This window comes from Crotalus tigris, unplaced genomic scaffold (genome assembly GCF_016545835.1).
Source record: "Crotalus tigris isolate CLP2741 ecotype Arizona unplaced genomic scaffold, ASM1654583v1 scf7180000017700.2314712, whole genome shotgun sequence".
Classification (NCBI taxonomy): Eukaryota; Metazoa; Chordata; class Lepidosauria; order Squamata; family Viperidae; genus Crotalus; species Crotalus tigris.
Genome location: NW_024096576.1, coordinates 242,888 through 387,066, shown reverse-complemented (window position 1 = coordinate 387,066; position 144,179 = coordinate 242,888). Strand labels below are relative to the sequence as shown.

Sequence of the window (144,179 nt, the reverse complement as noted above, 5' to 3'; positions counted from 1 at the left end):
GCAGATAGAATTTGAAAAGGCATTAACACACTAACATTTGCCAAAGGGAGAGAGCAGAATAGGCAAGAAAATGGTATAGGATTTCCTGCCTGAGCAGGTAACTTTGGGCTGTTCTTAAGAGGGAGGAAAAAAAATAAATAAATAAACAAACACATCTTTCTTCACTTTGTTTGTTGGCCAGACAAACAGAGTGAGGTTATATATTTTTTTGTATCTTCTTTTCTCTTGAGGTTAGTAACAGTCATATTTACTTCACACACAAAGACTCTGCTTTCAAATCCACAACTGATCTTCCTGCTCCAGTATCCACCAAAAACGTTGTCTGTTTGCCCCCTATATCTAAAGTAACCAATGGCTCAGGGGGGGCTTTCTCCAAGCCAGGTCCCCGTCAATCCGACCAGTTAGTTCCTGCCAATCCAATTCCTTCAATCTCCCTATTTCTATTTTCATCTGTCACATTCCTCAAACCATCTCCTACATTCCTCAGACCATCTCTTACCATCCCTGGACCCCCTCTCTGCCCTCTACCCATGAAGGGGGAGTGCATGGGGGGCCCACTGCCAACACCTCCACATCCTCTGCCTTCTCTTCCTCTCCAACCTCTACCTCGCATCTGCCTTCTTGGACATTCTCTTGGACATTCTCTTTGCCAATGACCTCCCTCCTTGCAATTCCACAGCCAACAACTCAGTTTTCTTATGCATTCTAGCATCTCTTTCCTGTTTTTCCACCTTATCCCTATTAACAAACACTTTCCTAGCCACCTCCAACAATTCTGTAGTGTTCTTTCCTAATGCTCCTTCTAACCTCTCCACTTCTTTCTTATATCTTCATAACTCTGTGCTATGAACCTCTCATTCAACATTCGCACATTGTCTGCACTCCTTGGATCAACCTGTGTATAAAGCTCATAAGCCTCAATCAGCCTTTGCAAAAAAAAACTTTCCGGACTTTCATCTGCCTCCTGCATCACAAAAGACGGCTTTAACACATTCACTGAAGGCTTTCCAGCCTTGCAAAGAGCCTCTACTACTAAATTCTGATATTCCTTTAACAAAGTCATGTGTGCTGGATTTTGTGTATTCCATTCAGGGTCCTTTTCTGGTGCCCTGGCTTCCATCTCTGGCTGTATATCCCGCACAGCCGGCAACCTATCCTTCAAACACTGCCTAACAGCAGCCTTCCACTTCTCCCTTTCCTCGGGAGTCAACAAAATATTCAACAATTGCTCCTCTTTACTTACTTCTCCCCTCACATTTACAGAGAGACCTTCCAAATCCCCTTCCTCCTTGGGGGCTGACAGCCTCCCCCTTTCTGTTTTCGTCTCACAGCTGGCTGCCTTTCTTCCGACACAGCAGGGGCAATCAGCCCTTCCTCCGGCAGAGCGGCTGCTGGCTCTGCCACCGCCGGCACTGGGGGAGGGAGGGGGAGAAAGGTGGAACGTAGGGAGGAGGTCTGAGAATCAACTCCTCTACCTCCATCCTTATCTCCTTCTTAGCATTTGACACCTTAGTTTCTGAAATCTTCACATCTTTCACTCTTTTAGTTTGTACTTGAAGCTTTTTTTTCCTTTGGGTCTAGCCACACACAAACGAACCATTTCAGCTTGCCATTGCAATAACTCATCAGCTCGTCCTGCTACTGCATCCCCCCACTGATCTATATACTGAAATTGGTTAGGATAGTTTTCTTAAAAGTCCCCTCTGGGGGCCACCCCACATCCATACTATGCCCCCCCATCCTAACACACTGCCAATGACCTACAGCGCCGGCGGTCACTAGTAGGGAATGCACTGGCTTAACCACCCACACAACCTAACACGGACTTCATTAGGATCGCCGTCCCGAGTCCAGGGGAGTGATCAGGCCCCCTCTTCTATCTTCAAGTGAGATAGGTACCATTACTTTAAACACATACTCGCCTGCCTTGTAGTTACACCCATCCTGGCCAGGAGTTGGTTCAGACTTCCTTTCCTTTCCCAAAGGGTTCTTGGACTGGCCTTCTACGGTCGGCTCTGCTGAGAAGCCACAGCTGTCTCCTGGAGGAAACACACCCCCATGGCGCCTGGAGAATTGTTCAGAGATGGCTTACCAGCAGGTCCGAAGGATCCAGCCGTCCTCAGCGAAATATCGCCTCACTCAAGCTTTTCCCGGCCAATGCACCAGAAAATGTTGTAGAAATCAAAGACTTGAATCAGCTCTTTGAGGAAAGGGAAGTTTATTGCATGCAGGTTCAGAGAGCCATCCTGGCTTAAACAGTCTGAACTCAGATTGTACTTTGATGACCACTTTTATAACCCTTTCTGGCGGGGGTTATTTTCGGGTCACATTACATTCTATAGGTCCTTATTCTAACATAGAAAAACTACTAGACAGATCTATAATCGATAGCTCCTCGTTTACATTGGAATGTTATTAGCAATCAGCAATATATCAAGTGTTAAGCAATTGAGATATACCATGTGACAGGCAGTTAGTAATATATCATGTGCAGAGCTGGGAACAGGATGTCTGGCCATCCTAAATTTAAGAGTTGTCTTGTAAGCAAAACAAACCCACATTTTTGTTGGGCCATCTGCTTTTTATACACATCCTTTGTCGGACCAGTATTTTTCCAGGTACCACTTTATGCTGCTGCTGTCTCTTAAGGAGACTTGGTTTGCCACCACCTGTAGAGGCCATCACTAGACTCCAACACTCATTTCTAGCCTTCTCTTTTTTTATATATAAAAAATTAAAAGAACGTGGATTTTAGAAAAGATGGTTGTATTTTTTTAATAACCTGAAGAAGTGGATTTCCTGAACCTCTTTCAATCAGAATTCAGACCTGGTTATGGAACAAGATGGCATTGGTCTCACTCTCAGATCATCTCTGCTATGATGGGGTGGGGACAGCGCATCTATCCTTGCTGTTCTTTGTCTCGGCAGCTTTCAGTGCAATCAACCAGGGTATCCTTCTTGGCCAACTCTGGGAATTGGCGATGGGCAACATGGAGTTGTACTTCTTCTTCTCCTTCCTCCACAGCTGGTCCCAGTTGGTATGGTTGGGGGGGGGAAAGGTCCAACTGGTGAACTCTCCTTTATGGAATGCCACAGGGCTGACTCTTCCCTCCTGTTGTCTTGGCCTAGAATTCTGACTCTTGAAGAAGGCACTCCAACTGAACCAGTAGAATGTCAACTTCAGGAAACACCAAACTAAGAATCAACTGAGACTGATCAAATACAGTATAGAGATTATTAGAAGAGCTGGAGCATTCAGATGATGAGGTCTGACTGCCAAGCCCTTGGATTCAGCCAATAGAGAGTGGAGGTCAAAGCAAAAGACACTGAAATTCCTTGCCAAGCAAGAGAAAAATAGTCTTAATTAAAGATAGCTGGCTGCAGATTTAAAATGCAGTCCTGACCCATGATTCTCTGTTGGAAACAGCTGTATTGGCTTCAGAAAATCAGTCATTAGTAGGATGACATGAGATGTTGCTTACCAAATTGGGTAAGTGTTTAAAAGCAACCTTTTCTATCTGATATAACTTCTTCAACAATATGTTTAGAAATCTAAGTAACAGTAGATTTTCTAAGTGCAGTAGTATAAAAAGACATCCCTGTATTGTAACAAAGGCCAGTAAAATGCTCAGCTGTCTTGTTAAGCTTGATGATGAATTGATATGACCTTCTCTTTTATATGCCCTATTTGTGAAAAGTGCAGATTATAAATGTACATCTTCTTTTATCTTCCCTTGCCTTTTTTGATGATGACTTTCTCTTTTTCAATGCATCAGTGACCACCCCAAAAGTCAACCAGAGTAGTAAATCTTCTGTCTTAGCACAGCAAATTAACATGATGAACAATGGTCTCATTCGAAAGTTGTTACTTTGATAGACAGAAAAATTACACATTTTCAAAGAGATAGAGTTTAATTATCTAGCAAAGCTTTCAAAGAGAAAGCGTTTACAACATTTTATGTTTATGCAAAGGGATTTATTATAGAGACATGTGATTAAAAAGATCTGAACCCATTGTTTTATTTCTACTCTCACTAGTGATATTATTTAGATGGATGCATAAAGAGTAAGAATGTGCGTGTGAACATTTGCAGCTCAATTCTAAATATATATTCAAAACTAAGTTTCACTATTTTTAGTGCAATTTTACTTGTAACTGCACACACATAATAGATCATCAGGAGTTTCAAACAGAGCTTCAGACAGTGAGACAAAGTCTAAAGCATTAGTTTTTGTGTGTCCTTGATCAAAGAAGTAAATGAGAGCTGGTAAACTCAAGTGTTCCCTTACATAGTACAGCAAGAAATTAATTAAATAAGTTGAAATTTATTAAACAATGCATCCAACAATATATTGAAATGTTGCATATAGTTATGCTTAAATAACATATTCTGTTCCATATTTCAGTAGAAGCAACTATGCACACTTTGAAATGAAAGAAAATAAAATATGTCTTCAATTTGGTGGAGAGCAGTTATGTAAGAATTAATTGGAAGGGCGCTTATCTGGAAGTAAGCCTACTGAACTGAATAGGCTCAGGGTGTGCATTATAAGAATAGCCTTATCAGATATGTGATTTTAATGGCATTCCTGCTTAGTTAATGAAAGCCCTGTTAACTGAAAGAATAATTTCTTGGCTCTTTCCCATTCTGCAGATGATTAATTTGTTCTATCCCTTCCCATAGATTGGAAAAAGGTAGGTTCATATGTTCATATGGTTGAAATCTCAGACCTGAGACCTTATGCTTACCCAGAAATCTAATCTTTTGCATAAACTGGATTCCATTCTTCCTCCTATTCAACGTATGCTACTGTGCTTATGCATTTGAATTATGAATTGGAATTGCATACCAATGTTGGCAATGAAACAAGACTGGAGACCTGAGAGCTCCTTTCCCAAGGACTTCTCTCCTGGCCCTACCTTCTGCTTTAGGAAAGTTCTCATTGATATAATTTGATATATATTGCTTGATATCCCATTGATATCACTAGCATATGGGAGAGATAAGAAGATCAGATAGGGAAGGAAGGGAGGGAGGAAGAGAGGGAGGGAGGGAGGGAGGGAGGGAGGGAGGAAGGAAGGAAGGAAGGAAGGAAGGAAGGAAGGAAGGAAGGAAGGAAGGAAGGAAGGAAGGAAGGAAGGAAGGAGCAAAGGCATGTGATTACTGGTAGATCTGTGATTCTCAAATTGTGTCACAGCATCTCAGAGTGCTACTATGAACTTGCAGGGGTACTGCAGTTTAACATAATGATACTGAACATTTGTTGGATAGTGAATGAATTGGAAGCCTAGGGATTCCATGAAAAATTTCCAGAGCTGTCCAGATTATAATAAACCATATGGTTTAAATAAAAAAATGGCAATGTTATAAATGACTTGTTTTGGCCTCAAAGATATGTAAAAATGGATTCATTGATAGACCATTTTCCTTTTCTTTTTCCCCCCACATTCATTGATGGAATTATGTAAGAATGGACCTGTCTTCTTTTGTTTATCAAGTAAAATTGACAGGAATTCTTCCCCTTTCTTCTTTTAGCCCAGGTGATCGGAAAATGATTAAAGCTGTGGGCTTTTTAAAATTTTGCTTTACCATTCCAGGATTGGTAAAGGAATGGGAAAATAATGCCAATTTGGGGGCCGTTTAGACAGACTGGTTTGTGTTAAAGCACTGCAGTCAGCAAGTATATGTTAGCAAAAACTTCAAGGGATTTCTAATATAACATAATGCTGCCGAATATTCTTTTTAATCTGTATTGTGCCAAACTGACACCCAGGATTACTATCCTCAGTAAATAGTTTAGAAAATAAATGATTACCTAGCCATAACTCGCTTTAAGGAAATAGTGCTATGTTTGAGTAGGATTTTATAAGGTATTGTTGCCATATATTAAACATCCTTAAGAAATTGTTGGATAGGCAGAGTAGAATCAGAGAGTTGGAAAGGACCATTTACACCCATTCTCTCTCCCCCCCCCCAGGTATCCACTCTGTGTAGGAATCTAAATTAAAAAATCCCTGACAAATGATTGTCTGCCTCTTGCCTAAATGTGCCCAATGAAGGGGATTCTATTACTTTTCTGGGTATCTGATTCTACTAGAGAAAACTTTTTTTTCTTGGAAGGAACGTTTCAGCAATATTCATTCTTGCAATCCACCTTCCTGTAACTTACTGTTTTTTGTCCTGCACTTTGGAACAAGGAAAGCTGTTCTTCACCTTTATTTGTGTGACATTCATGAATATAGTTAACTCATATATTCTTTTCACAAATCTTTTTCAGAGTATTGAAGGGTGAGAGATGTGATGGCGCAGTGGTTAGAATGTAGTATTCCAGGCTAATTCTGCTGACTGCCAATTGCCAGCATTTTGGCAGTTCAATTCTCACCGGCTCAAGGCTGACTCAGCCTTCCATCCTTCTGAAGTCGGTAAAATGAGGACCCAGATTGTTAGGGACAATATGCTGACTCTGTAAATTGCTTAGAGAAGGCTATAAAGCACTGTGAAGCTGTAAATAAATCTACAGTACGTGCTATTGCTATTGAAGTTAGACTGACTGGTCTATGGCAGTTTGGATCATTCTTTTCCCCTATTTTAAAAGATAGGGACAAAATTTGCCCTTTTCAAGTAGAGTGGCATTGTTTCTGTTCGTATTCATTGCACTCAATTAACAGAATATAAATATTCAAACAGATTAATCTTCAGAATCCTAGGAAGAAGTTAACCTAGCCCTGGTTTTTTTATACTGATCACATCGCTCTTGTGACAGATGTACCAAGGTGCTTGTGGGTTGAAAGGATTAGCCAGTGATATCACCTTTGCCTAGAGGGCTTCTTTCATGTCCCCAACAGGAGCTGGAATGAAGGACAAGAGCTCAACCTCCCCACAGTAGCATCTGGGTCTGGAACATCAGCTTGCTGCTTGTCAAGCCAGCATCCTAACCATGGGAGTCACTGTGCTCCTAATTTGTACTGATTCAAAATAAGACCTGGCCATGTTTCTATCAATCTCAAGCTTTTAATCCAGTCTTTAATGTTAGTTTTCAATATTTCCTAATTCTATAGAACACAATTTCTATCCTAATCTTGGAAGTGATAAGTGGTAAGTCAAAACAATGGTTGAGTAAAAATGTATTGAATAGGAATGTACCATCTTCATTGAGTAGTATTTATTTATTAAACAGCCACTTGTTCTGAAATAGGACAAATCTATTATAACTTATGCACACACACAGAGAGACACAGGCATTAACTGTTTGCTATAAAAGCAATTATTTAGTAAAGCTTCAGTTTTCTATAAACTGAAATATTAGCTCACCATGAGAAAGCATAGACTTTAATTTGAGTTTAAATTCCAGAGGGTTTGTTTTTCCTCATGGGGTCTTCAAAAAAGCATAAAACAATTTCCTTCCTTTGATTTCAACAGATTTTGTGGAAAAATATCTGGTAGGCTGTATCCATATTTTATTAAACTAGGTTTAAAGAAGGGTAAATGTGCATGACATTTTCTAAAGTTCTTCGTGAAGATAGTGTTCTTCATTCAAGATCCCTAGATTCTTTAGTGAACTACTGTCTCCAGGGTTCTACAGTTGAGCTCTTCAATGATTAAACTGTCATGAACACAGAATAAATGTGCAATAGAGATTCACTTTTTTCTGTGAATCTTGTTCTTCCACAAAAACTGTGTGAATGTGTCATGGAAATAGTACAATGGGAAGTAACTCTTAAAATGAGCTGCTAAGCTAAAAAGCTAGTATTTTATAAAACTGTCAAAGTGAGAAACTCATGACCTCAAAAGTCTAGTTAATATTACTGTTGAAGGCACAATGTAACCAATAGGAATCTGCAATAGTTTTGTGGATAAAACTGTGGATACAAATTAAATCTATTAGGAAAGTAAAACAGTTTAGCTCAGTAATTATACAGGATCACTGCAGATAGGCCTGATAACATTTTGGAAACAGTGGGTGTAAACTACAGGAAGGTGGATTGCAACATTAATTTCTCCTTTGCTTAGTTTTACACAGAGAGTTCCATTTCAAATTTTATACTAGAAATTGGATTGAGTATGGGAAGATGCTGGGGAAAAAAAATAAGTATTGAAAACCAGGCAGAAGTGTGTGATGAAGATGGGGCCTTGCATTGAGCCTCAGACAAAAATATTCCCGCATCTTTATGTGCAATAAGAAACTTACATACTATGTTCAGGCTAAATTGCAGATTCCCATTGCATCTAATCATAGAAATGGCGGGAAGCAGTTCCAAGAATTTCCAACTGTGAACAGGTTTCTTAAAGGAAGACAAAAAAGTACATGATTCTGAATTGTGTGGTCAATAATCATATAGGAAAGTTTGTTGGTTTTTGAATATGGCCACCGTTATCCAGGCTTCACATTTTAACAAAAAACAGTACAACTACCAAGTCTTCTGATGCATGGAAAGCAAAAACCTTATGTGTTGATAATTACAAGACAATTAAAGCATGTTGAGTTGTCAGTTCTTTGAAGTATGCCAGGTTAGAAAACAGACATCACAAGAATTAGACTCTATTTATTGTCACAGAATATAAATTCTTTCTTTCTCATTCTTTCTCCTTCTCTGTTATAGAAAGAGAATCAAGGTGGGGCAATCTTGAGCTTCTAGGCTAAGCTGATATTTTTGTAATGGATCTTGAGTACTTTCTTCAAGCTATCACTGTAGTCCTCTACAATTGCAATGAACAGAGTGCCTTTCTGTAAAGTGCTCAAGTAGCCGGATTCTTCCAGAATTTTGGGACAACTCTTGAAGATTTCTCAGGTCATCTCCTCCTATATTTTAGCAAAAGGAACTACATGCTGGCAACCTAGAAAATCCTTTAAAACAGCTGTGCTGAGCCTTCTGGATAAGGTATCTGCTTTATTGTTTGTGCAGAGAACATTTTGTTCATGTCAAAGCCCTTTGAAAAGTCTCCCTATGAATGCACTTCACGGTCCTGTTAGAAAGTATTTTTAACAGGTTAAGTAGACAAGGATCTTATTACATAGCATCCCTAACCTGGTACTGGGCTGCAGGAATGGCTGGTGAGTTCATGCACATGTGTGCACACCCCCTTGCGCTAATGCTGCTGCGCAGGTGCTAGCAGCCCCATTTGCGCATGCATGTGCTAGCGCCACTGCCACGTGGGTGCTAACAGCCTGCCTGTTTGCACATGCTCATGAGCACCAGCGCCACCGCCTCTGTGTGTGTGCATGGCCCACTTGCACATGTGCATGGGCACTAGCACCATCACCATGCACATGCCCATTTGCACATGCATGCGCATGTGTGGGTATGCCATGCAGATTTTCCTGCTCCTCCCTTTCCCTCTGGACCACCAACCTGAAAAGGTTGGGGTTCTCTGTTATATTGCATCTAGCATCACATGCAACTAACAATGAACCATGCTGTATGTATTTGCAGGAAGGAGTAGTTCAGCAATATGTGGTGAGCCTACACCCTCACTCTGGTTTAAAATAGCCAATGTATACACTGTGAACGAAATGATAGGAAGTGGTGTGTAGATTTAAAAATCATACTTAGCATATAGAACAGGAGTCCCCAACCCCTGGTCCATGGACCAGTACCGGTCCGCAGCATGCCAGCAACCAGTCCACACAAACAAGCAAAGTCCCATCCGCGGGATGCAGGCAGCACACAAAACCATGGCCCCTCCAGTCTGTGGGAAAACCTCTCTCCTCGTAACTGGTCCCTGGTGCTCAAAAGGTTGGGGACCTCTGATCTAGACTGATTGCCTATTCACCTAACAAACTTAACCAGATTAGGTGAGAAATGAAAACTCCCTGGAGATCATATATAGGGTCCTTCTAAACAACTTTGCTCAGACTGAAGGTTACTTGGGAATGCAGTGAAATGTTTTGAACCAACAAAAAAAGAACTTCCAGACAACTCTATTTGGATGACTAAGAATCTTCATTGATATCTAGACTGTGATTATGATTTTATGTACATAAATTTTAATGAATGCCCAATTCTCAATGACTTGGAAGTTATATAAATGTTTTATAGAAGTTAGCAATGTTTCATCAGGGCAAATGGAAATTACTCTCCTTCACAAATTTAGGAGACATTCTTAGTATATCGGAATACTACCTTTTTAAGTTTTACAATGTCTCTAATATCTTCCCCAACATTCAAACTATATTCATAATTTGGGAGAAAATAAGTGTAAAATGCCAGCCTGATGTATCTTACAGAGCAGCTCAAACCAATCTAGATGACACAATCAAATTGAATATAATCAATGTTAATTTTTCCTCAGGTAATAGCAAAAGAATTTGGAAGATAATGCAGCATTCTTTTTGAAAACAAAATCTGAATTTGTTTGTTTTTCATCCAATACAATTTTCATTCTGTTTCAGTAAGTTTACAAAGGTTTTCAGTTAACAATTGTTTATAGGGAACACTATCCAGTTAAACTGACTGCTTAATGAAAGTTGTTAGTTATATATTTCTCCACAGAAATAAATCACTTTCTTTTTAGAATCAACCATTCCAAAGGTTTTGTTATATTAAGTTGGCACTATGTATCATTTGGCGGTTTTGTTTATAATGCAGGCTCATTGCCATACTCATTATTGTGAATTATAGAAGTTGCTTAGTTTGCTTTCATTAACCGTCTGGCAGCTAAACACTGAAGTGTTTTATATTTTTAAAAATAAGTTATTTTTAAGGAACTATCTGAATATATACAAAAAATGTTGATCTCATATATTTTACCATATTTAGGGAGAAAAGGTATAAGAAGCATTCTTCAATTATTTTATCCCAAATTACATGGTCTTTCAAAGAATAAACTCAATATATTATTATGGAAAGGTAAAATACTGAAAAAAGCAGCTCCTTCCTACTCAACCGGATTTCAAAAGGAGCAGGAGAAAATACCTGCTGATCTGCTACATGGTCGTGCAGAAGCCCTGGCAGCTGCCTGGATAGGGAATCTGCCAGAGCCTTAGACAGAATCGCATCTATGCAGCCTATCCTCACCCATCACTTCCCATGGTTCATGGAGGAGTTGAGTGAGTTGAAAATACTTAGAATGCCATTGGATGAAAAGGAAGAACAAACTCAACAGGAGATGAGTTAAGCCATTTATCTTTGGCAGTAAGAGTGGCAAAGCATCAATACTTCTCCACTCTTATTGCATCCACAGAATGCTGCTTAGCAGCCCTGTTTAAGGTCACCTGGACTCTCCTTGAAAAGGGTGACCCAGACATCACCTACAGGGCTATGCAGAAAAAAATTCCAGGCATCTGGATTATAAAATTGCTTAGATTTATTCCCAATTGAATGCTAAGCATGGTGCAAGTCCTGTGGAGATGCCCAGGGAGTGGACTTATTCAGTTATCTGGAAATACTTTGATTCTGTTGGATCTGAGGAAATGGACAGGATCCTGTGGAATGCAAACACCACCACCTGCATATTAGATCCATAGTTAAGGAGGTGTCATGCAGGTGGATCCAAGTAATGGTGAATTCATCCTTGTTGGAGTGGGTTTTCCCAGCTCCTTTTAAAGAGACACTGGTGTGCTTCCTACTCAAGAAGTCATCACTGGACTCTACCATTCTGGACAATTGTTGTCTAGTCTCCCACTTCCTTTCTTGGGACAGGTGAGAAAGGAGTGGCATTGCAACTCCAGAGGCTCCTGGAGGAAATATATTATATGGACCATTTTCACTCAGGTTTCAGGCCCAGATATGGGAGTGAAACTGTTGCAGATCTCATCAGTTAAAGAACTCCAACTGTCAGGATCTAGGAAAAGAGCCTTCTTGGTCATTGCCCCACTTTATGAAATATTCTTCCCTGGAGGTGAGGCATGTTCCCATTTTCCTGGCCTTCCCAAAAAAGAGTGATAGTAGCCCAAAGAAGCGTGCAGTCATGGGGTTGGTTAGTGTCATGAGAGCCCTCCCTTTGCCTTTGTCAATCAATTTTTAACAGAATTAGTTATTTTGCCTCCTTTAAAAAATACATTTTTTAAAAAAACCTCATTTTTTAACTGTAAAATTTTAATTTTTTATATACTGTTTTATATTTTGATATTTTATTGTACACATCCTCTTTGAGGAAGATGGGTAGTTTAGAAATGAGAAATATAAATAAATCTAATTAAGTACCATTTAAAAAAAAGAATACATGAAAGGAAAATGAGAGTAATGTTCTATGCATATACTCAGTTATGTACTTTACTAAACAGGTAACTTTGGCATTTCATTATTCCAACATTTTGCTATTCTTAGAAATATATCCTATATCAGTGGTTCTCAACCTTTTTAATGCCGCGACCCCCAACCGGTCGTAAGTTGAGGATTAAACCGGTCGTAAGTCAAGGACTAAACTGATCATAAGTCAAGGACTACCCAACCGGTCGTAAGTCGAGGACTTTCCCTGCCCGGGAGCGCTGCGCATGCATGGTGTCGCCCCCTGCGCTGGCCAAGGCATAGCTGGCAAGCGGCAGAGACGGAGCAGGCCGACCACCGGCTGGGCCACCAGCTGGCTCAGCCCAAGGGAGGTAAGGCACCCGCTGGAAAAGAGGAAAGAAATGGCGGACAGCCTTGCTTGGCGACCCCTGTGAAATGGTCGATCAACCCCAAATGGGGTCGCGACCCATAGGTTGAGAACCGCTGTCCTATATGTAAAAATAACATGTTCTTTATTTTAACAGAATATCCAGGTATTAATTTCAGACAAAGTTAAGCATAAAATAATGTTTCTCTTGAAAGTGTAAATATATTTTCATTTCTCCATAGAGAAACATGCTGTTAATTAATTTGTATACTGTGTAATCATCTTTAACGATTTGTTTGTAGTATTAATGTTTCTTCTGTTTTTCCACCTTGTTCAACACTGATTATTTTTGTAATTGGCATTGTAATGATTTTTGTTATTTGTTGCTGTTAAAGATCAGCAATTCCCTTGCAAAAATAAAATGTTTGAGATTTGAGCAGTTTTATTTTCAACTATCAACAATTAGTTTATAACTTTCAGATAGGCAAAATTTGAAATCTATTTACAAAAGTTCTGCAAAGGGCACATTGTGGCATTTCTAAAATATGACCTTGGCTTTCTCATTTTTTTCTAAGTCAAATGACTTGGGTCACCTTTGTATCTTCCTGTATACTTTCATATATACATTATTATCTAGGGATACCATTTATTTATGCTGTCAGCATTGTATGTCTGACATAGTTTTATTTTTTCATTTTTGCAATAGCTGCCTTTTGGCAACTAGTGTTGCTTCTTTGAATCAAAACTTTACACTCCATGTATTTGGGATATGTCAACATTTTTAGTGACTACTTTCAGACATGCCTAGAACCAAACTAATATGTTTAGATTAGCCAGTCTTCCCCAAATTGGCAGATGTTTCTATACTAAACTAAATTTTCTAAACTAGAAAGTGCTAATGCTATGAAAGGACAGGTCCAGTGGTGGGATTCAGCCAGTTTGCACCAGTTCAGCAGAGCCAGTAGCTAATTTTTTGTTGCCCAGGTCCAGAATGGACTTCCGGAAGTGGCATCCACATAGAAAACCGGTTATTCACATATTTGAATCCCATCACTGGACAGGTCTAATCAATTAAATAACACCACTCAGAACTAACTTTCTCCCATTACTTCAGTAGTCCTCATTAGCAATTCATCTTTCATTAAAATAAGCCTTGAAAGTTTTAAAACAACCCATGGTTCTTACCAATAAATGCATTTAAATATCTCTAGAGCAACATAGATTTTACCATTTACAGGCAGCATAAAATTATGTCCCACTAAGTCTCATTCTATAGTGAACCTCTTGTATAAGTTTACAGTATGCCATTTTTATATATTAATTTAAGTAAAATTGGAATTCAAATAAAATTAACATACAGTAGCTGCTGGTTTAGCTGAGAAGAATACTGTATATTAGTATATTCAAAACCTATACACATTCACACATGCAATTTATACTTATATTGAATTTGTTCATGGTAAAAATAAATGTACAAAAAAGATCTACAATTTTGGATCTTAAGACTGCAATGAAAACCTGGTAAAACCTAATTTGTTGTATATGTTTGAACTTGAGTTATGTGAATGTGTTATGGAAATGGGATCCTAACTCATATAAACACAGTTGATAATTTATAAAATTAATTTTTGTGCATGCAAGGTGCAATGCAAATTCAATATCATAGTCATATATACAACATTCTTGTATATAATTGTTCTTATCCTTCACTGAACTATGCTTTGTCAATTAATAACAGGAGTCAGAAATTGGTGCAGCTGTAAAAATTCTCTCTAATAGTGAATTCAGGCTGTTGTGTGCTAACAATATTTGAGCCAAAAAACAGGAAACAAGTTTCACCATGCTCTAAACATAAGGTATACAGAAGTATTTAAAAAATGAAAATAGGGATCCACCTCCCCTCAAAATATTTCAACCAAGACAATCAAGGATATTCAACAATATAAGGTTAAAATGTTGAATCTGAAATGCAAAAGGAAAATTGAAAAAATGAGTTTGTTTATGGTGAGTTGGAGAAAAATCATTAGTCTAGCTTGAGCCTTTTATAGCATATAGTGAATTAGAGGGTTATATAGTAATCTAGAAGAATGCTAAACTAAGGATGAGCATTCAGTTGAACATTTCATTGCAGGTCACATTTATTTTAATTTCTAATACAATTTCTTAATATTTAATTTAAATAATCTAAAATTGCAAGCTTTTTTTGAAGAAAAAAATTATGACTTATTCTAATATTGTTCTGGGCATATACTCATCCATATCTAGATTCCTTCTGAATAAAGATAAATTAGAACTACACTACTTATTGTTCTTTGTATGGGATAAATTGGGGAATAATTAATCCAACTGTTATTACAAAGATATTCTTAGGAAAAAAAATCTATTCAATTGCATCCAATTCTTGGTAATTGCCTGGACAATTCCCTGAAGGTTTTTTGGCACTGATTTACCATTGCCGCCTCCTTAGGACTGAAAGAAACTGGCTGGTCAAACATCACCCAGCTAATGTGTCCAAAGCAGGACTAGAACTTACAGCCTCCCAGTTTCTAGCCTGATGCCTTAACCCAGTGTTTCCCAAACTTGACAATTTTAAGGCATGTGGACTTCAACTCCCAGAATTCCACAGCCAGCAACGCTGGCTGTGGAATTCTGGGAGTTGAAGTCCTCATGCCTTAAAATTGTCAAGTTTGGGAAACACTGCCTTAACCAAACTGCGCTTTTTCTTAGAAAATACTTGTTCTAAATATTAGAATAATTAGAATATATTTTCCATGGTATCTTTTTAAAAATAGCAATTTTAGTAGAATGCTCTTGTGTTAATCAAACAGGTTATTAACCCATGGTTGTTATTAGTAGCTATAAAATCACAACAGAAAGGAATCAATTATGTTTATAATTAGCGATAGGTATATGCCAATGTCTAACTTAGTATCTTCCATGTATTCTCAGTGGTCTCATTCTTAGCAGCATGGAAAATGGCTATAATGCATTGACATGTTGAAAACTGTAATCCAATATATAAGAGGCATCCAACTGGGATATGCTAAATAATTCTACCTACTAACAGGAATAAAATGTGTAACTGCTCCATTCAAGTTAATTTTTGCTATGACAAAAATAGTATTTTTTATCTCCAGATTCCATTGTATTCTCTCCCAGTGCCTTAACAAGTTCCACCTACATTTTGTATCTAGTTCCTTCATCTGTTCAATGGCTCTGAGAAACAGTTGATCCTAAGAATTAAGCCAAGAATTAAACTAGTGCAAACATCTGGAATTTTAAGAGTTCATTGTTGATCCTCTCATAAGATGACCATCATTGGAAATGTGAGTTCTGCAGTTTGAAAATGGTTGCAATAAGGGTTACTAGTCAGAATCCTCTTATTTACCTATTCTAATTCCCCTGATTACTTTAAATATACTACCCAGTTTACCTTTGGGGTTTTTTTCCTCTGATAATTGATTACATTTCCAAACAAACCAGTATGTTTCAGCCACCTGCCCACATTTCAGTTCTTTGTGATTTGGCAAATGTCTTTCTCATCCTGAACTAGAGATAATCCTGGGACTTCTGCATGTAAATCAAGCACTCTACCACTGAGCCATAATTTTTCCCCTGTATTTAAGTCCCATTGGACAAAGCTAATTTATTTCGTATACAGTAGTATCTCATGAAGTCAAATCTCTAGATCAGGGGTGTCAAACTGCCGGCTGGTTGCATCATATGTAGGCCGCGCCCACCCCACTCCAGCAATGCAAAAAAAGCTGTAATATGTCACAACGCGTCACATGATGTGGTGAGTCTGACACCCATGCTCTAGATTGCAAAGGCAATCTAGAAAAATATTGTGCTCACAAAATTCTACTATATGTTCAATCATTCAATCAGAATAGAGCTGGAAGGGACCTTGGAGGTCTTCTAGTCTAACCCCCTGCTCAAACAGCAGACCCTATATCATTTCAGATAAGTGACTGTCCAGTCTCTTCTTAAAAACTTCCAGTGACGAAACATCCACAACTTCTGACTGCAAGCTGTTCCACTGGTTAATTGTCGTCACTGTTAGGAAGATTCTTCTTAATTCTAGGCTGCTTTTCTCCTTGATTAGTTTCCATCCATTGTTTCTTGTCCTGCTCTCTGGTGCTTGGGAAAATAAGTTGACCCCCTTCTCTTTGTGGCAACCTCTCAAACACTGGAATACTGCTATCATGTCCCCATAGTCCTTCTTTTCTCTAGATTAGCCAAACCCAAATCCTGCAACCGTTCTTCATATGTTTTACTCTCCAGGCCTTTAGTCATCTTAGTTCTCTTCTTTGCACTTTTTCCCAAAGTTTCAACATCTTTTTTGTTCCTATATCATTTATGAGAGGAGTTCTGTATTCCATGCACCCATTTTCTACAAGTGAGTAGAAATAATAACATAATGATTGCATCCTAAAGATATTATTTCCAGATTAGTTTGGATTCTTCCAGCTACTGTTTTTTTTCACTTTCTGCAGACTTTTATATTTAAGGGTTGGAAAAAAAAAAGAATAATCATGAACACATACTAAAGAACTATATTATAAACTGCACTTTATTTTTTAATAGATGAATTGGGCAGAAAATGTAAAATGTTTGCTTTTATAGGACCTCTTGAAATTCTAATAGTACTTTTTTCTGGGACCTTAAGACTAGCCCGTTAATCTCTGTAGCCATAAAAACTTATCTTGCCAACCTCTAACTGCCTTTTTACTGCCTGCTTTCTTATTGAGAAAACATAAATAGATGAGCAATAGACAAAGCTCTAAGAGAAGAGAGAGATCTTGCAATCTTTGTTATTATCAAAAAAATAATCACCATACTGTATCTCCTAGGAAACATAGCTATTGTATTATCTTCTGCTTCCCAATTATTAGAGAAAACCTATGTTGCCTGTTAAGATGAAACATTTGTTGAGCAAAAGACCTGTACTTTCCTCTTCACATTTCTGTCCTCTGCTCTTTAGTAGGCAGCTATGTTCTTCAGTACAATTAGGATTGTCTTCTATAGTTAAGAAAAGTCTGCTTTACTTTCTCCTACCTTCAGTGCATCTTCCCTATTTCTAGTTACCTACATTTCGTATCAAAAGATTTTTCTTTGGAGAAAAGAGGAATGGAGAATTGGCCCAGAAAAGACTAGTAGATACAGATTTGTTGCAGAAAGGTTAAGAATTTTCACTTTGCTATGATCCAAATCACACAATTTTATCTCATCATTAACATTAAGTTCAAAGGTTATGGACTAACCATTTTACACAGGTTATTCCGAAAGCAAACATAGAAAGTATGAAAACAGATCATGAATATCCATATCTGGAAGTTTTATTGAGGTGTAGCTCAATGAAATGTATATGGAGGCTTTAAAAAGATAAAGAGTTGCATGAAATATGAAGCTCCTATTGCAAATGTATTGCATCATAAATATTGTATCTAAACATTTCCTATTTTGAAAAATTGAACCTAGAAGTTGTCCTTGAGTTATGACCACAAACTGAACCACACAACTATGTTTGAAACTTATCATGGTTGTAAAGTGGGTTATCACATGACCAGATTTTATTTTGCAACCTTTTTTTGAAGCAGCCATTAAGCAAACATGGCTGTCATAAAGCAAATGCCATGGTCATTAAGTGAGCACAGCAGTCATTAGCAAGCATATTGTTTGCTACAAAATGTTGCTCGAAACCAGAAGTAAATGCCACTAAGTAACCAGTTGTAAGTTGAGAACTACCTTTATAAAATGTTACTGTAGCATCATGTCTATATGTACATCACCCTAGGTATATTATAACTGTGCTGCATTACATAATTAAATCATGAATTTATGCCATGCTTTGAAAAGCCTTACTAACATTTACAACATGAGTCTCTGGGTGATTATTAAGAGATGTTAATGATTCACAGTGGTATTTTAAATTGCTACAATTAATTCCCTAGAGAAAAATTGTCTTTTTATCTATAAAGGTAATTATGCTTCCAAGTAACTCATGATTAGGAAATGAAAGACTATCAAGGGCATCTGAAATTTTAGTAATTGGAGATGGATGGCCTACGGTATATTATTTTTGCACAATTTTTAGTTGTCAGAAAAAAGGTCTCTTATACCATAAGGTATGGCAAACTACTTATATACTTTATTATAATAGTGTTCTACTTGTATTCCACAGAAAATCTCTATTTTTATCTAGAATTCTTTGTTTGTGCTTTATGTTGCCCATTTATTTTATTTGTAAAGCATTTTCCTTCTGTTCCAAATAGCCCTTTTGTTTTTGCAGAGTATATAAGACTCCTAACAAAAGTTGTGTTACTTTCCAAAGATGGTAGATTATGACATCATAAAGCCTCTGCTTTTAAATAATTGTATTCAAAGTTGGTAGCCTGATTATGAACACATTTATGGATATTCCATTGCTTTCTATACAAGAGTGATTTATTATAGACATCTAGAAATAATAAGTACATAACCCACTTTTTAACAAGATCCTCTCCCCAAATGTCATTTTTCGTACCACTATGCCCTGATTGGGTTACAAATGAGAACGCTCTGTAATGGCTCTTCTACCTTTTCTCAGTCTAAAGATGTAGCTCTTCTGCTTTCTTCAGAAGATGAGTTCCTACATACCAATAAAGAAGAATATTTGTAACTCAGGGTTGAAATGAGGGGTCCTTGATACTCTAGAATAGGATAGAGCTAGAAGGGACCTTGGAGGTCTTCTAGTCCAGCCCCCTGCTTGAGCAGGAGAACCTATACCATTTCAGACAAGTAAATTTCTAGTCTCTTCTTAAAAACCTCCAGTGATGGAACGCCCACAATTTCTGAAGGCAAGCTGTTTCACTGGTTAATTGTCCTCACTGTTAGGAAGTTTCTCCTTTTTCTTGAAGATGGAAACCACATCAGCCCTTTTCCAATCCTCAGGTACTTCCCCGGTACTCCAGGATTTTTGAAAGATATGGTGCAATGGTTCTGAGGTAACAAACATTTCATTACCCAAATTAGGTGACATTATCAGTGCTAGTCTAATGTAAAATGACCTCAGTTCTCTGTTGAGACAGCTCCTTTATAGCTTACCCAGCAGGATCCATAGTTATTATTTCTGCTGGGAGAAGTAAACAGGCCATCCCAATTGGCTCCATTCATTCTTTGTTTCTATTTCCCTTGCAAGTTCTAAGTTATAGTGGAACAAGTTACGGTGTTCTATAACCGGAATCATATTGCTTACAGCTAGTTCAATAAAATCCAAGAACCCAGAACGAAATTGCTAAGCATAGGAATGGGATATTAAAAAACAAAAAAGACAGCAGGAAACATAGTCAACAAATCTAAATACGTGGCAAAAGAGCATTGAAGTAAAGTATCAACTAACCTTATGGGAAAAGAAAGTTCCAGAAATGGGAAAACTTTCTTCAAATACATTTTGGTTTTTATTGTCAGGGGTATTTTATTGGAGGAATTTTGGAATATGATCCATGAACCACTTATGCAAATAGCATATAAACCTAGCTATACTTTACTTGTTTAGAATAGCTTTGGGAATCTTTCTGGATGAAGAGCATGTTTTTAAATGTCTTGCACTAATATACAGTAATTAAATACACTGAGTTAGAAATTATAATGCTTCTAATGGGCTGGCCTATGTAATTGCTTCCTGAAACAGGCCATCTTAATAGGTTAGGGCAAAACTGGACAACTGAAACACACCTAACATTTTTTGAGTTGATTGTGTCTACTTCCTGTGTTGGAATTCACCTCAGATGGTGGCTCACCTTTGCTTTGGTTAATTTGTTCTCCAGTGTATGTTGTATTGTATTGCATAGCTTATATAACACCTACTTTCTTCCTCATCTCCATTCAAAAGTCCTGAAATGGGAACACATTAAAAATAAAATCCCTATGGAGTAAAAAAAAAAAATCAAGAAATGTACATACTTTAAAGCACAAGAACACCACCAAAGGACAGAAATAACAATAGACTTTCTCAAATATTTAAATGGATTCCAGAAAAAGTCTACATTAACAGACTTCCTAAGAAGCGTATTAATGCATTTTATCAATATTATCCACTCTTGTGAGATGGGATTTATGCTCCAATGGAGCATTTTCTGAAAGGAACGAGATTTAATATAACACACTCTCATAAATCTTTATGTTAAAAAGAATAAATAAAGGAGTATTAACTTATTTTGTTATTTAAAAATTAAAGGTATTTATAGAAATGAATCTGATTCATTTCCTTTTCTTAAAAAAACCATATTGTATGACTATTGTATTTCTAAATAATATGTTTGAAAAGGGGAAGATTAAATAATGTAAAAAGAACTGATAAAGTTTGTGCCATTTTGCATTTCTATCATAATCTTAATAAAGCAAATGAAATAATTTGTTCCATTTTGTCATTCTTATTATAATATTAGTCACTGGAATGAGGTGTCAAGATGCATTCCATATTTTATGAATTAAAATACACTGTCATAGAGTCTTGATCTTTTAAATATCCTGCTTTTTTTCCTTTCAGTGTGTGGAGTTTTCTCTTTTGGTTGAAAATGCATTGCAAAAGCACAAAATAATCTGTTAAGGATTTCTTATTGCATAATTCAAATGCAAAAAAAGCAATTAGTAGAATCAATCAATTTTTATTCTGCCCCATTATTTAAGGTAAAATTATACAAGTGCCAAACTTTGTGATAATGACGCTAATGGTTATTTTTTACTAGAAAGGTCATTCAAATTTTGTTTTAGTTTGGGTTAGTGGTTTTTTTGTTGTGTATAATTTAAAATCAGGTTCTTTTCTATTTAATATTTATGTGTGCACAAACTTAGAAGATGTTCAATCAGATTTGTTTGTAGGATATTTCTGATGAACCTCAAACTTAAGATGGCAAAGAACAGAGTACTTAAAGACACACTGAAATATCAATTAACCTACATGGGAATAACATGCTCAGGTTAGTGCAATAAGTGGTGATATTGCTGATTGTACATTATGGTTAGAAACAATGTGTAGATTCAGGATTCTATTTTTAGATAAACTCACTGAAGTTATCATGTAATTGTACATACTGAGCCCTTAGTCCTCTTTAATTATAAAAGAGCACGAAGGAATACAACATTAAACTCTGCAGATAGCAAGCAGAGTGAAAATCTGAATTAGTCAGGCATGCTATACTACATATTCTGGAGCCTAGCTATTTTGTCCTTGCTAGTCCTACAGGGCAATATTTTTTTCTCTTCTGCAGTGCAAGCTTTAGCAGCTATATTTTCAAAAGAAATTCTGAGTTAGGAAACTTACTTTTTATATCCAGATTCCATCTGATCAATTTATTCCATTGAATTTATACAAGCTACAGCAAAGCAAAGAAACCATATTATGCTGTAGCACCATGTGTGACCAGGCCAATGATAGGAATTCTTAAATTTAATCAACATTAAATATTCTATAATTATTCTAAATCATAAATAGATTGCCAACTAATAGGATTCACTATGAATAATACTAAAATTAAAGTTAGAATATTTTTACCAAATTGATGGAATATTGAATGATTTTATCTTCATTATAATTTATGAGGTTTTAATGAAGTATATTAATTGCTCTAATTTAATAATCTAAAGTGCTAACATTGATCATCTTTGCAGGGGAAGCTGTAAATTTAGCTACTGCTGTTCATAACATTTAACAAGTTTGCAAAAAGCTTATAGGTGCATGAAGCGTATTACAAATATACAAAATGTATACCTTTGTATGGCCTGTGACAAATTTACTCATGATTTATCATGATTATCCCAGTTATATAAATATGTTTTTAAATTGTCCATTAGGAAATTACTAAGACTTTTGTTCATAACTTCTGCTAACATTTATGGCAAAGTAAAATATGTTGTTGCATATATTTTACCTGCACATTGTAGGAAATTAGATTACCAGTTTTATAGGTTGCAATGAGCTGATTTTTTTTCATGAGTTCATGAAAAGTATCAATTTTCTAGTGCTGGGCAATCAGTATCTTGGCCATGTATCATCATACATGGCCAAATGTTGTCCATACCAGCATTGGCAGGCAATTGGAAAAGATGGTGAAAAAAATCCATACGCAATTCATGCATGCTTGATTGTAGGAGTGTCAGTTTCAAATGGAATTTTTTCTTCATTTTGAGGATGAATAATTACATTGTCAGGCCTTTACAGGATTTACTGATTTATGCTATAATTGAAGTGAAGGTGTGAGAGTTAATTTTCACAAAGAGAAAAACAATCTGTTATCTGACTGTTGGAAATTAGGTTTGGTCTACTGGGTCCATTGTTGTGATATTATGTAAGAATGACCTTGGGAGACAGGATCCATAGACACTGCCTGGAGAATGGTCAGATAAGAGACAGCAGAGTCCGGCAGTTGGATAGAGACTGGAGTAAGAGACTCAGAAGAGATCTTCCCTAATTTCTCAAGGTGTGTTATGGGGGGGGGGGGGAAGGGAGAAGAACTGCACTTTCAGACTTGAAATATTCTGTTAATGTAAACTTATAATAAAGTAGAAGAGCTCTACAGCCTCCATGAACACATATAAATAATGGAAGAAACACTTCTTTTCTGAGCTTCCTATAAAGGTAAGGAAGAATGAAGGAATAAGTGATTCCCAGATTCCTCTAAGAATGAGGGAAGGGGTGATCTGTGAGACTTTTTGTACAGAGGAAAATAATTTGATACCAAATCTGCCCATTACCAATGTGAAACAAGGGAAAGTTGGCCTGTCTAGATCATTGCATAGCTTGGCCAACAGAAAGAAATAAAGAAAATATGAGCTTTGATTTTACTATATTTAGGACAGGGTTTTGATACACATTTTCCATACACAGGGATTGTTTTTATAATGTCTTTGTTGCTTTTCTATAATCTTTACTTATCAGAAATTGTTGGACTATAGCATACCTATTTAACTGGCTCGAGCCTGGTCTTGCCAAGGAGAAACCCAAGAAGAGCTTGTTGTTATCCTTCATGATATTGTACATACAAAGCAATAACTTTTCACAAATGATGAGATGTGAAGAAGTAGATATAACAGAGGTGAATTAAAAGATGTTGGAAAAGCCTGTTCTCAAAAAACATACTTTTCATGGGTTTTATTCTCTGGATTCATAAAGAAAGGGGTCGTGGCTCTGTAGTATTCAGATTCATACAGAATTCCAAGTAAATGTAAATAACCCTAACTTTGCTAATTCATTTTTAACTACTTAAAAATTCAAAGTAGTTAATTTTTAGAGAATATGAAGAAAGACATAGTGATTTTTTGGTGATCAGTCTATTAACAATATATTAGCTAGCCAACAACATATAGAAGGGTCTATTTTCCTAATGGTTATAAATGTTTATCTCAAAAGAACTAGCCCTAGATATAACATTGCAAAAGAACTTAACATACAAATGTTCACTGAGGAGTTAAGAAAAAGATCTCACCCAGCTTTTGACCACTTTTTAAAATTATCATGTGATCTACACTGTATAGAATAGAATAGAATAGAATAGAATAGAATAGAATAGAATAGAATAGAGCTGGAAGGGACCTTGGAGGTCTTCTAGTCCAGCCCCCACTCAAGCAGGAGAACCTATACCATCTCAGACAAGTGACTGTCCAGTTTCTTCTTAAAAAGCTCCAATGATGGAGCACCCATGATTTCTGAAGGCAAGCTGTTCCATTAGTTAATTGTCCTCACTGTTAGGAAGTTTCTCCTTAATTCCAGGTTGCTTCTCTCTTTGGTCAGTTTCCAACCATTGTTTCTTGTCCTGCCCTCTGGTGCTTTAGAGAATAATTTGACCCCCTCTTCTTTTGGCAGATTCTCAAACAGTGGAATACTGCTATCATGTCACCCCTATTTCTTCTTTTCTTTAAAGTAGCCAAACCCAAGTCCTGTAGCCGTTCTTCATCATAGTCTCCTGGCCTTTGATCATCTTAGTTGCTCTTCTCTGAACTTTTTCCAAGGTCTCAACATCTTTTTTGTAGTATGGTGACCAAAATTGGTTGTAGTATTCCAAGTGTGGTCTTACTAGGGTTTCATAAAGCGGTACTAATACTTTGCGTGATCTTGATTCTATGCCTCTGTTTATACATTATTAAAATTAAAGTTAAACACTATTAAAGTTAAACACTATTAGATTATAGGGATCATCCCAGAATGGTTTTCACATTTCACCCAGCAACATCTGGCTTCCACTTGATGGGATTGTGCCTTCTGGATTTGAATCATCCAGCAAAGCTACATAACACTATTAGGGGTGCTTAACTTTAATCTCTGCATTGAAAAGGGCATTTGCCTTCATAGACTATATTGGACCTTCTCACCATATGATCTTATGGTCTAAAAGTAGGGACAATGGCTTCCCACTTAATCCTCTTCCCTCCCTCCCTCGAATTGGGATCCAGAACAGAGAATATGACATTCAGCCTTTTTCATTTTCTCTATGACTGGTGGAATCAATCAACAGGGGAAAGTGCCTGGAGCTAGTAGAAATGGTACCACTTGTCCCATCCATGGAATTACAACTGTGTACAATGGGATGTCCAAACATTCTACTTTAGTCAATTTTGTTCTCTTTTCTGTTTTTCTAGGAAATGTTTAATGGCTCAGCATCATACCCAAGGACACTTGGCAAGATCCCTGACAGAAATATGTTCTGGTGAAATCTGTTCTGACATTGCCTTCATCTGATCCCAGACAAGAGTTTTCTTTATATCATCCTCAGATATATTAGTGTTAATATGGTTTTTTCCACTTATTCCAATACTGCAAGGCAACCTTAATTTATAAGCAATCTATTAAAGTTTTTCACCTTATGTCTGACAGCAACTGGGAACAGAGACATTAGAGTAGGACAGGAATTGACAATGAGAACAGCAAATTGTATGCCAGTATAGTTTCCTGATACCTAAAAAGCAGGTGAAAAACAGTGGGATAGTCCCTAATGCAGATTTGGCTAAGACTCTGTTTCTCTGTGAGCCATGCATGTTCTCAAATTTTACTAATACTGAACATATTGGGCTGGGAAGGAAGAGAAGTAACATTTAGGTGGAGACAGTAGATCAATGGGCATCTAGTTTGGGCTTGGTAGAAAATTATGCCTTCATCTTATTGATTAAATATAAGTTCATATAAAGTACTAGCTTCTAATAGCAAAGTCACCTTGTATGAATCAATTGTGAGCACTTGTAAGGGAAATCACTCAAAAATATACACCACTAATTCTATCTATCTTTCTCTGTAAGAGGAATGCAACTCGAAATCACTGAGGATGTCTTAACAGATCATGTAGGATTTGCTTGATTCCTTGTGGAGTTATAAAATGTGAATGACTACAGCATTTAGACCTTTACGGCTTGTGTACTGATTCTTTTCTCTTGATACTTTCTTTGCTGTACACCTTAGCCCTCTTGATAGCTGTTATTCTGAGGTTTAAGATGTGTGTAACTCTCTGCTAAGAGGATTCACTGTCATTGTGTGTTAAATACTTTATCCAAGCATTCTGTATGCAGTAAGAGATATCTGTGCTATTGGTCCCAAGTAATAGCTCTTTAAAAGTAATTTCCTCTAGATGACTCCAAATGAGATAGCAGTCTAAGCTAATCTTTAAATCACATCAACACAGACTTAGTTCCTCACTACATCACACTTAATGAGTGGGGAAATGCACAGGAGGGACACAGATAGACAAGTAAATGATCAAATGCTTGGATTTCATTAGGCAAAGAAATTGCATGAAGATGTATTTACAGGTTAACATTTTCAAGGACAATAAAAAAACAATTTGCCAACTTACTTTTTAAAAGCGGTGGATCTAGGAAGTGTGCAGTACTGTTGGGCTAGATCTCATTGTTTTTATTAGTTAGCATGACATCTAAAAACATCTTGAAAATTAAAAGGAAAAGATTTATACATCTATCATAACTTGCATGATCTGATGAAATGTCTGAAAAAGAAAATATTAAAAAAGCAATTTCTTACCAAAGTTTTAAATTATTTACTTTTTAAAAGTGATTGATTTTTATTGATTATGTGCCATCAAGACAGCATTATTTTTAGCAACCATCCAGATATCTTCTCTAAGATGGTTTGTCCACAGACTGATCTTAGGTGTTCTAACAGTATACCCATCACCACTATAATCAAGTCCATCCTATAGAAAAACTGCAGAAAGAACAATTGCAACCTGCCTGCCTTCCATATTAGAACTGAATCTTGTGTTGATCAGAAGGAGGGTTGAGAAAGTATTTGCAAACTCCTCATATCCTGTTTCAACTCCTCTCCTCTGGACAGCGCTATAGGGTATTACATGCCAAAACAACTCAACACAGGGACACTTTTTTCTCTTGTGCATCACTCTGTTAATTCTCACAGTGCTGTCTAATGTCTATGTGTATTCACCCATGTAGTACGGCTATAGTATTATTATTATCCTTATCATCTTCTTTATTCCTATATGTATTCACCCTTCTTATTGGTATGATGATGATGACAATTCTGTTGCTTTGCATGTACACTGAGAGCTTTTGCACCAGAGACAAATCCCTTGTGTGTCTAATCACACTTGGCCAAATAGAGTATTCAATCACTTCAGTCATTCACCCCTACAGCTGGTCATCCTTTTCTTCTCTTTCCACCCTTAAAAATCATTCTTATCATCAGATAAAAATTATGTCCACAGCTGTTCATAGCAATTAAAAATAGGTCCTATCCTTAGACTTAAAATTTTAAAAAGGTGGCAGAAGAGACAGGATAAGCAAGAAAGAAGTCATGAAAAATTATGAATTAGTTTTACTAAGCCAGTTGCTTTCACAAAGAGGAATGCAGTTGATCTACCATGTTGTTCTTCTAGCCAATGAGTAGATACCAGCGTATGCTAGACTATAGCACTAAGCCCACTTTGATGTTGGGTGATGGCAGCAAGAGTTTAAATCAGTGGTAGTCAACCTGGTCCCTACTGCCCACTAGTGGGCGTTCCAGCTTTCATGGTGGGCGGTAGGGGTTTTGTCCTATACTGAAACACTTTCCTTTTTTTTAATTTAATTGACTTTTAAAAAAAATTTCATAGCATTATTTAAAAACATTTTCATTAGGTTTTCATAAAATTCCCTGTGACAATTTAAATTTCTGAAAATATACTATTTGTATCGCCCACGCATAAGTTTAGTTCATGTTACGTAAGTGAAACTAAATGGCGCTATAGTGCGACCGCAAACAAAACAGCCTTGTCTCATAATAGCTCGCACATCTCCCCCCACACCACCCAGCTGTAACAGACAAGCAGAGCTGGTAGCCGGCATCCCCCCCAAACCCAATCCACGATGCGCGAGAGGCAAGCACAGATGACGATGCACGGTGCAGGCTCTTTTGTTTGCGGTCGCACTGGTCAGTACACAGTTAGATTTGTGAGAGTGAGCACGTGCCTACAGCTTTAAACAAAATATTGTGAGTCCATGTCTCAAAAAAAGAAATACACTCGTGACTATTTGCCAGAGTATCTAAAGATGGGTTTCATAGAATCTGTTGTAAATAAACAACATCCAATGTGTTTATTGTGTCATAAAACATTATCCAATGAGGCAATGAAGCCAAGTCGATTGCAAGAACATCTTTCTACAAAGCATCCAAATGATAAGGACAAGCCCATTGAATATTTTCAGGAAATATATAAAAAATTTCAAAATCATTCAACAATCGTTGCATCATTTAAGAAACAACCTGCAGCGAACGAAGATGGATTAATTGCCACTTATCGCATTTCACAATTAATTGCAAAAAGTGGTAAAAGCTATAATATTGGAGAAACTGTAATAATACCCTCTATAAAAGAATTTATCTCAACAATAATGCATCAGGATATACCTGAAATTTTAAAAACATTGCCCCTAAGCGATAGCACAGTAAAGCAACGAATTGAAGAAATGGCAGTTAATGTTGAAAAAAAACTGATAAGTATTCTCCAAAACTCTTCATTTTCCATGCAATTGGACGAGTCTACCATTGCAGATAATAATGCTTTATTGATGGCATATGTACGTTATTTTGATGAAAACAATACATTACGAGAAGAAATTCTATCCACAATAAATCTCATTACAGATACAAGAGGATTATCTATATTTAATACTGTGAAATCATACTTTACAAAAAATAATATTCATTTGAATAATATTGTTGCACGCGGTACTGATGGAGCACCATCAATGGTAGGTCGTTATCGTGGATTTGTTGTTTATTTGAAGGAAGAAGTGCCAAATGTTTTATGTATTCATTGTGTGGTGCAGACAACATCTTGTAGGAAAACATCTAAGTACAAGTTTCCATTCATCATTAACTATAATAATTCGAGCCATAAACAAGATCAAATCCAATGCAAAAAATGATACAATGTTTCGACAGCTTTGCCAAGACAATAATGAAGATTTTATTACGTTACTTTTGCACACAGAAGTTCGGTGGCTGTTAAAAGGTACATCTTTGGCTCGTTTTGTAGCATTATATGATAGTGTCATACAATTTTTTGAAAGTAATAATAATAATACAATTGTAATATTGTAATATTATTACAAATAATTGTAATAATACAATTTTTTGCAAGTAATAATCTGTGTCAACAGTTAAAAACAGTAAAGAATGATGCCTTTTATTTGCCAGATATTTTCAAGAGATTTCATGATGTCAATTTGCAGCTTCAAGGAGCTAATAAAACTCTTATAGGCTGCCAAAGTATTGTGTCATTATTTATTGACAAACTTGAACTACTTCATTATAATCTATTGAAGAGAGAATTTCATCAGTTTCTTGAATTATCATCTATAAAAGATGATGTAACTCCAGAGGATATTGACAGATTCAGTGGCCACCTCAATGAACTTAAATTGGACATGGAAAAACGATTTGAAGATATTTTGAAATTGAAGGTGTATGATTGGATGAAAAATCCTTTTACCGCAAATATTGAAGAAGCTGATACAACTTGCCAAGAAGAACTGTTAGAAATTAGATATGATGAAGAAAGTAAACATAAATTCGATATGAAAACCTTTGGCAAAGTAAAAAAAATACCTGTCTTATATCCAAATATGTGGAAAATGATATTCAGTTTATTGATACTTTTCCCTACCTCATATCTTGTGGAATCAGGCTTTAGTGCTGTTAATCATATTATGACCAAAGAAAGAAACCGCCTGAATATTTCCGAAAGAGGAGATCTTTGTTTGTTCCTTACAAAAATTGAGCCAGATATCCAGTATTTAGTTTCGCAGCATCAGCCTCAGGGATCGCATTAATAATTTAATTAATTAAATGTAATTTCATCAGACTTCATGCTTCTATGTATGCAAAGTATAAATAAAAAGATAGATTTAACTACAGTAAGTTGTTTTATAAAGATTTATTCTGCCAAACTTAGCAAAAGTCCGACATAAAGTATTTGATAAGTAATTATTATTATATGCTTTAACTTGCTGTAACTCTGCTTTATAAATTTTATAAAGTAAAGTTACTTCCCTACTTTATAAATCACCATTACTGTGGAACTGGTGGGCGATTAGAAAATTTTACTACTAACAGAGATACAAAAGTGGGCAGTAGGTATAAAAAGGTTGACTACCCCTGGTTTAAATAGTAGAGAGCTACATGTCATGGCCTCATGCCTCCATCCAGTACATATATTGTAGCTTTTTAGAATTGGAACAAGAAGATCAATTTTACTCTTCATGTCAGAGTGCAACTTGTTTTTGTTCCTGCTACTACTATTGCTGTTTTTAATTGGATCAGCCTGTGATCAATGGTTTTATATAAGATATAAAGATATATACTTGCACATTCTCTTTATTATTTAATGTTATGCTAGACATTGAAACAGCAGAATAATTTTGAAATTTTCCTCATCCCCCATGCTCCCTCATTCTAAAATCTTTTGCTATCTAAAGACTAATTCCTATTTATTTTACATTACGTCTGTGCTTCTTTGATTTTATATTGTAAGCTGTCATGAGCTTCAAGGAGAGTGTAAGTCTAATGTGCAGTAAATAAATATTTCATTACAATTTTACATCAAAGTATTTTCTTTCTGATGAATGCAAAGAACAGCATGCCTGTTTTGATTATTCACATAACTGATTTTGAAGCTCCTTTATTAAAAAAAGATGATGTGGAATTCATTGGAAGTCTTATATTCATATTAATATAGGTTTTTTCCATCTGTAAAAAATCTATTGAATGTTATTTGATCCCTGGTATTTTACATCATAATCACATTTCAGAAATTAACCAATGTGACCTGACTTTTTAAATGAGGAGGAGTAATGACCAGATTTATATGTATTTAGGCAATTAATAATATTGGCTGCATTTCTAAACTTATATTCATGAGAAGCTCTTTTCAAGCCAGGGCCAGGAAAAGCAATCAGAAATAACATTGGCTATATATACATAAATATATATGAATATGAACATGAACATGTAATGTATATGTATATTATCTCTTCTCACTTCAATGGATGGTATATGCTTTCCTTAAACTTGTTTGAGGGTTTGAGAGTTCTGCACAGTATCCTACCTGTTTCTAGCACTGCACTCTTCTGAACAGAGAGCTCTGATGTCATTCTTAGAACCTATTGGAGCCACCCTCCCAGCTTAGGAGTGAGTAGTCCTCCCATTACTGCAATCATTTTGGTTTTTACTTTGCACATTTTCTCTAGTTTCTCTTTCAGGCTCTTGATTTTTCTCCAGCTCCTTGTACTGTTTCTTTCTGATGTTGCTCTCTCTGCAGAGTCTGCAATTTGAGTCCTGCCTAGGGTGGTAGACCCCTGTTTCTATGAATCTGGTGCTTAGTGCCTGTTCTTGTGCTGCTGTCAGTAATCCAGTGCTGTCTTTTAGTCCAGGGGTCCCCAAACCCCAGTCCATGGACCAGTACCAATCCGTGGCATGCCAGCAACTGGTCCACACAAACAAGCAAAGCGCCATCTGTGGGATGCAGGCAGCACACAAAACCAGGCACTCTCTGGTCCATGGAAAAACCTTTCATCACTGAACTGGTCCCTGGTGCCCAAAAGGTTGGGGGCCTGTATTTTAGTCTAGTACTTTCCAATCACTGATAGGATTTCCCAGTGTTAGCCACCTCAGCTTTTTGTCAATGGCATTCCCATGCAGATTCTTGTTTTGCTATGGTACTTCCTTGATTTTCCTCCCAAGTATGTTTGATATCAAGCATGAATACCAGGTCATGTTTTTCCTCTTGTAAGTTCAGCAGTGTTTGGTAATCATTTCTATAACCAGTGCATATTGTTACTGAGATTTGAGCGAGAAGTATCATCTTTATTCCAAAAGAATAATTTTCAAAAAGACTCAGCCTTCCATCCTTCCGGGGTAGGTAAAATGAGGACCCAGGTTGTTGGGGGCAATGTAAATATATATATATATATATACATATACATACATACATTGCTTACTGGTGTACACCGCTTAGAGAGTGCTTGCACTTAAAGCAGTATATAAGTCTCATAAACAAATAAGTAAGTAAATAAATAAATAAATAAATAAAGACATGACTGTCTCATAGTTAACTGGCTTAAGGATACAAAAGAATACTGCGACTCTTTACTTTCACATTTTTCCTCTACACTCCTCAGTAAGTTTCTTAAGGATAAGTCTCATGTAAGCTAAGCTTGATTCCTAGTGTCTTCATGATTTTTTTTTTTCTTCTGTTCAACTATGCCTGATTGTTGGAGATTGCCCAGATAAGTCCCTGAAATTTTCTTGTTAAGTTTTCCCCCCCAGTGGTTTGCCATTGCTTTCTTCCTAGGGCTGAGAGAAAGCGATTGGCTCAGGACAACCAGCTGACTTTGTGTCCAAGGTGGACTAGAACTCACAGTCTCCCAATTTCTAGCTTGATGTCTTAATCACGACAACAAACTGGCACTCCCCTAAATGATTATATCTATTCAATTTTGTTAGCAAAAAAATAAAAGTGGTTCGCTGCTACCTTCCCCCAGGATGCTTTATGTCTTCCCAGTCTGGCCTATAGCCCTACTATTTAGCATATATTAATATATGCATTATGTTACAAGGCCTATAGGCTGCTCCAATCAGAACTAATTCATAATAATATTCACTAGTGATTTATCATACAAGTATTAGCTAGATTCAGCATGTTTAGCTTCAAAATTCAGACCATGGCTTTCGTCTTCTGCTTTTCAAAAATGAATATGGAAATGTGGAAGAGTAGTAAAATAGGTATTTGCACTATATGTCATAATTCATTCTGAAAAACAAGTAATTATATAATATGAATCCAGGCATGCCCAATCAAAAATTTAAAAACATTAACACTTAATGCAGTTGGACTTACTAATAGAATTTAGGGTTGTAGTCTTGGCATGTAGTAAAGAAAAATAAACCTATATTCTATATCTAGATACATTCGGAATCATTGTTATGATTCCTATACATGTGATCATTGATCTTGCAATACAATAGCAGGATGCAGGGACTTTTATCCTTGCATTCTTTTTCCATTTTCCTTCTCACTCTTTTATTTTGCTTTGATTATACAAAACTGGGCAATTGTTCAAAAGTCCTTGTGCTTCATAAAGAATCATAGTTATGTTCCTTCATTAATTTTATCAGTTTGAAGGGCAAGATTCTTACCGCTTACAAACAGATATTAAGATTGCTGGTCTCTGATATTTGGCTCAAGAAACTTTTTAAAAAGGCATTATACTGAAGCAGTCTATAGGAGAGAATCTTGAAATATCTTAGAGCAACAGTTGAATGTAATAATAACAAAACAGAATGTCTAATTGCCAAGGCCCATTTCCTTTAAACTCCATCAGTCAAACATATCAGAGAACATGGATTATATTCAAAAGAATGCACTAGAAAGGAAGAAAAGATACAAAGCAACTGAGATGGATTTTTTCCAAGTCACAAGGGATAGAAATGCCACTCTTCTTTGAAGATAATTGCAAGATCCACAGCTAACAAGATGGTTGGCTAGAAGCTAAGATTTCTTCTGAAAACTGGCAAGAGTTTTACAGCAGGCTATACAATTCCTTCTCCATTAGTTCTTGTGTCTTCTCACCCTTTAAGTAGTGTTTTCTCCATCCCAGCTGCAACATTTATCAATTAAAAATGAAAAAACAAAGCCCTCAGTAATCATTTAATACTTCCTACACTATATTGCAAAATAATGCCATTGGTGGGCTTTTCCACTTGCTTCCCTGTTCTCTATGCATTCAATATATAACATATATTAACAACACATTCCAAATGCCTTAAAGATTGGACTTTTCTATTATTGTGGAAAAAACTGGAAGTAGTGAGGACATTTAAAAATAAAAATAAAATATATTTTAGTATTATCATGTAATCATTGATTAGTTATTTTATAATCATTTTTTTATAATCAATTGCCTGAGTAGATGCTTTATGTATATTGGAAAATTACAAGTCCCAAATGAGGGGAGAGGGAAACTGGAGTTACTAAGGGGTCTAAAGGGAGAAAAGAGCCTACTTCTTCCTGCCTTCCAACATACTAGTTCTCTCAATGACTTCCTCAGCATCCAGCATGGGAGAATCCTTGCAAACTGGAGCAGCCAGTATATCCCTGTCAACAGGAAGAGAGGGCTGCGCTTTTAATGTGGGGCCCCTGGACATATAGCTAGATCATGCCCAATAAAAGCATGAGTGATAGTCACAACAGTAAGATGTAAACTGATAGAGCACAAAGCCAACAAATGCCCAGCTTGGTTCCAAACAGCATCTCAGGGAACCTTTACCAGCCTCCCTCCTCTAAAAGGCAGCCATTCACCATTTGAGGATACCTAAGGCAGCTGACAAAAGACAAGCATACTTAATTGCTCCTGTTATTGTTACTTTAGATTCCAGGCAGAAGGTGGAGCTTTCTGCTCTCATAGACTCTGGACCAACTACTATTCTCTCCCTTTGTTTTCCCTTCCCCCAGCAAAGTGGCAAGCATTTCCTTAGGTCAACAAAGGAGCAGGAGCAGGAACAGCAGGGAACTTCACTGAGGCTACGCTGAGGGTCATGAAGAGAGGCAAAACTTCCCTAATGTATACTACATGTGGAAAGAAGGATGACCCAACAGATCTAATATTTTCCTAAATATGAATGGCAAGAAGACTCTTCTACTACTTTCCAATAGATGCCTTTCAGATATTCAATTGAATACAATCCTATCTGTTGTGACTGGTAGCATTTAGCTTGGCTCAGACTTTCTTATTACCTGCTACCTGACTCTTTCATTTGAGATATCAGAGATTCAAAAGAAGCATTTGGTAGGCAAAGCATGTACTTCCCCACTGAGCTATCAATGGAGGTTCCACAGACTGCACTTTGGCTTCTATAAAGAGACAATTGTCCTCCCTGGTGTGTCTCTTGGCAGCATCAGGCTCTCATTTATTAATGAAGAGTCAGATGGATTTTTCACAGGGATGGGGAAGAAATCCAGCAGGTGTGTTCATATCTTACTGACCCAGTGATAAAAGTTATAAAAAGGATTTCTATCATGCACTAAAATATTTGGCAATCATGTCGTAGAACAGTTTCATTCATAGCAAAATCACAAACCTTATCCACAAAAGATGTCTCGTATGTATTCAAATTTGCAACCTAAATGTTGGAGATGTGGTTGTTTGGATGCAAACGTATTATCATATTTGGTGGTCATGCAAAAGTATAAAAGCTTTTTGGATAAAGATATGGTGGAATATTCAAAAAAATTTTAAGAGAAGGATAAAATTCACTCCACAATTGTTTTTGTTAGGTATTATTGTTGATTGTGATGATAAAGAAATTATTTTAATGTTAAATTTAATTACAGCGACAAGGTTGTTGATAGGACAATATTGTCAGAGGTGTTTATAATAGAGAAGGGGACTAGACAGGGTTGTCCATTGTCATCATTGCTGTTTGTTTTAACCTTGGAAATATTGCTGATTAAAATTCGAGAATCACAGCAAATAAAAGGAATAGAAGTTAATAAAAAAGAATATAAATTAAGGGCTTTTGCAGATGACTTGGTGGTTACCTTATCTCAACCTACTTATTCTGTAATAGAGTTATTACAATTGATACATCAGTATGGACAGGTTTCGGGTTTTAAAATTAATAACAATAAGACTAAAATATTGCCCAAAAATATGACTAATTTGGATAAGCAGATTTTGGTTAAGTTGACAGATTTTGAGGTTGTTAACAAGGTAAAATATTTGGGGGTTATTTTATCTGTTTCTAATGCAAAATTGTACAAAAATAATTATGAAAGGCTGTGGGTCAATATACAAAGAGATTTGGAAAATTGGGAGAAGTTGCAATTATCTCTTTTGGGAAGAATTGCGGCGATTAAAATGAATGTTTTGCCAAAGTTTCTTTTTTTATTTCAAATGATACCTATTTTAAAGAATGAGGTTAATTTAAATGAATGGCAGAAAGGTATTAACAAATTTATCTGGGCAGGGAAAAAACCAAGAGTAAAATTTAAAATTATACAAGATATTCGTGAGAGAAGTGGACTCAAGGTACCGAATTTGAAATTGTATTATGATGCTGTGGTTTTAAAATTAATAAGTGATTGGGTTAATTTAACAAATGTAGAAATACTCCTCTTGGAGGGTTGGGATTTACTTTTTGGATGGCATGCCTATCTAATTTTTAATAAAAATGTTGATAGGGTCTTTAAATCTCATATTATAAGGATTTCTTTACTTCGGATTTGGAGGAAATATTATAGAAGTGATTTTAAAATTCCACTATGGGCTATACCATGGCATGCGATAGAAGGAATAAGAAGAGGAGTTAAAATGGATAGTGTTTCTTATGTAAAATTACTTAGATGGGATGGTAAAAATTGGCAGCTAAAATCTTTGGAAGATTTAACACAAGAAAATATTATTTATTCATGGTTTCAGTATAGACAAATAGTGGAGAGGTGGAAGATAGATCGTAATGTGGGTTTGCTTAGAGAAGATGAGAATTTGTTAAAACAAATAAAAGATCAAAGACGAACTCATTAAGAGAATTTATGGGGTGTTAGTAGATTTGGATTCAGAAGCAGAATTAGTTAAATGTATGGTTAAATGGGCACAAAATTTTGATGAACCGGTTCTATTAGATACCTGGGAAATTATTTGGGTGAGGAATGTTAAATTTACACAAGCCCAAAATTTAAGGGAAAATTTTTACAAAATGTTTTATAGATGGCACCTTGATCCACAAAAAATGTCTCGTATGTATCCTGACTTACAGCCTAAATGTTGGAGATGTGGATGTTTGGATGCTACTTATTATCATATCTGGTGGTCATGTAAAAATATAAAAGCTTTTTGGATTAAGATATGGTGGAATATCCAAAGAATTTTTAGAAGAAGGGTAAAATTTACCCCACAATTGTTTTTGTTAGGTATTGTTTCTGATTGTGATATTAAAGAGACTATATTGATGTTAAATTTAATTACAGCAGCAAGGTTGTTAGTAGGACAATGTTGGAAGAAGGAATCTTTGCCTACCTTGCAAGAGTGGTTTTTAAAAGTTTCTTATTTGGCGGAAATGGCAAAGATTTCGGCTTTCTTGAAAGACCAATCGCAAGAGAAGTATTTTTTGGTATGGAAAAAGTGGATAGACTTTATACAATATAAGTTGGATATAAAAAAATATTATTTAGCTTTTCAATAACTTATACTTAAAATTTAAGATATTTTATAGACTTTATAGACTTTCCTTTTTTTTCTTTTTATTTCTTTCCTTTTTCTTTCTTCCTATTTTCTTGTATTTCCTTGTATTTTTGTCTTTTTATACATATATTATTGTTAATTATTTCACAACTTGTTTAATTAATGTATTTAGATTTGTTTATGGTTTATATCTGTTTTAAGACTTTTTGAAATTTTTTTAATTAAGCCTGTATTCAGCTCTGGGAAGGTCGGGGGAGGGTATGGGAGGGTTGGGGGGGCTCGGGGAAGGGAACTGTATTGTTTTGTAAAATTTAAAAATTTTCAATAAAAAAAAAAATATTGGAAGAAGGAATTTTTGCCTACCTTGGAGGAATGGTTTTTTAAAGTTTCTTATTTATCTGAAATGGCAAAAATTTCGGCTTATTTGAAAGATCAATCGCAAGAGAAATACCTCTTGGTGTGGAAAAGATGGATAAACTTTATACAGTATAAGTATGATATTAAAAGATATTATTTAGCTTTTGAATAATTTATGTTTAAAGTTTAAAGTTTAAGATAATAAGTATTTTTATTATATATATATATTGGACTTTTTTATTATATATATATATATATATATATATATATATATATATATATATATATATTGGATTTTTTTTTAATGTAACTTTTGTTTGAGGTTTACTTAAGTTTAAATGTTTTGTATTTTAGTTCTAGTTAACCCTGTATTCAGCTCTGGGAAGAGGGGGGGAGGGTTTTTGGGAGGGTAGGGAGGTAGTGGGAGAGGGATTTTATTGTAAAATTGTAAAACTTTTAATAAAAAAAAAAGAATTTCGAGAGAAAAGACAAAAAAGGTTACAAGAGAACATCTATTAGAACTTTATTTGTGGGACTTAAATATTGTGGATAGAAAGAATATAAAATTAATTTGCTTATCTCTGAAAAAAAAAATCACAAACCTTGATAAGAAAAAGGAGCAACCAGCGAAATAACATCCTACCAGGTTAATGCACAGAAATTGCCAATTAAACAAAGTATTTCAAGAATAATGAGAAATTCAACATGTGCTCTATCTACAGAGACTATAGTACTTATAACAGTATTAAATGTATAACATATAAATGTCTAACACAATTTAACATGTAATTATTGCCTTTATCACCATGTTCTATTGTGTTTATCTCAGGATATCTCTAATATGCAGATTTTCCTAACCTGTTCTAGTCAAAGTAAAACTAGTAGTCCAATATATCTGGAAAGTAAAAGATTGACAAAGATTCCCATTCCCCCCCTTTCCTACCTTACCTTACCTTACCTTTCCCTATCTTCCATTACCCTTTCCTCACCTTTCCCTTCCCCTTTTCTTTCTTCATCATTTCAAAGATCAACACTTTGATACTAAAATTCAGAATTGTCTGAATACTAAGACACCATGAAACAGTTTCCCATTTCACACCCTGCAACTGCTGAAATCTATTTTGAATTAGGAATTGTTTTGGAGTTTTAATTGATTCTGTTAACCCTTTTTTGCCTTAAATAATTATAAGACTGTTTATGGCAAAGAAATAATGTAATATGCACACTAGTATATAATAGTGGGAGATATGCTATAAAAATATGCCCTTATAATATATCTCTATAAAAATAACTATATAGAATAGTCCTGTTTCATCTTTGTAATATTGGAAGACAACAAGCAATGGTGAATTTATATTATTTGCACTCTGTTGTGATTCTACTTGCAGTCTAAAAGAAATGTTATATGAAGAGTGAGAAAAATTGGGCAAAAAGGTTATCAGGGTGGAATGATAACCGCAGTACACCAATGTAATGTAATGGTTAAAGTGTTAGACAAGTAATGGGAAGATCTAGGTTCTATTCTACCTTCAGCCATGGATGCTCACTGGATGACTATGGAGCTGTCATTCTCTCTCAGCCCAATGTACCTCTCAAGATTGTTGTGGGGAAATATAAGACTTTGTACAGCATTTAGCTTTAAATGCATATAAAAAAATAGTAATAGAATGCTAATTTGATAGTCTATTGTTCAGCTTTACTATTGTGAAAGAAAAGCTAAAGTAATATTTTAAATAAACAAATTTAGTAGGAAAATAAATCTAAAGTTAGTGTTTGTTCCTTTAAATTCCATATCTAATACAAAACTGATTAATAAATTATTTTTTTATTTTAAAACATCAAAGCTAATAAAACAGTTCAAAATGCTTAAATTAAAAAGGAATATGTATTGCTTTTCCCTTTTTAATTTAAGCCTTTTGAATTGTTTTACTAGCTTTGATGGTTTAAAATAAAATGAACCATTGTGTGACTATAGGACACTGTGATAATCATAAACTCCTTCCAGTTGCAGAATACCTTAATCTCTATTACATGACAGCACAGATGCTGCAACAGTCATAAGTGTGAGGACTGGTAATAAAGTTACTTTTTCAGTGCCATCATAACTTCTAACAGTCACTAAACATAGCAGCTGTTAAGAGAGGTCTATCAATAACTTTATAGTGGGATAGACTAATCGTTTTCAACCTGGTATGCTTCAAACATATTGGGGCTACAATTGCAGGGAACTCCAATACACATTGATATACATGCTTGGCAGTAGGCATTTAGTATTTCTACTAAGGATCTTTTTGAAATCAACTTGGGATACCAAAATTTAAACCTGATACCTTTTGAATGTTCTGCAACTGAGTAATAATCTTTCTTCATTTATCTTACAATCTATTATCATGCCCGATGCTATTATGATAAATAGATAAATTAAGAAAAGAAAAAAGGTGGTAAGCTGACTTTAGAGGCAGGTGTATTTGTTCTATATACAGGTGGTCAATTGCCAAAGAATAGCAGATGGTCATTCTAAATTAAACAATTTATATGTTAAATGACTTTTGAGTCTTAACTGGGAGAGACCATAAAATGTTTGCTCTTTCTGCTAATGATTAAATCTTTTTTTAAATTTAAATTTGTATTTACTTTTAAAAGTTTAGTAGTTTTAATATGGAAACTGCAAAGAAAGTATTATAGGCAGAAATTAATCTGAAAATAAAATCAGTTCTCAGAACCATTTTGCTGGAATATACAGAGTTGGACAGGATAGGAGTGATGGGTAGATTGATTAAGAAGGATATAGTCACTCATAAATTTTGTTCTGCGATCACTCTATTGCAAATTTTTTAAAATACTTTTTTTTTCTTTTAAAATTGTTATTCTTAATGTCTTTTTGCTTGGTCACAAATATTGGTGGCTTCTTCATTCTTCATAAAGCTTCAGTAAATGAACTAGTGAAAATAAGGAATCAGTGCAATCAATCATGGTTAAATGTCCATTTTAGGGAGTATACCATAGTGTTAAGAATACCAAAGGGTGACTACTTCTCCTCAGATATTGCATCTGTAGGTTCACTTACAGTAGTCTTTTAAAGGTTACCTAAGCCTTACGGATAATAATAATAAAAATAATCTCTCTTCAGGCCACTGTGACATGCCTGCAAATTTCCTTGAGATAAATCTGTTCACATTCATTCTGCATTAAATGTCTCTTGCACAAAACCTTGCAAGGTAATTTGGACAATGTCGTGTGAACTAGCTGGTATTCTTCTGGGCTTATAGACTGAGGTATGAATATGGTTTTGTGGCATCAGTTCTACAATTTATGAGCTAGACCCCACAATGTTCTCATTTGTTTAGGAAGCTAGACATGTTGTGTGCAGAGATTCAGGAGATTTTCAATCTTTGTAAGTGGGAAGTCAATATCATCTGCCCTGAAGAAGGCAGGAGTATGTACTTCTTGAAGACATCATCTCTTGATCTAAACGTTAGATGATTTCCACACAAACTTTCCCCTTTGGCTAAGATTTTGGAGAACCTATTTGCATGATCTCAGAAAAAAATTGATTATCTGGATCTATTTTGTGCTGGATTATTCACGGGGCATGGGAGGAAAACAATGTTACTTGCTACTGGATTTGCTGCAATGTGTCTTTCCTGATCCTATTACACATCTTGGCAATATTTGATATAATTGATTAGGTGTTCATTTTGCAGGCTATCTGCAGAGGTTGAGTTTTGGAAATGACATTTTATGGTAATTCACCTTCCTCAACAAGTGGTTTCCATTATTGAAAGGAGTGGTCAAGTCCTTGGGGATTCTACATGTAGCTTTCCAGGTCTTGGTCCTTTTCCATATGCTGTTGGATAACAATTGGGAATGTCATCAATGTGGTAATGATATTCTTGTTGTACATTACCATTCCAAACTGGCCAGAGATGCTATGGAGATCCTGTCCTGGTATTTGGAGTCAATGAAGAACTTAGGGGGACAAAATAAACTCACATTAAATCCTAGCAAGACTAAGTTCCTTCTGATATAGTGGATTACTTTGCAGCTTCTGATTTTCTGTAGCAATATTACTGGATTTATCAGATTTAACAATGGCAAATAGGGTTTCTGATTACCAAGGTATTATTAAGATGTTGAATACAAAGTGGCTTAGTATTAACAGGAGTAGTATAAGATTCCTCCTAAGCTACAAGGGACTGTGCCTATTTCTCAGACCCAGATCTACTTTGAGTATGTTTTCCAAATATGTAATATCACCATCTTCCCAGTTTTTATTAACTGATGTCAAGGCCCCTCTATTGATGGACAATTTAGAAAGCTGATCTATTATGTTAAACTTTATAGTGCATGGTGCTAATGTTAGTGTTAAAATAAAAATGTTTCAAACTCTCTTTAATTTCCACGGTACAGTGTGCATTGAACTACAACAACAAGGTTTAGTAATCAATAAAAATAAATGTTATAGTGCCGTAAGATTTTGAGGATTAGTTCTCATGAAGTAGACTTAAGTTCTTCAGGGTTTATGCTGGCTTTCTCTAAACTAGTGTCCTTCCAATATGTCAATTATTTCAGTTATATTTCAATTCCCATCAAGACGCTTAAAGGCATTTACTGTAACTAGATCATTTCGTATTATCCTTTGTCATAGAAAGTGGATCAGTTATTCAGCTCAACTTATCTTGCAGGAGTGTTGTTATGAACAAATATTGCAGAAAAGCATCTATAAATGACACCTACAAGAAAGGTACAATATAAATTATGAATGAATGCCTTTTCTTGCAGTCAACATGGACATTTATATGTTGTTATGGAATTTATGGAACTGAAGTCCATCGCTTCTGGAAGGCACCAGGTAGAGGAAGGCTAGTTGATATAGATGTATGTGTGTAGATGGTGACAAGGTGGATGCCTGGCATGGGTTGGAGCTCACCTGTTTTGAGAGTTATGGTATGTTGTAGAGAGTGTGTGGAGATCCTTGCTGGAGCAGTGAAAAAGCAGCAACAAATCTTTGAATGGCTTGGAGAGTTGGAGGAGATAGCTTGGACTTCTGGCAGTGGCAACAATGGGACAATAATTGAAATGGAAGTGGATTGTGTGGCTGCCAGTTAACAACATAGCTTTGTTGAGGCCTCCAGGGATGGCGAAGGAGGGGCACCTGGTAAGAGTGTCTTTCCTGAACAGAATTGAAAGCAAAATATTGGTAGAGGAGAAAGCCTGGCGGCTCCACAAATCAGCTGGCTTTTGTTCAGGTGACAAACAATGGTAGGAGCAGTAACATGATAGGTGTTATGTCCTGGGCCGGCAGGCACAGGCTGCAGCAATTGGCCCGGGCAGACCATGTGGATGCCTGGGACAAGAAAGGCTGCTTCCAGCCTTTGCAATGATTGGCCAGCAAGGTATTGTGCAGGGGGGCTATAAAAGGGAGCCGCACCATTTTAAACCCTGTTCTGTTGGTGTTTGCAATAAAGAAGAACTGTTGGAACTCATTGCTTCGTCTCAATGCCTCTTTTCCTGAAACAGAACAATAGGGAAGTCTGCAAAACAACTTTGTCCTCTGTTTTGAAACTGCTTGGGAGTGATGATGGGAGAAATGGAGTCTTATTGGACTGCAGGTCTGCAAGCTTGTGGCTATATTGTTTGGCAAGGGGAGAGAAGCCAGGTGATTAATGGCAGTGGGAGTGGAAGTGAAGTGGCAATTGTGGAAAGTCAATTTATATCCTTTGCCTGCTGCTTGACTTGTCCACATTTTGGAATATCTCTCTCTTTGAGGCCTTATACTGTGATTACCTGGAATCTGCAGTTGAGTGGGTTGAAGAGGAGAGGGGGACAGGGTATGGGGAAGTATGGTTAGAGACTAGAGGCCGGCTGTTTCCAGAAAAGGTGATCTCAGTGTTTAAGGCTGATACTGTGCTCAGTAGCAGGACCTGGGTTTTGGAGTTTTTGGTGGCTGGCTGCTGCTGCTGCATGCCATGCTTTGTTCCAGCAAGAAGTCAGACTGAAAAGGGTCCAGATAATCCACTTCATCCAGGATATGGACTCTCTTTGGCAAAATATCTATGGGGCTTATTTAATCATTCCCCAGCAAATGTAAAAACCTAACAGTATCTTTGATTTCTTAAAAGAAATGATTGGAAAAATGTGGTTGAGTTGTAGAGTTTGAAAAAATTGTATACTAATCATTGAAACCCCCCCTCGCACATTCTTAGTAATTCTACAAACTAATTAATAAACTATGCATGCCTCTATTGAGAACACGAAATGAATGTCTAATTATGAGCCAGCAGTGTGCTGCAGCAGCCAAAAAAGTCAATGTAGTTCTAGGCTACATCAACAGAGGGATAGCATCAAGATCACAAAAAGCAACAGCACTGCTCTACACTACACTTGGGAAGTCACACTTGGAATTCTGCATCCAGGTCTGGTTGCCGTGTTAAAAAAAAAAGAGGCTGAGAACCTAGAAAGACTACAGAGAAGAGCAACAAAGATGGTAAAGGGTCTGGAGGCTAAACCATATGATGAATAGTTAAGGAACATAGGTATGTCTATCCTAACATACAGAAGGATTAGGGATGACATGATAGCTCTTTTCCAGTACTTGAGGATCTGTCAGAGAGAAGAGGAGGTTGACATATTCTCCAAAGCACCTGTGGGCAGAACAAGAAGCAACCTGTTAAAGAGAGATCCAGCCTGGAACTAAGGAGATATTTCCTGACAGTAAAAACAATTAAGCATTTAATACCTGGAGTTGTGGATGCTCTATTGCTGGAGGTTTTCAAGAAAAGATTGCATAGTCATTTGCCCAGAATGAAATAAAGACTCCTACCTTGGGCAAGGGGTTGGACTAGAAGACCTCCAGGGTCCCTTTCAGCCCTATGGTTCTATAAAGGTGCTTAGTAATCAATCCTTCTAATTACAGGATAAAAACAAAGCAGTTGGCTATATCAGTCATGAGTTACTAGTTGAGGGAAGAAAGCACACATCAAAGTATGCTAAGATGATGCATTTTAATAATGCATTATTTATTGAGAAGGAGGAAAAAGGTTATTAGATTACACATCCCAAAAATGCACATGAAAATTGTATTACTATTAACCTTTAGCCAAAGAGAAAATGAGTAAATGAATGCAGTTAGGTATATAATCTTTCACAATGACAATACGTGTTCATTATATTTTTAACCAGAGTTTCCTATTTTCTAACATCTCACAGGTAAATGGACAAGTTTAATAATTTTTTCTTAGGAGAGCTAGTTCACAATTCCGGGACTGATAGGTGATCAAAATACGTTTGCATTTCACTCATGAATTTGTGATGCAGTGCTCAGGTTGAAAATATCGTTCTAGTGGGAAAATGTTTACAAACAGCAAAGAATTTATAGAGAAATGTAAGCAATATATTTTTGAATATTTATTAAAAACCAATCTCATAAAACAATATGTAGCAGAAAACAATATGAATCTAGCTTGAGATATCTTGTAGTCATATTTCCATTCAGGTCTACTATTAATAATAATATACAACACATTGCAACATTCTACATTGTTGAGAAAACCAGATTCCTATATGACCTGACACCAGCTAAAGTTTTGGCAGCTGTGACTTGACATTGTTGTGAACAGATAATAATAATAATTTGCACGAGTTGATTATAATCAATAGCATAACACAGTTGCCAAAATGATTCACTAGAACATCTGTAAAAATTATCGTGTGCCAGTAATGAAAAATTGATGGAAACATAGAGTTTAAAAAGTAGTCAAAAATGAGGAGGTTAAAATACTGTGTAATTTCCAAATACAAACTGATAAAGCCTTGGTTCATAGTTTACCAAATTTAATTATGGTTAAAAAGAAGAAAGTATGGAAATTGATGTGGCAATACCAGGAAGATACTGGAACAGAAGACAAAGAAAGTACCAACATCTGAAAATCAAAACTGAAAAAATATGGCATAAAGTGGCCATGGTGGTTCCAGTAGTTATTGGCTCACTGGGTGCCATACCAAACCTCTTGAAGGACACTAAGAAAATCTGCACATTGAGAAAATTTCCATCTGTCAATTACAAAAGACCACACTGCTTGAATCCACACACAAATACTGCACCAATACATTATGACATCCTAGGTTCTTGGGAAAAACTCAGTGCACATGAAGGAAAACACCAGCTAAAGAAGTGACAGCTGTGATTCAACATTGTTGTGTATATAATAATTTACTAAATTTAAATGAGCCTGAGAGAAAGTGACTCTGAGCAGATTACATGTTAAAACATTTTAAAACATAGAACAATACAAAAAATAGAACAGCACAAGAGAAAAGAACAACAATGGCATGAGAGAGAGAGAGAGAGAGAGAGAGAGAGAGAGAGAGAGAGAACAGAAAGGAAGAAAAGGGCATCAGTCAAACTCTCTTAAGGCCCTTTGAAATAGCAGTAAGATGGGGAGCAGTCAAATTTCAGGGGAAACCTCATTCCAGAGGATGAACATGAGCATGAAAAAACCAAGCAATTTGAACTAGCAAAGCAGTCATTTATTAAAGGGACTTTCTATTACACAGGTTTCCCACATGCAAAATGAAGGTGTGGGGGGGGGGTTAGGGTTGGTGAACAGAAAATTTCCTTCTCATCTAGCTATGGCACCTTCTACTCTGAGAGGCTCACCTGGCATCTTTAGAGCTTTTCAGTAAACTTTGCTTTACATAAACCTTGGACTGTAGCAGTTTTATTTTAGTTTGTTTGTAAAAAAAAAAAATCTTAGCTGCTAATCATTTTGTTTTGCCTTCCCTAGAAGGCAAATATCACATTCTGCTTGGAAATCTTTTCTGGTAATTCTGGAAAATACAGTCCAACCACTTCAACACTGGTGGAAGCTGGATTGGGGATGGCTGTGCGCCAGTGACTGATTGTAAATTCACTTGTTCCCGCTCCTACCGCCAGCAAAGTAAGGCAATTATTGACAATGTCGGAGTCAATGTAGGATAAAGAGAGCAAAAATCTGCAGTAAGAATATCTGCATCTACACTACACATCACTGTGGATCAAGCTTTCTAATTTGAGAATTACAGAAATGTCAGATTCTTACTTTACCCTATAACAATGGCCATGCTATGTGTAGATAAATAGAAATTGTACAGGATAACATGAGTCTTATTTAGGCATGGAAAGAAGTTTAGAAGTTAGCAAATTGTTGGGGCTTCCGGTGGGAGGCGACGGCGATGGCGGCTAGCTTTTAGCCGTCCAGCTGGGGAAGTGTCAGAGCCGCGGAGCGCAGCGCGCATCAGCTGGCCCGCGGCTCGGAAATCCCTTCCCGGGCAAAGGGAAGGGACAGAGAACGCAAGAGTAGAGGTAGAACCCCTGAACCCCCTCTGGATTTATTTCTAGAGGGGGTGAAAGGAGTGTTCCCTCGGAGCTCTTGCTGATCTCCGCCTCCCAGCTGTTTTTGCTTCCTAGGAAGCAAAAGAAACCGCCGCTTCTATCTCCGTGTTTACAGCATTTTGGTGAGTAATTTTTAAACGGACGGAGCAGTTTAAAGGATTTTTTGTTATATTTTAGGTGTTTATTTTTTTATCTTTTGATTTTTACTATTTTTCCTCCTTTCCTTTGTTATACTAGTGAAAGGATTTAAGATGGCGTTTTGAAAGTGTCGGAGTTTTTTTTCCTTTCTCTTTTGTTTTCCTTTCCCTTTCTAAGGACTGTTTTTTGCTTTTGCTTTTGCTTTAGAATTTTTTCTTTTGAACTGTTTGCTCTTTTACTACTTATTCTTTGGATTTACTCTGGACTTTTAATGACTATAGTTTGTCTCTTTTAAAAAATTTTTTTTTTCTTCTTTTTTTTCCTCCTCCCTTTTTGGCTGGAGGGGAAAGGGAAGTGACAATTGTGCTTTTTAAAATGGCTTCAAAGAGGCAGCAGCCTTCCTCAATACCCAAGGTTATTTCTTCTCCTATAACTTCCACTGCACAGCTACAACAACAATCTAAACATGTACCACCGGCTCAGCCACCACCCTCCCCTCCTCTACCTGGACTTTCAGTACAAGAGGTTAGAGGCATAATGGGAGAGATTGTAGTTCAAATGAGAGAGGAAATGAATCAATTTGTTTCACAGATTAAATCAGAAATTAAATCTGATCTCAAAGAAGAGATAACGGGGATAAAGTCTAAATTGCAAGAAAATAATAATGAACTACGACAAGATATATTGGCAGCTGTTTCAGGTTTGGCTACTGTGGTGGTTAAGCTCGATGCAAGGCTTGAGGAAGTGGAAGACAAAGTTGACTCTTTGGATGACAAAATTCAAGACGTGGAAAGGAAGGTGGACTCCTCACAAGAAGATATTTTGATGTTTCAGTACAGACAGATGGAGTATGCCCTGAGGATTAGAGGCCTCAAGGAAGATATCAATCAAGATTTGGTGGAGGTGGTCCTTACTGATCTGGCGCTGGCCTTGGATATGGATAAAGGAGAATTACAGAGAGAAGTGGAAAAAATTTATAGACTCAACTCCTGGATTGCTAAGCAGAAGAATTTGCCTAGAGATGTGGTGATTTACTTTACAAAGAAGTCCCTGCGGAATGAGATTATACAAGTCTTTTACAACAAAAGATTTCAGATTGCCGCCCAAGATGTCATCATTCTAAAGGAAATCCCATCCAAAATTTTAAGAAGTAGAAAAGACTTTGCTTTTTTAACCAATGAGCTTAAAGCTAGATCGATGCCATTTAGATGGGAAATTCCGATGGGTATTGTTTTGAGCCATGCTGGGACACGCTACAGATTGAACACAGTTGATAAAGCTAGAGATTTTTATACTTCGGTCCTGGGTGCAGGCTCAACTTCATCTGGTCGGAAATCTTTGAGTGGTAAGGAAGCTGAGCAGCAATCTGAGGCATTAGATTTGGTTTCCGCAGGGATGATAGAAGCGGCAAAGCAACGCCAGACGGAGGCTAAAGAGCAGAGGATGACTCGTGCAGCCTATAAGCGTAAAGAGAAGGAGCAACGTAAAAAAGAGCCTAAAGAGAGTTCTCCTGGAAGTGCATCACCGCCGGTGGGAGGAGCAAGACCCAAGAGTTACGCAACACACGCAGCTCTCTCAGATTTTGATGGTGTCTTCTCCAGGCTGCGTGCCAAGGGAGATGGCAAAGTTTTTGACCTGGAATGTTAATGGATTGAATTCTCCTCAGAAACGGAAAAAAATCTTTTATTATTTGAAGCAACATACCAATGATGTTATTTGTCTACAGGAAACTCATATCTTACTTAAAGACCAGAAATATTTAGTTAATGCTCGTTTGGGATCTCATTTTATATCTCCTGCTCCTGGGAAGAAAGGGGGAGTTGTTATATATGTTAAACAAAACCTACCAGCTTGTCTGGTAGAATCAGATCCCCAGGGGAGATATGTGATGATTGAACTTGGTATATATGGTAAGAAAGTACTTATAGTTGGACTTTACGCTCCAAATCAACAACAGGAACAATTTTATAAACAGTTACATCAAAAAATAACTTTGCTTGATTATAGATCAGTGGTATTAATGGGTGATTGGAATGGTGTCTTAGATACACAAAGGGATAAGAAAGGTTCCTCTCCTTTTCTTAAACAAGCAAGGCTACCTAAAGCCTTTTTTGATATGAAAGAAGACTGGGAATTAAGGGATTATTGGCGGGAACGTAATCAAGAGGAGAGAGACTTTACTTTTTTTTCTGATAGACACCAATCTTTTTCAAGAATTGACTTTTTCTTGATTACCACGGACTTGTATAATAAAGTAAAGAATGTAAAGATTTTTCCTAGATCACTGACGGATCATAGTCCAGTTTGGATGGAGCTGATTCAAGAGAAAGAGGAAAGAAGATCCTGGAGAGTTAATGAAAATTTGTTTAGACAAGAAAAGAATGTTCAAAAACTAAAGGAGTGTTTAAAGGACTATTTTGCTTTGAATATGTATAAGGGGACTTCAATGTCAATGGTATGGGATGCAGGTAAAGCATTTATGCGCGGTGTTTTGATAAAAATGAATAATTTTTATAAGCGAAATCAGATTCAGAAACGTAGAGAACTTGAAGATGAAATTAAATTAAAAGAAAGGGCTTTGATTTTAAATCCTTCTGATGAGAGTATTAAAGAATCTGTAAAGTTATTAAGGTCACAATTTAATATGTTGATAGCAGACCAAGCTGCAACCAACTTATTATTTATGAAACAAAATACATTTTGTAATGCCAATAAGCCTGGGAGATGGTTGGCTTATCAATTAAGAAAGAAACAGAGACAAAGAATAATAGAGAAAATAAACTATAAGGGTAAATTAGTTTCTCAGAAGGAATTGATTAAAAAATCTTTTTTGGATTATTATCAAAACCTATATAAATCTACTAATGTACAAATGTTAGATATAAATAAATATTTAGCTGAGGCAAGTTTTCCTAAATTGACTGAGGATCAGAAATATGAAATTAATGGTTTAATTACTAAGGAGGAAATTACCTCAGCAATTCAACAATTGAAATTAGGGAAAGCACCGGGTACGGATGGGTTAACAGCTGTTTATTACAAAGTTCTAATAGAGGAGATGATCCAACCATTACATGATCTTTTTAATGGTATTTTACAGGGTTTAGAGATTCCTCCTTCATGGCGTAGTGCTTTTATATCATTGATTCCAAAGGAGGATCAAGATCTTACCCTACCAAAAAATTACAGGCCTATATCTCTTTTAAATGTGGATTATAAGATATTTGTAAAAATTTTGGTAAATAGGCTTATGAGGGTGGTGCATCATCTTGTGCATAAAGATCAATCAGGATTTATAACAGGAAGGTATATGAAAAATAATGTCAGACAAATTATTAATTTACTAGAATATTTAGACAAGAACAACCAAGTTCCTGCAGGGCTCATATTTTTAGATGCTGAAAAAGCATTTGATCAATTGAATTGGCATTTTATGTTAAGAGTAATGGAAGAAATGAATTTTGGTGAAAAGATATTACAAGCCCTTACGGTAATATATCAAAAACAAACGGCACAACTTATTGTTAATGGAGGTTTGTCGGAGGTTTTTACAATAGAGAAAGGTACTAGACAGGGGTGTCCTTTATCGCCATTGTTGTTTGTTTTAACATTGGAAATATTATTGATCAAAATTCGAGAGTCTCAGGAAATTAAAGGAATATATGTTAATAAAAAAGAATATAAGTTGAGAGCTTTTGCGGATGACTTGGTTGTTACTTTGTCGCAACCTGATTATTCTGTAGTAAACTTATTACAGTTGATTCATCATTATGGTTTGGTTTCGGGTTTTAAGATTAATGTAAATAAGACTAAAATTTTACCTAAAAATATGTCGAGTCAGGAGAAGCAGATTTTGGTCAACTTGACGGGTTTTGAGATTGTTAATAAGGTAAAATATTTGGGGGTGATGCTGTCTGTTTCTAATGCAAAATTATTTAAAAATAATTATGAAAGGTTGTGGGTCAGGGTACAGAAGGACTTGAAGAATTGGGAAAAGTTGCAATTATCCCTCATGGGAAGAATTGCAGTGATAAAAATGAATATTCTACCCAAGTTTCTTTTTTTGTTTCAAATGTTACCAATTTTGAAAAATGAGATTAATTTAAATGAGTGGCAGAAGGGTCTCAACAAATTTATTTGGGCAGGGAAAAAACCAAGGGTTAAGTTTAAAATTATGCAAGACTTCCGTGAGAGGGGTGGACTTAAGGTACCAAATTTGAAATTATATTATGATGCGGTGGTTTTAACATTAATTAGTGATTGGGTAAATTTGACAAATTCTGAGATACTTTACTTAGAGGGATGGGATTTACTTTATGGGTGGCATGCCTATTTAATATTTAATAAAAAAATAGATTGGGCTTTTAAATCTCATATTTTAAGAATTTCTTTACTTAGGATTTGGAGAAAATATTATAAAAGTGATTTTAAAGTACCATTATGGGCTATACCTTGGCATGCGATAGAAGGAATAAAAAGAGGGGTTAAAATGGATATGGTGTCTTATAGACAGTTACTTAAATGGGATGGACAAAACTGGCAATTAAAATCACGGGAAGAATTAGCACAAGAAAATTTTACTTATTCTTGGTTCCAATATAGGCAACTACTAGATAGATGGAAGATGGATTGTAAGGTGGGTTTTCTTAGAGAAGATGAAAATCTTATTAAGCAACTGAAGGATCAAAGACAAACCCACATTAAGAGAATTTATGGGGTTTTAGTTGAATTGGACTCAGAAACGGAACTAATTAAAGATTGTATGATTAGATGGGCGCAGAATTTTGGTGAGCCAGTTTCATTGGACACCTGGGAAACTATTTGGGTGAGAAATGTCAAATTTACTCAAGCACAGAACTTAAGGGAGAATTTTTATAAAATGTTTTATAGATGGCACCTTGATCCACAAAAAATGTCTTATATGTATCCTGACGTGCAACCCAAATGTTGGAGATGTGGTTATAAGGAGGCTTCCTATTATCATATTTGGTGGTCATGCAGAGAGATAAAAGCATTTTGGATTAAAATATGGTGGAATATCCAGAGAATTTTTAGAAGGAGGGTAAAATTTACTCCGCAATTATTTTTGTTAGGTATTGTTACAGATTGTGATACAAAGGAGGTTGTATTGATGTTAAACTTGATCACAGCCGCTAGGCTGTTAGTAGGACAATACTGGAAGAAGGAATCTTTGCCTACATTGCAGGAATGGTTTCTTAAAGTAGCTTATCTGGCAGAAATGGCAAAGATTTCGGCTTTCTTAAAGCAACAAACGCAAGAGAAGTTTTTTGCTGTTTGGGATAAATGGATAAAATTTATACAATTTAGATTGGGTATACAAAAATATTATATAGTTTTTTCATAAGTTTTATTTTCATATATATTATAGATAATTTTTTTACATATATAAATATAAAGTTTTTAATTTAATTTTTATTTTTATTTTTTAAGCCTATATTCTGCTCTGGGAAGCTCAGGGGGGGGGGGAAGGGAGGGGTTTTTTTTTTGGGAGGGATGGGGGATGGTTTTTTTTTTTTTTTAATATATGTATTGTTTAGTTTTATTTTTCTGTATATGTTGTCTCTTGTTTTGTATTATTTTTCCTTTTTTGTAAAATTTATAAAACTTTTAATAAAAAAAAAAAAAAGAAGTTAGCAAATTGTTGTCCTTGATTCTCACTTCTATTTATTTGGCACAATTGACAGTAGTGGGGGCCTTTCCCATTTATGGAGGTTTTGTGTAGTTTGAACTACAGAAAGTCAATGTTTTAAACTATGCAGAGATCTATAAATAAATTGTCTTCTGCAGGCAGAAAGCAAACAGCAAGCTGACGCATCCCCATTTTCTCTTGTGAAAGAAACAAGTTTGGCAGCCCAGCAAAAACACCTTTCAAATAGGCATCCCAGTCTTATGCCCAATCTTAAAACCTGATTTAAGAAGACACCAAAAAAATGCCCTTTTTCTGGGGTAGGATAAGGAAAAGTAGTGGTTAGGTTCTAAAATGGCTTGAATTTTCACTTTCATTCTTGACTTCTCTCAAAAACCAAAAGGAGGGAAAAGGCTTAAAAATTCCCTTTCCAAGCCTTGCTGGACAGACTTCTGTGGCATGCCAGAAGAAAGAGATCCTGAATTTTGATACTTCATTATCCAAAGACTAAGGTGATAAGGTCCTTTGATCAAAGAAGCACACTAAAAATCCTAAAAGAATAAAATGACCAGTCTCACAAAGTAGTTCTGAGAGAGGTATAATACAACAGCCATTTAAAGGTAGTCCTTGACTTATGACCACAGATGGGCCTGGAATTTGGATTGTAAGTCATTGTCGCATCAGCTGGGCATGTCTATCAGGGGGAAAGCTCAGCATCCACTTACCTTTCCCTTTTCCTGAAACTGCTGACAGGTGCATCCAGCCAATGCAATGACTTGCAACCAAACCTAGGAAATCAGACAGTGATTCCTTGCATTGGCTGGGCATGCCTGTCAGGAGCTGCAGAGAAAGGTACATTGACCTGGCATAGAAGGGCAGGGAAAAGGCCCAGGACTCTCTGGAATGGGGGAGGGGGGGAAAGGAGGAGGCTCACGTGCCTTCTGGCCTGCAACCGATTTCTGCATGCCAGTGAGCCTAGCTAGCTGAGGCATTCTGGATCATGGTGATGGGTGGGCAGTTGCAACACTCACACAATCATAAGGATGGGCACACTGTCAATCACCTGAATATTTATGAAGTAAGTGCAGAGGCACTACAATAGTCAGAACTTTGAGCAGGAGTCATAAGTCCTTTCATTCAGCACTATCGTAATTTCAAATAGCCACTGAACAAACGTAAGTTGATGACTACCTGTATCTAAAGATATATAATATCCATAGTCTCTATTGACTCAGCTCTACCAACTCAGTTTTATTTTCTGTAGTCACCCATTGTTTTATTTTTATGAATGCCTATGTGGGATCCGAAGATGGTAGAGGACAGCGAAGATGGTAGAGGACAGGAAGACCTGGAGGAACGTTGTCCATGGGGTTGCGATGGGTCGGACACAACTTCGCAATCAATAACAACATGTGGGATCCATATATATTATAAAGGTCATGCAGTACAGCACCTGAGTCTTCCTTTGTTAAAACTTTAAAAGTTTAAGATGCACGCACACACGCACGCACACACACACACACACACACACACAAACAATTGGAGCAAGAATCAGAATTTTAGTGGGAAATGTCACTTTGATTAAAGGTAGTTGTTATATAGATGTATACCAAGTTTTCCATCAGCTACCCATTAATTCGGAAGAACCAGAAGAAGAAGCTGTGAGTTAAACTCTTAGCACTAGCAGTGGGAAATTAGATACTATGTGTGACTTCAATCTTGTCTGTAGAAAATATTGTAATCTGAGCCGAGTTTCAGAATTTTTAGCCAAGTCAAACTTTGATAAGAGGATTTATGATCGATTTGCCAAAATGTTTCAGACAGGCATTATTGCAAAGAATTATTACTAAAGGAGTTAACAATGTTTAATCTACCAGTATGTTTCTTAGAAACTTGTTTTCCTCTTCTACACAGAAATGATATGGACTATAAACTAAAGCTTTACTTGCATTTTCACATCTTGTAATTGAGACATGATATTAATCTCTTCCTTCTCATACTTGTTTGCATAATTACAACTCCCAACTCTGACAAGAAATTATTGCACTTTTCATGCTATTAACTCATAAAGTTGCTTAGCAACTAAATGTACTCTTTTCAGTTCAGGCTAATATATTTGTATATACTATGGTCTTTGCTGTGTTGAAAGAAAAATCTTCATCAGGGTCCAGTTCAAGCTGGGAATAAACAAAATGGAGACTGCTTTAGAAAGAAGGTTGTGATTTATTGAAGAGGAGAGCCAGACAGAAAGATGGCTCTGGGAAAGCTGATCACATGTAGCAGGCAGTGGTGGGTTTTTATACCTTCCTGAGCTTTTGTTTGGAGTTGTTCCTGTGGCATGAACTTTGACCTGAGTCTGAGTGTGCCTTTCTGGTATTTCTGATAGTGATGGGTTAATCCTATTATGTCCCAAAGGTCATATCCTGCTTCCCTGGGGCTGTGGCTGATGACTGTTGGATTTTTTTGGTGTGAGGGATTGTTGATTCTAGAGATCTTTGTCTTTCTAATCCAAGCTTCCTGGCTCCAATCTTTCTGACAAGATTGTCACATTTGCATTTCTGCAGACCTAGTTTCTATTTGGGGCAGAGAGACTTGGGGGGGGGGGGGTTCTGCCTTTAAGATCCTTGGGGAAATATAATATTCTGCCTTTTAATATTCCCAAAAATATTTCTTTCTTGGGGGGGGGCTGACTTCCCAAAATCCCCCCTTTGTGCCATAAGAGTGTGAGTGACAGACTTTTACTGGTGAGGGAGACTTGATAAACAAGCTTTTAAACTCTTAATACAAAAAGGGAAGGCACTAATAGAGGCAGCAGAAAAAGATCCTTGCAGTGGCTCCCAAAGGGGAGCTTCCAACCCATGGAGATCTAAAAGTCAGGGCAAAAGTTCTATCAGGTGGAAAAGAAATGTATAGTGTCCAATATTCTGAACAAATTATTTTAGATGTTTGATGCCACTTTGGGCTTTCAGTCAGGTCTGCCCTTCCCTCAAAACTGTTCACAGCCATGTTTTGTTTCAGTACATAACCATTAGTTGCCCATTTTCAAGGGTTGCTTACTTCCAGAACCTGCCTTAGATATGAATTGCAAATCGCCTGAGGGGGCCTGGTTCCCTCCCCCTTGGAATTTGCAGGAAGTTGTGCATGCAAAGCTTTAGTGCCACACTGCAAGAATCAGACTGGGGAGCTTTACTGAAGGTAGGTGAAGGGGATAGACTCAGTGTGATTCTGAATGGTGTGTGTGTGTGTGTGTGTGTGTGCGCGCGCGCGCACGCGTGTGTAGCTACTCATAAAAAATAGGCAATACAAGCATCCTGGATGAATTTTCCTCCCACCAGACAAGGTGTTCAATACTTGCTGTGGCAACTATTCCCAAATGCCATCCCTCCATAAATGGCTTATTACAATACAAATGAGGCAAGAAAGAAAACCTTACAATGAGTTTTTGCCCTCCCCCCATAGTCTTTCCAGTTGTCTTCTGAGGCTTCATGTGAGGGCCAATGGCTCCAGGACTCATTCCTTCCTTTGCAGCTTTCACAGGCATTTGGGGGGATGGTAGGACTTGGGAAAATCTGTTCCACTCTGGTTGCATGGTGACTTTCTAGTGGATGGCTGGATTCAAACCCAATTCCATGGCTCAAATGAATGGAGGCAGTATCTGGGTCAGTGTGCTCTGCTTCCAAAGGTTGTGGGGGTCATCTGTACAGGATTGAAAGATATGAGAACAAGGTCCTCTCACCCTTTTCTGGGTGGACTCTCCCAGAAGAGACAGTGCTGATCAGACAAAGGCATGGAGAACAAAAGATAAGAAATGGAATAGATGGGGGGGGGGTAGCCTGCAAGCAGAGTCTGAAAAGGCATTAAGGTTAACATTACAGATGTTAAATAGACAGATAAAACCCACTTAAACACATACAGTAAATGCAAGAGTGAAACTTCTCCAGCAGATGAACTCAAAACATTCCCTCCTGTTAACTTTTGGCTGTTCCTAAAAGTACATAGAGAGAAAGGAAAAAAAGAACATATTTCTCTTCTTTTAAGCAGAATTTTAAAATTATTTTCTCTTTGGATTAGAGTAACCCAACAGTTACATTTACTTCACACACAAAGACTTTGACACACATACACACACAAAGACAAGGAAAAGAGACCAGATAAGGAAACAGAACTCTTACTTTTATACATCCTGGTCATACCCACCATAAATATCAGTTAACTCAAATTAGGGAAGGCACAAATCTTAAACATATCATGTGGTTGCATAGAAAGAGAGAGAGAGAGAGAAATCACTGTTCCTATATTTTATTTTCCTTTTCCTTTTAAGTACCTTTATTTAGCCAAACTGGTTTCCCAGCAAAGTCCTGAGCAAAGCGCATTCTTCACAAATATCCCTTTATCATTTTTTCTTCATACCGGCTAGGACAGGCACTTGCCTCTTGTTGCACGCCATCAACAAATCTCTAAGGGGAGTTCCGAGCCTGACTCTTGAGCTACTGTCTCCCATGTTCCCCTTCAGATGGGGTTCAAATGGCTTAGCTGGGTCTTCCCTTGTGGCCAAAACCTGCTGCCTCTGCCTGTCAGTTTTCAGACCAATTAAAAAAAAAAAAAGGTCTGGCAGGACTCTGGTTCCCTAGCAGAGTATGGGAACCTCCTTCAAGGGAACTCCGCCAACGGTTTTCAAACCAAAAAGGGGTTCGAGAGGACCTACTGCCCCTTCACAATGAGTATGGACACCTCCTTCCAACAGCCTTTTCCATGGTTTTCGGATCAAAAAGAAAACAATCCGGGAGGACCTACTGCTCTATTCTAGCAGTGAGTATGTGTACCTTCTGTCCAGGTTTTGCTTACAGGGCCTTACGAGCTGGTTGCCCAAATCCAATTCTCTCATTCACTTTTCCATTCCATTTTCACACAGCCTCTCCCTTTTCCCTAACAAAAAGTCCTGCGCTCTGGCCAAACCCCTATGCTTTCCAAAGTCTGTTACTTGAACAGATCCTTTCTGTGGTTAGGAAAGGCCAGAGGGAGAAAAATCCAACTGTGATTGGGAAAAAGGTCTTCTCATTCACACACACAGATATACACCCATTTCCCTCGCTCCCCTGGGCTTTAAAATTAAAATTTTAATTTTACCTTCTTTCCAAAGCAGCCCTTGAGCTCAAACTCAAAACTCCCTTTACTACCCTCACTCCACATGGGTAGGGCCTGGGAAACCCATCCACAGACACAAGAGGTCTGCTGCCAGCAAGATGGGGCTTACCAGTCTCAGTCCATTGGTTAGCTTGGAGTCCCATCCTAGGTGCCAAATTGTTGAAAGAAAAATCTTCATCAGGGTCCAGTCCAAGCTGGGAATAAACAAAATGGAAACTGCTTTAGAAAGAAGGTTGGAGTTTATTGAAGAGGAGAGCCAGACAGAAAGATGGCTCTGGGAAAATTAACCACATGTAGTACGGAGTGGTGGGTTTTTATACCTTCTTGTTTGTAGTTGTTCCTATGGCATGAACTTTGACCTGAGTCTGATTGTGCTCTTCTGGTATTCTTATGGTGGTGGGTTAATCCTATTATGTCCTGATAGGAATAAGTGAATGGTCTTCAAAATGTTAATATTGAAAAAAAAATTCAATTTGCTGCAGTGGAAACATACTGCCTGGACAAACAAGCTTACCAAAACCCACGATAGGAACCAGGAAAGGGTAGCATAAAGGGAAGATGTAAGATAAACATGTAGGAAAAATTTAGCTGGGCCTTAGAGTGGGAAAGGAAGAACACAAGCTGTAAAAGCCATTGTAAGAGGAAAGGGTTAGCCAGGGAAAATTCACTGAATGAGAAAACAGGAAAGAACCTATTTTTCTAAGAAGTCATAAAAAAGGGGCCCAGAACTCAGACAACTGAGCATGTGCAATTAGTTGATTAATATTAACTGATACACCTTGAAAAAATTATCTCCTAATTTTAATGTACATGTGATGTATGATTTAGTATGTAGCAGGAAATATATAGGAGGCAGTCGGAAAGAGTATAACCTCATAATACCTCAACTGTCATAACTGCAACTGTCATAATTGCAAGCTGGCTGCCAAGTGCCTGAATTGCATCTTGTGACATGGGGATGCTGCAATGACTGCAACTATGAGGACTATCATAAGTTCCTCATGTTTAGCACCATTGTAACTTCAAATGGTTGCTGAATGAGAAGTTGTTCAATGAGAACTACTAGCATCATATTTATTTTAAATCTATTCAGCAGTCCCAAGCTAGGATAGAAAAACAAAGAAAATGGGTACTAGAGGCCTTGCTTTACCCTTTCATTATATTATTTGACAATTAGCTATTTGTAATTAAAATATCAGGGGTACAGTGAAATATTAGTGGTATTCAAGGAATAAAATATTTTTCTAAAAGTCTATCTTATGCTGTACTATCTTCTGTAGATTTTATTTCCACTTCATTGCAAAAGCATCCTGATAGCAGTAAAAGGAGAGAAGCAACCTAAAACTAAGGAGAAACCTCCTGACAGTTAGAACAATTAACCAGTGGAACAACCTGCCTCCAGAAGCGGTGAATGCTCCAACACTGGAAGTTTTTAAGGACAGCCATTTGTCCGAAATGGTATAGGGTTTCCTGCCGGAGCAGAGGGTTGGACTACATGACCTCCAAGGTCCCTTCCAACTTTGCTACTACTATTATTATTATTATTATTATTATTATTATTATTATTTATTTAATATTACTTTGAATTTTAGTAAGGATTAAATAAAAACCAACACAAATTATGCAAAATGTATTGTGCTGCCAAAATTATTCCAGTATGATATGTTATGGTTAATTATTTTGTATACCATACATTAAAATATCTGATGTAAAGTCAAGGACATTTAAATTTTAAAAGTGATTTTATTTTGCCTTTTTTTTTAAAAAAAAGTAAAAATTCAAAAAAACCAAAGCAAGAAGAACAAACTATTATGTGCAGGTGATATTGCAACCCTAAATCTCAGAGGGCAAAGGAAACTTCCCAAGTCACTCTAATTGGCAATTTAGTTTCAAGACATGTATGCTGTCAGCACAAGTATCTCTTTTAGTTTCATGTTAATGTTGCCTGTATAGTTGCAAGCTGGCCTCCCATGCAGTAATTAAGCTATTGGCTTGCTAAATATGCTATAAATGCCTAATAACGATTTTGTGATTTATAGCATAAATCACAATGAATTATGTAAAAATTATAATCAAACTAATTGCTAACATCCCTGAAAGCTATCGTTCAAGAACAGTATATCTTTTCAGCAGCATTCAAATTGTGAGAGCTAGAAAAAACTGCTTACATTTTATTTATTTCCTGATTTTATTATTTATACAAATAACTCAAAACATTGAAAATGTCCAACACACCTTCCTCTTATTTTCTCCACAGCAACAAACTTATGAGGTGGGTTGAGCTGAGAGAGAATGACCGGCCCAAAATTATCCAGCTGGCCTTCATGGCTGAGGTGGAACTTGAACTCACGGTCTCCTGCTTTCTAACTTGGAGCCTTAATCACTATTGGCTGACAGCACTATGTGTACAAACCCATAATCATGGATTAGAACTTCATGTTTGTATTCAGACAACTGTGGTTCATTCAATGATTCGTGGCTTAGTGCAAAGTGTCAGATTATCCCTTTATACTATATGATGTAAGTACAAACTCTTGTAGCCAAGAAACAACTTTAACTTGTTGACTGTAATCATAAGCAAACCTGAATTAGCAAAAAACTTGCTCAAATTTTAGAATGCAAGGCTGCATTTTTAGCAAGAGTAGTAGTAACAGAAGTGGCCTTATTAGAAGAAAAGCAGGTTTCCAAGTGAAGGATCGAGAAATAAACAAGTTCTGGGAATGCCAAATTATCAAACCATGAATGTTGGGCTTTCATTCTAAAAACTTAGAAAATCTACAGTTTTAAGAATCTAGCCTGTTAGTTCTTTGCTGTTGTGCTCCCTTTTCAGATCTTCCATCAATCTATTTACCTTGATAAGAAACACTATGCAATGTTGACATTTCAATGTTGAAATTTCCCACTGCAGAACTTTACCTCAAACGTGACACATACAGAAGGAAGAGAGCCTTGTATTTTCTGATGCAAAAAATTCAGGGGAAAGTATTGTACAATAGTAACATGTTTATTTCAGCAGTTTCAAACCACTTGATATTTACCCATAAACTATGTGGAGCCAAGTGGACTTCTCTCAGATTCAGAAGAGTTCTGTACAATATTGGTTAATGCAGTTGCTATCCAGTTTCTGAAGCAACTAAGTATATTTGGAATGTGGTTGTACCTGACTAGCCTCCATGTACAATTTCCTGGATTTAGTAAGCAATGAAGTCCTTAGCATGTTTATGCAGTCTTAGCCTTTCTAACAGTAAGTGTGCTTAGCATTCCGCTGATTTGGAACTCAGCTAGTGACATTGTTTTATCTATCTAAGTCAAAATGATCTGTAAAAGAATTTCCTAACTCTTGAGTGATGGAAAAATAACAAAAAACTATATTAAAGCATTACATTAATGGAAGCATGATTTGTATAGAGTTGCTCGTTAGAAGGTGGTTGGGAAGCATGCAAATGAAAATCACATGGCTGTGGGAGGTTACAATAGTCATAAATGTGTGTCATTTGTAAAGCTTTTTTTAAATATCATTGTAATTTTGAATGTCACTAAATGAGGCAATTTGTGAGGACTACCGTATTTTCCGACGTATAAGGCGACTCGGCATATAAGATGACCCCTGACATCGGAGACGATTTGCATGCTTAAAAAGTTGACTTATGTACTGGAAACTACCATATTTTCTGGCGTATAAGACGACCCCCTACTTCGGAGACAATTTGCATGCTTTAGAAAGTCGTCTTTTACGCCGGAAAATACGGTAGTTATAATCTCTAGGAAATCTCTAGGAAATCCTTGCTTGCCTCAAACCCAGAAATTATCTTAGACAAATTTTCCCCAATGTGGTAACACTTGTTTATGTTTTTGACCTATTATTTCAATTTTTAGAAAACAGAGGAGAAGGCACCTACCAACGATAGAATGGTAACTGGGGTGGTTGAGAAGTTCAAAGCAAGGGGTTGTACAACTACTGTATACAATGCTGAGTTTGAGTTTAGATGGCAGATACAGCAATTCTACCCTGGAGTTCAGTCAAACTGTATCTACAAAAAGGCTTCAGTGTATTTATAATGGAGTTAATTTTACTGCAAACATTACAAGTAAGAATGTGTATCACATTTCACCATTAGACTTTCAAGAGAGACTCTGAAAACATCAATACAAGTAGTCCTCACTTACTGACCACTCACTTAACAACCATTCAAAGTTGTGATGGCACTGAATGAGTGGTTCTTATACGTCCTGGAAGTTCTGGCCATCATGTCACCTCCATGGTCATGAGATCATGATTCAAACACCTGTCAATCAGCTTGCGCTTACAATGGCTGCAGTGTCCCACAGTCATCTGATTGCCATTTATGACCTTCCCTGCCAGCTTCCCATAAGCAAAAGTCAGTGCAAATCAACAGCCACCCCCTGCTTCCCCCAGCCTCCCTACATTCATGTGGAGCCATATTCAGTTTCCCAATTGACCTGCATTTTTATGAAGTCACAGCCTTTTTTCCTCAGTCTCCCTATGCTTCACTGTTCTTTGTTTCCCCAGATGCCTCTGTACTCATGCACAGCCTACATTGGCCCTTCTACTTTCTTGTGACAGTCACCCCATGATTCTTATCTGGGACTCCCACTACTTCCTGCTTAATGACCTGGGCATCTTGGGGTTACAACGGCAACCAAGATTGCCAAGACTGCCATTGTTATGTGGTTATGTGAGGCCATACTTTATGACTGCATTGCTTAGCAACGGCAATCCTGGTCCCAACTGCCATCATTACCAAAGGTCTAGCTGAACATGATAAAGCTATAAGTAGATAAATTAGACAAAATTCATGTATAACTTCAGAAAAGGTTTGACAGGAGCAAAAATTATGTTTACATTAGCAAGCATTGAGTACAAATGCTTTGTCATTGGAATATATATTTTGGAGCAACTCTTCTTGAAATAATTCCTGTATCCGCCTAAGGATTTGTTTTTGATTAAATATACCTAAACTAAAATCTTTCATCCCTACTTTGGAATCTTATTGATGGTAGTGAGTCTTCTAAGAAAACAGTAAGAGTACAAGCAAAATGAACAGAGATTCTGAATACTGTGTGTGTGTGTGTGTGTGTGTGTGAGAGAGAGAGAGAGAGAGAGAGAGAGATTCTTGCAACAGAGATAGCCCAGGTGACGTGCCCACTTTGTTGCTCGGCCTTGGGAGATTAATACCAAGATATTAATACATTTGCTGCAGACATTTGTAAACAACTAAATTATAATCACTTCTTAGGAAACCTTCAATCACCAATCAACCCCCCATGAATCCGAATTTTATGTAGACTACAAATATTGCAAAAAAAATCCCTTCAGTACTGAAGAAGCCTTGTGAAGTTAACTGTCTGCAGAAAGACTGAACAATTCCTTGGTATTGATTTTCCAAAGCACAAAAAAAACAACCACAAGTTATGGACTTATAGTGAGAAAAAAGTTATCTGAAGGAGGCATGATCAAGCTGTATAAATCATTAATTGCAAAAGGTGGGCAGAAAGATTTTTACTCCTCTCAAAGCACTAAGGCAGAGGTCTTCCAATTATGCTAGCTTGAATACCACTTTAGGTACAAAGTAATTTCTTTGCACAGCCCAATTAATCAGAATTTATTACCATAAAATGTGATGATGACTGCTACAGTGATTTGATACATTCATGGAAGAAGAGTCTATCAGGGCTACTACTTTTCAAAATTCAGTTTCCAAATATCCCAAGTAGGGGAATAAAAGGCAGGAAGCACCCCAGAGGTTTCTAGCTAGCCACTGTGGGAAACAAAATAATAGACCAAGGTGGGATTTGGCTTGCTTCAGCAGGCCTATCCTTACCTTTTAAATAAAGACAATTTAGAAAGTGGGGCTGGAATGAACAAGCAAGGCCTTCTCTTCTAGCTATAAGCAGTCACTGAGGAATATGTCAAGCAAGTCAAATATAGAATGATGGGTTTTGTTTGTTTTTTAAAAAAAGAAAACACACCAATTTGTGTCCACTGCTTGATAAAAGGCGAGTAGATGGAAACATCAGGCGTTAAGGGGACACTTTTTTCTAGCCTGAAAATAGACGAGAAATGCCGGGCCTCTGCGCCGCCCACATCTGCCGTGCAAACTCGAAAGTAGTAACAGCTGGAAAAATCCATAGAAATTGTAGCCGCAGCAGCTGCTCCCTTCCCAGCCTTTCCAGTGTACAAAAGGGGCTTTCTCTCGCCCGACACGTTTGCCAAACTCCTTCCTTCCTTCCTTGATTTCGCCCGCCCATGCCCAAGAGTCGCTATGCCAGCCCTCTCGAGTGCGGCGGGACCCGCTTCCTCATAAAAGCATCCTGAGCTGGGTAGGCGCGTGTTCTAGTCGAAACACACACACAAAAAGGGAAATCGAGCGAAGCAGCGGCGCCCGTATAGGAAAGCGAAGGGAATATAGTCCTCAGCGCACCCCGCGCTCCAGATAAAGAGCATTGGGGGGGGGGGGGAGTCGGGTCTAATCGCAGAGCCAGCGCTCGCCAGTGGGCGAAACGCCGTCGCCCCTCGGCTCCCTCCCTGGACCGCCTAGCCTCGCCGCCGGTCAGCCGGGACGCGCAGCGATTCTAGTCTAAGGTTGCAGCCATAGCCGCGGTTGCTGTTGCTACGCGACGGGAGGGCGGGGAAGGACGGACTAGGCTCCTCCCCACTTCCTTCCTCGCGCCGCCTTGTGGGTTTGTGGAGCCGATGCTTGCTCCTTGCTGCCAGTCCTGCTCCGGGGGAGGCGAGGGAAGCTGGCGTGGCCGAGTTGGCGGCCGGGGTTTTGGTGTGTCGCAAGCCCGGTCGATTTCCCTCGGCGGGCCCCTCTCCATCCGCTCCGACGAAGCTCGAGTAGCGTCCGCGCCCTTTCCGGAAACTCCCGGGCGGGATCTACAGCGGGCTTTTTTTCGTGGTCGAGGTTTAGCCGTCTAGCTCGCCTCGAACGGGAACGGAGCGGAGTACGGCGGCGGCATTTAGAGACGGGTTCGGGCGACCCCTTCTTTGTCCCGGCCCCGCTTGCAACTGTCCGGGCCCTGGAGGAACTTTCGTCCTTCCAGTCACCCGCCGGGTAAGCAGCGGGGCCGGGACTTTTCACCAGCGTGCCCAGAACTTGATCGTTGGAGCAACCGCTGACGTTGGGCTGGTGCGCGTCGGAGCCTCGGGCTGATCTCTTCGCGTGGTTTTTCGCCTCGCGTAGGATGGTCATGAAGCTAAGCCGGCAGTTTACGATATTTGGCAGCGCGATCTTCTGTGTGGTGATCTTCTCCCTCTATCTGATGCTGGATCGGGGCCACCTGGACAACCCCAAGAACCACCGCCGGGAAGGCTCCTTCCCTCAGGTGAGCGAGACGGGAGCCGCCGCGGAGCGGGATGGTTAAAGAAGGGGCGGCTTGGTGGGACGGGAGGGAAGCTTATCTGGCAAGCGGGGACGGTTCGGGGAAGGGAGAAAATGCAGAGCGCTCCGTCTGTAAGGGGGAGAAAGTGGTGCGGATGACTCAGAGTAGGCATATCTTCAGAAAGGAAGTCCGGAGTGGGGGGTGGGGAGTCCCCTCGCCTCGGATCCGGGGAGAAAGAAAACGGCGAAGAACCTCAAGCCCTTCCATTAAAACAGGCTTGCTGGGATGTAAAGAAGCTAAGCTTTCTTCCTAGCTGAATCTTGACTATTTCAGTTTAATTGGGGGAGAGCGCGCTTGGCCGAGCAGCCCCCTTTTAGCAGATTTTAAATGGAAGCACAATCGTAGTTGTACTGGATAGATTTCACATGAGCCGGAGTCCAGTCTTGCAACCGGATTTTAAAGAACATACTTACCTAATCCGGGACCCTATGCCTATGAATTGCCTTTTGGTACATCTCCAGTAGTGACCACGGATGAAGACTCAGTGTGGGATTTCCAGAGAGGGATCACTCTGGTGCCCTGTAGGAAAAGGGTGAACCGTAGGCAAGGATAGGATGTTGGCTCTCAAAAATATAAGTCAGCTGCTTATCAGGTGCTCTTTTCTCCCATGACTCTGACATGGAACTTCGTTTAAGTATGGGAAGTGTAAGTTTGACTGTTAAAAGAGTTTCACCACTGTTCCCGGAGTATAACTTCCCGGAGTATAACTGCTCAGTTTTGTTTTCTTTTCATGTTCTTACTTTGACTGTGGATAGTGGAATAACCTCTTCCTAACAAAAAGATTACATTCTTTATGGCACAGTATAATATCCAAATATGGCTGGTAAACCATATTTCTGGATTAATGGGTTTAGTGAATAAACCCAGCCAAATGTGGTTTGGCACATAACTGTAGTTTAAGGTACGTTGGGGGCTCGCCCTGAATTCTTTGAGCAGCCTGTGTGGAAGATTGGCCCAGCCCTAAACCTGAACTCAGGAGCTCAGTGAAAGTTGAATGTTACAACCACTGCATCACTCTGATAATTATTTATTTGCAGCTAAGAAGTTAATAAAGTATGAAAGTTTAGTGCTTTTCTATAACTGTTTTGTTCTGTGAATGAAAATAGGGTTGTTGTGGCTAATTCTACCAATTAACATTGGTGTGGTTTAGAAATACTCCCTATGTTAGGAGAGGGAAAGGTGTAATTTACGGCATTGAGTTTCTACATTTTTTAAAAATATGTAATGCTAGGTCTGCTTGCTTTTGAACCAAGTCTGATACATCTGGTATACTTCCAACTAGGACAAATAAAGCATTGCACTATAAATATTATTTAGAACTGCCAGATTCTGGACTATTTAGCAAATTATACAGTACGAAATATATTATGCAGAGGAATATTCATGGTCTTGACTAATTTTTTGGTTTTAAAATTACAAATCCCTATTTATTTAGGTTTATTTTAGATTTTTAAAAATTCTTTTATAAATAACTCAAGGTGGTTAGCATATTTCTTTTTCCTCCTGTTTTTCTCACAACAACCCTATGAAGTGAGTTGAATTGAAAGAGAGTGACTGGCCCAAAGCCACTTGGTGGGCTTTCATGCTGTGATGTAAAGCAGCGCCTCGACCCCCCCAACATTTCTGGCACCAGGAACTGGTTTCGGAAGAAAAAGCTGTCTTCCAATGGGGGGGAGGATGATTTTGCGTGCAACCTAGAGCTGGTGCTTTGAAGTTTTGCTCACTCACCTGCCGCTTGTGCAGTCCTGTTTCTGACAGGCCGCAGACACCCCCACCGGTCCGTGGCTGAGGGGTTTTAAAGGAATCTTTCTTTTAGAAGACAAGAACCTAGCAATTTATTTAATATGTATTGCTTCCTATTTAAAGCATCTCAAAGTGGTTTATATAAAAACAAAATACATTAAATTCAAACAATGTATTGTAGAAGAACATTTAATAAGGTGTGTTCATTAAAAAGATAAGCTATCACTGTCAGAGCTTATGTACTCATTTAGGTAATACAGCTGTTTTAAAAATAAGTCAAATATGTGAGCTATAAATTGATAGGTTTCACAGTTTAGTGCTTTACAGTAACGTTTTAGAATTTTTTTGTATTTTATTGTATTTTTGCAATAGAATACATGTGAATTGAAGTTCTGTAAAAAAAAAAGTTTGGAAACAAAAAGATTCAGCTGATTTTTGGATGGGAAGTATCTTTGTTTTCTATTTTGAAAGATCTGTTACTTGATACTGGAAATCATGAGTATTTACTGTTAACAGTTTTACAGCTGTAACTAATTCTACCCTAAAACATTGTAACACCAATAAGTGCTGCCATCTGTTGAGAGTGTAATAGGAACTCTTCCTGTCATAGATAGAATTTTCAGTTAAAAGATCCAGTTAGGGTACTGAAGTCTGCATGTTCTCCTTTCTTATCCATTATTATTTATCTCAGAGAGATAATTGGATGGCAGGCCAAATAAAAGCATTTATATGCAGTGCCTAGCTAGAATTGGAACATTGTTGCTTACTTAACCCAAAAGTTAGTATGATTGCTTAAAGCAAGAAAACATTAAGTACAGCCAGAGCAATAAAAGAAGCTAAAATTTCTAGCTTAGTATTTGCCTGTGGATAATATGATAGGCAGATGCTTAAGCTTGCTGAGAAACGGATATAAACAAAACATCCAGGAATCTCTATTTGGCAGAACTGTGCAGCTGTAGATTTCAGTTATCTCCCTGACACAGGCCTCACAATGGCTTAGGTTTCATGCAGGCTGTAAACTTGCCTGGAGGCACATTCTGATTCAGAGCAGTAGATCAAGGCAGAATTCCAGCTTGCATTCACAGACAATATACATGGTAGATGTCTTGATGTTGTCTGGGTTGTAAGGTAACAAATTATAAATGCAGTGTTTTTCATTAGGAACAGAAGCACATAGGCCATATTGCTATAGATACTTTGAAGGATGATACACAGTTTTTTAAAAAGGGAAATTATTTTTTGCAAGGGTAACATTTAACTCTAATGACTTATCATACTGTTAATTTTGCATTGTAATTAAGGGTACCAAAAAGTTACTGTACTCAGTATACTGCAAAATGTTTTTATCTTGATATTACTTGTACTTAGAATTTTTAGTGGGATTGGATATATATTTATTAGAATGTGTTAAAGCCTTGATTAATTTAATAAAAGTGAAGTAAACTTAAATAATCTTCACTATTTTGAATAACCTCTACTTTGTCATCTGAATGGAATATTACATGGTCACTTTATTTTTTGAGATCTGCAACTGCTATATATAATTACCCAATTTACTAGTTTCTTCTCCATTCCAATATTTTTAAAAGATCCAGTTTGTCACTATGCTTTTTGATATGTGGTGCCTAGAACCAGAGACAGTATTCCAAATAGGATCTGATCAGGGTAGAATCAGTGGAACAGTTAACTTCCTGTGATCTGGACTCAGTGCTCTTGTTAATGAAATTCTTGTCCAAACAAGTCTTACTTCTAAGAGTTGCCATTATTAAACTTGTTCAGTGTTAGGGGATTTTTTCCATTCGAAGACAGGTTTCTATCTGCAAAAGGTGTATGGGTACAAAATTGGCAACACTTAAAATTAAAACTGTACTTACTGTGTATGGTGAGAGGTTGAATTAAAATGTGTTTATCTGCAAAGATGGTATCACTGAATTTAAGACAGTTCTTTCTTTCTACTAAGGAAGAAATAGATAGGGGACTGTGGTACAGATTGTGACAGAGCTGAGGGAGAAATGAGTATCTAAAAAGAGTGAACAAAGAACCAACCATAGGAGTAGGGTATTGGTTGCTGCTAAGAATCCCCAGGACATGTGTAGCTCTTATGAGCAATCCTGGCACAGTCACAGAATAATCCAAACTGCTGTCATTTTGATGAGGGGCCTGGAGCACCTTTTCAACTATGTATACTTACTTACTCATGTACTGTGGCTGTAGTATTATTTATCTTTATTCTTTACTCCCCCCTTTAATTGGTATTATTGTTGTGATGATGATGATGATGATGATGATGTTTTGCATATACACTGATACTACTATGTTGGAGACAAATTCCTTGTGTGTCTAATCATACTTGGCCAAATAAGGTATTCAAATTCAATTCAATTTTTGGAGTTGAGGACCAAACTTGGTCTTTGAGTAATGTTCTGGAGGTGATTCTCCAAAAAGCAAAGATGGCAAATAAACTCTCAAACCTGTAAAATATCTCCCCAATCTATATATACACAAAAGCCATATTTGAAACCCTCTCCTCTCCAAAAATACCTGCAATTTTACATTTTAGAAAAGAGCAATAAAATCACATCAAATATAAGTAGCAGTTCTGAAGGGTATTATGGAAAATTTGGATTTGCCTAATATTGGAACATAGAATCCGTTCCGTTATTAATAACTTTGATATGATTTGGGGGTTTTGTTTTTAAGTGGAAAATCATATTTATTGAAATTTGGCTTTCTGCATAACCCTTCCTTATTGCCTAAGAATTGGCTTTCTTTTGTTTATGAAGGGCTTATCTATGAATTAATGCTTTTCTCTGATGTATATTATTCATTTTTGCTTTCCTGTCATTCCAATTTCTTAATAGTTTGTGTGCTATGTGCTCTCCATTCACAGTACCTTTGGATTTCTGCTTATATTTTTTTACATCACATATACACTTACCATTATTTGTGTTACAAACTTTGGTCCATAGAACCTGTATCAGAGAGGGCTCTGCAGATTCTCTGAAAGTGAGTCTTCATAGTATCAAGAAACATTTCCTTTTCAATCAGTGCTACATCTTTTTTTTTGGCAGGCTTTTGTGGCTACTTCCTAAATTGCTGGGGATTTTTATTGAAACTATTGGGCATGTACATGCTTGCTGGGACAGCTGGAAGTATCTTACAAATCAGTTATATGAATCTACCAAAAGAAATCGCTTCTTTATTGAATTGAAAAGAGGTGCTTTGTATGTGTTTCCATACAGCTCAGTGTAGCTATGGGAGTGTTGATTACTGTGGGACTGATTTCTGAATAAACATGTTTCAATTTGCATATACTTGCATAATATAGAGGGGTATTGGCCTTCTGGCATGCAAGAATTGCAAAATTTTTATTGATTGCACATATAACCTGAAGACAAAACTTTTTTAAAAATACTCTGCATAATTCAACATTGCCAGTACTGACCTTAAAACAACTTTCGCAAAGCTGAAACTCTTGTCTTGAGATACTTTGAAAGTATGAATATCAAGATAGAGCTACCAAATGTATGTAATATCTTTGATATGTTCCTTGTTCCTTGATTTAATACTTTTGATAATAAAAATAAATGAATTTTGATAAAAGTAACAGTTGACTATATATTAAGGTTTTTGTGGATACCAACCACATAAAATTATTTGGGAATTAAATAGGAAACCAATGAAGATTTTAGAGTACAGTGGTACCTTGATACTTGTCATTAATTGGTTCTGGCAGGTGTAATAAGTACTAAAAATGAGTGCCAAACAAACTCTGTGGCTTTGTTTCAGCTGGGAAGAACTTCCTGTCTGTCCCTTTTTCTATGTCAGCGACCTTTCCAGCATGGCCATCTTCCTGTTCATCCTCTACAACCGTTCCCTCGCTTCCTTTTGCAGCGACTTTTCTGTCTGTTCTCATAGCCATCTCCCTCTTCCTATTACGTACATAAAGAAATGACAAATATCCAAAAAACATTTTCATGTCAAAATCTGTCAAGTACCAAATTTGATGAGTTTTGAAGCAGTCGAATACTGAGGTAGCACTGTGGTGGTATAATGCATTCTGTAGCTAATCCTTCAAGTTGTTTAGGACTGTGTAACAAATACATCATTTATTATTTTAACTTTTTTTCTTTTGTACCTTTGAGTCAGTCCCGCCCCCCCCTTAATTTTAGCTCCTGTAATTATCTTGACAAGGTTTTTCCAAAGTGGTTTGCCATTCCCTGCTTCCTCAGACTAAAGGAGAGAGATTGGCCCAAGGTCACTCAACTAGCTTTGTACCTAAGCAGGACTAGAACGTATGGTCTTTTGGTTTCTAGCCTGATGCCTTAACTACTACATCATTACATGCACATACTGTTGTTGAAAGGACATTGCTACTGCTCAGAATTTATAGGGTGGGGACAGGAAATATAGTGTACATGCCTGTTTTAAAATCTAAGAAAATATAAAAGGCTTATGTTGTTTTTGTTAATTCTGTTAATAATATAATCTAATTCTTGCTGAAACCTGTGGTTGCAAATAAATGTACTAAATGAAAAGAAAATTATTTTATGGAGGTGGAGCTACCTATATACAGCAGGTGCCACAGCAGTTGTTATAATAGGGGATTATTCTTTCAAAAATATGCATGTAACAGTAGTAAGACTGTGAGGAGATACAATGCATCAGCAAGGAAATTTGCATCTACCTCCTGGAAAAATAAGAATATGGATAAACCTTCAGAAGCTAAAATTGTTTAATCTTTTATTTCAAACTAAAACCAATAGTTCACTTACTCCATAAAATGTTTTGAATTCAGCATATCTAGACTGCAATTTTTAACTAAAAGTGTTCTCTGAAGGGCTAATAATTCCTTTTGCTTTTCTATTTCAACAATATTTTGTAATATAACTAATTCTTATCTTAATAAATAATGCCATATTCTAGTCTACTAAGATACCATAATAATAAAATTTAGAATAAACATTTAATGATGGGACAATTTTAAAACTTATTCTTGAATTCATAGCTATTAGTGGATTTGGGAAAATGAAAATTAGAGGTGGTTGTCTTTTTATGTTTGCTGCAAAATAGAGCACCACAAATGTTTTCTTTTACAGGAAAAAATTAAATCCTATATGAATTCACTTTAATTAAAGAATGAAAGAATCTTTACTGTTTTTTTCTGAGGAAGTTTTTTACACTGATTTGATGATAATTACATACTCTTTGATATGATATTTAGAACAGGGAGAAGAAATAAATATATTTCTACTATAAGGATATTTGGATATCTAATTGTGTATTTTTCAACAGGGTCAGCTTTCAATACTGCAAGAGAAAATAGACCACTTGGAACGGTTGCTGGCGGAAAATAATGAAATTATTTCAAACATAAGGGATTCTGTGATCAATTTGAGTGAATCTGTCAAAGATGGACAACATAGTTCAGAAGTGATAAACTTTAATCAAAGAAATTTTTCAGAAGTATTGCCTCTTGCCACTGCATATCTTTCAATTGAGCCTGAAGATTGTCAGTTTGCTTCAAAAATTGGAAGTCAAGCTTCAGATGTTCAAGTAAGAATCAGCTGAATATTAACTAATATCCCTCATTATTTTTAACCCTTTACCGAAGAAATATAAAGATCTTTGTGTAGCCTTTCAGATAGTTATACTTGGATTTCTAAATTGTGAAATAATTGATTGGTAGGTTGGTCAAACATACATGCAGATACTGAAATCACTGGGATTGCCATGAAAATGTGTTATGATATGCAAAATATGGTTTAACTCATTTATATGTTTTGTTTAAAGTAATATATTCATTTGTAATATGTGTAATATGTTTATATGACTATAAAATGGGTATATTTTCTAAAGACTTTCCCCCCTTACTGTTTTAATGATTTTTTAAAATTATAATTTGGGACATTCTTTTCAGATTGAATGACTGTATATTATTATTTGATAGATTTGATCTTTAGTGAAGGAAAAATTGTATTTAAGCACAAATGTTAATTTTTTTCAAAGAAAATTCTTTACAATATTTTTGCCTGAGTGATTTTAACTCTTTTTTTAAAATTGTAGATTACAATTTAAAATAATGCTTCCTCTATAGCTGCAATCTTATTATATTATATTGCTGTTCACCATATTAAATGTTAAAGTAGTATAATACAGTTTCTGTTCCAAAAGTATAAGAAACCGTGTCACAGAATTTTGAAATTTGTGGTCAGAGAAACTCTTTATAGCTACAATCACCCAGGAGCCTCAAGTTAGGCAACCGTGCTCTATATCAGACATGTCAAACTCGCGATGTAACGTGACATCGCGCAACATATCGGGACTGTTTTGCCATTGCTGGCAATGGGGTGGGCGCGGCTTCTACGTGATGCGTCTGGCCCACAGGATGGCAGTTTGACACCCCTGTTTTATATGATGGCTAGTATTTGTTACTGTACAAAACTTTTGAAGGAGCAGTTATTTAAATACTTTTGAATCAAATTCATTGAAATGCGAGGCCTTGTATCAGGTTGTCTGAATATTTACACTTAGCACCCATGATTAAACAAATTAAAATAATTAGGCATTTTCTAGAATGATTTCTTTGGATATGCATTTGTATGATTTGAAGTGCTTTATACTGTGATTGGAGTTCATTGCAATGCTGTCAACTTCTGAAATGTGTGTAGATGACAGTGCTACGACTTCATTATTAAAAGGAATAGAATAGCTTCTTTCTTGTGGTGTCCTCAAATTCCTGGCCAACTATGATTCCAGAGTATCAGGGGAACTTCAATTTCTTCTTATTGTGAGATGTAATAGCTGTTCACGTGCCTTTGAGTATTTAATTGTTGTTGTTGTTAGTTGCGAAGTTGTGTCTGACCCATTGCGACCCCATGGACAACGTTCCTCCAGGCCTTCCTATCCTCTACTATCTTCTGGAGTCCATTTAAACTCACTCCTACTCCATCCAGCCACCTCATTCTCTGTCATCCCCTTCTATTGCCCTCAGGCTTTCCCAGCATTAGGCTCTTCTCCATTGAGTCCTTCCCTCATTAGGTGGCCAAAGTATTTGAGTTTCAACTTCAGCATCTGGCCTTCTAAAGAGCAGTCGGGATTGATCTCTTCTAGGACTAACCAGTTTGAACACCTTGCAGTCCAAGGGACTCACAGGAGTCTTCTCCAGCACCATAGTTCAAAGGCCTCAATTCTTTGATGCTCAGCCTTTCTTATGGTCCAACTTTCACAGCCATACATTGCAACTGGGAAAACCATGGCCTGGACTATACACATTTTTATTGGCAGATGATGTCTCTGCTTTTTAGTATGCTGTCTTGATTTGCCGTAGCTTTCCTCTCCAGGATCAAGTGTCTTTTGATTTCTTGGCTGCAGTCCCTATCTCCGGTGATCTTGGAGTCCAGGAAAATAAAATCTGTCACTACCTCCATTTCTTCCCCATCTATTTGCCAGGAATTGAGTTGCCATGATTTTGGTTTTCTTAATGTTGAGTTTCAAGCCAACTTTTGCACTCTCCTTCACCCACATCAAGAAGCTCTTTAGTTCCTCTTCACTTTCTGCCATTAGAGTGGTCTCATCTGCATATCTTAGGTTGTTGATACTTCTCCCGGCAATCTTAATTCCAACTTTTGATTCCTCTAGTCCTGCCTTTCTCATGATGTGCTCTGCATATAAGTTAAATAGGCAGGGTGACAGAATACAGCCTTGCTGGACTCCTTTCCCAATTTTGAATCAATCAGTGGTTCCATGTCCAGTTCTCACTTTTGCTTCTTGACCCACATATAGGTTTTTCAAGAGACAAGATGGTCTGATACTCCCATCTCTTTAAGAACGTGCCACAATTTGTTGTGATCCACACAACCAAAGTGTTTTAGTGTAGTCAATGAAGCAGAAGTAGATGTTTTTCTGGAACTCCCTAGCTTTCTCCACGATCCAGCATATGTTGGCAATTTGATCTCTAGTTCCTACTACTACTAGTAGTAGTAATAGTAACAGTAGTATTTTTCCTAGGAATAATTTTTTTATCAGAATTTCTAAGAATTAGCTAAATTCTTAAAGTTTTCTGATAAAAAATTTATTAAATCCTTAAAAAGTTAGAAAGGGAGAATCCTGTTTGCTCAGGGCAAGTGCCAGAAAACTTAACTGAACTTTGTTTCTCAGTAGACTTATGTATTGGTCTAACAGTTTAAGTGGAAACTTTGTATTGTCTTTACTTTATTTGTAATTCATTTTTATTAATTTATTTTTATTTATTAAATTTTCATGCCACCCATAACCCTACAAGGTGACTCTGGGTGATTTGCAAATTATAAAACAAATAAAAAATAGTTATTTTTTTTAAATGACATAGATTAAAATAATATTAAAAACTGTACTAAAATTGTTTTGACTTTCAATGAAAATTTGAATTTGTTTAGTACCTGATTGTTTTGCATCTGTTATTAGCAGATTTAATTTAATACACATGGATTAACTGAACCTGTATTAAAGGCTGAATATTATTTATTCACGATCAATAATGTTATGTTAAGTGATACTTGAATATTTCTATGTGCACAAAATATATATGTGTCTTTGTGGTGTGTGTTTTAATGGTAGTAGGAAGAATTAGTTGAACAATGAGAATGTTGGATATAAATTGTGTGTATGTTTATAAAAGGTGATGGGTGGTATATTTCAGACTGTTATGGCTAATCACATATGTACAATGTTTAATTTATGATATCTAGACAAATAATATATAAAATCTATGAAGAGTATTCTTTGGAATATTCAAACAACTTTGGAATGAGTCTGTCTGTCTGTCTGTCTGTCTGTCTGTCTCTATCTATCTATCTATCTATCTATCTATCTATCTATCTATCTATCTATCTATCTATCTATCTATCTAATTTATCCATGCCTTAGGGCAGGGGTAGGCAACCTTGGCTTTTTTAACCAAGGTTGCCTACCCCTGCCTTAGGGTCTTTGCTGAATGAACTGCCTGGATAAATCTGTGGTTGTTCTTGCTTGCTTCCTAGGCCTGAGAGAGGGTGACTGACTCAAAGCTACCCAGTCAGCTTTTTGCCTAAGGCAAGGCTAGAACTCATGGCTGCCTCATTTCTAATAGCGTCATTAATTACCAGATCAAAGTGGCTCTCAATGATTTGTTTGAACTTTGTTTCATAGTAAATTAGTGATCATAACCGTACTTGCAGAACTATGTGCATCAGCCGCTTAATTTTATATATCGTCTATTCTTTTTATGCATTTTAGATGCTGAAAGTCTATGACATTCTTCCTTTTGATAATCCAGATGGTGGAGTTTGGAAGCAAGGGTTTGACATCACTTATGATGAACATGAGTGGGATGATAAACCTCTTCAAGTTTTTGTTGTACCTCACTCACATAATGATCCAGGTAACATTTCAGAAAGCTTCAAAATATGTTTGGGGCAATCATATTTGTGTCCTCAGCTCCATGAAACATAATGTTTTATCATCATATAGTCATAGTTCTTTTTTATTAATATATTTTCCTTGATTCCACCATTACTAAAAAATACTTTATGGGTTACAGAATCAGCAAGTAATCACTCTAGCTGGCTAGATTTCAGTACAAATTGTACAGAAATAACCAAATGAGCAAAAATAAGAGACCAATGACATACTAAGCTGTTATTCACAACAATTTCTGTTTGCAAGACTAATCTGCCTTAATCTTTCAGCCTACCACTAACAAACAAACCACTGGACTGGATTTTACAGTTCGGAATAAAGAGATTGCACAATATGGTTTTGCGGGCACTGGCTGCCAGGCAGTAGTCAGTAAATTTGGCATTTGGCAAACAGTAGGCTCAAATAAGGGTGAATGCCAAAAAGACTTTTTTATTTTAAATAAATATCTTTATTTTATTTTGAGGAATATTTTTAAAGTAAAAATATTGTATTTACTTTCTACTAGACCGTAAAAGATTTTATGTTATTTCTTCTGGATGTTCATTCTTGCTACTTTCTATAGTAAAGAGTGGCAAACTACATTCTTAACATCTTGATGTGAAAACCTTGAACTATTCACTTGATATTTCATTGCCTTTTTCTATTCAGGAATAATAGTATTCTAAAACCAAAAAAATACTGTGCAATATCTTAAGCCTGAAACTTGATTTATACAAGATTCAGGCTTTTGCCTCATCAATTCAGTCTTATTTAAATGGTCTCACATAACACAATAGCCTCTTTGCACATTATATTAAGAGTTATGCCATATTAGCTAAAACCCAATTCCATATTCAAGTAGTTTGTTCAAAAATTTAAATTATTTGAAAGAATAATTAAAATGTTAAATATAGTTATTGCACTCTCATTACTGTACAACTTGCAATTAATAAATGTATTTAATATTGTGGGATATCTGTGGAAGTTTAAATCTGTGGCCTGAATCTTGCATAATTACAATGACCGTATTATCATGGAAAAAATAAAAGACAAAACCTGAAAGGGAGCAAATTTGAGAGAGGTTCATGAGGATAAAAAAAAATATTTTTGTTTATTACTTTGCTTTACAAAGGAAATTTCAAGAGTAAAACCAAGAAAAAAAAATATAAATCTAAAGGCCAGCTTTCTGAAATAAAGAGGACGTATGGTCACCATAATTCAAGACTTTAATGCTAACAGCTGACACAATTTTCAGGACCTATACACAATAGTTCCTAATGCTTTTCTGTTATGTTTGCCTTTAGTGGTTAATTTAACCAAAAGAGGGCATATTAAACAAAGCCGAGTAGCAGTGGATTGGCAAGACATACCATCTATTTCATTTTGGTTCTGCTTTGCTTTACTAATTCTTGTTCCAGAAATTCTGATAAATACTTGACATTTATTTTTTAGTTATTTCTTCAACATAATGATTACCTGACTTCTTGTCCCTATATCAAAAAGACAAATGTTTGTATGTTCTTCTGTTTTAGAACAATCAAGCCACTATTTTTTTCCTGATGAAAGATTATTGTACAGTTCAGATAGATACAGTAGTCACAAATATTGTAGACTCAAAAGAAACCAACATCTTTTTAGCAATTTATTCTAACTCAGTTCTTAAGTTTGCTCATACATTTCATTCCTTTTAGATTAGTATTTTATATTCCTCTTTGTGTTCAAATTGTGGGCTTTTAAAATCCTTGATATTTGGGATCTCATATGTGTCTAAGCATATATTAATTTTAACTGTCCCATTCTTTTCTTTTAGAAAACTCAGTGATTTTCAGAAATTCTGTTCTGAAGAGATTCATAACTACTTAGTTTCTAGCGTAAGAAAATAATTTTCATTTGATACAGAAGTGAATGGAATCTCAAAGACTTAAATTGGCTTCATTTTTCATTTACTAAAATTACATTTAGTTTTTTTATTGATTTTTTTATATAACACTTGTTTCCATTTGCACTGATTTTGTGGAGGGGTTTTTTTTGTCTTAATTGTTTGTGATTGCAGCAGTAACAGGATGAATTTATCTCCTGATGGCCACCATTTTGTTCCCAGAATTCTATGAAAGGGTTAAGAATGATGTAGTTTTCAGGAGCTTCTAGGAAAATAAAAAAAATTATCTGCATGCATTTGCCGAGAAAATAGTTTCTTACTTCCCTTAGTGATATGACTGGAGTAATGAAACAAATCCAAAATACACATACTTATTGCTTAAGTTGTTTGTAACAAAAGGCAGTTGACCTGAAGTGAACTCCCTTGGTATTTTTTCTTAATATTAAATAAAAATTAATACTTTCTTCCACTTTAAAATGTAGGGCAATTGACTTCCTCATTTAATTAGCATTATTACCATACTTTATGCTTTCAAAATGTTTCCAAGTTATTTTAAATATAGATATACTTAAAAAAATCTGTTTTCTTATTTTTTCAATTCAAGTTTGCTAAACAGTCAAAGGCTACTTTTTGTTACTGTCTAGTTTTTTTAGTCATAGTCAAATTTTTGTTATGAAAAAATGATTGTTTTTTGGGGAAACCCTGGTATTATCTCAATGTATTCAGTTTAATTTGTTCAGCATGTGATATTATGTTTAATAGGTTGGCTGAAGACATTTGATGACTACTTCAGAGATCAGACACAACACATTCTCAATAACATGGTTCTTAAACTTCAAGAAGATAAAGGAAGGAAATTTATGTGGTCTGAAATCTCTTATTTTTCAAAGTGGTGGGATGGAATAGATAGTCAGAAGAAGGATGCTGTGAAAAGGTCGGGATATTTTAATATTGCATGTATATATTTTCTTTCAAACTACCTTATGCCCTAGTGTGAAACCGCATCAGTATTCATTATCATTGTAACTCATTTTTGTATATGTTTATAAATTTCAGTATTCTAATGCATAACTAGTCTGGGCCTTTATTTCTTAAAGTACAATTTAACTTCATTTCTTTTTAATGTTATGATTAAATTACCAAGCTTCATAAGTGAGCAATTTGTAGTAGAAATGTTAGTTATAGCTAAGGTCATTTCTTTCATAAAAATAGTGATGCTGGTTTAGTTCAAAACAGAAATTTACAATGAAATAATAATTGGCTGTCTACTGAAACTCCTTTATTAATATTCACTCACTCTAGACATTTAATAAAACAGACAAGTTTCTTCCAACAGACATAGTATCATAATTAAATCCATATTTCCCTATTGGACACATCATGTTACTTCCAAGTCAGTGGAATAAAAGGAAAGAACAGAGATGGAGCAAAAAAAATGGAACAAAATAAAGGAACTGTAATAGCCTTACCACAAGATCTAATTGCTTCAGTTGTAGTTTTTGCATCTCATTTCAATAAACGTCCTTCTACACCTGCTTGTACAGGTTTGTCTATCCATATTTCCTGATCCATGCAATCATGTTTCCCAGTTTCTTAAAAAGAAACTAAGTTAGCCATTGAAGAGATAAAGCAGAAGAAACCAACAACCAGAGACTACATTCATCCCCCAATCCCAATTTTAAGGCTGCAGAGTTATTCTTAGAGTCTGTTCTGTTTCCCCCCCCAACTTTAAATAGTCTTCATACTAGTTGTAAATGAAGGTATCATGCATTTTTCTAATAAATGATATGTGATTTTCTTTTTTGAGAAATAAAGTACTTTATCGGTATTTAAAGATGATATTTATAAACAAGAAATATTACAAATGGTTTTAAATGTAAACATATTTCAGGTTAATAGAAGACGGCCAGTTTGAAATTGTAACAGGAGGTTGGGTCATGCCTGATGAAGCTTCTCCTCATTATTTTGCTTTAATTGACCAATTGATAGAAGGACATCAGTGGCTAGACAAAGCTGTAGGTAAGTCCACATAATTTTTGTCTTGTGAGCTTTGCCAACTCTTCCATTTGAGTATAAAGGTTTAAATGATGAATGAATAAATTATTTTCTTTTGTAAATTGCCAAACCACAACTGACAAAATAAATGTACTTAATTAGGTTTATAGTAAAAAACAGATGTCAATAAAAAAGTTTGGAGAACTCATCTCTTAAATGTTGTTGCAACAAGCTGAACATGGCTTCTGGAGTAGTATAATAATAATAATATGAGTTTTGAGTGCTAGTTTTTTTGTCTATTGTTGATTATTCAAGTTGAGAAAAGAGCAGTTTTGAAATTTTCTGAGATAAGACATTAAACTTTGAAACCCATCATGTTCACAGGCTGTTCCGTAAGGTGCCTTATCCTCCTAATGTCTTATTATTGCATTTATAAAAATGAAAGTGTAAAAGACTTTCTTCAGAGTAAAAGACTTATTTTTATTCTTTAAAAATATAAATGGTAGGAAGTCAAGACTTAGCATTCATTTTGTATACCTGCCTTTTTTTAGTGTCTCTAATTTCTTGGAAAATTTGATAATTTGTGTGTGTTTGTAGAAAAAATATGTGATTTTACATTTGGGGGTTAGATAGCACTTTTGCTTCATACTTGGGTTCTGTGATGACCCAGGGCCCCGAACTGAGGCAAAGCAGTCGGCTGGCAAGAGCAACAGTCTTTTAATCACTGCCAATGTTCACCCAAAAGCTCCCACATATGCTGGCACGAGTTCAAACAATACAGCCAGGGAAGTTTTCACTGTTCTCAAGGCAAGACAGATAACAAGAAAACATAAAGAGTCCTTTTAACTCTCAGCTTGCCTGCAAACTGCAAAGAGATCAGGAATGTAGTCTGTGGTCGTGAAGCAGGAAACAAACTGATCTGGAATACAAAGTGTCCAGGTTACAAGAGCACAAGTCACAACAAACTCAAGATCCCACGTTTGTTCCCGGCAAATGCCCCACCCCACAGCGTCTCCTTAAATCCTAATCCCCAGATGTGCCTTGTGGAGTGGGGCGGGATGGTCTCCTCCCGAGCAAGCGAGCTTGCCTCCGTTGTTCTCCTTTCTGCTCGCTTTGCTCTAGGACAGTGTTTCTCAACCTTAGCAACTTGAAGAGGTATGGACTTCAACTCCCAGAATTCCCCAGCCAGCACAACTGGCTGGAGAATTCTGGGAGTTAAAGTCCATACCTCTTCAAGTTGCCAAGGTTGAGAAACACTGCTCTAGGATCAGGTGGGGGGGGCTTGCTCCTCGCCTGAACTCTGACTTCCCTGTTCCAAACCTGAAGGGCCCCGGCCTGCCTCAGCCTGCTCCTCCCTACAGTCCTCCGAAGCCACAGAAACCCCCTCCTTCTCAGCAGAGAATTCCATGTCTTCCTTAGAACAGGCTCGGAGGGAGGCATGACAGGTTCTCTAGCCAGTTTCTTCCCCATCCATGTGATCATGTTTCCTGTTCCACTGAAAAAGAAACAAAGCTTTCTATTGAATATATGAGGCAACAGTTTACCTTTTGGGAGTTTTTGTTTGCTTTAGAATCGACTATATGCCAACCATTCCAAGTTGTGCACCAGTCCCCAAATATTGGGAATCCCGTGTTAATATGTAAGTATAAATGTGTTTGTGTTTATGTAGTCTGGCAACATGTTGTTTTCAAAATACATTCTTTTTACTAGGAGTAAAGCCAAAATCCGGGTGGGCAATTGATCCATTTGGACATTCACCAACTATGGCTTATCTTCTAAAACGTGCTGGATTTTCCAATATGCTGATACAGAGAGTTCATTATTCAATTAAAAAACATCTTGCAACCCAGAAGGCACTAGAATTTTTTTGGAGACAGAATTGGGGTAAGTATTTCTTTTATATGAGCTCATTGCAACTTGGGAGTCCTTGGTGCTCTCTCAGTTCAGTTGTTTGCTTGCAGACATTTCATTACCCAACTAAGTTATATCCTCAACATAAGGTAACGTTTGCTTCCTGTTTATACGTAGTAGCTTGGCCTGCCAGATTTGATGGGGGTGTGGCTTTCTCGGTCATTCCTTGATTAAGTATTGTTTTTCCTTGATTATTTGGTGATAATCCTTGCTTAATCAGTGGTGGCTGCTGAAAAGGATATGTTCTGGTGTTTTTGTTTCCTTCTTAGCTTCTTTATTGTCTCTGTTGAATAGTATGTAACTATGGTTTATTTTTATGCATCTATTAATGGCTGATTTGTCTGAATGTCAAGCTTCCAGTAATTTCCTAGCATTTTTGGATTTAGCATGGTATAAAATGCTGAGAGGTTTCCAGTTGAGACTATGCTTAAGTTTGTTTACTTGTGAGTATTCTAACTGCTAGTTGCTTTTTGTTTGCTAAAAGCCATTATATTGTTTTGCCAGAATTTCATAGTGTTAAACTCTTAGAAAAATACTGTCCTTCATTTTCTAAGTAAACGAGTGTAAATTTCAAAACTGAATACTGCAAATAATTCCTTCAAATATGTACTTCAATGCTATGAAGATCTTGGTGACAAATGAACTACAAAATATATAATTATGTTTAAATTCTTGCAAGGAGTTAACTTTTTGTACTACAGTGTCTGTTACCCAGAGTAATGTAGTGTCAGTTCTGAATAATCTTGTATTTTATACTTTATGTCATATAGTGTGCCTTATTAATTGTGATGTTTCTGACACAAATAAACAAGCTCTGAATAGACTTTTTATTATCATTTTATATTATAGTGTAAGTTATGCTGTCAAATTTGTGTTGGCAAAATAGGAAGATAGTTGACCTCATTATTTTCTATAGTTTTTATTTATTTCTAAATAAATGGGATGGGAACAAACTTTCTAATCAGTTTTTTGGAAGCACTAATGAAAGAAGCACATTTCTACTTATAGTTAAGAACCTAAATTGAGTAATGTTTCCAAGTTTTTTTAAAGTTAGATTTCTCCAAGGTTTCATCTTTGGTTCTTAAACCTGTTTTAGCTGATTTTTTGTTTGACTTTTCTAAGTCATTCTGGTACTCTGCAGTATGCTTTATCCAGCATTACTACATTTCTTTTAAAATTCATAGTATATAACACTATTAGATTTCTCTACACATAGAGCTCCTGAAGTACTTGACTATCATTTTGGATATCTCATATTATCGAGAATCATTCGACTATTAAGATGAAATGATACGAACAGTTTGAAATTCAGTGCATGTGAATTCTTGGCATTCAGCATTCATTGTTAAATCTGTAAAAGCAACCAGCTTTCAAGGTATACTAATATGAAACAGCACAGATTATAAGCTTGTGTTACCTCTCAGTATACCTATTAAATAAAAATAGTTCCAATTTATATATGATTGTCAATTGTAATCTTGATTTAAAACTGGATAATGAGTATATAGTATGTAAATGCAATTTAATATTAAATTCTGTCATCTGATAAGATAGAATATCATTTTCTTGTGACATGACATGATCCATGGATCTAGCAATCTTGAGAATGATCAAGAGAAAGACATATAATGTATATTTTATTAGATGACAGATGGCTTATAATAAAAGAAAAAGAAAAAAGTATTTTTGGAATTAATTGGTGATGGAAGAAAAACTCTCTGAGGCCCTGAATTTGGGTTATATGGATTCTGAGAAGTCTGGTTTATGATGTACATAAAATAATTTATTTTTATATTTATCTTGGTATTTTAATTTTAGATTTGGGATCTGATACAGATATTCTCTGCCACATGATGCCTTTCTATAGCTATGACGTTCCTCACACTTGTGGACCAGATCCCAAAATCTGCTGCCAATTTGATTTTAAGCGACTTCCTGGAGGAAGAGTTAGTTGCCCCTGGAGAGTTCCTCCTGAAGCCATTCATTCCGGAAACATTCAACACAGGTAAATGTATAAAAATATTAATCATTGCAATGATGCGCTATAAAATGTGAACATTTTAGAATTAGACAAAGTGTTTTTTTGCACTAATGCAACTTTGGATTTTTAAACATTATTTCAAGCATTTTACCTGGCTAATGAGCCAAAACTGGATGCCAGAGTAGCTTTCAAGTTAAGTAAAAGAAGACAGCTCACCCCATTTCATGCTTATGATCTAAAGAACGACACATACACAAAAAGGTGTTAGCAGGATGGGAGATGGAAGAATTCACAGAAGATGGAAAGGCTATTTTTAAAAAAACAGTAGTGGTCCCAGCTATATAATTCTTGAAACAGTCAGTTGAAAGAGAAGAAGTCTTAAGTGTGGTGGAATAAAGAATGGTTGAGCTGTTAGTAGGACCAAAATAATAGCCTTGCTGCTCTTCCCTCTGTCCTGGATATAGCTGGATGGACTTGTAAACATCCATATCTAGACAGATCATTACAACAACATGATCCAGTCTCTCTCTCTCAATATCTATGTTGTGGCATTACAACATAACATTTGTAGCATTCCACAGTCCCACGATTACAATTTATGACATTTTTTTGCCGGAAACTGGTTTTTCCGTCCAGTTTCTGGCAAAAACTGCCTATTGGGTATAATAGGTTTGCTTAACGACCACAGCATTCACTTGATGACTCCTATAAAAGTCTTAAAAATCAGTTGTGATCATTTGGTGACTCTTAATGACCAGCATCATTTATTACAATAATTCAGGGCTCAATTATGATCATGAGCTGAGAAATATTTGTAATAAGCTTAACTACAGTATATGTACTCTGTGTACTGTATGGACAAAACCAAGAGTTGACAATGCTTTGTTAGACATTAAATCACTGTTGTCTTCTATGTAGACATTTGCATCCACAACAGAAGTTGCTTTGTCAACTTCTGAAAGAGTATTACCCAAACTGAAGCCCTCCAAATGCATTTGGGCTGCATCTTGAATTTTGAGTCAGTTTGAATGTTGCAGATTTAACATATCTGGGAAATGCCAGAAAAATGGCAAGTAAGGAAACGGATGACTGGAGAATAGGTCACTCCAAATAAAATGCCTTCCTGAGAAAGATCCTAGATTATATATTATCTCACTGTTCCCTAGTATGTTAATTAAACTAATGGGTTATATTAGTGGCATGATATAAAACAATGGGGTACTTTACTTTTTACCATTTGAACTTTTTTTTTTTATGCTGTGAGTGACTCTGTCAGTTTCTGAAACTGAAGGGCTTCATAATTCTTTGAAGTGCTCCTACAGCAGTTGTTTTTCTACTCTGTGACAAAAGCTCTCAGTTTATTGCAACAGGGTTGCTAAAACAGAAGAATGTAGAAAAGCCTTTTTTGCATGGACATTGAAGTTTGCATACCAGAGTAGTAATGATAAGTGAACCCTCCTTGTTTTTGTTTTCTCATTATTTTGTTTTGAATATTCCTTGAGTGCTGGGGTTATTGTACTTGTACTTTTAATTATTTTTCACTGTTTTGATCCTGACCTACCTGTAGGAGATTCTGTAAACTTATACTTTTGGGAGTGAAGTAGCACATAAGTGTTAGTAAATAAAATAAATCAATATTCAACAAGTTTTTGTTGGTTGTACTTGGGAAAATTTGTGGATATTTTAGAATAATGAGCTATGAATAAATTTAGCCATAGATGAACAATGGAACTATAATCTGTAATGTTTTATTAGACAGACAGAGAGAGTTAAAAATTGGTGAAATTGATGAATTCTCTGGATTTTGAACGTTCCCGTTTCATTGATACAGATTTTCTAAATCTGTTTGCTCAGTCATACTGATTAAATATAAATAAACTAAAGATCTAATCCTTTTATATTGAAATGAATGTTGATAAACCTTCATAGAATTGCGTATTTAATTAGAAGGAGTAGTCACACTATGAACTCAGGAATCAAATTTGGTTGCATAAATCTTTTTTAAAACGTTAGTAATGTAATTCAATTCAATCAGTAAAAGTTTGCAAATCTATTCTTTTATTTCTAAGGGCATGGATGATTTTAGATCAATACAGAAAGAAGTCAAAGCTTTTTCGAACCAAAATTTTATTGGCTCCACTAGGAGATGATTTTCGCTATACTGAAAGTTCAGAATGGGATCAGCAATATCAGAATTATCAGAAGTTATTTGATTATATGAATTCTCATCCTGAGTTCCATGTCAAGGTAAGAAGCGATGGTCTTAAGACACCCATTATTATTATTTTTTCACTACAAATTTTGTTAAAGTTTTACATTTGCTTCTGGACTGTCATAGCAAATAAATATATAAGTCCTTTAAAACGTGATTCCTCACATCTAGTGAGATATTCTTTCGGTGTACAGGTAGTCCTTGACATATGAGCACAATTGAGCCCAAAATTTCTGTTCCTAAGCTAAACAATTATTGTTTCCTACCTTTCCTACTAAATATATCACTGCAATTGTTAAGTTAGTAACAAGGTTGTAGATTGAGTCTGGCTTCCCCATTGACTTTGCTTATCAGAAGGTTGCAAAAAGTGATCACGTGACCCCGGGACATAGCAATCGTCATAAATGTGAACCAGTTGCCAAGCATCTGAATTTTGATCACGTGACCATGGGGATGCTGCAACTGTCAAAGGTGTGAAAAGTGGTTATAAGTCACTTTTTCAGTCCTGTTGTAACTCCAAATTGTCATCACATGAATGGTTGTAAGTTGATTGCAATCCTGTATAGCAGGGGTGTCAAACTGCTGGCCTGCAAGCAGGATGTGTCATGCTGAAACTGCACCCACCCCAGCTCCAGCAATGGGAAAAAAGTCACGATACATCACGACACATTACGTGATGTGGCGAGTTTGACACCCCTGCGGTACGGGGTTGTATAATATATGGAACTGCAGTCTTTGGCTAACAGTTTTTAATCTTTATTTATACCTATTTAGAAATAAAGTTTTATTCCTTGGTCCATTACAGAACTGTACAGTATATGCTTTATGTATGAGTCAGGTAGTTTATTTCTTCCTCTAAGAAAATTAAACTCTCAAGTAACTTCATAAAATTTTACACTAATCACTTCAGTTTTAACAGAACAGATTACCACTTTATCTTCTCTCTAACCCCCCCCCCAAATCTTCACTAAGCTCAAAGAAAAAAAAAATATAGCGAGTCATATGACTCTCTCTTAAAATAGTTTTACAGAGTATTAACACCACAGTTTAAAACTTTTAAAGATAAATGTGTTGTGCTGGCTTTCCACACAATTATTAGGAATATGAATGTGTCCAGATGTCAGAGTTCATACTTATTTAACTGGACTAGAAATACTTTAAACACAGAGACTGTATATATTTTAAGTTTCAAATCCCCCAAAGTAAAGATTTATGAAAGTAATAGCAAACTTTAAAACAATTATCTGTTACTACTTCATAGCTAAAACATAATGAAACTATATAAGATACAAAGTAGACTTATGTTGAATTTATATAACCTTGAAATGATTTAGATTTGAATGAAAAGTCATTATATTAACTGCTTCATGATTTGCTATTTCTTAAATTCAAATGCAGGAAACTTTGTATTTGTAAGCATTTCTGTTCTATGTAAAACAACTAAAATTCTTTGAAAATTTGTGGATAATGGACTTCAATGATTTAATTGAAATGATTATATTTATTATTTCAATTGCTTTAAAATTATAACAATTTGTTGCCTGGAGCATAACAATTTTAGTGATATCTGTGTGACATCTCCAAGAATATAGTCACATAGGTAGTATGTTATTTATCCTTAGGTATAATGTAGTGTTAGTTACAGTTTTTATACTGGATTGTTTTAGTTTAGGTTTATGCAACTCTCATTTCTTTCTTTTCCTTCTATGCAAAAGAGAGGGATTCTGTACATAGTTTTCTTCAAGGTTTTGATGTCATTTTAAGTAATATCATGGATATGATGGTTTAAGACAAACTCATGTCATATTCGAAGTAAGTGAATTTCAAATTCGGAATGTAAGATGGGATAGTAAACTAACTGCAGCTTGTTTAAACACGCAAATATATATACAGCTTTTGTTGCATGCAAAATTATGATGTTTCAAATTTTTGATATATAATTTAGTAGTACATTCAAATCTTTAAGGCTTTCTTAACTTTTAATGCTTTCTCCCTGCAAGTTTCACACAAGCAAAGAATTTGCGAATGTGAAGAATGCTTGGAGCATAGGCATATCAGCATGTTCCCTGTTGACTTTTGAGAAGTTGTCAGGCAATATTGAAAATGGGGATCATGTGATCATGGCTCATGTAGCAGCTGCACTGAACAGCAGCAGTGCCAAAAAAAATCCCCAGATTTCATTTCCTCATGAGTAATAGGTCCCAGCCTTTTGTGAGTTAGCCCATTTGAGGTACCTTTTTTGACAAACTTTTTGTTCTATGATGCAACATTTTGCCTAATTGAAGGTTACAAAATATCAGATCGATGCAAGAGTTTTAGTAGTATATAGATTTATAATTAATTAGGATAAATGGTGCTGCTTTATTATGCTAAGCATTGTGCTGGTATCTTTAGAAAAAGAATGGTAAATGAATAAGATAAATTGCAGTAAACTATAATGCAGACCTGATCAATGAAGTCTTCTAAAATTATATCAGGGATGAAAACTACTCATGCAGCAGCTATGTATGCTTAAGGGTGGGGAGCCACAAGGTTGGTAATAGGAAAATTGTTTAGGTTTTATCAGAAAATAAATATTATTTTTCCTAGATAAGTTTGTGAGTTTTTAAAATTTAAAAGATATAAGCTAGCTACAAGTGCTAAGTAGGAACCTCAAGTCAAAAGAAAGTTCCTACTTCATCTGTCTCATCTTCCCCATTACAGTGCTCCACATTTGATAATTCATGGTTTGCGTGCAAAATATATACATCAGTCTTCCCCATCACATCTGTTCACCTGTGAAATTAACAAGCTATAGTAGCAAAGGGAAGTAAAAATTAAAACATAAATGGGAAAAGTTTTGGCAGTGATGTGCCATAAGACATTATAAGCTAAGGAAAATAGAACAAGAAAATCCTGATGATGTTACCTATTCTGGTAATGAAACGTTCAGAAATTAAATTGAAACAAGCTTGGAGAGCAAACCATTGCCAAAATCTAAAACCTGAGCTACAAATATTTTCTATTATTTCAATGGAAAAAGTTATTTTTGTATAGAGAAAAGAAAAATGAGAAACAGAAACTAAAGTAGGCCAACCTAGAACAATGAGGAAATCACAGCTACAAAAGTGAAACACTAGATTTCTCAAAGTTTGCTTGAAGAACAAAATCTGTTCTAATTGAATGCATGGTAAAGAATTTATACCACATTTTAATTTTCTCTAGGCTCAGTTTGGAACATTATCAGATTATTTTGAGGCGCTGCATAAAGCTGGCAAATTGGATGGAAAGAGCGGTAATTCGGTATTTCCTGTTTTGAGCGGAGATTTCTTCACCTATGCAGACAGAGATCATCATTATTGGAGTGGATATTTTACATCACGACCTTTCTACAAACGCTTAGATAGAGTTCTAGAATCATATTTAAGGTAAATGGTGTAATTTTGAAGATTTATGCTCTCATGCTATCAAGTAACAGATGCTTCTGTAATTATGTTGTTATATTTCTATGTCAATCCAGCAGCATTTATTACGTATATATTCTACAATGGAATCATGCAACAAATCTTGGCCTAAATCTTAACTATTGTAGAATATTATAAAAGCTGTTAGATAATTAATACTTTGTACTGCAATGATGAACTACCTTACTTTGTTTACCTTTTGGTGAAAACAAGGGGATATATGTTGCTTGAATAGTTTGGTTTAGTTTTCCAGACCCTCTATTCTACATTCTCCCAGTCACAGTTAGGTTAGCTAATACAGGAACTCCATGTTTACTAAACATACTGACGTCATTAGTCACATCTCAGCTGAAGATTTTTCTACAGAATTTATTTTATTATGTTGTACTTCTATTCAAGAACTATTTCTTCCATAGTCTCTCTCTTTTCCCCAGAATTTAATTTCATTTTGTTAACATCTCATACTTTCCTAATAGATGACCTTTGGTTGGTATTAAAATCCTGGATTTTTTTTTGTTTTGACTTTTTGTTTCTTAGAGTAGTTCAGTAGGTTCTCTGTTAAATCAAGAAATAATCTATCCAGACAATGAAATACTTCTCTTTGTCAAGCAACGAAGGCTATAAAGTCAAATGGATTTTTCAGATCACAGCTTAAAAATTGTAGGAGAAAGTACATATCCACCTGTTGGTTAATGCAGTTAAATCTACTAAACGTTCTCTGAAGTGCTCAACAACCTGACTGAACTGTTTTTGTTAATTTAATTACATCATGAATTGTAAGTTTTTAAAATAATCATTCAATTTAAAGTACATTTATACCACTTCTCATTGTAGTTAATCCTGAAGCAATTCACAAGCCCAATAGAGCAGAACAAAAACACTCCATTAATAAGCTTAGGGGGATATAATGATTACAGGTAGTCAGCCTACAAATGTGTGTTTACAAAAGACATCCAAAACATAATTCCAAAGATATATAAAAACATCCTTCAACATCTTCATCAACGATTTGGATGAAGGGATAGATGGGGAACTCATCAAATTTGCAGATGACACCAAGCTGGCAGGAATAGCCAACACTCCAGAAGACAGGCTTCAGATACAGAAGGATCTGGACAGACTTGAACACTGGGCACTAACTAACAATTCAATGGTGAAAAAAGCAAGGTTCTACATTTAGTACCACTTGCTCATTGTCGGAGTCCTAGTAATCCTGAGCCAGCAATTCACAAGCTGCCAATAGAGATCACAGAACAACAATACTGCACTCACACTCTTAATAGGGGACTGGAGGCATATAGGGGGTATATATGATAGCAGTATTCCAATATTCAGGGGCTGCCAGGCTATTTTCCAAAGCACCTGAAGGCAGGACAAGAAGCGGGTGGAAACTATCAAGGAGAGAAGCAACCTAGAACTAAGGAGAAACTTCCTGACAGTGAGAACAATTAATCAGTGGAACAGCTTGCCTCCAGAAGCAGTAAATGCTCCAACACTGGAAGTTTTCAAGAAGAGACTGGACAGCCATTTGTCCGAAATAGCGTAGGGTTTCCTGCCCGAGCAGGGGGTTGGACTAGATGACCTCCAAGGTCCCTTCCAACTTTACTACTATTACTATCCATTTATTTTATTTTTTGCATTTCTGATTATGACAGATAGGTTCTCAGTTAGCAACATTTAATAGAAATTCTCAGACCTTAGGGAAGGGGAACTATTGTGGCTCAATAGCGTGAGAGTCAAAAGTGCATGCAAAGCATTCCCATGAGCAAAATACTACTTCATTAAGTTGTGAACATACAGAAGTAATATATTTGCTGTGCCCCTCCCAGAAAATAGAAGTCTAGAGACAATCAAAGAAAATGATTGTCTTATCATTTTGGGATTTTCAAATGCTTTTCATGTATCATCTACTCCAAAGGATTATGGTAATCATGATGATGACAAATGCTTAAATTTATATTTTGCCATAAAGCACAATGAAGTAAGTCAGATCCAGTTTTAGGTTTAAAGGAATTGTTTGTTTATAAAATGTTTACATTTCCTGAATCCCACTGACTTCACTTATCCATTGAAGAATATTATAGAAGGCCTAAGCTACCAGAAGATAGACATATTCATACTTAAATGCATGCATCCCAGACTTTGTTTTTCAAGCTATGATTTTTTTTATGAGAGTAAGCTTTCCATGCATGAAAGGATCAAAATAATGCCTCTAATCAAATATTTTCCTAACACATCTTACAGCACTGAGTGATTGTATGAAATGCAAGTCAAACTTACAAATGTTGTCCAACTAAACACATATTTGTTTAGCTAATAATTCTGTAATAAGCAAACTCTTTTATTTCAGGGCTGCAGAAATTCTATATTCTTTGGCTGTGGTGCAATCCAAAAAGTTTGAGAAAACAAAAATCTTTCCTTCAGTAGATTACTACAGATTGTTGACAGAGGCGAGAAGAAATCTGGGACTTTTTCAGCATCATGATGCTATCACAGGAACTTCAAAAGATTGGGTGGTTGTAGATTATGGTACGAGGTAAGGATTGAGATGAATCTAATTATCTGAAGTCTTGTTTTAGATCACTTAAGTTTGTTTGCTTGTTTTAAGTTTTAAGTAGTCTAATGCTGGCATGTCCATTTTAATACAGAAAATATTTCATGGTAAATTTAATACAAAAATATTTGAATTTAGTCTTCATAGTTGGTGTATTTATTTTATTCTCAGGCTTTTCCATTCATTAATGAACTTGAAGGAGATCATCACTGAATCTGCTCACATTCTTATTCTAAAGGACCAAGAAATGTATAGCTACAACACGGCAACACCATTCTTTACAATGGTGAGTTTCCCAAAGCACCTAATATGATCTTGGTTACTGTTACAGAAGCCATAAATTGTGCTGATGAAAAAATAGCTTTATAAAAATATAGATTTTAAACAGTGATTTATAAACTTGAACTGGTCTTTTAATCAGGAAATAGAATAACAGAATTGAATACAGAATACATGCATGTATGCACAACTCCCAGGATCTCTTTTCATAACTTCCCTGTTTCCACCCTAACCTTTGGGGGGGGGGATTAGGGGTCAGCTGGAGTACTTTAAAGCAAACTGGCTTCCAACTGCCTGTTTTATTTTTTTAAGAAAACTTCTACTTCTTTGTGAGTTTAATACTTGTTCATAGGAAAGAAAGGTGTTAATGAAAGGAATTCTTTATTTTGTTTCAGAAAAAAATCTAAGATAAAACATAGAGGAAATATTCTGGAAACTTTGCTGCTAAATGGGAGTTGTATTATGAACTACTAGAGGTGGTATTTTTTGAACATACAATCTGAAAATAAAATCTGAAATAAGCTCTTCAGTCTAAATTACTCTGTGTGTGTGTGTGTGTGTGTGTGTGTGTGTGTGTGTGTGTATGAATATTTGAATCCCAGGTGTAGACATGTTTCTTAGGAATCAATAAAAATAATGAACTCCAGGATGTAAAATAGCCTTTTAATACTGAGCTTTCATCAACTAGCTGTTGACATCATCAGGGTAAGGGCTGAGAATAAAGGAGAACCTACATGTGTGCTTGTGTGACCATTTTTAACGGTCAAGGTATAGAACATATATATAGCATACTCACAACACACTTGCTCACATTTAATCCAATAGTTCCGGCTTTGCTGCAAAAGCCGGTCTCAGACTGAAATTCAAATATCCCTCCTATCAGCTGTTCGGCGCATAGGACCTGCTGCGCTACGCATAGTCGCACATCGGCTGCAAGTGTCCTCATGAGGGGTGCAATCTATGTCCGTTCGTGAAAGAACCAGTTTCACAACAGCAGAACAAAAGAGAGCGAGAAACGGCCGGTTTAATTACACCTTCCACAAAGTTACTGACAGCTGACAGTAATAAAAGGGCTCTTGCAACGGAGAGTGTCTATTCACAGTGAGACGGGCACATGCAACTGCTAGATAGCGAACAGACATTGAGACCTCAGTGAGGACTGGCTCGTGCGGTGAGAGAACTGGCTTCACAGCATCCAGATGGGGGGGCGATGAGTTACTTACACATCCCATGAGGGCATCTACTGGTTCACACATCAGAGCCAGACTCGCCACCACAGCTGAGAGCGAGAGACCGGAATGACCATGCCGATTGCACCCCTCTCACGACGATACTTACAGCTGATACGCGACTGCGCATAGCGCAGCAGGTCCTACGCGCCAAACAGCTGATAGGAGGGATATTTGAATTTCGGTCCAAGACCGGCTTTTGCAGCAAAGGCAGAACTATTGGACTAAATGTGAGCGAGTGTGTTGTGAGCATGCTATATATACATTTTATACCTTGACCGTTAAAAACGGTCACACAAGCATACATGGTCAAAATCACCAACTCTCATTCTAGGACAGTTGTAGGCTCTCTTGGACTATTCCTAGCACTGATTTTTGTTTCATATGTTGCATCAGTAATTAACCAAAAATACTTTCCCTGCTGGTAGGATATTACTCAGTCTTCACAAGATTCTTTGCTACATAAGACTGTCATACAGCTGGAAAAACAGCCAAGGTAAATATTTGTTCTTTAATATTTAAAAATATCTTTAAAATGTTAAATATTTTTGTGTTGTATATGTGTGAATGAGAAAATTCAGCACAATCACTGTTTGTTCTAGTTTATCCATTCCTAGCATTTGCCCCTCCCAGCATGTGCCCCAACCCAGATTACTTGCACAGATGTTACTTCCGATTAGCAGTGGACCAATTTCTATTATAAATGGTTAACTATGTCATTACTAAAGAAACCTGACTACGAAATAATGCTTCTTGAATAAATAAATGCTTAGATTCATAAAAAAATTATTTCAGTTACATCTACACTTCTATAAAACAAAATTCTACAAAAACAAGGTGTCATCATAGCTAGTAAGATGTGGAATTTTTGCTTCTGGGGAATTGGACACTTTCCAAGAGAATATGCAATTTCGTTGGAGACTGTAAATGGAGAAGACTGGTGGATTTCCATTCTCTTTTCCAATAAAAAGAATTGTTTTCATTTGCACACTGTCACCATTGAATATCTTTATTTTAATTGTAAAAGTGTTTGCTTTAATGTATCTTGCTTTGGCAGCCCATCAGTTGATTATAATAATATAATGTAACACAATTCAAATGTTTGTTGCATTTGAATTACTTCTTGTATAAAACAGACATAAGCCAGAAACAAAGGAAATGCTAAGGAAAAGGTTGTAAGAGAGTAATAAAGGCATATTTAGAGGTCATTAGGGCAAAAAAATGTTTAAAACATTCAAACAATATTCAAACAATATCTAAAATGTCTGACTTTTTAAAACAATATTTAAATCTTAACTTTTCTATTGATTTTATTTTTTAATCTTTAAATGTAAAGATTGATTATTATAGTGTTTCAGAAAATCTGCTTGATATTATTGGTTTTATATTAAACTTGAATTGATTTAATGAAGAAAACAGTAACAACATGAAATGAAAAAGGCTACAAGTGTCTTTCTTTGCCAATTGATACAACATGATAAATCAAAATGTTGCTGCATCCTGTTATGCATTTCGTTGTCTCTTTCTGCAAGTAGTCTTGGGTAACAAAACCACACATTGCTTTCTCACAAACGAACTGTCTACAGTTCGTTAGCTTTTTTCTACTCATGTAAAAAGCTAGTAATGCAATCAGAGCATTGGACATCAACTTGTAACATGTTCACAAAGTTTTATATCAGTCATAAATGAGCTGAGGTGCATGTGCATCACATAGACCACAGCAGAATAAGGTAAATTTGTTTAGATTAAGCCTGACTATTGAAAATTAATCATTGCTAACAATGAAACTTAAAATCAAATATTTGAACTCCTAAGGGCCACAAGTAATGAGAACAGAATTGTAAGAGTTAATTCCTTGAAACCTTGCTCACAATTTTTTGTTGTTACTATTATTGTTATCTAAATTTATATGTCATCTGATTCCTCACAATGGATGGAAGTAGAGATTTAAAAATACTTGCTTCTGCTAATATTGCTCATAGGTTACGACTCAGTGCAATGGAAAATATGTATGTAACTTCTGCATATTTATATATCTTATTATAGCATTCCCAACTTTTATAATCAGTGGACACATTTTGACAATATTGTTCTGGGCATGGTAGTTGCTTTGCATGGGGAGGGGGTTGTCCATTCATAGAACAACATGGCCAAACACAGACAAGAAGGCATGAAACTGAAAAGGCACCAAAGTGGAGGGCTGCAGGCACAATAGTGACAACATAGACCTAGTTGGGTCTCAAAGGTAAACATACTTGGATGTATTCTTTCTTACAGTGTATAAATAGCAGAAGTGACAGCAAATAGTTTTAGGTACAGTGATAATGAAAAAGGTATCAATTGCACTGTAACCAAAGAAAAATAGCTCTGAAATAGATTTGTTTGCACATTTGTTGAACAAACTATCTGTGATGTCTAATTACCATTAGAATTTTTTTTATTACAAACGCTGATCCTATTGGCAAAAGTAATATTATACTGAGAATTTTTTAAAAATAGAAAATACATTGTATCCAGTTACAAAACTTTAAAGATTCAGAGGTCATTCACAAGTTTTAGGTAAAAATTTGCTATGTGCTTTTGGTTGAATTGCAAGATTCAAAATGATGCTGAATTTTGAAGCCCACATTTTTTTTTTTTTTTGAGCTTTTCTTCCAACATTCTCTGGCTTTGTTGCCACTTTCAAATATGTCTTCAATCATTTAGGGTTTAGAAATTATTATTTTTATAGATAGCAAAAAGTGTGTGTTGTTTTGACATTTTTTTTAGGATTCCAGGCTGTATCTTCATTTGAGGGGGGGGGATTTACAGTACCATTTATGGATGGTGCTATAATTTGTGAAATATCCATATACTTTTATGATGATCTGTGGATTTTGCCAATTGTTTCTCCTGTTTATCAGGAGAAAGGAAGCAAATTTCCTCTCTTTGGACTTCTTGTTCACCTACCAGTTATATATTTATGCTTTTTGAAGAGATTATGTTTTAGCATTGAGGATTTTGCATTCAGTTATGCTGTAATGTGTGTTCGATGCAGTTCAGTTTTCCTAGTTAAAAGTTGCATGACATAATGTTTAGGCATATTGGTATGAATTTTTCATTGAAGTATGTTTGATACTAGAGGTAAGTAATTTATTTTCTTTGTAAAGGTTAATGCTTGCAGTTGACTGTTTCTGGGAAATTACGTAGGGCATTTTTAAAAAGCATCTCTGTTGTTTTTGTTAACATGCGATCAATGCAACAGTTCCACCAGATTTTTACAGCCTTCCTGAAAGTTCATAAAGGGAGGTGGTATTTTTGCAAATGAAAATTATCATAGATGCACCATTGATTTAAATGCACCATCCCATTGCTTAGATTCATACCAAGATAGATTTTTTTTCCCATGCCAAAGTGGCAGTAAGAATAAAACACAATTCAATTGAAATTTTGGAGAGCACTTTAATGCTGGAATAGGCCAAGCCAGACTTCTAATTCTAGGAAAAAAAATGTTCTGACTGGAAATTTTTTTCTTCAGGGTCTTTCTGGCTGATCGAAACAGGAGAACAATTTTAAATTTTTGAAGGAAGAATCAATTCCAGCATAATCCCAGAGGCCAGTGCCACAAAGAAGTGCTCTGAATGGTGAGAGCAGCATAGCTGCCTGTTGCCTCTAAAACAGAGGTAGTTGTTCAGTTTTTCGAAGTTCTCCAGGAATTTAAATGGGGAAAAACTTCCTTCAATAAACCTGTCGCTATGCTTCAGGATTTTTTTTTTAATTTTTTAATTTATTTGTGATGAGTTATATCTGGTCACTGTCTTCCACATGAGTGGTATTCTGTGCTACACAGAATGAATAGAGTCTGTTGTGAGCATGATGCTTCGTTATTGTAACTGTGATGCTTTGAGTATTGTAACTATGATGTTATAGGTGGCATAATATATAACTGCTCTAAAACAGTACAGTAGATTTGTGTTAGTCATAGCTACAGTGTGCATACTGTTGTATATCTGAAATGCAAACTTATTAACTGGAAACTCTGTACACAAATCTTGTGATTTTATTTTTCCTTTCCAAAGTTGCAAACATACAGTTGAAGACTACTAGAAAGATGTATTTCTTCTGCTTATAGGGCTTGTTCTTAGCTTTTAATTTTCTTCTCTTCCCCAAAATGTTTCTCTCCCTGATAAATTAGGCTATTCCAATTCATTTATGTACAAGTGTCATAAATTAATTCAGTGACGTTTTTCTTGGTGGTTGTGTTCAAAGTAGAATAATTATACAGTTAGTCCTCAACTTATGACCTGTCTTTTAATTACTGTTCAGAGTTACGACAGCCTCAGGAAATGTGCTTTCTGTCATAAAATGCAGCATGGTCACATGATTGCATTTCAGGTACTTGGTATCAAGATCACATTTAAGACTGGCTGTAGCTACCTGCAGTCACATGACCAACATTTGCAATATTTTTGGCCAGTTTCCAGTGGGTTTTTCCAATTTCTAGCAATAAATGCCCATTTGAGAGAATGATTTGCTTAATGACCACTGTAAAAACAGTCATAAAATCAGATCTGGTCACATGGGTATCTTGACTTCTGACCATCATGACTTCTGATCAAAATTTCAGTTCTAATTTCGGTTGTAAGTCAAGGATTACTTATATTGCCCTTATTTTTCTGTATCATTATTAGTCAGATTTAACGTTTTCCTATCTCCTCAATTTGTGTGTTATGCAAATTATCTATATATTAGCAGCTTGCATGTCTCCTAGGTACAGAGATATATACATTCTAGTTTGCATCAGTGACAAGGTACTGGAGAATATATCTGGGTTCATATAATCAGTGGGGATATGAATTACAGCTTTAAATCAGTAAATAAAATTAATCTTTATTTGAGAATGTAAACTTTTTAGGTATGCAACTATATAATATGAATCTTTATGGATTCCAGCATTCTATTCTCATAATGGCCAGTCACATTCCTATTATAAGCTGTAGAACAGAATATTAACTTAACGGTACTCTTCTGATTTAATTTTAAAGATGTTTCGTTCTTCCTATATTTCCCAACATTCAATTATATTTGATCCTGGATTTAATATTATATGAAATATGTCCTTATCTACTTTTAAGATAAACAATCTTAAAAGTTGGAATTAATTATGTTGTAGTGCCTGATTATACTAGCATCCATGGACCTCATATTGCCTACTCTGGGGTAAAACATTTACATAGGCAAAGCGTAGAACCGAACATTTGCTTGAATGATTTCTATGTAGATCTTTGAATTATTTAGTTCTCTTGGTTTATAACAAAATTGTGCAGTTCTAGACATTGATAGATTTGGTGATACAGGTTCAGTTGCAATTAAATGCTACTTAGAGCTATTCCCTTTGCTAGTGAATATCTGTCTACCTACCTACCTACCTACCTACCTACCTTTTATTATATAACTTCACACTTTTTATTTTTCTGGAGGCATTTCAGAAGAATACAAATCAAAGCAGAAATTTTCTTTATGATATGGCCAGTTTGATTTTATAGGTATATCAATTTTGTGGAACTTACCTTACTTATATTTTCTTTCTAACTTGAAACTTAGTTGCTTTTATTCTTTTTTTTTCTGTAAGTATAGAATACACACACAATTCAATATATTCATTTTGACCTTTGCAGCTGGTTCTTGTACAGATTTACAGAAGTATTTCAGTAATGTAACCAATTGTGGAACATGATAACATGAGAATGGGGCCAGAAATGCCATGTCTAGATATACTATTCTAATATTAAAACTATTTTTGTAATCTGATATATTAATTGTGGTTTTAACAGTGCAATAGCATTTCTGTAGCTATCTTTAGATTCACCAGATTTGTTAGTTCAATTTCGATAATCACCAGAATTTAAGTTTTAGCTCCAATATATCTGGATGCTACTAAGTCAGTGCTATGAAATACTTACATTTTGAAAAATAATGGCACATTTATGCACTGTAATTTTTTAAGAGGGTGTTATATAAGTCCATTGAATATATCCTACAACAGGATTACAGGTAGTTCTCAATTTATGACTGGTCGTTTATTCAAAGTTACAATGTCCCAACCCCCAAAAGCTACTTAATACCTGGTTCTGAAGTTTCAATAGCAGCCTCACCCCCATAGTCACATGACCACATTTTGGATGTTCAGCAACTGGCCTGCATTTACAGCCGTTTGCAGAATCCCACTGTTATATGACTGCAATTTATGGTGTTTTTAGTGCTTACTTCTGGTTCGCTTAATAATCACAGTTTGCTTAACAACTGCCTCCAAAAAAGTTGTAAAGTTGGGTGGGTCATGTAATGACCTGCTTTATTGGCCATTATGACTTAACAACCATAATTGCCAGGCTTAATTAATTAATTACCTTACTAATTCATGTTGATCAGGGATTTATTTATATATCCTCAAAATATATAAAATTATGGTTATTTTAAGATGAAAAAACAGGCTGGGTTCATACATCATGATAAGCCATAATATAGTTGGTTTTTATTTCATATATGCAAATGGAACCATAAGTAAACTGTAGATTATTTTTGGAAAACAATTTTTAATGTACTTGATTTCTTTGTTTTGTTCCATCATGTTTTGTTCCATCATGTCCAATTCTTGGAGACTGCCTGGACAGGTCCTGCTGTTTTCTTGGCAAGGTTTTTTGGAAGAAGTCGCCTTATGCGATTACCTCTTTGCTAAGACTGAGAGAAAGTGACTGGCCCAAGGTTAACGAGCTGATTTTCTGTTTAAGGCAAAACTAGAACTTACAGTCTCCTGATTTCTAGCCAGATGCTTTAACCACTACGCCAAACTGGCTCTCAGTTCCTGTTTAGCAATGTATAGTAACAAGAACTCATTTTTTTATACTTTAGGTGATTTCCTCAACCCTTTAGGCAATCAGTAGAAGTATAGAAGAGATAAAAGTGGTGAATTGTCCGAACAATTGATGACTGTTTTACTTCTCTACAAGATTGAATCTGATTAATGTGTGGTTTGTTCAAACTATACATAAAATAAATTATGGCTTAGTCCAGTCATGAACCCAGTCATGAATATATCTGATTCAATTTCTAATGATTTCTCATATCTGTGGAATTTATTTTAAGTGAAGCAGAATTACTTTACCAAATTACAAGGTTCATCAATTTTCTTGCAGGCACCTTTTGATTTATAATCCTGTGGAACAAGAACGTTCATCGGTGGTTTCACTCTTCGTGAACACGCCTAGAGTTAAAGTACTCTCTCCATCTGGAAAAGCAGTTGTGGTCCAACTTAGTGCAGTATGGGATGGAACATCTAAAATATCACATGATGCATACCAGGCAAGCTATTTTAATATATATGTCTACATGTTCTAAAACAAACTTAATTTTGGAAAATGTCCTACTTTTATTTTTTATTTTATTGAAAAATAAAAAAATACTAAATTTCAGTCAATAATTTATTAATGTTGATAAAGAATGTCTTCTGGATTGTTTTTTAAAAATTCCAATTACTAAAAAAAAAAAAAAAACCACCCTCTCTTAGTGCCTCTATTCTGAGGCTTGGAAAATTCTGGAACTTTTACAGTTAAACCCCAAGAACCTTTACTTAGAAATAAAATTTGCTGGGATTAATGAATCTATTCCCAAAATAAAAACTCAATACAGGATTGCAATTAAAAAAAACAGTATTGATAAACTGATCAATTATATATTTTTTTCACTTTAGTAGTTTAAATTTGAATTTGGTAAGGAGATCTGAATACAGATTCATTTGTGCATATATTTTTTAAACTAGATGTTTATATAAAAGTATGCAAGTAACATTCCTTTCTTTCTGTTTTGTAGTAGGAGAAAATAACCTTACTTTGATTAAATTATTAGCCAAATGAATATATTTTAAGACAGTCAGATATTCATACCTAGTGGTGCTATATGCTTTGTACCTACTATCTAATGGAATACATAGTTCATGTAAAGAAGTAAGATATATTTTGTCTACTTGAAACATACAAGTAAGGGTCTGAAACACAACATGGTATCAATTATTAAGTATATTATTTTGAATTTGATTCCTTTTGACCAGATGAATTTATCATTTTTATAATTTATCATTTTATTATATCAACTTATTTTATCTATATAATTTTTAAAATAGGAAATAAGATATTTTAGTGATATCTGTGACAAAAGACTTCTTGGGTAGGGGCAGCTGTAGGCTTCGAAACTAAGCAGAGTCAGGCATAGTAAAGATCTGAGAAATGTCCACAAAATTCCTGCATGGAGGATAGTGAGGAAGCTACTTTTTTTAAAAAAGAAATCCTCAAATAAGGCAATGCCACTTCCATAGCTTCATCGTGAAAATCAGGTGTGTCCATGGAGTCATGAGGAACTAAGCTTACCTGATGATGTGTTACCATATGATGGATGTAATAAACTGAAAGTGTAGTCAATGTAAGAAATCATTCTTCTGGATAAATTTGTACTTCTTTTGACTTGATTTTAAGATCTTACCTATTTGTTGTTTTGAGAGCCAGAAATATTTTTGATGCTTGGATATCTGTTCTTGACACCAAAAATGTAACATTTCCTTTTGTTTTCTTTTCTTTTCACAGATCTCTTTTTTGGCTCAATTACCTCCTTTGGGTTTTGGAGTTTATGAGCTTCTAGAGGGACTGAATTCAGAAACTGCAGTTGCTGATTATAATCTGTATCATAATGATAAAGCTAAATTAGTCAAGCCATACAGAATTTTTACTGTTAAAGAGGTACAGAATGCTTTGGATGAGATCATGTTAGAGAACCATTACATGAAAATCTGGTTCTCTGGGAATTCTGGACTTGTTGAGGTATGAATGTAAACAATTTTTAAAATACTGTTGTTACTGAAATTATGACAAAGATTAACCTCATTAATTGCTTTCCCTTTAGAAAGTAAATACAAAAGAAGATAATAAAAATTATCGGGTAAAGTTGGATTTTGCTTGGTATGGAACTACCAGTAACAGAGATAAAAGTGGAGCTTACCTTTTCTTGCCAGATGGAGAGGGCAAGGTAATATTACTACATTTTTGCAATAGGTTTACTTTTGGAATTTATGTAGGAGGGAAGTGAAGTGACTGTTGATGTATTCCCTTGGAATCAAAGTTGACTCCTTCCTGGTAAAAAAAAAAATAATTCAACTTAGTAAAACAGAATGTTGAGAAAACTGCCTTCAGACTAATTAAAGGAAAGTGGGGGAGGAATGGTTGCTGAAATTACAGGTATATTTGATATAGTTTACCTGTTCTTTGTTTTGATAAATAATTAGGCAAATTAAATGAAATAATGTATTATATACTATACACTATCATCTCAATCATTATATGATTAGTTTAGACCTGGATTTAAAATTTCAGAAGATTTAATTTTTTGGATGATTTCTCATGTTCCCATTTAGAAATTGTGAGATCTACTCGCAGTCCTCAGCTTACAACAGTTCATTTAGTAACCATTCAAAGTTATAATGGCACTGAAAAAATGACTTATGACCATTTTTCAGACTTATGACTGTTGTAGTATCCCCATGGTCACATGATTTACATTCAGAAGCTTGGCAACTGGTTCATATTTATGACGGTTGCAGTCTCCCAGGGTCATGTGACCATCTTTTGCGATCTTCTGAAAAACAAAGTCAGTGTGAAAGTCAGATTCACTTAACAACTGTGTTACTAATTTAACAACTGCAGCGATTCACTTAACAAATTTGGCAAATGGGACAAAACCCACTTAACAAATTTCTCACACGGCAATATAAAGTCCAAGCTCAATTGTGGTCGTAAGTTGAGGACTACCTGTATTTACTTCGTGGTTAAATACTTGAATGGTTTAAACCAGGGGTCTTCAAATAAGACTTGTGGACCTGCTGTCTGGGGAATTCTGGGATTTGAAATCCACAGGTCTTAAAGTTGCCAGGTTTGGACACCCCTGGTTTAAACATTTGGAAGAACTAGCTGGAATAGAAGTGATAATGTCTTCCCCTTCCACTTCTCTCTTTCAAGAAGGACCATGAAACTTGAATCTAGAAGGTACAAATTTGTTTACTTTTGTCTTCTTTCAGCCTTACATTTTTTCTGATCCACCTATCATACGGGTGACACATGGGATAATTTTTTCTGAAGTTACTACTTTTTTCAGTCACGTGACACACACTGTACGACTTTATAAAGTTCATGGTAAGGTAAATTAACAAATGAAGTTAGCTCTTCTATTCTGTTTAAAGATAAGAATACAGATGATTATAACTGACTATTATTTCTTTGTCTTGCTGTGCTATTGACTGTTAAAATCTGTCAGTGGTTTACAATAAAACCAAATTTCAAATCAAGGCATTAAAATCAATTTGACTAACAGTAAAACAAAACCAATTGCTAAAATTAACAATCTACAGTTAAAAAGCCTCACCAAAAATATGTCTTTTAAAGGTGTTTCAGAAAGCTAATAAATATACTAACGCAATCATAGAGGAAGTACATTTCAGAGAACTGAGGCACCACTAGAAAAGATATACAACCCCAATTCACTGCCAGAGAAACTCTCAGCTTTTGTAGCAAACTTTGTCCCTGAGAATGGAAGTTCCTATGAAATGAGATGTTCCTTTAATCATCATGGACCTTGGTCATGTTTAATCATAACAATCAGCATTTTGTTTTTTGTTTTTTTTTTTTGTCCTGGAATAAATTAACCATTGTGGAGCATCTAGTTTTTCTGCATTCTTACTGAGACCAGTGAAGCCTCTGAGTTTTGCAGCAATTGAATTTATGGATTCACCACAAAGGCAGGTCTATTTAGAGTGCATTAATATAGTCAAGCTTAGAGGTTATTCAACACTAATGCTACAATTTTAAAATCATTTTCTTCCAGAAAGAAATGCAGTTAACATATCAACTGGATCTTATAAAAAAGTTGATCCCTATTATTGCCTGTGGGGGAAAAACTAGAGAGAAATTCAAGGAGCTCTGTCTCATATCTGCTTCCTCTGAGAGAACGTTACTCCATTCTGAATAGGCAGATCTATTACTTCTCTGAAAATATGACTCCTCATAATAAAGGAATCACTGTGGATTTTACTCCGCTTAGTCGTTGCCAACTATAGGAGGTGGTGCTCATCTCAGTTTCGAGACCATTGAGCCAACACTGTCCAAAGACATTTTTGTGGTCATGTGGTCATCATAGAGCACTGTTACCTTCCCACTGTAGTGGTACCTATTTATCTATTCACATTTGCATGCTTTCAAACTGGCAGAAGCTGAGGTGAGGATAGAAGCTCACCCCATCACTTGGCACTTAGGCCTTGAATCTGGGGTGCCAGCTTTCCAGCTGACAAGCTTAGTGTCTTAACCGCTGAGCCACCACACCACTCTGACTCCTAACAATAAACACTTTAATTTTCCCAGGTCTCAGTTTCAATTTATTATTCTTCAGCCAGCCCATTACTAACTGTTCAGGGAAGTTCTAGTCTAGTTTTAACTGCAATAGAGGTTAACATGCTCAATTTATGCAGCCTACCTGAGGCTAGGCTATTGTAATAAATTGTATGTGAAACTAACTTTGAAAAGTGTTCAAGCTCTGGTGACTTTGACCTTTGAAAGTCCCCAAACTATCAGGCAAGGTTATCTCAAAGATATTGTGTTTTAGCAAGTTCAAATGTTAACCATGTATTAATATCTGAAAAGAATATTTCTTTCAAGATGTAAAATTTCAGTTATTTCTACAACAAAATATAGAAAATAAAACATGTATAATATTTATTTGGAAAGGATTTTAGCTTTCTGAAATACCTGAATTATAATATTCCATACTTAGCTTCTGCTTCTGTGAGCACAATGGGGAAATAGAAAAATCAATGGGCTATAAAGTATGTGTGGGTGGGTGTGCTCACATACCTGTGTTTTCCTAAAAATGTATGCACTCCAGATGTGTGAAATTTGATTCCCAGAATTCTCTGCAGTACCATGCTGGTGGATAATTCTAGGAATTTAAGTTCACAGTGCTGTTGGGCATTCAGATTTTGGAAGGCTTGGATGTGTGTATGGTTAGTTGGTTACTTATTTAGATGTATGCTTATTTATTAATTTCTGTCCTTTGCCCTACTGCAGTGATTCTCAACCTTTCTAATGCCGTGACCCCATAATACAGTTCCCCGTGTTGTGGTGACCCCCAGGGGTGTGGCCAAGTGGGTGTGGCCACCAATAAGAGGGAATAGGACAGCTAGGGAAAAGGGAAAAAATGGCGGACAGCGTGGTTTGGCGACCCTCATGAAATGGTCGTTCGACCCCAAATGGGGTCCTGACCCACAGGTTGAGAACCATTGCCCTACTGTTTCAGAATAGTGAACATAGAATAATAGAGTTGGAAGAAACCTTGGAGGTCTTCTAGTCCAACTCCCTGCTCATGCAGGAACTCTATACCAGTTGTGGGATCCAAATATGTGAACAACCGGTTCTCTGTGTGGATGCCGCTTCCGGAAGTCCATTCTTGGCCTGGGCAACAAAAATTAACTACCAATTCTGCCAAACTGGTGCAAACTGGCTGAATCCCACCACTGCCCTATACCATTTCATACAAATGATTGTCCAGTCTCTCTTTGAAAGCATCCAGTGATGGAACACTCAACACTGGTAAATGGTAATGGTAGGAATCAACAACTCTGCAGGAAGAACTCTATAGACATCTAAAGAAGTAATATTTTTTATTCCAATTTTTACTAAAGTAGGAGATTATGAGACACTTGTATCAGCTAGGTTTATGGCTTTAACTAATCACTATTGCAAAATATCATGTCAGTATATTATAAGATACCTTTTATATTTAGGATTAGAAGGTCAGTCTCTTGAAATATCCAATATTGTGGACATAAGAGGAGAATACAATCGTGAAATTGCAATGAGAATTTCATCTGATGTAGAAAGCCATAACAAATTTTATACTGACCTCAATGGATATCAGGTAATTCTCATGAATTAATGGATATTGTACACATATATTAAGTTTATAAATTGCTTTTACATATTTTCTTGAAATTAATTCTATAATAAACTGCCTAAAATCCAATCTGAATTTTGGGTCACAAAATTTTATATAAAATTAACAACTTCTTTTAAACACTGTAAAGATAAATTTTTTTCTTAGTGAATATGAAGAAAAATTATTTGCTTTGTTCTAGGGAAATAATATTTGGGAAACTTTGATGGATAATTTTAAATGTGTGTGTATATATGTGTATCTTAATTCTTAATTTTTATAGGCTTATGGGTATTTGTTATATAAGACAGTGTTTACTATTCAGACTTTCAAAAATATATCATTAAAAATGTAGTTTCTTCAGCTAATGTAAATAGCATCTTTGCCTGGTTTTTTGTGGCTGAATTTTGCAGAAATATTTTTAGCAACCATTTTGGTAACATCTAAGAAGTAGTGTATTCGTCTTATTAGTGTCAATTGACACACCTCATGTTAATAAAAATGTGATTGAAAAATCCACATAATATATACTTTTATAAATTATATAAAGTAGTATTCACAATTATTATTTTTATAAAGCAAATGCAGTTTTTCTACTTGTATTATTTAAAGTCTCAACATTCATTGAAGTTACATTTTCTAATTTAGATTCAGCCTAGACAGACAATGAGTAAATTGCCTCTTCAAGCAAATTTTTATCCAATGACTACAATGGCTTATATACAAGATAGCAAGATTCGCTTGACTCTTCATTCTGCTCAGTCTCTTGGAGTTGCAAGTTTAAAAAGTGGTAAGAAATGGTAGTAACTTTTACAGTATGACTATGATGAAAATCATACATTTATTTTAATAATGCCATCATAAGCTATCATCTAACAGTCTTTTCTGTGTCTCAAGTATTTGGAACTGCTATTTTGAGTTTGACAATTTATAACAATATTAATTTAGGGAAGTTCTAAATCTGCTATTTTGTACATATCCTGTATTATTGCTTCAGACATTTAAAACAGTTTCTGGGAAGTATATTGCAGTAAATATTTAATAAAATCAGTGTTTGTTTGTTTTTAGGCCAGTTAGAGGTTATCATGGATCGTCGACTTATGCAAGATGACAATCGAGGTTTAGGTCAAGGCGTGCAGGACAACAAAATAACAGCTAATCTGTTTCAACTTCTGCTGGAGAAAAGAAAGGAAGTAAATATGGTAAGCAATTTCATCATTTTATAGTCTAAGTAAATATATTCACTTATGTATCATCGATATATTCCCCAATAATTTTTTACAATATTATACTAAGCAGTCATCTTCAGTGTTCAATCTTGTACCGTCCTTCTAGGCCAGGGGTCTGTTCTGTTTTCGAAGCAAAACTAGGAAATGATTTGGACCTTACGTTTGATTTTGTTTCTTACCCCTGATTTAAGTTACAATGCATAAATATCATTTTTGCTGTCTTTCGGAAATACATATTTTAATTTATGATGCTATATAATTTTGGACACTTAAGAAGTGCAATACTGTGGGTTTTTTCCTCTGGAAAGGCCCAGTGCTCTTTACCAATGCACAGAATATGGGGAACAAATAGGAAAAACTGGGAGTCTTAATGCAATCAAGAGATTGTACTACAATTACAGGTAGTCTTTGCTGAACAGCCATTCATTCAATGACTGCTTTAAATTATAACAATTCTTCAAATGGTAGATATGACCCATCCTCAAAGTTACACTCTGCTATTATCTATCCACTGCCATCCCCTGCTGATCTTTGCACTCTTCCTCCTTCTTGGCACGGGGAGGGGGCTCTGTTGGTGCTGGGCTTGCCACTGCTGCCCCAGCTGCCAGGCTTCTTAGCCTGCCACACAGTCCATTCTGCCTGTTGGGGCTCCTAGCAGTGAAGTGCCACCTTCTGGCTGCCCTAATGTTGCAAGGGTCTAGTTTAAAGGGGTTGACATGTCCCAGGACACAAACACAAAAAAGCAAAGGAAAATAGGTAAGCAGCTGCAGATTGTGAACTGCCAGAACTTTCATCACTAAGTAGTGCATCAATGACATTTTGCCTAATGCCTAGGTTAGGGTTGAAAATTCCATTTCCAATTAGGTTCTTAACTGAGGACTATCTGTATAATAGAGCGAAAACAATTAAGATATTACAGAGGTGGTATAGACTACCAAATTGGGTAGAAGATCTGAATAACATTCTCTTGAACCAGAACTTTCAGGGAAGTGAGGCATAGTAATAATGGAAGACTAATGAGTTGGGGTAAACATGTCAACAATTACTGCCCTATGTGCCATAGTAAAAGAAGAAAACAAAGTACTGCATTCTTTAGATAGCAGTGACTTCAAATTGAAATCGGCATCTTTGCTGTCATTTATTCTAATATAGCATGACCAGAGGCAGAAAAGGAAAAAACGTAAGTAACACTTTGCCCAGGATCCAAGTAGTTGATATATAAATGGACATTACTGGGCATATGTAAAATTTGCATACATTTAGTTTAATCATAGGTTCATGTATCAATATAAATAGAAGTAAATATGCCCACTGTATTTACTTCTGGGCAACTAGCTAATTATTTTCTTTCTGCTTTTTAATAGAAAGAAGAACAGTCACTTGTCAGCTATCCTTCTATACTTAGTCATGTAACATCATCTTTTATAAATCATCCTATGATTCCAATGATCACTTCTGCAGGCAATTTTGCCCCATCACTTTTGAATACTTTTTCTCCTTTAATTTCATCTATGCCATGTGATATGCATATAGTTAACCTGAGGACAATACAGTCAAAGGTGAGTCCCTAATGCACTTACATAATTCCAGTATTCCTGTAAATATAAAATGTTTGTGAAATATTACTGATACCAAGTATTTAGATGATGTTCCCCAGAATAGTGGAGAACTGGCCGGATATGCTTGCAGACGAGAACCACAGTTACTCTGTGTAACAAGCATAATATGGTATAGCTGTCTCCTCTTAATGTGTATTGATTTATAGATGCATTCTTTTTTCTCCTGTAACATAAGCTGTATTTCAGAATGAAATTAATTTGCCGTATAACTGGGCTGCTATTATGTGAAACTATGAAGGAGAGAGAGATAAAAATGTCCTGTAAATCACAAACCACGGTTTTTGTAACAAACATAATATTATTTGTAACAATATTATGAGGTTATCTGGCTAATAATGTATGTGACTGAAGCACTAAGACTTTAAAAATATTATTGAATTGCAAAAATAGTGAGATGATGAATTAGTACAATTAACCTATTAAGCCTGACAATATTTGTCATATATTTGTCAATAACCTGGAAGGAGTGGTACTTGTTTCCAACAGTATATGTCATGACAAATACATTCTATTCACACGTCTTTAAATTAAGAGTAGAATATTGTGGCATATGCATATTCCTTTTGACAGCTTTGAATAAATTGGAAAGATTGGCTGAAGACATTCTTCAAAATAGTAATACTTAAAAAGAAAAATAACTATTCCTTTGTGTGTACCAGGTAAACAAAAGTGGGATTTTACTTTGTTGTAAGGATTGCTGTCAGGTCTGTTAAGGACACAAATTGGTCTTAGAATGGGCATTAACTTAATTTGGAGTAGTTGTGATGTCTCTGTGAAATTTCTAGTTTTGTGCCTTGTAGACTTTCGATTGAACATAAGAGAGCAAATGTTGGATTTAATGAATTTTGGTCTGATTTACCATAGCTCTTATGGACAACAGAGAATATAATCTTCAAGGAGATTTTGCTTGAGAATTTCTGCAATGTTTTTTTCTACCGATTGCCAACTACTTTCACCATTCTTTTGTTACAAAAGTTTTGTTAACTTTTGTTAACAGTATGGAAGGTTACTATATCATTAATATATTTGGATCTGTTTGAACTGGATTTACTCTTTAATTATTTGGTGAAGATATTTTAGTTAAATATGCCATATCAACAAGTTTTACTTAAAGGCGATTTTATTCTTTCTTTTTTGCACTATTTCAAATATTAATTCAGAACCTATTTTGTATAATATCTAAATTACTTTGTACATGTATTTTAGGATCTTATCTGATATATTAACCACTGTTCTTTAACCTTTGTAAATATTGCTCACCTTATAATAAAGTTCAGGACTTCAAGTGTATGTGTAATTTTAGTCTAGCACTATACCTATTAGACGGAACAGTGTTAGGCTATAGAATACCTTGTAAGCTGCCTAAATCTTACTAATTACATAAGATTACATAGTAGGTAAGTTGCCTGAACTTCCTATTTGTTTCCCAAACTTGATTTCAGACAGATTCGGGGCCATCTGAAGAAGCTGCTTTGATTCTTCACAGAAAGGGATTTGATTGTAGATTTGAAAACACCGACTTAGGGCTCCTTTGTTCTACCACTCAGGGAAAGGTAAGTTACAATATTTTAATAAGATCTGTATACTGGTTGAACTGGTTACTTGGTTTCCAGCTGGGTATGCTCAATGGAGTTAATATTTTTTTAAGCAGTAAAGCTGCATGCTATTATCACAAATCAGAGCTTGAATTTCTTTTGGAAGACCAAATTTATAGTGGACTTTGTAGTTTTTACATATTACATTATGTTAGGGTGCATATTTTGATATCCTTAATATAAGTTATAGAAAGAAAAAAATGTTCAGCTTGTGGGTTGATTCTGAACATATACTGCCAATTAAGAATGGGTTTGTTTTTCTATCAGTAGTACCTGGTAATAGTTAAGTAGCTTTTTATTCTGTAAGGAAAAATATAGTTTACTGAATGTGTTTAATATTCCATTGAATTCTCTAGATTTCTACTTTGCAGAATAGCATTCAATTTTCCTTTACAGTTTCAGTTGGTTTATCTGCTGTCTTTAAAAGCAATTTTATACACACACACACACACACACAGAGAGAGAGAGGCCAATTATTGCCTTATGGGATTACTTATTTATCAGATTTATATAGCTGCCCATCTTGCGAGAAATGATTGTGAGTGGCATACAGTAGTCAATAAAAATAAACATATAATATGTAAAAGTAGATATTTAAAAATAGATAATTAAAACTAAAATATGTACTTATCACTTTTATTGTATCTGTTCCCTGTCACTAGTAAAATGTGGCTACTAGGCCAGTGTGAAGCTTTGGTTCTCATCCCAGTTTGACATTAGAAGAGCTTTATGGAACGTGATTAGTTTCCTTTAGGCATTCTAGGCAAACTATGGCTTTTAAAAGTAGACATAAGTGCATTAACCCTATTTCAGGTGACTTCAGTGGAGAATTTCTTCTATTCAGAGAAGTTCTGCATGCAGTTTAGAGACTTTGGAAGAATAATCTTTAAAACAATGAAATAAAATTTGCATTGAATTGGATGTTGGCAGTAATTAAATTTTTGTCTTTTTCCGTTTTCAGCTAAGGGTGCACAAACTCTTTAACAAATTCCATGTGGAAAGTCTAATACCTACATCTCTGTCTTTGATGCATTCGTCTCCAGATGCCAGAAATATCAGTGAGATTAGTATGAATCCTATGGAAATTAACACATACAGAATTCAATTGAGATGAAACCTGACTTTTGGACTTGGATACTAAAGACAAATATACAATTCTGTGTCTTCTCAAAGATTGATGTGCAATAAAAGGCACATTTTAATTCCAGCTTCTAGATACTATGACAATGCATTCATTTTACAATCTATTTGATCTTAAATGCCATAAAAGCCATGATGCAAACAGTTTTTCTTATTCTCAAATAAAATGCCAACACCAGTATACATGAATACAAGAACTGAGGGAGAAACAAAGGATATTATCTCTCATCAACAAAATGAATCTCAGGTTAAATATTAGTTTATGACTTCTAAGTTCATAATTTGTACCTGAAAGGGAGCTAACACTGAATTTAAATTGTTTTCTGATCCCTAGCTGACTCTTAAATACATACATTGTTGAAATCACAATTTGAGATTGAACCTGAAAATTCTCTGGTGAAGCTATTGTCCAAATACTTGTAAAGACTTCTATAAATTATTATTTCAGCTTTTCCACAAGGAGTCTGCATTTATCCCACTCTATCTAACTCTAGAGTGAAGTCCAAGAACCTTTGAAAAATGTGGAAGATTTTAGTATTATCCAACCATCTTGAACTGTGGAACTTAATTCTGGAATTATACATCTTTTTTGAAAAATACGTTAAATCTGTTTTGTTACTTGACACATTGGGATACGTGCAATTACTCCAGAATACAGAATAAGGAAGATGGAAGTCTGAGTACAAGGGTTTTTTTTACTGAATACTTGGCTACTAATGCTCTCTGAATTGTGTTTTCCATTTCAATTTAACCTTATCAAAATAAATGTGCCTTATTTTTTTGTATAAGTGTTGTTACTTTTTATGTGTCCATACAAGAAACAGGGCAAAGTGGGGTTAACAGTTAAAAGAAGCTGTACCTTTTATTTGACAGTAATGGCCACAGTCTGATCTACTGCAGCCTATGTGACCTAATGGTGCTCTGAACACTATGAATGTAGAAAAATAAGCTTATAAAACAAACACATGAATAAAATATTAAAAATAATCATTTGCTGGCAAATAAACATTTGAAGGCTGGCAGAAATTTATCATGTGCATTACAACATCATGTGCCTCTCTTTAAAATACTGTTATACAAACTCAGTATTGTGGTTATATAGCCAATTTAGTTTCCTTGCATCAAGCATTTTACGTTAAGTTCTTGAAGCCATGTGGGTTAAAATTTTCATCTCTATATAAAGCTTTTTTTTTTTAGAATTTCAATTAGTTAAAGCTGCAGTCCTATAAAACCACTGAAAACATTTGCAATGTAGTAGCTTCTGGGTATTTTAAACTTCAGCTGCTGTCAGTCCCATTGAAAAAAACAAACAAGAGGTTGTGTTGTAGTCCAGAGTATCTAAAGGGCATCAGGGGATATCTTCTGCTGTATGATCCTTAAGTCCTATTTGAAAGTAAAGGACTCAAGTCAAGAAATGTACTGCATAAGCTTGTGCAATAAATTGTAGTTCAGTGCGATTCCAATTTATTTCATTTTTTAAAGTTCCCTTAAAACAAATAACTGGAGAATTGCTTTTGGGTTCATTTTGTACTCTATTCAACCTATGTGTGTATTATTAATTTAGCTACCATTCCAATTTTTAATACATTTATTATATTCAATGTTGAAGGTCCCCATTATAGTTTCTCTACTTCAGTTAAAGGAGAGTGTCATCTGTGCTATTAAAAAGTCAGAGAGCATAAGGAATTGAAAATAAATTTATGCAATAAGTATACACTTTTCAATACTTTTATTTAAATGGAATTTTAAGTGCAGAACCTTTCTGTAACTGTTACTTACACTTTTCATAGAACTATATGTTTTATAGGTTGCCCCTCCCAAAATTATTCAGCATATTATAACAATAACCATTTCTTCATTGTTTGTTTATCTTTTCACTGTACAACATTTTTATTTTTAGTTATGAGCCACCCAAAGGTGTTTAGGAGTTGGATTGCCTATAAATTAAGTAAAATAAGTAAATGTTAAATAATAAAATAAGCACCAACAATAAAATTATATAGTATTACTAGAATAAACCGCTTCCCCAACCTAGTTCCTTCCAGATATTTAACAATTGGATTCTTACAGTCCTTGATATATGGGAGCTGTAATCCAGCACATCTGGAAGACACTGCACTAGACATGATTGTAGCTGAATAGGAATGGAACCCATATGTAGTGTATACTTCCTGAATCTTTCTCTATGTCATACAGAAAACAACTAAATGACAACAGATATGCTCAATACACTGAGAAATACCTAGTATTCTTTTAATGTGTTATGAATACAACTCTACAATTTTTTCTCCCCTGTAGGTTACTTTATTATGCTAAAACATTGCCCACGCCCAAATCTTGGCTGTCAAAACTTAATTTTAAAAGATTGCGTTGAAAATTTGGTCACTTCTTTTGGAGAACCTGGTCGCAAAGGGGATCTCCAGTCCTGCCCTAAACCTACCTAATAATTATTGAATCTAATGTATCTTTCTAGTAAAGGATTGTGATCTTTGTTTTGTGACTTTAAAAGTCTTAAACTGTACAACCATGCCTAAATTATTAATAATCTTTTGCTTTATTTCATAATATGGCCTTTTGCAATAATAGTAATTGATTGTATACATTCTGAAATTTGTCAAAAACAATCCAATCTGTAGTATTTGTTTGTCTAGGAAATTGATAACTTCTCAGTTTTTAGCAGTATAATTTCTAATACCTATACAGATAGGATCCAGAGTTTGCCTCCCAAGAGCAAAATTCTTTCATAGTAGGCATCTGATCCAAAAGAAGGAATTTGCTAATTAATTGAGAGATCATTTTTGTTGATTTCCGCTTGCAAACTCTTTAAATCTGTTCCAGAAAGATTGGGAGTTTTTGGAGTAGTTTGGGTGGAATGATTGAGGATTAACAAGGAAGGAAATTGATGAAAATTGCTTTGCTTCATGTCTCTGTAAATGAAAGCATTATGAGCAAAAGTGTGTTCTGCTGCTAAATTCTGGATCCCATCTTGGGCATTTTAAGATCAGTTTGCATATACCACATACTAAGCAGTTAAAAGATCATATCTGCTGTCCTTAGTAAAGCTGAAACCAAATTTCTTCTGCAGGAATGTTGTAGATTTTGGACATTCCTTTATATTTTGATTTATTTTGAAACCAACTGATTTAATTTGAAGATTTTCATATCTTTATTTCCATAGATTTTCTTTTTTTCTTGCAGGGGGAATGTAATGTGTTTGCCAATAAAAGTTCTGTTATGATAACCATGTGTGATGCTGTCTTGATAGTCATTTTAGATAAACCAATGTCTCAAAATAAGGCTGCTCTTCTTCAGGAAAAATACTTTACTATAAACAAGACCCATCCATCGTATACAGGTTAGGTTTATACATATATATCAATAGATCTGAAAATTAGGGCAGGGCAGCTTTCCCACAGTATATGCTGTTTTGCATTTTGAGGAAGGTGTTTATAGGAATGCTCAATGACAATTTTGGGAATATCAAAGAGTTTCTGGGCTTCTGTATCTATTTTCTGTGGATAAAATTTTCCCTGAAATACAGGTAATCCTCCACTTACATCAGTTCATTTAGTGACCGTTCAAAGTTACAGCAGCACTGAAAAAAGTGATTTATGACTGTTTTTCACTTATGACAGTTGCAACATCCCCATGGTCATGTGATCAGAATTTGGATGCTTGGCAACTAGTTCATATTTAAGACGATTGCAGTGTCCTGGGGTCATGCGATTACCTTTTTCAACCTTCTTACAAGCAAAGTCAGTGGGGAAGCCAGATTCGCTTAACAACCATGTTACTAATTTAACAACTTCAATGATTTTCTTAACAACTGTGGCAAGAAAGATCGTAAAAATGGAGCAAAATTCACTTAACAAATGTTTCACTTAGCAACAGAAATGTTGGGTTCAATTGTGGTCGTAACATGAGGACTACCTGTATATGGGGCACTGTAGCTTTTAAAGCTCCTTGTGAGGAGGTCTGTAGAATAAAATATTTCATCATCCAGATCTTTCATCCTGACCTCTGCCACTCATTCCAGCCTCTACACCCAGATCACTATATGCCAGCAAGTTGGCCTCCAGTGATGAAGTTGCACTGCAGGAAGAGCTGCTGGTGATCTTTTTCATACAGGATAGGAGATAAATGTAATTATTAAAAATTATAAATATTGTGAATCACAAAAGCAATGTGTTTAAAAAGTAAACGCATGAGCTAATAAAAGCAAATTATGGGTGTCATTTTCTGATTCCTTAAATATGTTCTGCAAGTGATATGATCATTTTAAGTATTTTATGATACAAAATAAGACACTTAAGTTATTAAATTCCCTCAGAATCCTACTGCATCTCCTATTAAATCTGTATTGCTTCTGCCGCTTTCAGCCTCAAGATCAAATTAAAATGCAGCCTCTAATCAAATGAAGGACAGCCCCTGATTTAATGTGGTCACTATCCAAGCAGTCTGGCCATTAACAGTTCTAATACTATTCCATCAAGGAAGAAAAGTAAATTTCTTCATAACTAACACTTGATAGAAGTAAAATGATTGTATGAGTTTTGATACTGTCCCAATCTATGGAGTTTCACTTATCCTCTGATCACCACCATTCCTATTTTTTTCTGCAGTTGCTATGGCAATGCTATTCTCTCCTCGATATTTCGTTCTCCTGGCTCTGCCTGTATGTAGGCTGACTTGATTTTGCATCCAAATTGTCATTACAAAAGCGAAGATTCAGCTAATAGAAGATTAACAACATGTAATAAACAAAACCTGTTGGGTATGGCAAACCTCTATTTGAGGATAATGGAAACTGGATAGTTCAAATACAAAATAGCTTGATATTGGAGTTATGTTGATATCCAAGTAGAAATAACTAGTTCCCCATAAGTGGAATACTTTCTGAAGTAGAAGAATAGTTAGGTTTTGGTGTTTGGATCCATTCAATTCTTCTGCAGTTTACATGGAAAGTATATAATTAATGGGAAATAATGATTTCCAGAAAGACAAAAAACAACACGGATGATGTTACCTGGTTTGGATAATGAAACATCTGTAAGAAAACAAGCTCAGAGAGCATCAAGGATCTCTCATTTCATCCCTGAGCTACAAATATTCTCCTTTATTGCTTCAAAAGACTCACTTAACCTTCCAATCACCAACATGATTTTAGCCACATTATAGATAATAATAATAATAATAATGCAGAATAGACAAAGAACTGGAGAAGATAACAAAATACAAAGACCTACAAATAGAAATAGAAAGACTGTGGCAAAAGCAAGCAAGGGTAGTACCAATAGTAATAGGCTCCTTGGGTGCAATCCCAAAACAACTGGAGCACCACTTGAATACCATTGGCATTGACAAATTCGCTATTAGTCAATTGCAAAAGGCGGCCTTACTAGGAACTGCTTCCATCCTGCGACGACATCTGTAATACCATCAAACATCCACATCTGCCTATCCCAGGTCCTGGGTAAGGACTCGATAGGTAGACAAAATGCCAAATCCAGTCTGAACATCTGGCTGACTATGCGATGATCCATAATAATAATAATAATAGAAGAGTTGGAAGGGACCTTGGAGGTCTTCTAGTCCAGTGGTTCTTAACCTGGGTGATATTGCCCCCCAGGGGGCGATTTCATTTTTCAGGGGGGCGATGGAATGAAAAGGGGCGATGAGGGGGCGAAGGAACGAAAACGGGGCGATATGGGGGCAATGGAGCAAGAAGTTTTGGGGATACTTTTGAGATTTTTTCATACAGTGAATCGCTGTATATCTGTCGTACAAAAACATCAGATCGCTCGCTATTAGTGGATTGAATAGTATTTTCAAATGTTCCTCCAGCTAGCTTCAGTACAGAACGCCATACATATGTGAAGATGCATCGCTTATCTTCATGCATGTTGCGCAGCAGCCTCTACCCATAAAGTGGTGCACCATTGGCCAGAATATGGGAGATATGGGGAAAAGATTGGAAATAAATTATTTGCATCGATATGTGCTGATGACAATTTTAAAGAAAACAAAAAAAGTTTTTGCATACATTGAAGAATTATTTCCTATGTTGTGATTGAGAGGTGATGTTGGGGGAGGGGGGCAATGACAACTTCCTCATTGGCTCAAGGGGGTGATTCGTTCAAAAAGGTTAAGAACCACTGTTCTAGTCCAACCCTCTGCTCAGGCAGGAAACCTTATAAACCTTGTCCTGCAGTCAGGAGCTTTGGAGAATAGCTTGATTCCCTCTTCTTTGTGGCAGCCCCTGAGATATTGGAACACTGCTAATATCTGGTATGTGTGTATTGAAAGCAATTTATAGGGCTCATACCACAGTTATTGTGTGTTCTGCTTTCCATAATAATAAAATAGATTCCCCTTGTTGGGAAGACTTCTTGCATGCTATTCAGCCTTTGCACACAAAGTCCACCCGAGTATGGCAAGTGTGCCCCTGACCCCTCCATCTCAAGTGGACTGAATGAAGGCACATCTAGTCAACAAAAAGACTGTCCTTTTTATTTATTTTAGTAATTTAACTTTTGCATTACAAATAGTACCACACCTAATCTTTTACATTCTATAGAAACTGAATTGTCATTTCAAAATAATTTATATACCTATGTTTGATTTTAGATATTTTATTAGAATATGTGTTTTTCTAATATTTTTGTTGGTTGTGCTCTAGAGTTTAACTTTGTAAAGCAAAGTTATAAGCATAAAGAATTAAATATGTTTATTCTTATGAATCATGGTTATCCTTTATTTTTTCTAAGAAAAACTGTATGGTCACCATACTTCAAAGCCAGCAGAAAAAAAATGTTTGTACAATTGTGTTCATACAATTAAAGTAAGCAGAGCTGTGGTTAACTGAATAAGGCACAACTGGCTGAATTTAGAGCTTATACTAAGCCAGAAATGATTCATTACCCAATCCTCCCCAGGTTTCATGTATTGAGACATGCATTTGACCTTCCATGCCTCGGAAGAGGAGGTGAGTTCGGGATCTCACAGTTACCATGACAATTAGAGGTTTATCCAAAATATCACAACTCTATCTTATGTGATACACATAAACACTAGAACTGGTTTTCACCTTTCTACTGACAAGACTGTGGTGACAGGAGAGGAGATTAACTTTAAACTTTTATCATTGCAGATTACTATTTAATTGCTTTGAGATTTGCAGCCACTAATAACCATCTTAGAAGAACAGGCTCATTAAATCAGTCCATCTCAAGCAGCTTATATACCTACTTAGGCACTTGGGAAATTCTCAGCAACCTAGCAAAAACTCTGTTACTTTTAAGCTATGGTGCTACTGTTCCCAACTAGCCTCCAAGTGCTCCTTATTTATTGATAAACTCCAAAAGATAAAAACAACCAGATGAGCTGTCAGAAGTAATGCTGATGAAAGACAAGGAATAAAGAGGACTGGAAATAGTTGTAAGTCCACGTTTGGGCTTATACCATGATGGTAGAGTGCACATTTATTCTATCTATAAAATGACAATGAGTAATGTTGTTTGAGTGACTCATTCCATTCTCGGTCTTGAGAACCTAAAAGATCTTCCTGCTAGCCTTTTGGGGCAGTTTGACTAGACAAAATCACTCATGTTTGCTCTGAGGTGGATACTGAATGGATAGAATCATGTGAGATGATTTTTAACATCTTGCATGACCAATTGGGGCTCTTTTGAGTCTGTGATGGCTGACAAAGTTGACACAGTCATCTGTAGGATGAGTCCAATCATTAGCAAATTAGTCCCATAATATGCAGAAAACAAGAGGAAACATAATGGCATGGGTACAAAAAGTGAATTCATCTTTGCAAAAGAGGCAGTGCCTACTATCTGAAGGAAGCAGTGGTGTTCTCCCTTTTCCTTGGCCTAGTTTTTGTTGATAATTATCATCTAGTCTCCTACCTACCATTTCTTGGTACGGTTGAAAAATGATTAGCTTCTATATAGAACAGTGGTTCTCAACCTGTGGGTCGGGACCCCATTTGGGGTCGAATGACCATTTCACGGGGGTCGCCAAACCACGCTGTCCGCCATTTTTTTCCCTTTTCCCTAGCTGTCCTACTCCCTCTTATTGGTGGCTACACCCACTTGGGGGTCATCACAACATGGGGAACTGTATTATGGGGTCACGGCATTAGAAAGGTTGAGAACCACTGATATAGAAGGTCTTGATTATTTAGATCCCTTCCGTCTAGAAATCAGGCCTAGACATAGAATAGAGACTGCATTGATTGCTCTCATGGATAATCTGCAATGGGACTTGAAGGGGAGTGATGTGCTTCACATTGTTATGTGGTAATGATCCTTTCTAGCTAGCTACAAAAATCAGAGATATCATAGCTCTAATCCTTTCTAATCATTACAGGTAATCCTCATGTAACAATCAACAGCTGATTGTCAAGCAAATATCTTGATCATAAAAAAACACTTGCTAAATGAAATGATAATTGTCCTTATGGTTGTCAGCTTTCTTTTGCTCTATAGACCTATGAAGGTGGTAATTGTGAAGATTAGTCAGAAAGTTACCTTTTCATCATCATTGTAACTGCAAGCAGACACTAAATGAGGCAGTTATTAATTGAGGACTTCCTGTATAGGAGAGTTTAAGCTTGGCCATACCACTGTGAGTGCTCCTAAGATTCCTTCCTAGTGTACATACACGATACTATTAGGGAAGATGATCCATCAGTATGGGATTAGGTATCATCAGTATGCTGATTATTATCCAGTTGTAGTTTTTTATCCCAATTTAAGTAAAAGATGTGTTAGATGTCCTGTCCTAATATCCAGAAATTGTAAAGAAGAGACAGTTTCTTGAAACTGAATCCTAGCATGGGCTACTGCTGGTACAAAAAACTACAATTCATGGATATTCCATCCATGAATATCCTAGAGAGGGTTGTTGGGACCAGTATATAACATTCCCTATGGGACAGCCTACCATCTGAAATCAGATTGGCTCCACTTATTTTATCTTTCAGAAAAATGGTGAAGATAGTGTTCTTTCATAGGAAAGGTATGGAAGATTTTACTTACAACAGCAACATATATTATTATTATAATGGAATGTTTTTAGGGATATTTTTACTGTATATCTGTATATTGTAGGCTCTCTAGAATCGTATGAGTGAATAGTCTATAAATTGAAACGAATAAAATAAATTTCTAAACATGTAAATATTCACAGAATTATTTTCCCTATTCTTCCCACTTTCATTTCTTTCTTTTAATGGTAAAAATATATGGCTCAATTATTTGGCAGATTACTGATACATTTCACCATGTGAATTTGAGACTTTAGGGACCACAAATTAAAGTGGCTCAAGGTCTGCATGAATCCAGGCTATGGTCTGATCACCCCTGTTTGTGAAGTAAGGCTAAATCATGGTTGAAGATTTCTTTACATTTTATAGGTATTTGTTTAAAAATATTCCATGTAGATGATCACTATAAGGTATAAGTTTCATGCAGGAAATAAATGTTTATTTGTAGCTCCCTGTGTTGTAGTTGAAATAACTTTTCTGTAGTTTCTGTTCTTATTGTCATTTTAAGATTTTTGCCCGGTTTCTAGCAAGATCAGAAAAGGTTAAATTAATTTTCTTCCCTTCTGTGATCCCAATAATTATCAACATTGCTTTTGTAGTTACCATTTGTACCACAAATAAAGAATACAGGATCCTAAAAAGGATGTTCATATGCATTTTTAAAAACATGCAAAGTTGTAGTTAATACTTCTAATTTAACTTTTACAAGAATTTGACCAATATAAAGAAGCCTTAAAAAAAATAAAAATTTATAGAACTTGTTGAGTCCGTGGCGGGAAAACAGACACGAGAAGCAGCTGGAGTTCTCAGTTTCATTTATTCAGCGTTCAGCTTACAGGAAGATGGCTTCAGCCTCGCCCAAACGCCTCGCAGCCTCTTATATAGGCAACTCCCGGGTAAATGGGTTACTTTTCCCGCGCCAGCACCCGCGCATGCGCACGGCGCTGGCGACAGCCTGTCTGGTCCCGGGCAGCTTTGCACCTGCCCGGGACTGCCTGCAAACGCCCGAGCCGTTTGCAAGGCTCGGGACATAACACCCCTTTCCCCCGGGCTAAAACTACTACCAACATACAACATTTATTTTATATGACATTTTGCTCCCCAGTGCTCCCACTGATTACTGGCTTTTGCCTTGCCAGCAATGTTATGTAATCTTCTAGATACTTAGGAGATTTCTTTGCTCTCTGTGACCTTCTTAGCTCTGGGTTACTGGCATAAGTCCCCTGACTGGAGGGAGGCGTGAGCCTGTTCTCTCTATTGTGCCCTGGTGTCTTCCAAGGACTGTGCCCCGATGCCTGGCCTGCTTGCTTGCCCACCGGGCTCGTCAGGCCAGGGCTTCTGTTACTTTGTGACCTGGTTGACCTACCTAGCTGTAGACCCTCAGGCCCCTTGAAGTGATAGCCGCTGCTGGGCGTCTCTGTAGAACCTCCTAGGTCAGTCCAAGACCTGTCAGGAGGCTGTCCATTCCCTGAACCCCATTCTGTGTTCGGGCTCGTGTGGGTTTCTGTACTTTCCCAAAACTCAGGTGTTCCCTGATTTGTGCTAGGGTTGTTGTAGTCGGGACTTGGTTCCTCGACTAGCTCTGTGTATGTTTGACCCCCTGTAGGATTTGGGGTAAGGTCAGGCCAACCTTGGGAATTGTGTGCCAGCTCTCTTGCGGGGAATGATTTGTTGGGATGCCCCCGGGTATCCTCCGTTGCTGGAGTGCTGTGTGATGTGTGTGGAAAGTGAGTATGCCCCCGGGGTGACTCCCTGGCTGGAGTAGGCGTGAGTGCCTGTTGTGTGGGTAAGCTCCATGACTTTCTTTTCGGAGCAATTGCGGAACCCTGGGATGGGCCATTTGTGGCTCCCTCAGTGGAGGTGGGCAGTAGCTCTTGCCCTTCCCTTTGCTCCAAAGGGTCCCCCTCCCCCCCTGGAAAAGACCCAGGAGTCTCAGCAGAAAAGTCTCGCCTAGAGCGAAGTTGGTCGATGTGCCGACGCAGGACACGACCGTTGTCCAGGGCAACCTCGTAGGAGAGAGGACCTGTGATCCTGGACACAGAAGCGGGGACCCATGTATGACCAGGCCCGTAATTGCGAGCCCAAACCGGGGCACCCACAAGTAGTTGTCTAGGTGCCCTAGGATGTGAGGTAGATGAAGGCAGTCTGTCCGGATGCAACCGGTCAAGTCTAGTAGTAAGTTGGCGCCCCCAACGAAGTTCAGCTGGACTTCTCCCTGTAGAAGTGGACGGTGTGGTGCGATAAGAAAGGAGAAAGTCAGCCAACCTGTGATGCCAGTCCCCGTAGGTGAGTCTCTTCAAGGCGTCCTTTGCGATGCGCACCATGCGTTCAGCCATACCGTTGGTGGACGGGTGAAAAGGCGCAGACGTGGCATGACGAATCAGGTTTGCCTGTAAGAAAGCTTGGAATTCGGAGGAGGTGAATTGAGGGCCGTTGTCGGACACAATGACATCTGGCAGCCCGTGTGCAGCAAAAATCCCCCTCAGTACCTGAATAGTCTTTGCAGTGGTGGTGGATGAGACAGGCACAACCTCAAGCCATTTTGAATGGCTGTCAACAAGGACCAAGAAGAACTGGCCCTGAAAGGGCCCAGCGTAGTCAATGTGCACCCTAGACCATGGGGACTGTGTTTCCTCCCATCTATGCACAGGAGCTTGGGGCATCTCTGGGCGAGATCGTTGGCACAGGTGGCATGCGTGTACCTTAGCCTCAATATCTTTATCTAAAGCAGGCCACCACAAGTGGCTGCGTGCAAGAGCCTTCATACGAACAATGCCAGGATGACCCTCGTGGAGGGATTCTAAGACCCTAGTCCTCATTGAGGTGGGAATGACAACTCTGTTTCCCCAAAGCAGACAACCCTGAGAAAGGGACAGTTCGTTTCCTTTTGGACCAGAAACTCTGAAACTCAGGACTAGGGCAGTGCTCAGGCCACCCAGACAAAACCCAGGAGCGGACACGTGAAAGTGTGTGATCTGTACCTGTTTCAGCGGCAACATCCCTGGCACTAAGAGGGAGCTCGGGCAAGGCTTGGATTGATAGAATGTTGACAGCTGGCGCAGGGTCAGCTTCTACTACTGGCAGAGGCAATCTACTGAGGCCATCAGCATGGCCCATTTCTTTCCCAGGCTTGTGGAGTAATGAAAAATCATATGCAGACAAAAAAATAGACCACCTAAGCATTCTAGGGGAAATGATTTGGGGAGTCTGCTTACATGTGGTAAACAGTCCCAGCAGAGGCTTATGGTCAGTGAAGACCGTGAAATGCCTGCCATATAGAAAATCGTGGAATTTTTTAATTCCAGCAACAACAGCCAGAGCCTCCCTGTCTATCTGAGCGTAGTTGCGCTCGGCAGAAGACAGTGTTCTGGAGTAGTATGCAATAGGAACCTGAGTTCCATCAGACCTGAGGTGACTCAGGACAGCTCCAACCCCGTAGGGGGACGCATCACAAGCGATGCACACAGGGAGAGACTCGTTGAAATGTGCAAGAACACTGTTAGAAGTGAGCAAGGCCTTGACTTCTTTAAAGCAAGCCTCATGCGCTTGTGACCACAGCCACACAGCCTGTTTGTCTAGTAGCCTGTGAAGAGGCTCAGCTACACTAGCTTTATGTGGAAGAAAAGAATTGTAGAAATTCAGGAGGCCTAGAAAGGCCTGAAGTTCGGCCTTAGACTTTGGCCTGGGTGCATCTAAAATAGCAGTTAGTTTGGATTCAGCAGGATGAATCCCAGCAGCATCAATTTTGAATCCCAGAAATTCAGTAGAAGGCACCCCAATCTGGCATTTGTCTTTTCTGAGCTTGAGGCCTGATTTCCTGAATCTTAACAGGACAGCCCTAAGCCTTTCAGCTAGAATGTGTGTGGAGTCTCCTGCAATCAAGACATCGTCAAAGTAGGGGCAGACCCCTGGTATACCTCGTAGTGTGTTTTCCATAACGCTTTGGAAAATCCCAGGAGCGACATTCACTCCAAACTGTAGCCTTTTTACTTTAAAGGCTCCCCTGTGGGTCACAATGGTCTGAGCTATGGCAGCATCATCATCAACAGGCAGCTGTTGATATGCTTGAGCTAGGTCAAGCTTTGCAAAAACACGCCCCCCCTTGAGAGAGGCCAGGATGTGACTGACCACAGGAACAGGATAGGCATGTTGCTGCAATGCCTTATTGAGTGTGCATTTGTAATCAGCACAAATGCGAATGTCCCCATTTGCCTTTAGAGGCGTGACAATGGGGGTCTCCCACGGGCTGGAATCAACAGGTTCTAGGATTCCCTGTTGGATTAGTTTGTCTAATTCAGTGTCAATCTTACTTTTTAAAGCAAAAGGGACCCTTCTTGCTTTAATCCTAATGGGAGTGACAGTGGGGTCTAGCTTTAAGGACACAGGTGGTCCTTTGAATGTGCCCAGCTGGGGGCTGAAAACATCTGCAAATTCTTTGCAGACTTCCTGTAGGTCGAGTGTTTGTAAGCTATTGAGTCCTGTGACGTGTATCCCCAGGGCCTCAAACCAATCGAGTCCTATGAGACTCGTTCGTTCACCCCCTACTACTAATAAGTCTAGTGGACCTTCAAAACTCTTGTATTGCACGTTAAGGGTGGCCTCCCCCTTAACACACACTCTTGAGTTCTGAAAATCTGTTAATACAATATCAGAAGGCCTTAACTTGGCCTTAGACCCACTTCTGGAACAAATCTTCCTAAATGTATGCAATGAAATGATGGACAGGGCAGACCCTGTGTCTAGTTCCATAGATAATGGAACCCCTTGTAGCTTCACGTTGAGTGACAGCTTTTTCTTCATGGGCTTGTGTGTGCCTGTTCTACAGATGCTTCTTCGCGAAGCGCAAAAACCTACCCTATTCTGGCTGGGGAATCTGGTACCCTTCAGGCGTTCTTCTTGGGGTTGTGCCTTTCGTCGGCCCAGGCACACAGCTGCAATGTGCCCTTGTTTACCGCATGCCCGGCAGGTAGCGGAGCGGAACTTGCAGTCGGTTCTCCTGTGGCGACCTCCACAGCCGATGCACTTGAGCGGAGCCGAAGAGCTTCCCTTCTGGTTCTCTTCCTTCGCGGGGTGTAGACGGTCGACTTCCTCGTCCGGATCCTCCTCGGAGTTTCGTCGGACGTCTTCCTGGTGCACGGACGCACCCTCTGCACTGTTTCTGATCGGCCGCATGTTTTTGACGGCGCCGCCTGCTGCTTCTTCTGCGGTGACTTCCCTTAAGGCGTCTTGGAAGGATAATTCTTCCTTTGCGAAAAGTCTCTGTTGTAGCTCGCGATGCCTTAACCCGCACACGAATCGGTCCCTCAGTCGTTCCTCGAGGTCCTTGAACTCGCAGGGCTTGGCGGCCTTCCGTAACGCGGCGATGTATTCCTTGGCTGACTCATCGGGCCGTTGATCCCTTTGTTCGAAGGTGTGGCGCCATGAGATAACGGACATCTTGGGATGGAAATGCTCCTTCAGCAGCTTCTTCAGGTCTGCGTAGCTTACAGACTCTACTGGGACAGGTGCTGCAAGGTTTTCTGCGATTTCGAAGGCGTCTTGGCCGCAAACGCAAAGCAGGGTGGCCGCCTTCAAGCTATCTTCCCTCACTTGGTTTGCCTTGAAGTAGTTCTCCATTCTGGATACGTAGGACTCCCACCGCTCTGGATGTGAGACGTCGAATTCCGAAAGCCTTCCGATTTTCGCCATCTTCGGATCTTCAGGAGACGGGTCTATCAGCCAGCCTACCCCCGAATGCGCACCGGATTGGCGGGCAGCTGCCGAGTCGACGCCGTTCCTCTTTCGCCGCTCAGGACTCCTTGGGTAAGCTTACACTTCTTCCTTTCCAGGTAGCGCAAGGCATCCCATCCTCGTCGCCAGTGTTGAGTCCGTGGCGGGAAAACAGACACGAGAAGCAGCTGGAGTTCTCAGTTTCATTTATTCAGCGTTCAGCTTACAGGAAGATGGCTTCAGCCTCGCCCAAACGCCTCGCAGCCTCTTATATAGGCAACTCCCGGGTAAATGGGTTACTTTTCCCGCGCCAGCACCCGCGCATGCGCACGGCGCTGGCGACAGCCTGTCTGGTCCCGGGCAGCTTTGCACCTGCCCGGGACTGCCTGCAAACGCCCGAGCCGTTTGCAAGGCTCGGGACATAACAGAACTGACACCTAAAAATATAGAGACAATTGCATTTTTAAATATTGGGAGCCCCACCTTCTGAAGAATTATTAGAATTTACAAGACAGTGTGTTCTACTGAAGCTCTTGTAGTACAATAATGCCACTGAGGGGTGTTTTGGGGTATGTATGTGCTAATTTTACAATTAGCCTTATTTGTGCTGTTTTATCTAATCTCAGGAAATTTGTTACAACAAACTGATTAAAATATGTCTTCTTCTGCTCTGTTTCTACTAATGTTTTAGCTAGACATATTATTCTTGCAAGTCTCTATACATAACTAAAGAAGTAACTGCTGGAGCAGAACACATTCAAATGATGCTTGGAAAATGGCCTGTTCTTGTGAATCTGTTGTCTTTTATTTTCACTGCTACTATGCTATTTGGAACAGCACTAAATAGAAGCCAAGAGGTCCAATAATTAAGATTTATCTAATCAAATTTGTAAATGACAAATGTTTAATGAACATGCCCAGCAGTGATACTATTCAGCTATTTTTTTTATTAAAAGACATTGCATATAGAAATCCTTGATCTAGATTAACTAAGCAAACCTTAATTTAGTCAAAGAACATTCAAAGGTCTTGATAGTTAAAGCCATAATTTTTTTCCCCTCTCCTTTCAATCAACAGTGCGATGTTTTCAGGTTAGGAGGATTAACTTTGCTTTTTAATGGAATCTTGAGACGAACTCAAGTGGAGCTTGGCTCAAAAGGAATGCACTTAGAAAAAAAAGACTTCCAAGCCTAGGCTTATTTTGGATATCAAAGCCTAATTGCAAACACAAATTCCTCAGGAAAAACAACTTCAGATTGCCCATTCCTGCCTGCTTGCTTTATTTCTGCTTAGGATGGGGAATAACTATTGCTGCCAAAGAGCAACTCATAAATCCTTTTTGATCTGTTAGTGCATGCTGATTTACCCTCTGCTCTCAATGGATGTTTTCCTGAAAGTTTGTGAAGTTTTCTTGGTATTGACAGCATCTGAGCTAATAACAAGTATAAAAATCATATAACAGTGAATTGCAAATGATCCCCAAGTGTCACTAAGATCCTTACAACTGAAAATCAGACAAAATAATTTGAGATCCTACTAGGACATTGCAAGACACTGACATCACTGAAGGAGGTAGACGATGGTTAGAAGGAAGGTTTGACAATGCTATTAGCCCTTAACATTACTGATTCTTAACATCCTCACCCATTAGATACTTAATTAGCTGTACCAAAGTTTAAATCATGTGCCAGGAGCTTAATTTAATTTGTCCAGTCTAAGCAACTACCATAGCAGTTAAATTTGCATTTGAAAGAAATTACTATAGGTTATTCAAGCAAAAATGTATTAAACACAAGAAAGCTATCAACATGCTAAAATATCACTGCTCGATTGCCTTAAAAGGAAAAAAAAAGCACTTTGGTTGAGAATATGTCTGAAAACTTTGGTATAATCCACTAGACATTTTTGTTCCAAAAATGTGAATGCTGTTTATTATTTCACATTTGCATTTATGCTTTTCTATCGTAATCTCCAGATATGTAGGTTCCTCATTCCATATGCACATTTTAAGTTAGAGTCATGCATGCTGGAAATTATGAGTTCAACAAAGACTTACATGCATTCTAGAGCAACTGTTAAGTTAATCACCAAAATGATTGCCTGTATTGTTCAGAGCAGCAAGCCATATTAGTCTTTTGGACAACCCATTTGTATTAATAATGTGTTTAAAGGATTCTGTTTTCAGAATTGGTGTCTGCTGGCCATACTAAATTCCAAATATCTTTATTCTCCCAAAACATCATATATGGCTTGGTGCTGTTGTAATTTACATAACCAAGACTTTCCTTTTAAGTAAAGCCATGTCCTTGGGTTTTATGACTACAGCGACTACCTTAGAATTTATAAAGAATGGTTGGAAAGCAGAGAAGTAAGTGATAATTAAGGTGCTTTCATGCATTGCTTTGTGCCTATCCTAACATCTTTAATGTAACTGAAAAATTACATTTTATTTATTTATTAAATTTGTGTGCCACCCATCTTACCAAGAGGTGACTTTAGGCAGCTTACATCTAAGTAAAAACAAGTGAAAACATTAAAATAATAAATATTAACATTAAAATTGACTAAAAATGATCAAAGGTGGAAAGGAAGGGAGCAAGATGCACAAGGGGTGGAAGTGGCATCTTATCTCAGTCCATTGCCAGTTTACAATAAATGTATCGGGCTAAGCTAGTGAAGTCATGAAAATCCAGCTCAGTCTGGACTTATTCAGACCAGATGAACAAAAGAAATGGGGCTTTCCAGAGTGCATCAAAAACAAATGTCCCAATTCTTTTGAAGAGAAATCAGAATATTAATGTTCCCTAAATGACCTTCTGATGTATTGGCCATGCCTCCTGAAATCTTTTGAAAGTTGTAGTCCAAGCATACCTGCAGATTTAGAATAGAATAGAATAGAATAGAATAGAATAGAATAGAATAGAATAGAATAGAATAGAATAGAATAGAAAAGAATAGAGCTGGAAGGGATCTTGGAGGTCTTATAGTCCAGCCCCCTGCTCGAGCAGGAGAACCTATACCATTTCAGACAAGTGAATATCTAGTCTCTTCTTAAAAATCTCCAGTGATGGAGTGCCCACGACTTCTGAAAGTAAGCTGTTCCACTGGTTAATTTTTCCTCACTGCTAGGAAGTTTCTCCTTAATTTCAGGTTGCTTCTCTCGTTGGTCAGTTTCCAACCATTGTTTCTTGTCTTGTCTTCTGGTGCTTTGGAGAATAGTTTGACCCCCCTCTTCTTTGTGGCAGCCCCTCAAATACTGGGATACTGCTATCATGTCACCCCTTTGAAGAAAGCTACTCTGAATAATAAACCCATTGCAAGCTGATTCACCTGAGAGAGATAATTCATGATATTAAAAGAAGGCCAACCAGTTTTAGAGATTTGAATAATGAAGATACCAGAATCAGCTCTGATTTCTTTAGGGAGACAACTACAAAATAAATAATATATGCCAACTTGAGGTGGGGCCACCCACTGAGAATATGACTAAGCTGTAACAGATCACTCACTAAAAATGTGGAATAGAAAATAAGGCATTAGAGATAAAGCTGGCCTAAGAAGTTATGGTGTATCAGTTGAAAATATTCCAACTAGAGCTTCCCCTGCAAAAACAAGTCTGATCAGGATTTTTCTTCTGTATCAGTCTTTTTGAACTGCCATGGAAATGTTCTACTTTTTTCTTTTTCTTAAGCTTTCCCTTATTTCATGGGAATAATTGTGCTTTTTAGGGAATTGTGTGTCCTAAGTCAAAACTGGCATTCCGCATATGTATACATTTATGAAGCTGTCTACATGGTAAGAAACACCCTTTTGATATGGATAAACTCTAAGTCTCAGCATCTCTCACCACTAATTATACAATAATTTAGCAACATCTGGAGAACAGGCACAATTTCCCCATTCAGAATTTCAGAAGAGAATTTCCTAACCATGGTGATTTCCAAATTGTGGAATGTGTCCTCAGACTTCTGAGCAATGGCCATGCTGGCTGAGAAAAATCAGGGGAATGTCCAGGCTGGGAAACACTGCTTTTATAGGCCATAAGCACATTACCATACTGCGGATATTAGTTAACTGGCTAAAGGATCTAATAAATTAATGGCAATGATGCAGAATTTTAATTGGAAGCCAATTACTTTACATCTCTGTTTCTTAGCTAGTGTATTACACATTGCACATATATGCGTCCAAAAGACAAGGAAAAGATGGATGTCTTTAAAAAAAAGAATAGTAGTAGCTACTTTTCATGTAGTAGGAAAAGTTAATTTTTGTAGCTGGCAACGTAGCTCTTCCATATATTCTGCAAAGTATGAGCATAGATTGCAACCTAATACAGTAATAATGGTCCTTGGAGTGGATATACCAAGTCATTAAGCAGATCAATTAAATCTTCTGTAATTTAAGACAATGTTTTGAATATGTGATTAAAGAACATACCTGGGACATAAAATCATCTTTCAAATTGCTTCTTTTCAGTTTGACACTGGAGGTCAGGGAAAGGACATATTCTCAAAAGCAAGTTAAGAATATATTTTTTCTTATCACTCTTTTCATAGTGTTTTAAAACTTCATAAAAGATTTTAAAGGTTAAGAACAGCTAAGCACAACATATAAATTGGTCCTTTTCCTTTGATTTGAAAAACACAGCATGAAAATTTGTCCTTACTTAATATTTAACAAAATTATAATCACTTTGATAGTCAGCTTACTTTTTATTTTTATTTTCCCTCCCTATCTTTTTAAATACCAACTTTCATCCCTAGGACACGCAGCTTTTCTTTTCTTCTTTCTTTTCTTTTCATTCTTTTCTTCCTATTAGATCATAATTGTTGTTGATGATGATCTTGATGGATGTCAGTGAACAGCAGAATAATAATTAGTTGAGTGACATGCTATGCTTACGTATGCTTACTCATTATATTCAGTGACATTTACTTGCAGTTAAATATATGTAGAATTGAACTCCAAAGCCTAAAAATAAAGTCTCTGTTAGCATGAACTGTGAATCAGAAGTTGGGAACATGTCACATAAAGCAGAAGGTGACAAACTGGTGGACACATTTGGAATGTCAAGAGCAAGTGAAAATGGAGGGTCTTATAAAACACGCTTGACTATTCAGAAAATGCAGGTCATAGTGACCTAGTTCCCCCTTTCCCACAATGCTTTTTTTTATCCCAGCTGATTTTGCTTACTTTGGGAGCACACCATTCCAATGCGTAAACAAACAAAACCAAATTCTAATAATGCGGAGGAAAATACTTAAAATCATGCTTTTGCAAATTCACTCCATCATCCCAGCATACTTTCCTCCTGCATTTGATGGACTAGGCAGGATTTAACCTGTCTTGAAATCCAGAAGGAAAGAAGAATACCAGATCTCTCTAGGGATGATGGAGGTGATGATCGAAACAACAACTTTTAAAGTGCCATCAGGTAGCATTCTCACATACACAGAATCTGGAGAGAGTTCACCCTATTTTTCTTATCCTCAGACTAAACTTACTGGTTGTTAGGCAAAATTATGTTAGGTGTATTTTTTCATGCATTATAAAATAAACAAACAGGGACCTGACAAAGGCATTAAATCTATCCTATGGAGATATAATATCCTCCATGAAAAAGAGTTTTTCATTGTTCTCTCCTTGGAAACTGAAATGCTTAAATCCACCTGAAAAATCAACCTGAACCATTGGTCCCATTTGCTATTTCCCATACTTCCTATCTATCATTAAATACATCTATCCAATGAACATGCTTATTCACTCCTGTTGCACTGGACAATTTGCCAGCTTTCTTAATAACCAATTTTGCAATCTGCTTTTGTATGGCAAGGGCCAGAAGAAATAATAAATCAAAATCTCCAGGATATCACAGGAGAAAGTTTCAAATTTTTTTTTCTGGTGTGAGATGCTACCAAAAAGTTTATCAAGCAGACTAATTTTCAAATTGTTTCAAATTTTCCCATTTCAACAGACTTGGTCTATCACATATTTTAGGTGCTGGGAGATTTTTAAATACAGAAATAGTCTTTGAAATAGAAGTAAATTGATTGAATAGACATACTTTGCTTAACCAAATACGTTCCATATCCTGTGTAACTGTGGTTATTGTAATGTAAATTTTATGCCATCTATTTCACTTGGATAAATATCTTTGCTTTTGAAGCTGGAAAGAGCTACAGCAGATGCACAATATGCTGGACAGGTTGAAAGGTGGCAGGAACATTTTTTCCCTCTTTTCCTTCCTTTTTATTATTATTTTTTTTATTTTTAACCAACAGGACAAAACAAAACAAAGCAAAACATAACACACATACACACACAATATATACTCCTCCTTTTTTTTTTACAGCAATTACATAATGGTAATCTATTATTTACATTTCCTCCCTTATTCTTCTTTAGAATATTTGTCCTTATAGCCCCGTTATTTCTTATTTACATTTTTCTTCCTTCATGTTCTACTTCTTACTAAGAATAATTCATATTATTATTATTATACATTATTATACACATATTTTCACTGACCTTTCCATATTTATTCTCCTCTATTATTTCTAGTCTCCAACCAGACATACAACTTGTTCCATGTTATATAATACTCTGTGTCTTCCTTTTCTTTTATCTCTTTTGTTAATTTGTCCATCTCAGCACAGTCCAGGATTTTTCTTATTACTTCTTCCTCTGAAGGTATATTCTCATTTTTCAGCACTGTGCATATGCTATTCTTGCCGCCGTTATTATATGTAAAATTAAGTACCATATTTCTTTACTATATTTTCTGTTTAAAATACCCAAGAAAAAGATCTCTGGTTTCCAGTCTATGGGTTGGTCTATTATTTCTTGGATCCATTTTCTTATTGTAGACCAGTATTTTTTTGCAACTGGGCATGTCCACCATAAATGATAATATGTTCCATGTACTTTTTACATTTCCAGCATGTTGGCGAATTTTCCTTCCTTTTTACAGTCATCTATTGCCTTGTCCTTGTGTGTGTGTGTTTTTGCTCTCAGCAAAAAAGAATAATAATAACATGCTTATCAGTCAGTCTGAGGTATGTTCAGGGAATGAATGTACCTCGAAGTTGTTAGATCCTCAAGTTATTTATTAGTTAATTAATTAATTAATCAAAATTGACCTTCCAGACATGGATGGCAGCCTTAAAGAAAATAAACAGATTCAGTCTTCCATAACAAAATTCCTCAGCTCAAATCATAGTGCTATGATGAATTGATGTGATCAGCATAATTAGTCTAGATTAAATACAGATAGTCTTCAAGTTACAATAGCAATTGGGACTAGGATTGCCATTGCTAAAGGATGTGGTTGTAAAGTATGATGTCCCCTGACTACATCACATCCCCTTTGATTTTACTTGTGGGAAGCCTGCAGGGAAAGTTGCAAATGGTGATTACGTAACCGCAAGATGCTGCAACCTTCATAATTGCAAGCTGGTTGCCAAGGTCTAGAAGCATAACTGATGTGATGGCTGGAACTTTGAGGACCAATTGAAAGTACCACTCATTCATGCTGTTGCAACTTTGAACAATCACTTTGAATCAGTGGTTGGTAAGCAAGGACTACTGTACCTGTAATTATCAATATATTATTTTCAATTGTTGACTACATTACTGTCTTGAAGAAGAGAAAGCCAAAGCATTTTATAAGTTCTGATATTAATTTTTTTAACATGCAGTCAACAAAGTTGCTAGCAAGGTGGTTTACTGCTAATACCGTATTTCTCCCCACATTGAGAACTGAACCAGATTTAGTGCTAGCAATTTTAAAGGGACATGCTTTTAGGCATGGAATTGTGTATGCATATAAATAAAACTGTTATTTCTGCTTCATTGCTAATGAAAGAAAAATGATCCACATACTCTTGTTAGGATAACAGAATCCTGAAATCCATTTAAGTCATGATTTAGATATTCCTGAAATTGTCAACAAATTATTCAATTCCCATTAATGAGTTTTCACAGATGTCTTATTAACTGCCAGTTATCTAAGCTTCTATATTGCACATGAAAAATAAGTTCTAGCAGTTTGGAAACACACACATGCATGCACATGCACAACATGTAATCAGTCCTATAATAGAACAACAGAGTTGGAAGAAACCTTGGAGGCCTTCTAGTCCAACCCCCCTGCTCCAGCAGGAGACCCTATAGCTTTCCAGAGAAGTGGCTATCCAGACTCTTTTTAAAAATCTCCATTGTTGAAGCACCCACAACTTCTAAAGGTAAGCCAATTCCACTGGTTAATCGTTCTCATTGTTAGGAAATTTGTCCTTAGTTCTGGGTTGCTTCTCTCCTTGATTAGTTTCCATCAATTGTTTCTTGTCTTGCCTTTTGGTGCTTTGGAAAATAGGTTGGCTCGTTCTTCTTTGTGGCAGCCCCTCAGATATTGGAACACTGTTACCATATCAGCCCTAGCCCTTCTTTTCACTAGACCAGACACAACCAATTCTTGCAACCATTCTTCATATGTTTGAGCCTCCAGCCCTCTAATAATCTTTCCTATATCTATCTGTATCTGTACCTGTATTTGTATCATCTATCTCTATCTATCTGTTCTATAAGATAGAACAGACCAAGAAACCAATGCTATGTAAGTCAGGACTACTTTTATTGTAACAACCATAGTAATAGAGTCTTGAAAGTTCGAATGTACTTCCCCGTTCCTTACTATCTTTGTAGGGAATGTGTGTGCAGTCTGAGACATTTTCTCAAATTAGTTTCTTGGAATGGACTTAAATGCCATTTTTCTGACCATTGCTTGGTAGCAAGTTTTCTTCCAGGTCTTTCAAGACCTTCTCTTAGACCCCTATATACATATGAAAGTAAATTGGAATATACAATGGTGTGGGATGTAATTTCTTTCCAGTATCCATTTGAAACTACATAATACTGCTGGATTTCCACATCTCTCAACATAGTAATGTATTCAGTGATATGTTTCTATATAGGAAGAAAAATGAACGTTTGTAAGCAGTGAGCCGTGGTGGTGCAGTGGTTAGAATGCAGTACTGCAGGCTACTTCTGCTACTTCTGGCTGCTAGCAGTTCGGCAGTTCTAGTCTCAGCAGCTCAAGGTTGACTCAGCCTTCTATTCTTCCAAGGTCAAAAAATCAGGAACCAGATTGTTGGGCGCAATATGCTGACTCTGAAAACCACTTAGAGAGGGCTAAGTCTAAATGGTATTGCTATATCTGTTGTATGTCTTCAACAATTTGCTCATTGATCAGTTTGGTGGAAGAGGACCTAATTGTCAGCACAACTAGGTAATCAGAAGAGGAAATAAATTCCATAGGGAGTAAAAAACTATTTTTATTGAGATTGGTTATAATAGCAGAATCTTGCAAATCTGATTGTACAGTATCTCCTTGCACTCTGGTGACTTAGAGAGTTGTCTGCCTGAGCCTCTTTAAAATGTTATCTTGTTGTTTGGGATGTCTGTGGAGATTCTCAGTCATCCAGGTCATGGTTGTCCCAAAGGTGCTTTTTCAAAAGGCAACTGGACTTCCTTTAATTTTGCTTGAAGACATTTCTTGTGAATTTAAAAAATGTTTCAGCCCCCCTTTGCCTAGGTAACAGTTCCTGCATATTTCTGTCATGGTCATCTTTATTCTTCTACAATAGCAGCTAATCAGCATGTAAAAGTTGAGTTTGCACATAAAGAGTGCTGTTCTTGAAAAATTATTCAACATCTGAGTTAATATTTATTGGTAAAATTGCACACAAAAGCTATATATTTTATACTCCGTCTTGATGTATCTTACCAGTTTGTCTGATAGACTTATATCAATTTGACAAATAAATAAATAATCAATTCACTTCAACATCTTGCACACTTTAGATTGAGATGTATTCAGTCCATAAGAGAATATTGTATGTGCAGGTGATATGCTTAAATGGTTGCAATAGAACAAGAATTGCTTGCAGATTCAATGATATGTTCAGGTCTTGCAAGCAGGGCATCTTGCTGAAAATGCAGGGGAGTTCTTTGAATACTAATGTCTCAAAATCCAGCAAACATAAACCAACAACCTGAGAAAAATATTCCATCACAAATTAGTTTGATCCGAATCAAGTAATAAAAGACGTGATATGGAATCATCTATGTTCATTTCTACATATAGTGGTAATTTCCAAGATGGCAGGACTTGAAGTAGGAAAATGGCACTTTTATATGGTTTAAACATGAGTATATGCACAAGATAGAAAGATTTCATATTCATCCCACAGTGGATGATTGACAGATTTTGTTGAAATGAATGAATTTATTTCTTTGATTAGCTAAACAGTATTATCCATATTTATTGGTGATTGAAAGCCTTTTATGGACTCTTTGCATAAAAATAAAAAATGAACTTGTAATTTATGGTTTTGATGAGTAGCTAGGATACATTATAGAAAGAAATGAAAAAACTTTAGAGAGGTTAAAATAAATTTGTACTTATAACTGCCACAAAGAATATCAGAAGCTACTTCTTTATATCTTTTGTCTTTTTTCTATTTTTTCAACTTTTTTCTTTTTCCATATTTTTTGCTTTTTCTATAATTTTTCTTTTTTCCTTTTTTCCTTACTTTATCTTAATTTCTGTTGGTTTTTACCTTCTTATTTAAAAGTTTTAATAAAAATTATATGTATAAAAAGAGAAGCATGTATATGAGTAATCTGTGATTCATAAAAGGACACATATTCAATCTGTGAATGCCCCCTCTAGAGCAGACAGGCTGGCACAGGCAACAGGCATCTTTGATCTGCTTTCCAGGATCTCTAACAAGATTGTAGTTAGTCCCACAAGACTGCCATCAGTCATCACAAAAGTTGAGGCATTCAGATTTTAATAAGCCAAATAACATTCTTTAATTGATGAACATTACAGCTGTTGACATGCAGAGTCAGTTACTGCAGACCAGTGCCAAGCAAATGCTTTTGTAGTTGCAATGGATCAAATATTGGCATAGTTAGGAATACATTTCAGAAGGCAGCCATAGTTGCTAGAAAAGAAGATAGCAAATCCAGATTCTTGGGAATTGGAGTTTGCAAAATAGTTTCTATCTGCTTTGGATCAATCATGTGTTAGTCCTTTAGCTGAGATGTGTCCTAGCATAGAAATCTTTTAAAAACCAATGCGGTGTTTGCTTTTGTTTAGTTTCAGCCACTTTTATGAAATCTCTCAAAAACTGCTGTCAGACTATCTCAGAGTTCTTCAGCAATTGTCATGTAGAAAACAATATCATCAGTATAGCAGAAAATACAAGGGAAACTACAAGATTAAGCCCATTGCCTTTTGATAAGCCTAAATGCATTCAAGAGTCCAAATGGAACTTTACTGAATCTGTAATAACTCCAATTTTCCAAAATCATTAATTACATTACTGTTCCAAGCTATGTGTCAAAGATATGACAATACACATATTTTAGCTGGCAATAACTTCCACTCCTTGCTTGTAAATATTGCATAACAAAGGTTGCTGCAAATAAAGTTTGGTTTACTTCCATTATCAATCACTATCTCTAGTTGTTTCCTATTAATACTCCCTATGTCTTTTTCTTTAGAACCCACAAACTACTCTTTCTCCTCCTCTTTACTTTCAGCTATCCAAACAAAACTAAAACACGCTCCTTACAAGAAGTGACTTGGTTTTCTTTTAAGAAATCTAAACTAAAGGACTCCCTCCTTCCTCCCTTCTTTCTTTCTTTCTTTCTTTCTTTCTTTCTTTCTTTCTTTCTTTCTTTCTTTCTTTCTTTCATGAATATCAACAGTATTCAGTGCACTACACTGTTCTCTGAAATGGTGTGATAGTCTCTATAGTGATAATAAAGAATTTCTGCGTGTTAAATACTTTAATGCCAGAACACTGTGTCCCAGATACCTTTTGACTGCATTTTGCTAATGAAAATTATTAAATGAAGTGTCCATAGAAATGCTATTCATTGCTGTCATTAAGTAATTTTCTTATTGAACATTTTAATATAATCTGGCCAATGTCAGATCTTCTTGCTGCAGATATTTCTCATGCAATGTTATGTGAATGTATTTTCCCACCACTTGTTCTTAAATTTTATTTACATGTCTCTATATGCACATAATTTGACAATTCTATAATTGCATTAACTTTTGCATCAGGAGCTTCATTAAGTCCTTATATTCTATTTTCAAATTTAAACTGTTCCATCAAAACATTTCTGCACAGAGTGAAATATTTATTCAAAGCAGCTTTAGTTTATGAAAAGTTAATGCTGGTAAGTTTAGAAAAAATATACTGGAGCTTCAAAATGCATCATCCTTTGAACAGCATCTTCTTCTTTGTCCAATCTGAAATAAACTCCATAGGTTCCATCCATGTATTATAGTTTATATAGAAGTCATCTGTATTCATATTCAAAAATTGGAAAGCAACAAGACTAGCATGTTCCAGGATTCTACCTTCATTTCCAATTCCAATAAGCTTTTGAGTGCAATCCAAGGTGCTGGTTGTTACCTTAAAAATCCTGCATGGCATCGGTGGGTCTGCTTCTCCACAATGGTTTCTGCTCCTCATGTTAAATTTGAAATGGAGCATGATACAAGTCCTCCTCAGTGAATCAATGTCACATGGTGAGTTCAGGAAATGATCATTCTCTGTCATGGCACCTGCCCTATAAAACTCTAATGAACTGTGACAATAACCTTGAAGAACAGGAAGAAGAGCTGCAAACAAGCATCAAACAGGCAAGAGAAATTTGAGTTCAAAACAGGAATGCAATTTGAGAAACCATCTCAGATTTGACTTTTTTTTAAATGTAAAAGCAGCATCTGAGATGCTTTCTCAAATAATATTTGTGCTTCAGATTTGGATTTCTCTTACCTGACCAATGTCTTGACTGCAGCTCTTCTTCTGTTCCTCAAGGTTATTGTCACAGTCCATTACAGGAATAGCCTCTTTCCAGAGATGCATACAGCCTTGACATTAACAGCCTTTTGGAAGGCTGATAAGAAATGGCTCTTCCCTCAGGTACTGGAACAGGATGTTAGTTTTCTTTCTCCCAATATTCTTTCTTTCTTATACTGAGCTTATCTGAGCTCTTCTCCCTCTTTTTCACTACTTAAGGTGGCTCAGGTAGCAATATTCTACTGGAATGGCTTTCTTTTTAGTGCTGGCTAAACATGGACATATTATATTCAGAACTGGAATTGAAACAGAGTACAGAAAAACTAATTGGAGCATTCAGAAACCTAATGGAAATGGTCATGACTATCTGCTTAGATAGCAGTATCTCAGGGGTTGCCACAAAGAAGAGGGAGTCAAGCTATTCTCCCAAGGCAGGACAAAAAGCAATGGATGGAAAATAATCAAGGAGAGAAGCAACCTAGAACCAAGGAGAAATTTCCTGACAGTTAGAACAATTAATCAGTAGAACAACCTGCCTCCAGAAGTTGTGAATGCTCCAACACTGGAAGTTTTTAAGAAGAGACTGAACAGCCGTTTGTCTGAAATGGTATAGGGTTTCCTGCCTGAGCAGGGAGTTGGACTAGATGACCTCCAAGATGCCTTCCAACTTTATTATTATTATTATTATTATTATTATTATTATTATTATTATTATTATTATTATTGATCATCACACAGTCAGCCAGATGTTCAGACTGGATTTGGCATTTTGTCTACCTATCGAGTCCTTACCCAGGACCTGGGATAGGCAGATGTGGATGTTTGATGGTATTACAGATATCGTCGCAGGATGGCAGCAGTTCCTAATAAGGCCGCCTTTTGCAATTGACTAATAGCGAATTTGTCAATGCCAATTGTGTTCAAGTGGTGCTCCAGTTGTTTTGGGATTGCACCCAAGGAGCCTATGACTATTGGTACTACCCTTGCTTGCTTTTGCCACAGTCTTTCTATTTCTATTTGTAGGTCTTTGTATTTTGTTAGCTTCTCCAGTTCTTTCTCTTCTATTCTGCTATCTCCAGGCACTGCCACGTCCACTATCCAGACTTTTTTGTCTTTCTTATCGACAATTGTTTAGTCTGGGGTGTTATGTTGCAAGTGCTTGTCTGTTTGAATTCTGAAGTCCCAGAGCAGTTTAATTTTATCATTTTCTATGACTTTCTCTATTTTATGATCCCACCAGTTTTTGCTTACAGGCAAATGATATTTTTTTGCAGATCTTCCAATGCACCATTGTTGCTACTTTGTCATGCCGCTGCTTGTAATCAGTTTGTGCAATCTTCTTTCAACAGCTTACCAAGTGGTCCACTGTTTCTTCAGCTTCTTTGCATAGGCGGCACTTACTGTCTGTTGCTGTCTTCTCAATTTTGACTTTATATGCATTTGTCCTTAAGGCTTGGTCTTGTGCAGCCAGAATTAGTCCCTCGGTCTCTTTCTTCAATTTTCCTGCTCTTAGCCATTGCCAGGTCTTGTTATTATCTTTCCTATCTATTTTTTTTAATGTATTGGCCATGTAGTGCTTTGTCTTCCCATGCCTCTATTCTGTTCTTCATTTGGTCTTTCTTGTAAGCCAGTTTGGTCTCTCCAGTAGCCAGTAAGCCTTCCTGATATACTAATTTCAGTGCATCTTCATCATTGTTCTTCAGATATTCTTCCAAAGCCAATTTTTCTTCTTCAACCATCTGATGTACTTGTACCATTCCGCGCCCACCTATTTGCCTTGGTAGATAAAGTCTGTCAATGTCACTGCGTGGATGAAGGGCATGATTCATTGTCATTATTTTTCTGGTCTTCCTATCCATTGCTTTTAGTTCTGTTTGAGTCCAGTCCACTATCCCAGCTGTGTACCTAATGACTGGAATTGCCCAGGTGTTGATTGCCTTTATGGTATTTCCTCCATTGAGTTTGGACTTTAAGATCTTCTTCACTCTCTTGATGTATTCACCGCTAATCTTTTTCTTGACTTCAGTGTGCTTGATGTTGTCAGCTTGAAGGATACCCAAGTATTTGTAGTAATCTTCCTCATCCAGACTCTTAATGTTATTTTCGTGGGGCATCTTGATTCCTTCAGTTTTCACTACTTTTCCTTGTTTGATAGTAAGTGTGGCACATTTGTCCAAGCCAAACTCCATAACAATATCTTGGCTATATATACGGACAGTGTTGAGCAGCGATTCTATTTCAGATGATGTTTTTCCATACAGCTTCAGATCATCCATGTAAAGGAGATGGGATAGTCTGATAGATGTTTTTGATGTTTGATAGCTATGTCCTGAGTTATTCAGTATTGTTGACAGAGGAAACAGTGCAATAACAAATAGTAATGGTGACAATGAATCTCCTTGAAATATTCTTCTCTTGATATTAACCTCTCCCAGTCTCTCACCATTGATCTGCAACTGTGTCTTCCATTGTGCCATCGATCTTTGCACAAATTTTCTGATGTTTCTACTGACTCCTGTTATTTCTAGGCACTTGATTATCCAGTCATGTGGCAGAGAGTCAAATGCCTTTTTGTAGTCAATCCATGCCACATTCAGGTTGGTCTTCCTTTTCTTGCAGTTTTCCAAGATCATTTTGTCTATTAGGAGTTGATCTTTTGTTCCTCTGCTATTGGGGCGGTTTCCTTTTTGCTCAGGTGGAAAGAGATTGTTTTCAACTAGATGCTGTTGTACTGCATCAGCTACCACACCAGTTAGTAATTTGAAAGTTGTTGGTAAGCAGGTAATTGGCCTGTAGTTGCCTGGTGTTGCTTGTTGTATTTCTTTGGGTTATCCCATATCTGCTTCCAGAACTGCACTGTTTCTTCCTTGTCAGGTACTGACTGATTCCTTGCAGTTTCTCCATTGATGGATTGGTAGAAACGTTTCTGATTGGATTGAAATTGGAGGTTCTGCCTATAGTTTGCAATTCGAGCTTCATATCTACTGATTTTCCTGGCTATAGCTGTTATTTGTTGCTTTATTATTTCCAGTGCTTCCTTGATCTTCCTTGTTTCTAAGTGGTATTTCTTGATTAGGTATTCTTTGGTCTTCTTGTTCTTCAGCTTCTTTTCTTTCATCTGTTCTAGCTTGCTTGCATGTGATCTTAACTTGCTGATCTTATTTTCTAGTCTAACCTTCCATTTTTGTGGTGCACTGTTTGTTTGTTTTTCTTCTTTGTTGATTTTGCATCCCAGGTATTCAGTTATAACTGCAGCTGCGCTGTACATTAGTTGGTTTGTTTCTTGCAGTGAATTGGTGCTTATACGATATTGCAGTATTTGCATCTTTTAATGCTTGTGCTAGCTGTTTCTTTGGAACAAGCTTCAATGCAGGCAGCTTTATTCTGTTGTTCTTGTGCTGTTCTAGATGCTCAGTTATTCTTTGTTTCAATTCTTTTATTTCTTTAGTTAGAGGGTTTTGTTCTTCCTGAGGAAGAGGTGCCTGGTTTCCAAATGAGAACAGTTGTATATCTCTGCTGGATTCCTTCACTGCCAACTCCCCCTGGTTTGCCTCTACATTCTGAATTACTTCTGGTAAGGCTTTGATTTCTTTGCCCTGGGTAAACCTTTGCAGTTCGTCCAATTCTGTTTCTGTGAATATTTTATTTCGTGTTATAAATCGGCGTTGATCTGCTAGTCTCTGTTCTGTTATTTCTGATTCTGGATGTTGTTCTTTCCAGAACTGGTGCATTCATTTTAGATATCCTCTTCTTGTTGGACTTGATATGTAGTAACAGATCATTATTTCTTTGTTTTCAATCACTGTGTATCTGTGACAAGTAAACACCTTTTCTTCCAGTAGTTCTGCAGCTGCTGGCCCTAGTTGCTCAGTCAACAGTCCTGAGTCCTGTAACCCATTTTTCACCAGATATCCAGGAACTCCGATATCTAGCACGGACCTTGTTAACCCGGGCAACATCCGAGCCGGTATGGCATTCTGAAA

The 144,179-nt window shown here is 36.5% G+C and overlaps 1 protein-coding gene across 1 annotated transcript; it reads left to right on the top strand.

Annotated features, from left to right (window-relative positions):
* The first annotated feature begins 64,640 nt into the window (after positions 1 to 64,640).
* MAN2A1 (mannosidase alpha class 2A member 1) lies at positions 64,641 to 115,791 on the top strand. Its single transcript, XM_039338385.1, has 22 exons — positions 64,641 to 65,263; positions 72,359 to 72,619; positions 76,319 to 76,463; positions 79,122 to 79,293; positions 80,251 to 80,378; positions 82,065 to 82,238; positions 84,084 to 84,270; positions 86,316 to 86,493; positions 89,663 to 89,865; positions 92,252 to 92,437; positions 92,627 to 92,741; positions 94,392 to 94,459; positions 101,136 to 101,301; positions 102,576 to 102,809; positions 102,892 to 103,014; positions 104,060 to 104,174; positions 106,814 to 106,947; positions 107,611 to 107,752; positions 108,031 to 108,164; positions 109,556 to 109,750; positions 111,253 to 111,363; positions 112,367 to 115,791. Exons 1-22 carry the CDS (start codon positions 65,123 to 65,125, stop codon positions 112,517 to 112,519), a joined length of 3,465 nt encoding a protein of 1,154 aa, XP_039194319.1. The 5' UTR covers positions 64,641 to 65,122; the 3' UTR covers positions 112,520 to 115,791.
* The last annotated feature ends 28,388 nt before the right edge of the window (positions 115,792 to 144,179 follow it).

Excerpts from the sequence above, each read along its gene's own strand:
- MAN2A1 (XM_039338385.1), top strand. The coding sequence starts at position 65,123 with ATGGTCATGAAGCTAAGCCGGCAGTTTACGATATTTGGCAGCGCGATC. Across the intron at positions 84,271-86,315 it reads TCCGGAAACATTCAACACAG|GGCATGGATGATTTTAGATC; the intron begins GTAAATGTATAA and ends TTTATTTCTAAG. Across the intron at positions 92,438-92,626 it reads GTTGTAGATTATGGTACGAG|GCTTTTCCATTCATTAATGA; the intron begins GTAAGGATTGAG and ends TTTTATTCTCAG.